Genomic DNA, 117,860 nt, shown 5'->3' with positions numbered 1-117,860 from the left:
GGTTGAACTATGCTCGAAGCTAGGGGCGAACAAGGTCGCGCCCGAAAGCCACAGTCTTGAGGGGATTACGATGGTCCCTGAAAGGAACGCGACGTTCGGTCCTACTTTTCTTTCAATAGGAGGCAGCGAACAAGTGCCCGTTCGTGGAACCCAGCCCTTCCCTTCGGATTTGTTTCGGTTTCAGTTTGTCTACCAACGTCATGATGACGTTTCTCGGGTAGAGATTTATTGGTGGCGCTGTCGAACACTATGACTTCATTTGTTTACAAACAGGGAGAGGTCTATTGGGCTGGATGAAGATGCAAAGGGTGCGCATCAAATTCAATTATAGGATGCAGATACTAAATTTCATGCAGTTCAACTATCACATGAAAGCTTACACGATCTCAGAGAAGCCACTAGAACAGACGAAGAGTTGCAGCAGCTCCAAAAATTTACCCCTACCTAATGCTCTGGGACACTCCAAGTTCTCATGGGTCCTTGCGTGCCACAGGTTGCGCTTGCTTTTCTAAAAAGGTATATCCGCAATTGATCTTCTACTATAGCAAATCCCGCATACCCTATAGTTAAACAAAAAAGAAATCGAAACTTTTGGCAGCATGATCTGTAACATATGCACACCACACAATATATTGGATCGGCAGTACGGCCTTAGAATCTAAGACACGTACGGTCCACCAATGCACCATATGAGAAGCAGGCTCCGCAGTGGGAGCAGCACCGCAAAGGATACTGCCATACTGCCCCGACGACCGCGTTATTGGCCGCGCATTCAAGGACAGGGGCCACCCAGTGGCGGACCGCGTTATCAAGGGGCCCTTCTCCAAAATATGAAGGACCGGCTCCCGTTTGCCTCCCTCCACCGCGTTCGCGCAGTTGAAGAGATACCAGAGCGGTAAGATACTAAAATACAACTTGTTGGAGTACGTTTGCTACGGTGACAACGTTTTTGAAGTTCCATGCGTCTGCGAACGACGTCAGCGTGTACCCTTTAACGCTTCTCGCACCCTTTCATGGCAAATATCACGTTTTTAATTCAAGCAACTACAATGTGATTACTTGGTAAATAAAGTAGTAAACACAAAAATGTTCCCTGTTTGCTTACGTCATTCCACTGATCACGTGCCCTAGATATCCCCGCAAAATACCGCGCGCTTGGTCCTTTCAGTTTACATCTAGCAGATATCCCTGGGATATAGAAAGTGAGTCACTTTTCGACGTCACATTGTGAACGTACAGGTAACGTCGAGTAGACATCACATAACATATGTGACGTGTGCGACTTTTGTGGGACGTCCCTGGGATATTTCTGGTTTACTATAGGCTGCGAGAATTCCTTCCCCTTCGCGCGAGCGGATGCATACGTTGCAACGCTCGTCGTTGCCATCGAAATCCAGCTGCCATATGGGCGTCGGCAGGGGGGGGGGGGGAAGTGTAAAAGAGGCAGTTGCCCCTCTTAGCCCCCAAAGCCTGCACATCACAGCCACCGATATGTACACTGACTTTCGCTTCAACTGTTCTTTCGCACGTTACATGTATGTAGAAGTGCTGCGATCGTGTTGTGCTTGTTGGAGACTTTGTTTTGTGATTTTCGCGTCCCTAGCTTAGACCCACGTTGCCCCATCATCCAGATCCGAAGCTGCGGTTTGACTTCTTGTCCCAGCTCACCTGTCCCTGTTTACAAACAAATGACGTCAGATGGTACAACAGTACAACAGCACCGCCAACTTGGTAGAATGGAACTACTATAGCAAAAAATCAATAAGTCACAAGAAAGTTATTTTGTAAGACTTTTTGTAATTCTTTACATATTATTAGTTGAATGACCTTGTTCTGCTCCATTCAACCGGTAGCCCTATCTTTTTCGGTAGCCCTTTCTATAAAGATGACTACCGAGCTCTTCCATCTTCTGCAGCCTGAAGGGCACGAGTTTCTCTGGGAGGGCTCCTGGTGTCTCTATACAAAGCAAACGCGAACTAAGTCGTAATAACAAACCACATTCCGCGCAGGATTACGAGATTGACTTTCAGACGATATGCAACTCTTGGGAGGAAGTCTTCTTTTCTTTCCGCGGTGGACTGGGAACGCCAACGAAGAGTCGAAGACGCGAAAGCGACTAACAACGAGACCTCATTTGTGTGTACCACAAATACAAAGAAGCCACCCGTGACCTTCGTGAAGGAACATGGCTTTGTGAAACGGTGGAGTTCTCCGCCCACGCTGTTTCGGTTTCACTATGTCTACCAAACCTCATGACTACGTCACGGTGACGTTACTTCCGTAGAGGTCAGGGATAAAGCCCCGTTATACTGTAACAGTACAGAGGGGCCAAAAGGACAACCTCAAAACTAACACGAGGAGGAAATACCTCGCGCACTTGGGTTGCACTTTTGTTTCGTTCAGTTTCGGTTTCGAAATTGTTTTGCAACGTGGCTCAATCCGCTGAACCGTTTCGCGAACCGGTAACAGCCAAAATTTATTTCAGTCCAGTTCCGGTTCGGTTCAACGCGAGAAGAAATGTTTTGGTTCGGTTCCGGTTCAACGAAAAATACGAGTTTTTAGCGGTTTTCGGTTCGGATTCAGTTTCGGTTCCGATCTCTTATACAGGGTGTGTGCAGAAAAACATGACCCGCGTTTAGGCACATAGCTTGTTGCCTACCTAACTAACGAACTTCCGGTGGCGCACGATGGCGCATTTATGCGTGCGAAATCTGTAGAAAAATTGTGGAAGCCATACCCAGCTTAAAAAATAAACGGAACAACGAAAACGTCGGCTTCCGTGCATCAGAATAGTGCAACATGGTGGACAATAGGGTGTATGTGAAAGGGCAACGTGGTGCACGTAGGAGAGTTGTGTTCAAGTACCGCTAGGGGAGCTATCGGTGTATAAATCGAAACGATGTCCCACATGGATGCTCATCGGTAGTACCCCTAGCGGTGCCTGCACATAACTCTCATGAGGCGGAAATGCACTACAATGCACTGTCATGACCGCCCTATTCTAATGCATGGAAGCCCATGTTTTCGCGCTCTGTTTATTTTTTTACACTGAGTATGGCTTCCAGGATTTTTTTGTAGCTTTCGGACGCATAAATACGCCGTCGTGCGCCACCGGAAGTTCCTCGGCTAAGTAGACAACGAGTTACATGCAAAAATGCGGGTCATGTTTTTCTGCACACACCCTGTATACTATCATGGGATCGGAACCGTCATTTTTTTTTCGGTTCGGCTTGGGTTCAGGCTCAGGTATACTGGTTTGGTTCGGGTCCAGCTCCACAGCAACGCAAAATATCGGTTCTAAAAGTGAATTTTGAGCAGATTGTCGTGGGCTAAAAGCAGGCACGTCCTTACGATTCTCAAATAACACAAATGTACTTTTGTTGTTGTTGTTGTTGCCGGAACAGCAGTGGTTCACAGGAATAGTGTTACAGATGTGCATCTGAGGTGCAACGAGTGTACTCTCTTGTTCACTCATATCGTATCCTGCTCAGGGGCTGGCCGTTATATTCACACCACGAAATGAAAACAAAACTTAGGGTTGTGGGACGACAAAAATCGCGTACAAGGAAGCCTAGAACTGTCAAAAGGAAGAAGAGAGAGAGAGAGGAAATAGATAAAACACGACCAATGGCGCTTATTGTCCTTTCTGAAAAATATTCTGGAAAGGCCGCCGCCACGTGTATTCCTGGCGTTCCGTTTTTGATTTCCTTTTTGTTTCTTATGGAAATATTACAACAACCCTCGGTTTAGTCAGTTTTCAGCCTGAGGTAATTCAGCCTACCAAATTACGAAGGAGGAAATGTGTAGTACCTCGTGCATTCGGGTTGCAGTTTTGCGTTGTTCAGGTTTAGAATTTGTTTGGCGACGCGTTTCAATCCGCCATGTAAATCGTAGTTCCGATCCGATCTCTCACAACGCACATACGCCTGAACCGTTTCGTAAACCCGTAACAACAATTTTTTTTTCGGTTCAGTTCCGGTTCAGCGAAAAATACGTTTTTTTTAGCGGTTTTCGGTTCCGATGCCATGTCTCCCCTACCAAGAAACAAGCAGCGCACAGCGCCTCCGCTATATTTTCGTCACTTGCAGCCACTACGGATGGCGCAGACACCTCTTTTCGTTCCACTTGCGCTCTTTTAGTTGACCAGCGCTGTCAATGCGCAAATCGAAGGCGACAGATGGCGACACATTACACGTCTATGCGTCTATGCTATGCTCTAGGCCCTAGGCCTAGGCTATGCTTATGCTTATGCGTCACTGCTGTCAAGAGTACTTCCGGTTTCGGTATTTCACGTGGTATTGGTGGTTTTGAATGAATGAAATGTGATTTCCTCGCAACATCTCTTCGTTAAACATTGTTTACTTGACACAATGAGCGCCCAGGGAGAACCAACTTCAGCAAGCGAAGCTGTATTTAAGAAATCTGGTGATCTTCCTGTCGAGGAACGGATCGTAGTTGAGGGATATGATTTCAATGGAGGAATCAACTACGAGAAAATCCTTGGAAGCTACATACGGACCGGCTTTCAAGCTACGCACTTCGGTCGAGCGGTACATGAAATAAACTCCATGGTACGTATGCAATATAGGAAGGAACCTTACCAATGATCGCATCATGCGATCTTGCTGTCTCTTGATTTCAGCGTATACCTCACGTACTGTTCTAGACGACAGTGCCCTAATACAGATTCTCTTATTGGAACAGCTTGAAAGCCGAAAGATACCTCTCACAGAGGATCAGCGTGATGTTTACGAAACCGATGAATTCGTCCGCAGGAAATATGGGTGCACGATCTTCTTAGGATACACGTCCAACATGGCTTCTGCAGGAATTCGAGACATCATCAGGTTCCTCGTTGAAAACAAACTGGTAATTTGTGTTTTTTCTTACAAGAAGTGTCGGTGCCTCACCATACGTACCTTCACCCAGGTTGACTGTGTAGTGACAACAGCGGGTGGTGTTGAGGAAGATCTCATCAAATGCATGGCACCAACCTTTGTGGGCGACTTCAGCTTAAAGGGCAGTTTGCTTCGTGACCTCGCCATTAATCGAATTGGCAATCTCCTTGCCCCGAATGACAACTACTGTCATTTCGAGGACTGGTTCATCCCAGTCCTGAATGAAATGCTCGACGAGCAGAAACATCAGAACAAAATCTGGTCACCGTCAGCGATGATCGAGCGATTTGGGATCAAAATAAACGACCCTCGCTCCATATGCTATTGGGCCGCCAAAAACAAGATACCCATTTTCTGCCCGGCTCTGACGGATGGCTCGATGGGAGACATGATCTACTTCCATTCGTTCCGCAACCCAGGCCTGATCGTCGACATAGCGCAAGACATACGCAGGGTCAATACCATGGCGGTGAAAGCCGTCAAGTCCGGAGTGGTGATCATTGGCGGTGGGGTTGTGAAGCATCACGTGTGCAACGCCAACTTGATGCGGAACGGAGCAGATTACGCTGTGTACATCAACACGGGGAGCGAATACGACGGAAGCGACTCTGGGGCTTCGCCGGACGAGGCGGTCTCGTGGGGAAAGATCCGTCGTGAGGCGAAGCCCGTCAAAGTAACAGCCGACGCAACTTTAGTATTCCCCCTCCTTGTGGCGCAGACTTTTGCAAAGTACCACAACGATGTGGTGCGAAGTAATAGCGAAGGGTAGGGCGACGTTGGGGGAATGTTTTTTTGTCTCGGGTGTACCTCTGATGGTGCACTGAACTATGATAGCGTCAAAATATATAAAGCAGTCTCAGATTATAACTTGAAACTCGAGTCTCCCAATTATTGTGTTTCACAGGCCACCTTTGCGTACAGCACGTTGTCAGGTTATCCCTAGAGGTTATATCCATGGATCTGCGCAGATATCTGAGTGACATCCTAGTCACCGGATAGAAACATACTGTAATTTCGTGCGTATAAGCCGCTCCGCAGGTAAACCGCAGAACCCGTTTTTAGTGACGTTCTGAAAATTTTTGGGCAGATAAGCCGCACTCGCAGATCAGCCACAGGCAATATGATGCGGCTGATTCGTGCGACAAAAGAGATCGTAGATAAACCCTGTGGTCCATACTCTGGGGTCGGCATTGTGTATACAACAAAGGAAGTCAGTTCTAGTGCCCTACCATGATCGGATTGTGCCCTTGTTGCATGTTTTTCATGGTCCTCAGTGGCCTTCCAGAAGACACGAATCACTGTCACCACTTTTGATAAACGCTGCTTGGGGGAAGGCACCAGAAAGGTCAGTCTACTCTAATGTGGACGCTCACCTGTTACGCATTGTTCATGCATTGGTAGGGCGGTGCTGTTCCAGAGACACTGTCGGCCCTTTCGTAAAAAAACGGCATATGGGGAAAATACCGGGGAAAAATGGTCATCAGATAAGCCGCAGAGCACCCGTGAGAAAAAAAAATCTTGCATAAGCCGCGGCTAATACGCGTGAAATTACGGTAGATGTTTTGAAATCTGCGCGGATCAAACGGCAACACCTCTGCAGTGCCTGCGGATGTCCGTGCATACGGATGCCTGAATTCAAAAGTGTGCCATCACTTGCACTTCTGCACCTTTTAGCTTTTGGACAACTGCGCATGACATAATATTCCCGAGAAAACGTTTGGAACATAACATTTTCGTCACGGGAATTTTACTCTAGAAATGCAATAACCGCTGATGCACGGATACAATCATTTCAGTTAACGCGGATGCAGTTGCAGATCTCACGAGTACGGATACCATGCGGACACTGCGAAGATGTTGCCTCATGAAGAGTTTAACATTGTGTCGAATGAAATATTGAACGGAACGCGGCGAATGAAGATCACATTCTGAGAATGATGCATGGCGGTTAGAGCATGTTTTGGTCCTTGAAGCTAAGTCATGAAAAAGCATGACAGTGAGTGGCAAAGTAGGTATCGTCAAAGATTGATTGCCTACTTAGCTGTCAGCGTGCCAGCCAAGACAACAAAAAAGAAACATTCCTCCGATTACCTTTTTTGAGCATCAGGAAAATGCATCATAGAAAATCCTGCTGTTGTTGGAAAGATGATCAGGGAAACTTCCCTGTTGTTGACCCTGTTGTTGAGGAACTAACATGCACAAAACATATTTCATTATCTATATTTACCAACTTATATTTTACTTATGTTTATTGGTACTTATTGGTATTTACAGCTGTTCGAGACTCTTGCGTAATTATGGCGCACATTTGAGTGTTCATCGCTTTAGCTCCAGGGCATCTGTCTTCCAAATCTCCCCAACACATTGCAACATATGAAGCAGGACCACTGGTATAGTGCAAAGCGCTTAACATGTTAGGACTTTGCACTAAACCAGTTATCTAGCAAGGTTTTGTCAACAGATACATCCCCACAAAATGTTGCATGATCCTGTAAACCATTGCTTCCTAGCTGAGTAGTGTGAAATACCACATTGAAGGCACATATGAGTATGTAATTTTAAAAGATAAAGGGAAAGAGTGTTTGGGCTAGGCTCATGTTGAGAGGGGAGTTTGTTGTGGTTAGGTTATCTGCATTCAAGAGAGGAGTGGGAGTGGGCGGGTTTTCTTATAGAGCCCCCCCTACCTTGGAGGTCTGGCTACGCCACTGTCAAAGGTATCTCGGAACAGATCACGCGGGCCTTGATGCAAGTTGGAATACGAACTTCTATGTCACCCCAAAGACAGGACCACAACCAGCGACGAACGTGGCGTCGTCTATCAGATCTCATGCAGCGATTGCCAGAACGTGGGGAGGAAGACGGGCACGAGGATGAAGGAACAATATTTACAAGAGCACAGATAAGCACACCAAACTGTGTGAACATGCCCACAAGAGAGGCCACCACGTGGGATTTAGATAACCCTGTTATTTTGGCACGGGAAAGTCGTTGGGAAGTGCGAAAACAACTTGAATCCTGGTTCGTCAAAAGAACAAATAATGCTTTGAACAAGCGCCCAGGACCACTACCCGACTGCTACGCCCCCTTGCTACATAAAGAGTACCGGGTAACCGCCTCTTGCTTCATTCCGATGAGGGGGTCTGCATAGGCTCCGAAACGTCAATGTCTGTTGTTAAATTTTAATTCGTTTTGTACGTCGTGTGTATTTATCGCTTTTATAAACATGTGTGTTCCCGGCGTTTGGTCAGTCTTCACTCATTACACTGGAATGTAGTACAATGCATGCTTGACGTATTGAACCCAAGCAGAGTGATCTCTACCCAAGCAGCACAATGTACTGAAAGTCGAGTGCAATAGGGGTGGACGGGTAGGTGGAAGGCCTTGAACAGATTCGTGAAACTAAAGAACATTGATAAGATACATACCGTCCACCCCTATTGCACCCGACTTTCAGTACATTGTGCTGCTTGGGTAATTATTTTAACATTCATGTGAGATAACAATGGGAAACTTTCTGCACGACGCTTGTGAAGGTTTTTGCCACACAAACCGGCGGTTTGCACGAGTGTACCTCATTAATTAGGCTAATTATCTTAACTGAACTCAAAATTTTGCCAAGGAAAGGTAACACTTTTCGCGTTAATTAGAAAGTCCGTGGCCACCATATGCTATTCCAATCATAATTTAAAGTTTCTTTAACTATTCCACAATTATTTGACACCGGAAAACTTGCCATTTCTGCAAGCGTGCTTTCGGATTTCGTGGTGCCGGGACTATCCACACACTCCCACTGCGCATGGAAAGAGCCTGACAAAAACAGAAAAAAGAAGGGGAGGGTGGGGACCAGGTGCAATCTGATAAACCGATAAACCAAGTTCATCTCAATAGATAAAAGGAACCAAACAAAATAAAAAAAGGGGGATGGACCTGTCTTCTTGCTGTTCTCTGTGTTGTCCTTTCCTCAAACACGGGCTCTGCAGAAAATTAAACTAGTGACTAGCTTATGTATACGAAATATACTAACTGGACAGAGTTCCAGTACCGCCTGCTCACGCAAAAAATATTCGAGCGACATAAGTGAGGTATGCGACGTTACCGATGTGGGAAAACCACCAGGCCCCTCAGCACACAGAAAACAGCTTCCGCGTACCAAGTCTGAAGTAAAGCTGCAGACCTAGGTCATGTGATGCAGCTCAAAACGCAGGAAAGAGCTGAGCGCAGATTGCAGAGACGCGGCCGCCGCTATTATCGGCAAAAACCTCCCGTGCCGAAGCAGAGCATGAGTGCTAGCTCTCCAGAGCGTCTCAAAGCCAAAGGCTATGCGTAGGCGAAAGAGGAGACACGTACGCGGAGTGCTCCCCACTGTATCGGGCACTGCAAGGAGAAGTAGCGGACCCAAAAGACACGCAACAATCATAAAAGCGTGTGGGACACTCTCGTGTCGATCGCAGAAACAAGAGGTGGAACTCTCTGCAACATACCGAAGCGACGGAGCCTATCGAGGGAAGGAAAGACGACCTACCAGGCTTTTGCCAGACAAAATCCTGAGAGGAGCCAGGAAGGTCGCTCAGCAACCGGCTGCGGAAGGGGAGACGCAAGCCTTGAAGACGGGCACGGGCCATCCCATCAGCCAACGCGAGTCGCTCAGAGATGCGCACGGCCGCCACTTCCAAAATGTCCCGGTCGCGCAGGAAAGGCGAAACCCGCCGGTACAGCTCCACCAAGGATGCCGCTCAGCCCTCACCCGCTTCCTCAGGGGAGGAATGTCAGGCAAAAGACGGATCTGCATCGAGCAGAAGTAGGCCGCGAGACGGTTGGCTGCACAGTTGATGTCCAGCAATATCTCCACCAGGACCTGGAGCGCAAGGCACTTGCAGACAACAGAGAGAATCGGGAATGTTCCAACCAAGAGACTGGAAGCCGCAGAGTGGGGCGGTTAAATGACAGGAAGCTTCCCTGACCAGAAGAAGTAGAACAGGGCCGAGTTGAGTCGTGTGACGACGGTTGGAGGCGGCTGTAAAACCTGACTCATGCAGGTGCCACAAACGGGGACAGAGAATTACGCGGACGAAATAGCTACATTCCGATCAGGAAAGTGCACCGCGAACAAAATGGTGGCCTTGACTGATGAAATGACGCGTTCCAAATTTGCAAGGAGCACCGCCACGTTTGTCACTAGCTAACACGCCTCTCCAGCGACTTTCGGGGTGCGTCATCTGAAGGGACGACAAACCAGCCACTCACTCTCACTCACCCTCCTTTCACTCTTACATTTTTGCTCACTCATACACACATTCATACGACGGAAATCGACGCTAGCGGCACCTGTTGAACAAGAGATAAACTGATGTTCTGAGGCTGGAACAACATAGAAGGGACAGATACAAACAAAGCCTCAAATTGCCTAAGAAATCAACGATGAAAGATGAAAGTCACTGAAAAGGTTAGCCAGCTGTAGGGATCGAACCCACATCTTCTGGATTGCCGGTCCAGGGCTCTACCAATTGAGCTAAGCTAACACGCCTCTCCAGCGACTTTCGGGGTGCGTCATCTGAAGGGACGACAAACCAGCCACCAGCCACTCACTCTCACTCACCCTCCTTTCACTCTTACATTTTTGCTCACTCATACACACATTCATACGACGGAAATCGACGCAAGCGGCACCTGTTGAACAAGAGATGAACTGATGTTCTGAGGCTGGTTCTGGGAGGTTTGTTTGTATCTGTCCCTTCTATGTTGTTCCAGCCTCAGAACATCAGTTTATCTCTTGTTCAACAGGTGCCGCTTGCGTCGATTTCCGTCGTATGAATGTGCGTATGAGTGAGCAAAAATGTAAGAGTGAAAGGAGGGTGAGTGAGAGTGAGTGGCTGGTTTGTCGTCCCTTCAGAGTTCAGATGAGGCACCCCGAAAGTCGCTGGAAAGGCGTGTTAGCTTAGCTCAATTGGTAGAGCTAGTAGAGCCCTGAACCGGCAATCCAAAAGATGTGGGTTCGATCCCTACAGCTGGCTAACCTTTTCAGTGACTTTCATCGTTGATTTCTTAGGCAATTTGAGGCTTTGTTTGTATCTGTCCCTTCTATGTTGTTCCAGCCTCAGAACATCAGTTTATCACTTTCTACTAAGTCACAGTGTAGTATAGCAGTTCTTGTCTCATATCAGTCGCTTGGTGGGCAGCGGTCCAGTGACAGTTTCAAAACCGACAGTTTCTGTCGGAAGCTTTTTCATTTTCATGAGGTTGACATAAGAAAATACCCGTTCCATGCACGTGCTCGAACGCTGCAAGCAGAGGAGGTTCATAACGAAACTTCCTAACGACGGACACATAAGCTCGCGTCGGAACGTGTCTTCATGTTTGCTATGTTTCCGCGGGTGTCCTGTGCAATATGCATACTTCTGCAATCTATGTGTTATAAACTGATTTACTTGCGCAGCCGCTGGCTCTTTTAAAGGTGGCTATTCGCAGATGCCACATTACGCGTAGACCCCTCACTATGTCAAAACGACATTGTTTTCTCGCTCGCACGCGGACTATGATGCAACCGGACAGTGTCAGCAAACATGAATTGGAGTCGCTATGTAAAACCAGGCTTGAGGCAAAAAAATAAATAAATAAATAAAAATAAATAAATAAATAAAGTCAGTAGATTTGAACGCGTTCTGATACGTTTTCCCAGTATTTCAGTAGACCGATACGAAGTCAAGTAGATCTACTGAAATTTCAGTAGACCTGGCAACACTGTGGCAAACCCGTAACCGCAATTTTTTTTATTTTTTTTTCAGTTCCGGTTCAGCGAAAAATGCTCTTTTTTTTCGGTTTTCGGTTCCGATGCCATGTCTTATCCCCTACCAAGCAAACAAGCAGCGCACAGCGCCTCCCATATATTTTCGCCACTTGCAGCCGTGCAGCCACTACGGTCAGACTAACGGTACGGATGGCGCAGACTGGGCGCAGACACCTCTGTTCGTTCCACTGCACTCTTCTAGTTCACCAGCGCTGAAAGGGGGCAAATCGGAGGCGACAGATGGCGATACGGTGACACATATTGCGATACGGTGACACATATTACGTTCCGGTCACATTACATAAGATTCCAGTTTCGGTATTTCACGTGGACGTGGCACAATGAGCGCCCAGGGAGAACCAACTTCAGCAAGCGAAGCTGTATTTAAAAAATCTGGTGATCTTCCTGTCGAGGAAAGGATCGTAGTTGAGGGATATGATTTCAATGGAGGAATCAACTATGAGAAAATCCTTGGAAGCTACATACGGACCGGCTTTCAAGCTACGCACTTCGGTCGAGCGGTACATGAAATAAACTCCATGGTACGTATGCAATATAGGAAGGAACCTAACGAATGATCGCATCATGCGATCTTGCTGTCTCTTGATTTCAGCGTATATACCTCACGTACTGTTTTAGACGGTGACCTAATACAGATTCTCTTATTGGAACAGCTTGAAAGCCGAAAGATGCCACTCACAGAAGAGCAGCGTGATGTTTGCGAAGCCGACGAATTCGTCCGCAGGAAATATGGGTGCACGATCTTCTTAGGATACACGTCAAACATGGCTTCTGCAGGAATTCGAGACATCATCAGGTTCCTCGTTGAAAACAAACTGGTAATTGGTGTTTTTTCGGTGCAAGTTCAGAATCAGAGCCCCATCTTATATACCGGAAATATGACTAATTATTGATTTCTTATTAATCAGTGATCCCCAACAAATAATGGCTCGCTCTCGAGTATTTCGCCCAATAAATGGAGTTTGAACGCGCACTATATCTACGTCGTGCTCAGGCGCGCCCCATTTAATTCCTATGGAGCGCTCGCGGAGGAGCACGACCGGTTTTGGGCGGCGGAGGAACACACTTCCGCTAGCGACCGAAGGGTGTCCGCCGTCCGCCGCGCCGTTGCTCGGCTGTGCTCGGCTCGACTCGTAGCTAGGGTTGCCACCTTTCTACAGTTTTAGCCACTGTAACCTTTCGTAGTGAAAAATGCCGGCTGAGGGAGAGAAGGTGGAAGAGAGGGAAAGGAGGAAATGTTCGAGGGAAAGGGAAAGTGGGTGAGGGCAAAAAAGTATACAGAGAGAGAGAAAGAAAAGAACGAGCGTACTCCCTCAAGACAACAATGTAATAATGAATAACTAATAGCGTCCTCGATAAACTGCATCGGTGCGCCCGGGTGCGACCTGGTGCGGCTTGCCATCCTCGATAAACTGCACTGGTGCGCACTGAACGTCCTCGATTAAAGGAGTGCACCCGTTCAGTGCAGCACTGAGTTGCCCCGAACTCACACCGAGAAAATCGGCCGAGCGCCAGAGTGCAATCCCAAGAAGCATCGCGATTGCCGGAAGCACGGAGGAAGGCGGAAGCGGCAAGAAGCCAGTTGTAGCCGTGCAAGTAGCAGCAGACAGTCATCAGTGACAGTCATCGTCAGCATGGCATTCGATCGGTGCCGCTCGCCAGGTGCCTCTCGTTACGGGTCGCGCAGCCTACGAGCCACAACGAGCACAGATCTCTAGGTAGCGCATGCTAGTATCCATCAGATCCACCAGTGCAGTGCAGTTTCATGTTCGATAATGCCTCCGCCCAGGGCACCGCCAGTGTAGAGCGCCACGCACCACTGTAGTTTCGGGGCAATTCCGGAGCAAGTTTATCGAGGACGCTATAAGAACTGGTGACTATGCAGTTGGGTCTGTGCTCCAGATTTATTCAAGCTGTAGTGGAATGTTGTCAGGAAAACCCCGTAAAAGCCCCTATGAAAGGTGTTGAGCCACAAATACCGGCAAAAGGCTGCCGGTATCACCTTCCTACCGGCAGAGCGAGCAAATAACCGGCCGTGCCGGTATAATACCGGCCTGGTGGCAACCCTACTCGTAGCAGCTCGGGCAAACTTTTTTTTTTCTTTCGTTTTCAGGTGCAATTTTTCCGGGGACATTTTTTCCTACACCCCCTTACTCGATATGGGGATCGAACTGCGCTCTCGTTGCGTCTTCCGAGCAAACGGCGTCGATCAAGTGGCGTTCCATCAAACGCCTTCGATTAAACGGCGTTCGACCAAGTGCCACGGAACCCCAAGTCGGTATGCTGTCCCCTCTATGTTGTTCCAGCCTCAGAACATCAGTTTATCTCGGTATCAAGTTCGGAAAATATGCAACGAAAAATGGTAAAATATGCGCAAATATGCAAAGTTGCATTTCAGTGCTTTGTGCCCACTCGTATGCCTGTAAAAATGAACAACGGCGTGCCAGCACGTCCTCAACCCCCCCCCCCCCCCTCAATAATCAAGCACAGCCACTGCAGCGCAAGAATAGCTTGGGAATCACTATCAAAAGGCCGATAATGACAAGGCCGAGTCATCAAAAGGCTGAAGGCTCAAACTGCAGAAAAAAAAAAAAAAAAAAATCACAAAATGCGAAAACACGGAAGGCCTGACAGTCATGACGCCGGAAACCTAGAATGCCAGATAATCAAGGAATAATCATGAAACGGAATCTGTAGCGGAGTTCCAGTCGCGTGTTATTTAATTTATTATTTGCACTAGTTGCACTTTAGTAAATAAACTGAGGTTGTCGACATCACATTCATAGCGTCAGCTTTGATGCTTTTGTGACATCCCCTATCGCAGTGAACAAAAAGACTGGTTCAGAAATGAATTTAGTCCCACCCTCCTTTTCCAGCTGTCATATTACACGGCGCGAGCTCCGTCACATGTCACAACAAACGGGCTCCCCTCCTTTTCCCTCTCACCCAAGGTCTCCCCTCATCCCGCAGCCAACCCTCCCCGCCTCCATAACAACGCCCTCTCCCAACAACGTACGAAAGAAGAAAAGAAAAAGAAAAAAAGCTTGCCCGAGCGCCCGAGCTGCTACGAGTCGAGCCGAGCAACGGCGCGGCGGACGGACACCCTTCGGTCGCTACGGGAGTGTGTTCCTCCTCCGCGAGCACTCCATAAGAAATACATGGGGCCCGCCTGAGCACGACGTAGATATAGTGCGCCTTCAAACTCCATTTATTGGGCGAAATACTCGAGAACGAGCAATTATTTTTATATTTTTGGGATCACTGATTAATAATAAATAAATAATTCGTCATATTTCCGGTATATAAGGTGGGGCACTGATTCTGAACTTGCACAGTTTTTTTTTTTCTTGCAAGTTTCGATACCTCAACATATATGTACCTTCACACAGGTTGACTGCATAGTGACAACAGCCGGTGGTGTTGAGGAAGATCTCATCAAATGCATGGCACCAACCTTTGTGGGCGACTTCAGCTTAAAGGGCAGTTTGCTTCGTGACCGCGCCATTAATCGAATTGGCAATCTCCTCACCCCGAATGACAACTACTGTCATTTCCAAGACTGGTTCACCCCAGTCCTGAATGAAATGCTCGACGAGCAGAAACATCAGAACAAAATCTGGTCACCATCTGCGATGATCGAGCGATTTGGGATCAAAATCAACGATCCTCGTTCAATATGCTATTGGGCCGCAAAAAACAAGATACCCATTTTCTGCCCTGCTTTGACGGATGGCTCGATGGGGGACATGATCTACTTCCATTCGTTCCGCAACCCAGGCCTGATCGTCGACATAGCGCAAGACATACGCAGGGTCAATACCATGGTGGTGAAAGCCGTCAAGTCCGGAATGGTGATCGTCGGCGGTGGGCTTGTGAAGCATCACGTGTGCAACGCCAACATGATGCGGAACGGAGCAGATTACGCGGTGTACATCAACACGGGGAGCGAATACGACGGGAGCGACTCTGGGGCGTCGCCGGACGAGGCGGTCTCGTGGGGGAAGATCCGTTGTGAGGCGAAGCCCGTCAAAGTAACAGCCGACGCAACTTTAGTATTCCCCCTCCTTGTAGCGCAGACTTTTGCAAAGTACCACAACGATGTGGTCCGAAGTAATAGCGAAGGGTAAAGCGACGTCGGAGGAATGTTTTTTGTCTCGAGCGTACCTCTGATGGTGCACTGAACCATGATAGCGCCTCAGCTTCTGATAGTAGTCTCAGGTATACTAACTTGAAACTTTGAGTCTACCAATTACAGTGTATCACAGGCCACCTGTACAGCACGTTGTGAGGTTTCGCTAGAGGTTATACCCATGGATCTATGCAGATATCTGAGTGACATCCTAGTCACCGGATAGAAACATACCATAGTTTCATGCGTATAAGCCGCTCCGCAGGTAAGCCGCAGGACCCATTTTTAGTAACAAGCGGTAAAAACCGGGCGGTTTGGTGGTACATTCTAACAGCGATAAAGCTCCAGTTTCACCACCTATCCTCTAAATGAATGCAAGCACTCAACATGAAGGATTTAGAGGATAGGTGGTGCGACACGTTACGGAGTCGTCCATGGTGGAAAAGTACTTCGGTCAGTGCTTTGTGTGTGTGTTTCGTCTTTCATGTCCTCTGCACTGGGCTTTTATTGCTTTTTAGTAACGTTTTGAAAATTTTCGGGCAGATAAGCCGCGGGCAATAGGATGCGACTGATTTGTGTGACAAAGGAGACCATAGAGGAGGCCATAACCCCTGTGGTCCATACTCCGAGGTCGGCATGGTTAGTGCCCTACCATGATTGGATTGTGCCCTTGTTGCATGTTTTTTGTGACAAAAAGAAACATTCCTCCGATTACCTTTTTTGAGCATCAGGAAAATGCATCGTAGAAAATCCTGCAGTCGTTGGAAAGATGATCAGGGAAACTTCCCTCCTGTCGAGTAGAGGAAATAACATGCACAAAACATATTTCATTACGTACATTTACCAACTTATATTTTACTTTTGTTTATTGGTACTTACAACTGTCTTCTGTCCTCGTGACGGTATTTACAACTGTTCGAGACTCTCGCGTAATTGCGGCGCACATTTGAGTGTTCAGTGCTTTAGGTCCAGAACATCTGTCTATCTCTCAAATCTCCCCAAATCATTGGACAAATCTCCCCAACACATTGCAACGTATGAAGTAGGACCACTGGTTTTGTCAACAATACATCCCCACAAAATGTTGCATGATCCTGTAAACCATTGCTTCCTAGTTGAGTAGTGTGAAATACCACATTGAAGGCACCTATGAGTGTGTAATTTTAAAAGATAAAGGGAAAGAGTGTTTGGGCTAGGCTCATGTTGAGAGGGGAGTTTGTTTGTGGTTAGGTTATCTGCATTCAGAGTCTGCGCATCTGGTTCACGAAAGACTCCCCTCTAACACAAGTGGGATAGCCCGGGCCCCCTCTCCCTTCACCTTTCCCTAGTACCGCTGGGGTGGCTCTGCCGCATCTCCTGCCGATGAAACTGCTATTGTTAAGTACGCTTTAAGCTGTACACATTTCATACAGGTCCACTGTTTGTATGCTTGCATAAATACAAACTTTACTGCATCGCATGCACAATGAAGCATATCCCTCCATACAAACCTCCTCTGTGCAACCCTGCCTCCTCCTCCATTTGCAAGTTCTCTGGGGAAAATTAAATAAAGGAATACTACGTGCTTTCCGTACTGCTAAAAACAAGCTTGCTACTCACAACTAACAAGCTGTCGGAACATTCTCAATCAGTAAAGGTGTTCTTTGTGTGCACCTCCATGCTGCTGCTCTCCACAAAGTGGGGAGAAGGTGGCATTATCTTGTCGCTCGTCAGCAGAGGGCGACAGTGCTGTATGTTCTGCAGTATGTGTTCCAGATTCCAGTGCTTACGGAGCAAGGCATGGTCGAGGCCGAAATGTCCGTACCGAGTCTGTCGTACTTGATGGCACAGGGCACACGTCCGCAGTTTCAGCCCGATGTCATTCACGAGTTGCATCAGATAGGACTGGTGTTCGTTGATGCAGGTCAATTCTGAATGAACAACGGTTTGGGGTTAGGTATCACAATACAATATCAATTACTCAATACAATATCACAATTAGCATATTCTTCAAATATGCTAATAAAATTATGGGAGTCTCATAGCGTTTTCTAAGGCATAATTATTTTGTTGTTAGTCTGATGTAATCTACTTGTCAGTTAGCCTGCTAGATCTCCATGTGCGCGTTGTGCCCTCATTTTAGCACCACCATTGCGAAAGATACTGTATTTGTGACTGAAATGGTGTCTTGCGGCCATGAGCTCTCTAATTAACACACAAAAAGACGTTACCTTTCCTTGGCAAATTTTCGAGTTATATTAAGCTAATTAGACTAATTAATGAGGTACATACACTCATAGAAAACACCTGTTTGGGTAGCAAAAAACTTCATAATGTTGTGCAGAAGGTCTCCAATTTTTATCTCAGATAGAGTTTTTTTTTTATATAATCGGAGGTCACACTCTCGTGCAACACCCTGTAGGTGTTCCTAACAGTCCCATGTTTTCTTTTCCGTGCTTTTGTATTTTTAATTTTCATTTTGAATTATTATCTTTCTTTCTTATTATTATCTATCTTTATTATTATTTTCTTTCTACAATAATCGTGGAAGATTATTTGAAGGATACAAATCTATAGGTCCTCCCCACATTGTCACGCTTCTTGAGAAGAAGAGGGAAAGTGTACATTGTGGTTCCTTTCACTTGTAAATCACGAACGACGCCACAAGATGCATCCCGTTTCCTTTCCGTTGGCGTCAAGGTAACAGCACCTTTCATTCTGCAAGGAGGATCCTTCGCATTTTAGTGCCCCTTTAAAACGGAGGTCTGTCATCTGAGTCTCGCCCTCTAGAAAACACTCCCCTCCTTTAGGGAAACCCCGATGTTATGCCGACATCAATCCGTGGTGTAAGGAGTCCACTGCGCCGCTTCCACACCTTTTGTGGTTGTGCTAATGTCGCTTCAAATCCCCGGAAATCATAACCTTGGTAGTGCATTTGGGGAGAGAGAAACAAGGGGGAAATCCTCCTCCCCACATAAAATCCCGATATAGATCCGCAGGTGTAACGGCACCCACACACACATCTCTAGTCACACTATTTGTTGCATGACACGCCACAATGAAAACCGAACAATTCTAAGAAAGACATTTCACTGCTCACCACAACCTACTAGATTGTACCGACCATATCATAATCGTCAAAGCCGAGGAGGAGCCAATCTGCATGATCCGCTACTCATCGTCCTGCGAGATCCACATCATGATTGGACAATGGAAATTTGAATTTTGAATGCGCAGAAGCGGACGTACAACTACTGTAGCAGACGACAGCAACAGCTCCTATGAAAATGCGTAGAATGATGACGATAATCAACTTTAAAATGAAACATCTTCCGTGGGACATGCACCACTTGCACAAAAATACTAGGGTAAGCTGAAGTACAAAGTATTGTAGATGTTGAGGAAGCAATAACCGGGCCGTTGAGTAGCACCACCACTAGCTTCCAAGTGCGGCGCTGGGAATAGGTGCCTATGACATGGTCTTCACTGAGGAGAGTTTGTCATTTACCTAAGGTGAAGTATGGCAGGCTGAAATCTATGCAGCGTAGGCCGTATATAAGAGTGGGTGATTTCCCTGCGGGTCGAACGTCTCCAGTCGCAGCTAGGTCGTACGCAGTCTGGCTGTCCATTCGGACTCCTGCATAGCTGTGTTCCGAGAGTGTTAGAATAACATTTAGTAAAAATATTGTTCTTTGTATAATATGTCATACTTGAAAGCTTGGGCTTGATGCGCGGCTTGGATGGTCGCCAACAGACGTTCCAGCTTGCCAACAGTTACGTGTCCTGTAAAACAAGGTTGTGCATTGTAGATGTGAGTACATATACAGGGTGTCCCAGCTAACTGCAAACATATTTTTAAAAAATATATATAACACTTTTTCCAAGATGAAATCAATTGCAATATAGCATATGCTGAAGGGCACTCCCGAGGAAGGCATTAGCAAAGTCCAAAGGCAATATCTTAATTAACTTTCATTGAGTAACTTTTTAATTATAAAAGCTACAAAGTTGTCCCAATGAGAACATTTGTTCCTTTCGGTCACCTGATATCGTAGCCGTTTTCAGAACAAAAATCCGTTCGATAGATCGCCCGCAAAAAATTAGTGAAGGAACGCCATTTTTTCTTTATTTTGTTCATTGCGCATCTTCGCAGACGCGTATTTCTTTCATCCCCAACGTGAGAGGGGAAAGGAGTACAGTGCCGCCTCATGCGTCGAAGATGAGCTTTAACTTGCGGAAACAAAACAAAAACAGATGTATCGGGTGACTTTATCGGAACTGGCCTTATCTTGGGTTGCACTTTCTGTTTCCTTTTAATCTTTTCCCAGGACGCGAGAGGCGATAGTGTGCTCTTTCTCCCTCTCACATTGGTGGTGAAGGAAAGACGCGTCAACCTGTATAAATTCTAACACGATTGTCCATCGTAGAACACGATAATGTGAGCAAACTACCACATCAAGACCTCCTGTGTAGGGGCATAGCAAGGACGTTGCTTGGCAGGATTGAAATATGGCGGTCGTCAACATTCAACAAAGCCAGACGGTGGCTGCGTTGTATGATGCTTGTCAGTGTGTGTGTTTCACCCTCAGGACAGCTGCTTTCCATTGTGCTGAGTGGGTTTTTTTCCTCTCTCTTCATATGATTTGTATCCAACGTTATTGCCATTTTTTATTTACGTATGACATTCAAACGATTAAACTGCATCTCGCGGTCGTGTAATGTCAATTAAGCCCCCTGCACCCTGTCACGACCTCTTGTTCTTCATCTCCATAGTAATTAGCATTTAAAGAAAAGGTGTGCAATGAGCTAACAAATTACTTACTGTAGGTGGCCTTCTCAATGATACGTCCTGTAGGCCGAAGTGAATCCGACGCCCTTCCGAATTCACCACGGATCTCGTAGGTGCGTAGATGGTTGGCTTCTTGTAACCTCGCGAGCGTTTTGTGGTTGCCATTCACACACATTACTGAATTCAAAGAGACATGACAAAATGTGTTGCACAAACAACAACAAAATACTCTAAATAACAGTCGTTATACTATGCACCTACCAACAACTCCTGAGACGACTTTGCCAACGTGGGTTACCCATGTCATCTTAACATCCTGCTGCTGGTACCTCGGTCCAACAACTTGAGAGTCAACAACGACAACAACATGAACAGTGTACACTATTAATCGGCAGTCAACATCTCGTTATAGCTTATCGCTACAGCCATCAAATCATGTCGTACCTAGAGGGTGGTCAGCCAGGTTGGGTACCGTTGTCACAGTGAGGGGCTGACCACTTGTAACGGACCCTTCAATCTTTACGTAGTCGGTTGGAGGCCTCACCTCCATGTCGTTTAGATCTTGAGAATATTCACAATGCAATATAAGCGATAAGTGTTTTGAATTATCTGAAGGGACACCAAATTCATGCTCACCTCGACATAGGTTCCCAATTATTATCTTTCTCACGTCCAGAAGCCTTATATTTGATGGCTTATAGATGCAGAAGAACCCCGAGAGGAGCTTCCATGCATCAGGAGCGTAACTTATCGTTTGGAGAGTCATTTCCAGCGCACGTAGCAGTGTAGCGTGAAGCTACTGAAATTAGAAAAAAATTACTCGTATACCTGTGGTGAAGCCAGTTCGGTAGTGACATATCAGATGAGCTAACCCGTAATGGCTACTTTACTGCATAAAACAACACCACAACGAGGTTGATCCGCGAACTCCTAAAATCCCTTCAGTACCATGTTTAAAGTTTTGAAGCACGTGCGTCCTTTCATGGCGGACGTCACTTCCGGTAAGTATAGGAACGGGACGTTTTATAACAGTTCGCTCGTGCGTCTTGTAATGTTTTTACTTTCAGCACAAGTTTAGTACTAACGTGAAACCTTTTTTTTAGGACTGCCTGAGTCACTAGATTTTGACTGTCCATTCTCTCTTCGTGTCTCTCCCTGGCACTCTTTCTCCCCTCTCACCTATGTCCGTTCATGCTCCTCTCCCAAAAGCTGGGCTGCATGCTTTTTTTTTTCCGGCTGGCTGGCTAGCTGCTCAGTTCGTTGTAACTGTCCGTGATTATTTGGTGATCGACGACGTGGAAGAGGATAAGCAATCCCCTGTGTCATCCGCATACCACACTGACCCAGAGAACGCCTCCAAGTGCGTATACATATTCTTTGTATTGCTCTGTTGCACGAATGGTCAGACGACTGCTGTGTTGGCGATCAACTGTCCCGTACCGTCGATTTGCATATATGTCTCGAATAGAGTTGTAAACTTATGAGACGGTGTAAACCTGTAACACAGAGATCTCTCTTCTCAGTCATCCTAAAAGGAACAGTGGGGTTGTGCATTGATCACGATGTGATTAGTGACACAACAACACAACTTCGTACGAATTACGAGGAAGGCGGAGTTGTGATTAGTGATGTTTCAATATTTGAATGCGTCATGCGCTACGCACATCATCTCACTGGTGTGCCGTCTCCTTCTCATTGCATGGCCGATGTTAATCAGCTAGCTTCTGGTGACAGCTTTCGGGGTGTCAAAAGTTATCTGAGGTGTCGCTCTATAGGGTGTCGAAGCTGTAATATAAAATTGTAATGAAATACAAATTCGCGTCATTTTTGTGGCATTTTGTTGTCGTTGCAGTTGAACTTTCTCCATATGTTGATATTCTCCGTGCTTCGGTCACTTTCTAGGTCATAAGTCAGAGTGGGGCACGTGCGGCCTAGTTTCCCTTTCGAGTTGAGACGTTCAGCTGTGAGGATGGACAAGGCTTTTCTCCATGTCATCAGGGATTTTTCCGGCACCCCCCTAACAACCCCGTCTCAAATCTTGTAACACCCCCAGCTCCCTCGAAATACCGGTCATAAAGACGAAAAACGCCACAAAAGCAGCTCAGATATGGGCGTATAACAACCCCCCCTCCCCCCGAAATACAAATCCTGAGAATATCCTTGGGAAACGTGGCAGGGAAGAGGAAGAAGGGCACAAAAATATGAGGAATTTCGGGACAAAGTTCCCGAAGTGCAAATTAATGAAGTTTCGAGTGCACATTACTCCGTTTCTATTACTCAAACATATATACTGTACCAAATTTCATAATGGACGTGGAAAATGCAAGTATACATAAGAAGAAGATACATATAAGAAGCGATATGTTTTTCACCCCGACAGAGTAGCAGACCTCTGCATAAATTGTCTTGCAGCTGATCGACTTCCTCGACTCGTACGTGCGTAATAATAGAAAAAGTAAGGAAGCAGGAAAACTATGTTTTGGGTCGCTTGCAGTCAGTGCAGCTGTATGGATGAGATCGGTGAACAGATGGCGAATCTAAGCGGGAGGGCCCGACTGTGCTGACTCTTATTAGGTGTTAGCGCCGCGAAGCAACCGTGGCTATGAGCGTTAACTCTCCCCAGGGGTCTATCTAGAACGGGGATCGGAACCTTTACTTTTTTTCGTTTCACGTTCAGGTTCAGGCATATATAGGTTCGGCTCGGGCTCAGCTCCGAAGGAGCGCAAAATCTCGGTCCGAACCGGTTCAGGAAAGTGAACTTTGAGCGATTATCATGGGTTAAAATGGGATCACATCCCCACGATTCTCAAAGAACACAAATGTACTCGTGATATGTATGACACAGCAGTTGTTCACAGCAACAGCGCGTGTTACAGGTCAACGTTTCAGGTTGCAACGTTACGGCAGCATATACTGTACTCTCTGTGTTCACTCATCGTATACAACCTGTTACATCGTCCTCAGGGACTGGCCGTTATTCTGACAGCCGAAAATGAAAAGTCGGGGTCGCTGGAGGACAAAAACCGCGTACAAGCAAGACTACAACTGCCAAAAGGACGACCTCGAAACTAACACAACTGAATTAACGCAATAGCTGCGAGGAGGAAATACGCATACGAGTTGAGAAAATCCCAGTGCTCTTTGCGCACGCGTTGCATCCTGGTCGCTTGCTGAGCGCGGGAATGAAGAATAATCCTTCACATTTCGTTTTCGTTGACCTTGACACGTCGCGGGCAATGTACCGGTAGGGGAGAAATCGGAACAGTTTGGAGGTCACCCGTTTCTTTCGTATTAGTAAACTCCCACAGTTCAAAGCGACGCTAAGCATTCTGGGATATTCTGAACTCGTCTGCGTTGCAGATTTGTTTTGGTCAGCTTCGGTTTCGAATTCTTTTGGCAACACGGCTTAGCACGCTACGTAAATCGTAGTTCCGATCGCTCACAACGCACCGTTTCGTGAACCGGTAGCCCCCCCTTTTTTTTTTTTTTTTTTCAGTTCAGTTCCGGTTCAGAGAAAAATACGGGTTTCTAGCGGTTTTCGGTTCGGGTTCAGTTTCGGTTCCGATCCCTGGTCTTGAATCGCAAGCATGGAAGGGAGTCATTATTACTGTGTAACACAGCTTTCTGGTACGTAACAGCCGCATATCATTGCATAGTGTGTCTAAAGCTGAAGTCACACCCAAACTTTATATAATAATTTTTGCTCTTTTTTTTTTTTTTTTTTTTAGTGTGCGCACAGGGGCGGATACATGATTTTATTTAGCGGGAGGTCTTCCATTGGACAGCGTCCTACTTTACACGGAAATTGAAAATTGTTGGAAATTTCTGGAAACTGAAAAAATTGCTGGAAATTGAGGGGGGTCATGACTTCCCCTTCCCCCCCAAGCTCCGCGCCTGGGTGTACAGGGAAAAAAGTTAGGGGGGCGGCATAAATCACTGCTCCCCCCACAAATATTCTCGGTCCACCCCGCTCCCGAGTAACACCTTGTCCATCTGCAGCATGTCCATTGTCCATTTGCGGCATGCATTTGAGCCTTCGTGTTTGTGTTTGTTTACGTGTCTTGCCCATCGCTCAGGCTTCTCTATCATGGAACATCTTGTCCACTTTCCAAATGTGCACAATGGCAGATCACTTCCGAGTGTTCCAGCTGAGCAGCTGGAACCTTTTCTTCAGCTGCCGAGTGATTCACAAAAAGACAGATCACACTTAACGTGACGATGCAACGGTATTGTCACTCTGTGTAGGGATCCTATACTTGAAACATACACGAAAGAAGCAAGGCGTCAGCAAACTTTTTTTTTCTTTTTTAATGAGCGTATAGTGAACTGATTGTAGTTAAAAAGTAGTTATCAACTACTTGAAGAAATGTAGTGGCAACTACTAGTTAAACTACTATTTCGAGCAGTTAACTACAGTAGTTACGTTACTGCAAGCGCCAACTACTTCCGAATCCATCACTGATGTTCCGTCCCTCTCGCTTTAAACGTACATACGTGTACATATACCTTGTGTTTTCAACAGGTGTGTTACCTGACGAAGCGTAGACTCTACGCGGAAGCTTGTTATTAATAAAATAAATTACCTGAATGTTTCAATCTCTTTAAATAGTTATCTTATTCGCTTGCGAATACAAGGATTTTCCTATTTTTGCCTGACAGTGCATCTGGAAAGAGATATATGTGTGTGTGTGTGGGGGGGGGGGGGATGCTTTACGTTTCTCCTGCCCCAGACGGAAGCTAGCCTCAAGGTCGCCATGATTGGTAATTTCTGAGCATCAGCCGCTCAATGCATTCCCATGCCACCCAATACAGATCCCCTCAAAAATCTCGTTGTTCCTGACGGCGTAGACTTCAGAGATCGCAGGTGTTGTCCCTTCAGCAGTTGCAACCACCAGAGATCTGTCCTTCGAGTGTCTACCACAGCTCGCTGGAGTCACTCAGGTCAGCGATTTGCGCCGGACTTATATCCCGAGGCGGGGGTTTTGCAGCCCGTAGCAGTGTGTTAGCCGCCGGCCATTCCGGTCTTTTTCTTTTCTTTCTTTCTTTCCGGCGGGCAGTGGGTGGGAGGGGGATTGTAGGACCTTTGAGAGAGGGGGGTACTGGAAAAATCCCTGACTCCATAGTACCTGAGAGAACTGATGTTCTTTCTCCATAGTACCTGTTCGGCAAGCCGGTGCCAGCGTACCGTTTAGTGCGCTCAACTTCCAGCGCTCCCTGGCTTTTTCGACGACTGTATTTCATTACTTTCCACCATCCTGTCTTCCTTCGGTAATTTTCACGCCTTTCGGCCGCTCAGTGTGGCAAAGCGATGTAGCGAATTGGAGAAAATACCGAATTTTGGATATCGATATCTGAAACTCAATGTCGACATACATTGACTAAAATAGCGATTAAAAATATCGACGATTTATGTGTGTAATATCACTATACACGCGGGAAAACTATCGATATGTGTCGATGCTGCCCCGAAGGAGGAGGAGGCACGTGGCATTTCTGTATGGGCATCGGTGCTTGTCGATGTTAGAGTAAACATCGATCATCTCGAAAAGTACATCGTTCCTCTACACCGCGCTTTTTACAGTGCATAACGCGCATAACACACTGGAAAATACGCGGTGATGTACCTGTTTGTACCATCTGGGTCAACAAAACGATCGAAAGTGAGAGAAGCATTGCAGAAGACGCAGGAACAGCTCTAAATTTCGACACCTCGCAAGGCACCTCGTACTTTCTACTTTGAAGAAAACAAAAGAAACGCAAGCAAGGTCGCGCTCTTACAAATGCAGACGCGATATCCCACACTGATATCTCTACAACTTTTCCTCGATCCAGCCTTTCGCTTCTCTTTTCATTTGTAGCCAAGGAGAAAACGTCTCGGGCTGTATCGAGAAAACAGGTTATTTCCTCCGGGGCGAAAGTTTTCACTTCCTTGTTGTTCAGCGGACCTGTGAGGAAAGTGAATGCATTTGTGAGCCATCACATGGGTTTATGCCGAGGAGAAAGTGACACGCTGACCCCGATTTGAAACTGACTAAAACGAGTTCATTTGGGAGTCGGACGCTTTGTTGATGGAAATTATTTTAAAAAGAACGTATTTAAATATATTTAATTCCGTTGCACCTACGCAATACTTTCTAATAAATAAATAAATGCTATGGAAGAAGTAATTATTATTATTATTATTTCTTTTTTTTACGAGGACCTACTTTTCGCGAGTTTCACTATCGCCATTCGATCGAATGCAAGATAACGCGAAATGTCCGTTTCCGTGACAGAAGTAATTCTAGGGTAACTCAACTACATTTGAAGAAACTGAATTAAACTTTTCTTTTTTTTAGCTTTGCCTGGAGCCACGTGATTTGGAGCGGTGGAGTTTATTGGAGTACGCTCTGATCAGCTGACCAGATAAGCCGCGCATAGCAGAATCGCGAAGCTTAGCGATGGGTATACATTAAAGTAACTGTCCGTATCAGGATTTTTACGAAGTTTTTTTGGTTGTTTGTTTTGAAATAGCTATATACATGCTCACTCCCACAGAATGTGCAACATGGGAAAGGTTTCCGTTGCTGACCATTTTTTCCTCTTATGTTTTCTCTAGGCCTGCACAGAGAGCTGTTATCATCTGTGACAAGGAATGGCGCTGAACAGCAGTGGTCCTAAACGGCGCGTGTTCGTCATCGGCGTCGGCATGACCCCCTTCGCCAAGCCAGGCGACAAAAAGCGCGACTATCCCATTCTTGCAAAAGAAGCCGCCACAGCAGCCCTAGCGGACGCCCGGGTATCCTACAACGACATTCAGCAAGCCGTTTGCGGATACGTCTACGGAGACTCGACGTGCGGCCAACGTGCTCTGTACGACGTTGGTATGACCGGAATCCCCGTCTACAACGTCAACAACAACTGTTCCACCGGGTCTACAGCGTTGCTGCTTGCGAAACAACTCGTTGAGGGCCGCGTAGCGGACATCGTGTTGGCTCTAGGTTTCGAGAAGATGGAGCGTGGATCGCTGACGTCGAAGTTCCGCGACCGCGCAAACCCGTGCGATAGGCACGCCAAAGTCCTGGCGGCAACTCACGGGCTCCAGCCGGCGCCAATGGCGGCGCAGATGTTCGGCGCCGCTGGCATCGAGCACATGTCCAAGTACGGCACCACGCAGCAACACCTCGCCAAGATCGCCCAGAAGAACCATCGACATTCGGTCCACAACCCAAACTCCCAGTTCCGGGGAGAACACAGCATAGCGGAAATATTGGAGTCACCCGTGGTCTACGGTCCCCTGACTAAGCTCCAGTGTTGTCCGACATCCGACGGCGCGGCAGCCGCCGTAGTCGTTAGCGAAGACGTCGTGAGAAAGCTCGGCCTCGAAAACCAAGCCGTGGAGGTGGTCAGCATGGCTATGGCTACGGATTTGCCATCAACGTTCGAAGAGAACAGCTGCATCAAGATGGTAGGCTACGACATGACCAAAAAGGCTGCCCAGGAAGCCTTCCAGAGAGCGGGCCTAACCCCCGAGGACGTCCAGGTCGTAGAGCTGCACGACTGCTTCTCCGCAAACGAACTGATCACATACGAAGCGCTAGGGCTGTGTCCGGAAGGCAAGGCTGGGGAGATGGTGGACCGCGGAGATAACACCTACGGCGGAAAATACGTTGTGAACCCTAGCGGAGGTCTGATTTCTAAGGGCCACCCGTTGGGTGCGACGGGACTGGCACAGTGTGCGGAGCTGTGCTGGCAGCTAAGAGGTCAGGCCGGAGCGAGACAGGTGCCAGGAGCTAAGGTGGCGTTGCAGCACAACATTGGACTAGGCGGGGCGGTTGTCGTTGCACTTTACCGGCTTGGGTTTCCTAGATCTAGCTTATGAAGGTGTTCCGGGTCTTATTAATCACTGTGGTTTCTGGTATGTACTTTCCCGGGATATGGCCATACGTCCTCTTTATCGAAACGCTGTCGGAGCCAGAGATGTCAAACGTGTCTGCAGTTATGTGGGCTGGCTCATAGGGAACAGGAAATAAAATGGTCACAGACAGAGAGTCTAGCTGAAATGCTGCTCCATGTAACAGCAGCACGTACTCGTTGGAGATTTTCTCCGAGGTCGTCGGCTAAACTGTTGATCATCACCTGGCTCATGAACATCCGATTCTGTCAAGGAGAACCTTCTGGAAGAGAGCTACTTGGTGTGGCATTTTGGCTAGACATTCACTCACACATGGTAGTGCACAGAGAGTTGCAGCGGTGAAGACGTTGATACGACAGATGGCCAGTTGCTCGCTAGCCTTTCCTCCTTTTTGCAAAGCAAAGTTTGAAAGTTACGCAGACAATGTTTCAGTGCAGCAAAGATACCATCTCTCGCTTTCTTTAACCTCCATATAGTTTCACATATCACAACCATCAGATTCACTAGGTATGGGGAAAGTCTCGCCTTCTGTATAACATGCGCACGCTGATATCTCGGACGAGGGAAGCAGAGACTTCGTTGTACAACATCATGTTGCTTGAAAGGACCGTTGCCGGAAAATCGTGGGACGTCGTACCAGAGTGCATCCAGGATCAGTTCTCCATGTAACCGCAACCCTAGGGCGAGGATGTTTACATTGATCGGATGTGGAACAAAAAAGAAAATGGACTGCTGGTGCTCCAGTGTAGTACTATCTGGAATTTTGCCAAAAATCCCATTCAGTTTTTGCAGCAATTGGTTTTTACAGAATTTTGAATGTGATAACTTAATCCTGGATTTCGTACACAAAATAAGAAAAAGACATTGCGTTGAACAAGTGATTGATTTTTGTTGATTGATTGATGGCCAACTCGTTTCTTCCGCGATGTACTGCTCGCGACACTGTCTGAAATCGCCTGTCAGCAGTTCCGCAGCCCGTGTTACTTTCGTGGCGCTTGATAGTGTTGCATTAATATTGTATTTGAAAGTGGGCCATATGGTGCATGTGTTTATTACTCGAAAGAATTAGTCTTGCAACACATGGAGAGAAGAGATGGCATTAACCACGGGGTGCTGATTTCAAACAAGCGTGTCGTGAGCAGTAAATCAGATGCTATTTTTGTGGAGAAATTGTTACGTAAATGTAATTGTACTGTGCTTCTTTAAAAGAACAGTAAGACACATAATGCAAATGAATGTCTGTTGAACAAAGGTCATCCAGTATGTCGCATATTTTTGCACGTTTTTACTCACGTATTCTGTGAAAGCACGTCACATATACTGAACAATATGAACAAGAGGGAGAGCATCCAATAACTGTTATGTGCATAAGAGTTTTAATAAAAAGGGGTTTGTCACACAAATGCTGTGTTCCATTAGTGTTATCGATATTTTTAGCAAATACAATGAAGGACACCAGTGCAGCAGGGGAAAGAGTGCAGAAGCCTGTGGCTTGGTCAATGCCACTAATCACGCCCCAGATAAAAGCCTGCCAATCACAACCATTCTTTCAGCACTCATAGCCATGGAGAGAAGTCACTGTTAACTGCATCGGCTGCAGAGGTTGGTTAAAGCAGACGACATTTCCACGTTACATGTTCCAGTACCGAAGGAGGGGGAGGAGGCATCCGCAAGGCTTTCTTTAGTGATGGAGCTATTGGTTCGGTAGACCAAGGTTAAGAGTAAGGATGGTACAAGAGAAGGACTGTGCAATCCCTCGTGGTTTGGAACACTGGATGTCCCACAGAACTCACCACTCCATAAGTGATGCGAGCTTCCCTCAGCAGCATCATTGGGAAGCTCCCCGTACCATGGTAATCATCAGGATATCCAACTAAGTCATCCCATTGCTGAGGGGTGCTGCATTTCCTCAACGTTGCAACACACTGGGAGACATGTTTTTCACGGCTTGCATGCAGTTCGCCCACGTGATATGGTAGCGCCAGTGCTATGCAGACAAGTCACCAGCTTTAAAGGAGTACAGAGGGCCACCCAAAAAAATTTCAGATTAAGACTTCTGATGAAAGTGTGTGTGTAATTATACCGAATAGCGCGAAAGGTTTTGATGTGTGCAATTTGTTTCCCAGAAAAAAACTCACATAAACGTAGCTCCGCGGCTTCACCCTTAACTCGCCACTCCAGCTATAACGAGGATGAGGAGGTATGATGGCACGTCACCGATGACGGCATAAGGAGACTCGTTCTGGTTTGCCGGTCAGTCGGGGTCAGCGCATTGTCCCTTTGCCGCCGTAAACCTGTTTTGCCAGTTCTCCAGGAGAATTGGGGATAGAAGGAGCGGCCGAAGCATTACCGAGCAAGCAGAAAGGCTTTATCAGAACCCCGAACAGCCGAGTAGCAGACGACAGCGGAGTAGCAGACAACATTTCTCTAGGCCAATCAGTAAGCGTTCTCCTTATAGCATCAGCACGAGCTTCAAGGCAGATCACAGGCTGGTACTGCTCTTCACCACCGTTGCGCACGGTCGCTTTTTGCGGCGTATTTTAAATTCAATTTCTGCGAAAATTATGAGTCTGTGGTGTAAATTACTTCGCATGGTGCATCTTACTGGCAAACTTAACAGTTTTTTAGGAAGGAAACTGGGTGTTAAAAATGACTTCTGTGCTACTTTAATGTTTGGCATGCATTGTGGGGACAATTAACTGTGCAACATATCTTTCACTCCATCATGAGGTCTTTTAGTTTTAGTGAGGGCAACTCAGCTTTTTTTTACCCTTAATTACTTATTAGTGTGCAAAATAAGAACCTGAAATTGGATTCTGCATGCAATCTGTAAATTTTGAAGAGAGAACAGAAAGAAAGATCTGGCTTGCAAAAAAGAAAACTGCCACAAAGGAACATGTTTTATGTTAGAAGTTTTTCGTAAGTTTTTTTTTAGAACAAAGATTTTTACGTTAGGAGCTGTAAAACAGTAAAATTGGGTGGTCTCATGTATAGACTTTTGGGCGAATATGATAAAAAAAAGAACACAAAGGATGGAGAGACTGTTCCAAGTGCAAAGTATTTGATGTTCACTGTTGCCTATATTTTTCCTTAGACTTAAATAAGCTTTACATAATTTCCTATCCTACTTAGAGAAAAGTATCAACAATATCACCTCATCCAATTTACAATGTAGAATGTTGATGCATCAACATTTTTCTGTGGATTTTCATAGGGGTGTAAGAAAACAGAATAATGTTAGAAATAATAGAATGAAAGTAGAAAATTTGAATGGGACAATATCGACCTTTCAACATTTCTCCGTACTTTCGTAGAGACAACAGATCGCAGATACGGACTTTGTCAAGAATGAAAGAAAGAAAAAAAAAAACTTTGTTCCCTTCTATTTCTGGCTGTTGTAGTGGAACTACAACATCTACCTTCATCTACCTACACATCTACTACACATCTACTACACATCTACCTTCCCTAATGACAATGGAATCCGATAGCGCTGGTGGTAGCCAAATGAGACAATAAACTATCATGTATGTACATTTTATATTTCTCAAATATTTTCATGTGCAAATGTCCAGTATGAAAAAAAAAAAAAGAAGAAAAATCACCATCAATTGGTGCATCTCATTGTTCCCAAAAACAGATGGGTAGCAATGCACTTGCTGTGGGACGGGGTTTTGTCATCGAAGCCATCAGACATGATGCTCTCCACGTATTCGCACGAGTGACATTGTCCAGATTACTCCAGTGGAACACTCGAAAAACGTCGCAGCTCTCCGCTGCCACAGAGGTCTTGTCAACATGGTGCCTTTTCGGGCACTGCTAGCCATGAGGAATATGCTGTGGAGCAGCCAGAAGATATCCCGCAGCCTAATGTAGCCCGCACTCCTAATATTCTGGCATCGTGCGCACGCTCGGCACAAGACACGGCGGAACTTCTGCCCTGTGAGCACTAGAACATTCTATGGCGATGTCACCCATGCCAATACGTGGACTTTGGCGGACACGTTTAGAACTTTCTACTACAGTACATAAAACAGTAACACAGGAGGCTTAGCCTGCAACGTAACAGATGTATGCACACTGGTACAGTGACACACTATCCTAGAACACCTAGCTGACAACGAGCTATGAAGCATGCAAAACGTCTGAACCACATTGGAATGACTGCGGAACATCAATGTAAAAAACAAAAACAAAAAAAAACATGCCTCGCCTGTTCTAGGCACAACTTACGGAAATAGAAATTGAAGAATTACCTTACTCTTCCTTTCAAATATGACTGCGAAACATTTTGCTCGTAAAAAATCCTGTTTGTCTTCAACCTTAGTCTCTACCTTGGCAGTCTCGGTAGGCTTTGGTAAGTCCTCAAAATAAGTACTGTACCAATGGGAAGGCCCTATACATTGGTTTTGAGAGTGCCAAATTGCACTACACTTAAGAACAAAAGCTTTACCGGAACTTTTCCAGGCACGAACTGCTTGTACGAAGCGACGCAAAAATTATAGTACAATCAACAAAGTGTACAACATTCATCACAGTAGTTTCCTTCTATTAACAATGTTTATATCATCAATGAATACAAAGTAAAGCTCTCAAAAGCAATTCAAAAGACACGGTCTGGTGGGAAAGATCTAAGATTTCCTGCGCAAACTTGAAAACAGTGAGATGGTGGACCAAAACAACCCTATCAATCAGCGATTCACAATGGCGGACAGAGACGAAGACAGTTTAGTACGGCTGCTCACCGTTTTTACAGCAGTGAAGACGTCCCCGTATGCACTGAAAATGCACCCCAAATACAATGGCATGATGAAATGACAACAGGTGTTAAGACCTCCTCAACGACACTCTTCAGCAGAGCCTTCTCTCGAACAATCTCGCTCGAGTGACTGCGACGGTGAACGAGACCCCTTTGCAACAAACGTCGTCCACTCGTTTGTACGCGGGTCAAGGAACTCAACTGTGTTGAGGAATGCTTTTCCGTTGAAGCCACCAACAGCGTACAGCCTGCCGCTGACGACCGCCACGCCCACGTTGGCACGGCAACTCGTGAGGGAAGGGCCCATGCTCCAGCTGTTGGTCTGAGAGTCGTAGACCTCGACGCTGCACAGGGACCGCACCCCATCATGGCCTCCCACTGCAAAGAGCTTTCCTGCGGCGAAAAGGGAGAGCACAGTGAACATGAGCGGACGCGACGAGGTCGTAAGAGAACCAGTAGGTGGGGTAGTACGAAATGGAATGGAACACGCTGTTGGAATTAATTTTATTTATTTATTTATTTATTTATTTACACATACTGCAGTCTCAGTCCGAGGCTATGGCAGGAGCGAAGAAAACTGAGAAGGTGACAACTCTCTAACACCCCTGTCAGACGGGCGCACTTACAGCCTTAACGGTCACGGCCGCAAGTGCATACCGTCATTAACTCCTTGCCAGACGGGGTGCAATACGGCCTTTGCGACAAAACTGAGATAGAAGGGCAACGGCGTTCCCGCAAGACAGTTTACGGCATTCCACGTTGAAACTGCCCAAGCCTCGTCACCAAGCTCCATAAAAGCAGGATTTCGCACATTTAATTCAATTCGAAATAGAATGTTTATTACCTGACGTAATGTTGTCATCTTTTTTTTTCATGTTTTTCCTGCATTTTTGCACTTTGCTTCGCTTTTTATCTCAGGTTTTTATTACAGCTGTTAAGTTCGTAGTGACACCCTCGAACCACTGGGACGCGGCATCGCACCGCGTCGTCTGCATTCAAAAAGTCGGACGCCACTCAAAAAAATATCAAAAGCACTTCAAAGCACATGTAGTTTGCTGTTGTATTTTCAAAATACCAACAAAATGTTGTTTTCGTGTACTCTCAGTAAGAAAAAAAAAAAAAAACGTGACTTCACTACATTACAGTCAACGTTCACTTCATTCGAGAGTACAATTTTTTGCGATTTTTCTACCGTCGCAAAATTCGCGAAAATTAATACACCGCAAACAATAACACACTTACAGTATGTAATCCTAATTTCTACTACCCCTAAGATCTTTGTTTTCAAGTCTTTCGATGCTCTTTCAATGGTGCATGCAGCGGACATTGTTTAGGCTCTATCATTTTTGCAGCTTGGAACTGACGTTCCCTTATTAAATAGCATTTCGTGCATTTCTACAAAAATCTGTTTCTCTGAGCAACAACTTTTGTGTTAGCAATGTTTGCACCAATTAATATGAATTTTTGCTCCCCAATTTCATTCCCATGCCTGGCATGCCGTAATGCCCAGGAAGAACAAGGTTTAATCCTGCTTGTTAAAGGGGCACTAAAATGCAAAAACAACTTGCTCTCAAATGAAAGTCTGTGTTTCAATACGCCAGCAAAATTAGTTCACACAGCGCTGCCGGTTAGAAGAAAAACAACGAAAAACAGATCCGTTGGCAACAAGTGGAATCCCCAAGGGGCAAAGATTGGCATCATCCAATGAGACAGCAGGAGAAGCGCACGCATACCTGTCGTGACCATGTGGATTTGATTTGATTTGATTTGATTTGATTTGATTTGATTTGATTTGATTTGATTTGACTTTACTGGCGCAAGGATATCAAAGATCATGCTGCGCCGAATAATTTTGTTGAGTTACTCTACATTAGGTCCAGTTCAGTCAGGTATTTGCACTATCAGAGACTATGAATTTCCTATGCCCATTGTCAGATCTGAGACTGTGTATGTTCTCATCATGCCGCAGAGCCCACATCCTTGTGGCACTGGGTAAGGAAAACCCAGCTTGCTACCGGCCGAATGGTGCCAAACGTGTGGGCAGGTCGCAGCAAAGTTAGTATGGGGTGATGTGTAATGTACATAGAAGGTGATCTGTGGTTAATTAAAGTATATGGTTGAGTATGAATATAACATGTCGCAACGAAAGGCCACGGAGCTTTGATGTACCACCAGGCGAGGGAGTCACCAATAGACCATGTGGATTTGGAGAAGGTCCGATTGTAGTGTTCCGTATATGCGCACTGCTGAAATTTTCAATACCGATTCACTGAATTGTAGTCCGCAAATTTTCCACTACAACATTTATCTTCATGCGCTGCGGACAGTGACGCCAGTCCGCTTCGCAACGCGCACCACGTTTTTCACCGGGACTGCTCCACAGTGTGGCATGTGCGTGCACACGCAGCATGGACTAAAAACACTGATGCACAAGCTGAAACGACGTTCAGTGCTTAGTGCCGAAGGAAAGAGTCCGGTATAATTTCGACTGTAGCTCTGTAGCGGAATCATACCAAGTACGAAAATAACATAGCGTGTACTGGAGTGAACTTGTTTTTGCATTTTAGTGCCCCTTTAAGTTTGGAGGGTACCACAATGAGCCATTTTCACGTCCTGACATAGCAAGAGAGTGGAACTTGCCATTGTACTCAATGAGTCCACATCCTCTACGGGCGTTCTGCAATGGTGCTACCTCGACCCAAGTGTTTGTGGCGGGGTTGTACTTCTCGACGGAAGCGACGCACGTCCACGAGTCGCATCCACCAACAGCGTACACCTCCCTGTTCAGACAGGCAACTCCAGCCTGGTACCGCCCTAAAGGGAAGGAACAAAGATGTGGTGATCATTTAATGTAGCTGTAGAAGAGGCAATTAAACGTAGAAGGACAAACACAACACAAGACTTTCCTTCAACTGTCACTACGCTGATGCTAATGAAAACAAATCCGAGAGGATGCACATCTAGCAAAATGCAACTCACCGATAAGCATGGGGGCAACTCCAAACCACACTCTGGTGAGGGGGTCGTACACATCGCAGCACGTGAGCCCACGTTGGCCATTCCAGCCTCCCACGACAAACACTTTGCCATCCAAGCGGCATACGCCTGCACACACAAGTGATGCTCGCGTGAGTAAAATACGTAATCCGCAAGCAGAGCATGGACCTTGCGCGCAGCTCGGTTGATGGATGACGATGATGGCTCAACTAAAGCAACCCACAGTTGCCAGGAAAAAGCAAAATAAATATAATTGCGAAAGGGAAAATTACTTAAATGAATAATGAAGCGTATGACATATGATATGATATATATTGCTGACTGATTGTGCACCATTTATTTAACAGCCCAAAACTGAAATAAAATAAAATAATAAAAATAAAATGTTCAATGTCAAGTGCGTTAGACATGTGGCGGCTGGAATAAAAGGAAATGATTTGAAGTGACGCACACATGAAGCTATGTATGTGGGATGCAAGCATGAACAAGCACATGTTGGTGTCACGAATGCTATGGAAAACAAGCGAGAGAGACAAAAAAGCCCACAAAAAGGAAACTTTTTCTGAATTTTCAGTAAGTCTACATCCAAAAATTAATCCAATCCGAGCCAATCCTTTCCTGTAAGGTTACCACAGCGTTAACCATTAACACCCCATGGGCGTACAGCCCTCAAAACTTCTCCCGTCTCGTTGAGGAAAAGAGGAAGCCTGTAATAAATATGTCAAGGGGGAAAGAAGACTGGTTGCCACAGTCACTGGTCCTCCTTCCTACAGCTACAGGAAGAACGGTAAGAACAAAAAAAAGGGCGGGAAGGGTGTCCTTGCAGGTGCAGGACAACGCCTTGACGTCTGGACCTGCGTCCGATGGCGACGTGAGAGCTGGCTGCAGACACAGTGAGCTATTTTGTGACCAGGACAGGGCTACGGAAAGAAACACTGGCTCTCGACGCCCTGCAATTATCTTCCCGTCTTCGCAGCACTACCGGGTAGCAGGCACATCTTCACACCTCACCTGCTGCTTTTATTTTGTTCAACATTCACATTCTCCTGTAATGCTTTTCCGTGTTGTAGTGGCAGGTAAACTTGGAAGGTTCAACCTGGAAGCGAAGCAAAGAACAGAGAAACGAAGCATTACATGCTTTTCCTGCGACGTCGAAGAGGCGGAGAGGGTTGTCGGACCGGTGCAGAGTGCTCCATCGGAGCTCTGCCTCTCCTCGCCCCCCTCTCTCTCTCTCTCTCGACTTATCATCCCCTGAGTAAGGAGGCTTCTCGGACACAGCTTAACAGCACAAACGAAGGACACCTCTCGGACGGGCTTCAAATGCTGTTGAGAGTGGTAGCAGACGGTCATGCAGGAAGGAACTTGGTTCATGGCAGATGATTGAGCAGCTGTTGCCAACTGGGCCATACAATGAGCCATGCGGATCTACACGATTTTGGAAGAATAACAATGGCTGACTGACTGATGTGTGCATTACAATTCAATTATCAATAATTACAGCTTGAAGGCGGGGCCATTCTGATTGCCGTTCTATGAAATCCGTGTAATGTAGCAGACGGTACGTTGGTGCACGAGAGTAAACTGTCATAACACTGTTCCTGGAAAAGCCACAGTACAAGTAGAGTTGCCACCCGGTCAGTGTTTATCCAGAGCGGCCGGTTTGGTCACGCCGGTTGCAAGCCGAACGGCAGTATTCTGCCAGTACTTTAACGCAGAGGGCATTTCCCAGAGAAGTGTGCAAAGTAGACCTTTTAAAATATGGTAGACTCGCGATAATTCGTTCTTTCGCTTAATTCGAAGGTCCTGTCAAATGCCCATATGTTTCTATTGATAAAAAAAAGTTTGTTATTTCGAACGTGAAAGCAGTCCACGTCATATAATTCGACCGATGGGTCGGCGAACCAGGCACTCGTGTTGCACCGCACATGGCAACAGGTGGCAGATGGCGATTGTACAGTACTGATCCATACCGATAACCGCGAGTTTTAGTGCCTCGTACGCTATCGCCTTTGTGTACGACGCACTAGAACTCAACCAATTTGGTGGCGGTTCTGGAGAGTCCCAGGTGAGGAGGAAACATATCCTTTCTCGTTTTCTCTGTTTTTTGTTTCATGTTTTACCAGGCTTTCGTTCGGAAACTGTCGGTGCAACAAGAGGCTGATATGCAACATGCTCTTGGCGAGGTTCGACGACTTCGTGGAAGTGGACAACAATGTTGTTGGACGTCGATATTATGCGTCCTGCTGCACTCAAGATGGCAGAAGCGAAACTGAAGATGATTTCGCCGAGAGCATGCAGTATGAGCAACTAAGTAGCCGCGTTTACATAAATACGACACAAGCGTATCGTATCCAGTTGTAGAATCGTATCCACCCACGTAAATGGGTCAATTCGCTAGGATAGCGTATTGTATTCAATTCGCTAAACAGAGGTGGACCGAGACTGTGGATGTGCATTCAGATTGTGCATGTAAACAGACGATGCGCATCGAGGGTAGAAGAAAGGATTATGGGAAGCGGCGTTCGACTGCGGGCTAGTTGCGTCGTCTGCTACACCTAGTCGGGATCACAAAATGATATAAGGGAGTTCCCAGCCATGCTCCGTTTTAGATATGTAGGTTAGATCTACACTGACAGAAGCAGCAGGGCTTGCAGCCGTAGAGCAGAGTTAATTCTGAAGTACGCTTGAAAATGGGGCGTAGATACTATGTTTTTGATGTTTTAACGGTCTATGTGAAGGTAGCGGGACAGCAGAAAAGGCAGTATTTGCGGAAGAGTGCCTCTAACTTTCCGCTATGACACGGCGTTGCGCCACCTCCGGTCTGGGCTCGATAGGCGTCCGTGTAAACGGTGGCGGATTGTCTCGACTCAATACGCTTGTCGTATTAATGTAAACACGGCTAGTGTGGCAGACGCTGAAGCCAGACTCGACACCCTTGAACTCTATTGTCTTATGAAGACAACACCGAAAGGGTCTTCCATCACATAAACGCTCTATGTGGCATGATTCCAGATGTGCGCGCAAGCGACAGCAGACGTTCACATAAAAGTGACATTGACGTCGTTCATTTTTCCGCCTATTCTTTAATTCGACCTTCGGAAAATTCAATCAAATTTCGCGACCCCGTCAGGGTGGAATTGACGGAAGTTTACTGTAGATGTAGTTTACTGTAGTAGGAGTACTTTCACTTGTTTCAAAGTCTTATTTTCTGTTTCCATTGTAACACGAATGGTCCTAACGGAACAGTACGTTTTTGTGCATGCTGCTGAAAGAACTTTTTCTATCTTGATTCGCTACTTTTTCGGCCTCTCCCAACTGTCTCTCTCATTTTCTTTCTTTCCCTCACCCAATCCACTGCTCATCATCTCCTTGTCATTGTCACTTACTCAGTCCATATATTTAATTATGAAAGGTGGCAACTCTAAGTACAAGACACCAAATTTTGTGACGTGCCGCACACCATAACGAGACACTGGATAAGACTGCACACCAGCACCAAATTCTGACATTGAACCAAGCTCATGGACTGCAAAATGCAGACAACTAAGCACACAGGTAGGTACATATAGCCACTTTACAATTATTGTAACCTGCCCTATGCCTGCAGGGACGCTCCCGTTCTGGTGTTAAGCTCTATCTGAGAACAGCCACACTGACGGCAATCAACATTGGCGCACACACACTCACATTTCACACGTGTCACAAATATGGCAATAAGGACCTTAGATGATAATTAACACCCCGATGAAGTTAGTGTGGAAAACTTGCTCACTGTGGTGGTGAATGCGTAACTGATGCAGTAATTTGAAACATTCACATAAAAAAAAAAGAATAAGATATGCACGTGAAACAGGGAAGGTTTTGTACATGATGAGCAGCCCTATATTAACACAGAGACACTGCCGTAATTTGACGCGTATAAGCCACACCGCAGATAAGCTGCATGACCCGTTATCAGTTTTGAAAATTTTCGGGCAGATAAGCTGCACTTCGGGCAATACGATGTGACTTATTTGTGGGACAACGGAGACCGTAGAGAAGGCCATAAACCCTGTGGTCCATACTTCGGGGTCGTCAGGGTGTACGACAAAGGAGATCTACGAAGGTGTTCTACGAAGACCGGATTGTGCCCTGGTTGCATGTTTTTCATCGATCGACGGGTCAGTGGCCTTCCAGAAGACATGGATCACTGTCACCGCTTTCGTTAAAGCTGCTTGGGGGAAGGCACCAGGAACGTCAGTCTACTCGAATGTGGACGTGCCTAGACGCGCCCCCGTTACGCATTGTTTGTGCATTGGCAGGGCGGTGGTGTTCCAGATACACTGTCGGCCCTTTCGTTAAAACCAGCCTATGGGGGAAAATACCCGGGAAAAATAGTCATCAGATAAGCCGCATCGGTGGATGAGCCGCAAAGCGCCCGTGAGAGAGAGAAAAAATCACGCATAAGCCACGGCTAATATGCGTGAAATTACCGTACACACCCACGCATGTCTCCGGGACCGTCCGGAACTTTCCTCTTTGGTTTCAGTTACAGCAGCACCCACGTCCACGAGCAAGCAAGCGGCGAATATTTTCCTACATATTCTGACATCACTGCCTATCCCACCGAATTTCAGTTCATGGTTTATGATTACAGCTGTATGTCATGGATGTACACACCCCAATGAACATGCACAACAATTCTTCACATCCCTGCAGAAAGTGCCCCAGTTTTGTCCTTACTGCTACTCTTCCTAATTAGTATTATATCCACTGTAGTTGGAAGATTCCATCGAAAGCTACTGGGGATACTAAACTTTAGGCTGCTAAACTGTTCCTAGTCATGGTAACAAATGCTTTCGTTCTAAGGTTCAAGTCCTGTTGGGCACACACTACAAGACGCAACGCCATATACAGGATAGACTGTGCCTAGTTCTGAAAGAAGGCAGTTGATGAAAAGAAATGCTGTTGAACATGGCTATAGGATCCTGCTTAGTCAGCCGTTTCACATCATGACTGCCTTATCTAAAAACCATCAGCCATAACAGTAAATCACCGCGAGAAAAAAAAATTGTACACTCCACGCAGGGTGGAGGTAAGAGCGATATCTCACCAGCATTCGAGCGAGCGACTGTAAGGGGAGGTAGTGCCTTCCATGAGCTGCCATCGTACACCTCAGCAGAGGACAGCTCCTTGCTGCCATCACTGCCTCCAATGGCATAGATGCAACCGTCGAGCACAGTCGCGTCTACTCGGCCACGAGCCGTCAGCATGGGTTTCAAGAGAGACCACCGATTTGTATCCTGGTCATAGATCTCCACCGTGCGCAAGCATTCACCACGATCGTAGCCACCTGGCAGGAAAAGCAAGCACATGATCGGAACCAGTTTTGGGCAAGTTAATCAAAAAGAGTAAGTAAGAATTACAGGTAACGTGTCAGAATAGCGACAGAGTCAAAGGAACAGCCATATGTGTCTTCCGTATGTTCCGTATCTTCTGTATATGCTATATACTGTATGTATCTACCGTATTAACTCGCATATTAGGCTCACCCGTGTATTGAATGCACCCCAACATGAGTGCTAAAATGCTGGTACTTTGTTGTTCAACAACACATTAAACACACCCAGACTCAAGTAGCACCGCCGGATCCCGAGTGACTAACGATCAATGCGACAGACATCGAGGAGTATTTCGCCCACGCTTGATAGAATGGGAGACGCAACGTCCCATTCCGGGGAGATCGCCACGGAATAAAACGGCAGTCGAGGACGGGGTTTGCAATTTTCTCCTAAGTGTGGAACACATTACCTCAATGGCGCAATGTTTTTGGGTAAAAAAATGTGCATGTTATACGTGAGTAAACATGGTAACTACAGCGAAGTTACGAAGTAAAAGTAACCTTAATTACTAGAGCCAGTTTTTAAGAAACCGCGTTAACATGTATCCAACACTAAGAAAAGCAGTAGCACTACTGACTAACTGCAATTACGCCACATGCTCATTAAACTCGAGTTGTAGTTTTTTTTAAGTCTTTACCTGTAAGCTGCAGTACACCAAACGAGATGCGGATGAGCAGTGACACATTGCTCTTATGAGGTGCGCTAGGTGCCAGATGTGCATGGGTTAATTTTATTCTGACTCCTAGAGACTGTTAAGATCCAAGTCATAAAATGTGAACTCTCGATATACAAGTTAAAGGCCAGGGCGTAAAACATATTTTTGCCCATATATGATATATATTTGAAAATAATATATTTACTAATTGACTAATCTTGGGTTCCTGTGAAAGGGAAAAGAAAGTGAAGGTTGCAAACCACCCCACAGACTATGCACCATTTTGCAACCCCTTTTGCAATGCTCTATTACTTCCCAAACTTGGTGACTTTGTTTGCTGTTATGTGGAACCCGATTCATGACAAATTCTATGAAGACCATTGTTGTTGCTCTCTCGCTGTTGAATTGGAGCATTTCGCGGAGTTTGGAGTTTGGAGTTTTCTGGCGCAAGGATATCAAAGATCAAGCTGCGCCGTATAATGGTATGTAGGTGTATCGTAGTCACTGTGATGTCTTGTGGTTTTACTAAAATATGATATTGTTGGGTTTTCCTGCAATATTTAATAATGTATACACGTACTAATGTCAGATAACAAGTCACGTCACACGTCATTGTCCGTAACATTGAACCACAGGGATGTGATCCCTTATAGGTAGAGCCGGACGTTTTCGGGTTAAACCCGATTTGGCCCGAATTTACCCCCCGAACGACCCAGCAGGCAGTCGGGTTTAACCCGATTTCTACCTGTCGCAGCTCCCGTTCCGTAAGTTGGCTTTCCTGCGTAAGCGAAGCATTTGTGCATGCGCAAACGCTGCCTCCACGTGCGAGCGCCTCGCGCATGCGCGCCAGCCGCGCCATGACGAAGGAAACTCGCCTTTTCGCTTTCGATTGCTATCGGCTCTTCGTAGTTTCGTTTGATGAACCTGTGCATTTATGCATTTCATGCATTAACGTCGTGACGTTTGTCTTTTGACATGATGGCGGGTCGTAAAAAGAAAAAGACTTGAAGACTGGGTCATCGAGTACAACGATTTGGAAATAGTGAAGATGGGTGACAACGGAAACATGCTCGCGTGTAACTTTGTGCTGCCGTCAGACCCGGCGAAGAAACCCTCGCACCGGCAAGAAGACATGATAGTCTAAAGAAGAAAGCGAAAGGTGCGCAGACCATGTTTGAAGTTTGCTATCGTCAGCGTGAAAGAGAAAAGAACGCCGAAGGTGTCGTTCGTAAGTTCGTGAGCGCACCGGCCAAGTGGAATAAGCCTCGAGCAGGCTGATGGTCTGCTTGGAGACTTTTGTACGCAAACACTGTCCAGCGGCCAAAACAATGCCCGGAGTGCACCAGCTTCGTCGTAAGCAACTCATCGAAGTTTTCGGCAAGCCCATGGTGGGATTCCGCGATGATGTGAAATACGCAAAACTGAGCTTCATTATCGACGAGTCTCCCGACATCCTGGGGTATCCTACCGTAAATACCTGCGATTTTTTAAAGGTTCTTTATCTGCGGCGTTGGATATTTTGTATAGCAATAACAATATTTTCTCTTGCGATGGGAAAATTTCTAAGCCAGAGGTAAAAAATCTAAAACCATTATTCCCTAGAAACTGGTACACACTTTCATTTAAAACAAACTTCATGCAAACCAAACAATTAATCGCAGCACTCGAAAAATGTATGGGGATTCCCATAGAGGCCTCGAGGTGTGATGCACTTGCCTTAAAGGTCTAGCCATGTAAATTTTGCAGAGTTCCTGTGTCATTCTGAGCAAGAACGACGAGCTGTATTTCACCCGAAAAATACGCAAATAAAGAAATTTCGCCCGATTCCACCATGTTTTCCTGCTCACCAGATAACACCCGATTTTTACCCCCCGAATTCTAAAAGCAATAAAACCCGAAAACATCCGGCTCTACTTATAGGTATATATGGTGGCCAATGTATAGACAAGTACTTCTACGTGATGTATTCAAGGCAGATAGTCGAACTTAGTATATTAAGGGTACTGAGCTGCGGAACTTTGGAGAAACACCAGGCAAGGGAGTTGCCAATATTCCTCTGCTTCGCGTACGAAACTTCGGCGGTTCTCCTGGCGAGGGGATCACCCAGCCCTCTACCCCGAAGGGATTCCAAGGGTGCTCCAGGCGAGGGAGTCACCAATATTCCTCTGTTCTGATGAACTTCGGAGCACACTCAGGCGAGGGCCTACGTCCCTGTTCCTGCGGGTTCAGTGTTCAGAGCAAAGTGCATTTCGCGGAACTACCGTAGCCGACATATGATGGAATTTTTGAAAGTTTCATTTTTAATGAGAGGATAGAGAGGTAGCAAGAAAGCTGGTGGTATAGATCCATAACTTAAAAACCCGAGACTGGGGGACAAAAAAAATGACAACACAGACAAGGTCCTCCATGTCTGTGTTGTTATTTTTTTGTCCATAAGTCTCAGGTTTTTCAGTTATGGTTTAGTTTGTATTTTCCTTTTCACGATATTCGGCGGGACGCTGAGGTTTGAACAAAAAAGCTGTGCTGCCCACGCAGCAGGATGTTTCTTTTTGGAATTATGTAATGCTGGACAACTTGTAGATAGTGTAAATAAACAGCTTCATCCGCTGCAACCTGGATTGGCCTGGCTATCTCCAAAACGGACTTGAGCCATCCCTCCACCATCTCTTTCACGACAACACTTCCCCGTAACAGTGAACGAGGCAGACAGGACACATCAAGAGCAACCCCATCTGCTTTGTTCACTGACCTTGGTTTTTATTGTGAAGTTGCCAACGGTCGGTCATGTACCACTCGGCCGCATGCTTTTCGTGACTTTTACTCACCACAAACAAGCAGCTTGCCCTGGAACTCTACCGTTCCCATACTGCAGCGTGAGCTCATCATCGGAGGCACAGTTGTGTAACTTTCGCCGCTGTGTGCTAACTCTGGTGGGCTCTCGGTCCCCTTTGATGCCGTGTTCAGACGTTGGACGACGGACAGCACAACCATTTTCCCATTAACCAGGGCAAGTCCCATAGTGCTGTGAGCTGCAAGAAAACACACACATTAGAGGAATGATTCTTTTTTTTATTTATATTATAGCAGCGTGGCATGTACGTATAAGTCAGGGTTGCGGAGTTGCCGCTCCAGGGTTGGAATGATACCGGAATCATTCCAGATTTATCAGAGCCCAGAATAGAATTGAAATGGAATGACGGAAACTGTCCTAGGAATGGAACAGAATTGGGTTTTTTTTTTTCGCAGGCCGATATCCACCACTCGCACAAAAATACTAAGGTAAGATAAAGTACAAAGTATTGCAGAAATTGAGGAATCAATAACCGAGCCGATGAGTAACGCCACCGCTGCGCTTCCCTTCGTGGGGCAGTCAGAAATGTCGAGTCCCAAAAAGCAGCGTAGTATGTCCGTTTTGGCTCTTGGAAGATGAGAAGTCCTAAAAAAGGGGTATGCTCCGGAGCAAAATGAGTACCAAAAAAGGGGGCAGTCTCTCTGAAAAGAAGGGGAAATACGTTGGTACTACGGGGCAGTTGACGGTGCCAAGAGTTTTGTCCAGAAAGTCCAAAATATTGGTCGCCGACTGTAGTAGTAGTAGTAGTAGACTGCTAATAATTGTTGGCTATATAGCCAAATCTGGCAACCCTGGCAGCAGCCGTGAAAATAGAGGAGGAGGAGGAGGCACCCAAAAAAGGTGCTAGCTACCTCCTGTAGATGTTGTGGCAACCACTTTCCAGTCCCTGTCCTCCTCGTCGGACGAAGACGATCCGCTGGAATCTGACCGCGTGTACAGGAACTGACGGGGTTTTGCTGGGGTGGAGGCTTGGCTCTGACGTCCCTTGTTCTTGTTACCGTTGGGCTGGGAGAGACGCCGGGACAACCGCTTGTAGTCCTGAATCATTTCCGTGTCTCTCGCGTCCCCCGTCTCGATGTCGTTGCAGTCATGTAACGTGCGGTCCAGATTCAAGTACAGCATGTGCACCTGCGATGCATCGTACATTACATATACGTCGAGCCGATAAATGTAAAGAAAACTCAAACGCGAGCAGCTATGCTTACCTTTTCGGTGATAGCCTCAAGTGATCCCTGCTCCCCAAACGTCGACCTCATCCAATCCAGGACCATGTGACAAAGGTGCTTGTTGTTTGTGGAATCCATCTCAACATTACTGTGCTGTACAAGTTCAACCTAAGGACAAAATGGGCGTGCACAATGAAAATAAGCGACATGTGGCAAAAGCAATGAGAACAGCAGAGAAAAAAAACAAAAACAATTCCATCCCGTTGCCACATTAAACCAGTTCATCGATAGAAAATCTTTTATTTAAGCCCTTTCCCGAATGAATATTGTTTCATAAGCTCTTATTATAAACCGCGCATAAACCATGTGTATGGCAAACACATCCTTCACATTACTGCACTGTCTATGCCCTCATGCCTGTGCTCTATTTCTCCCCCCTTATCAATCCCTGAATCCCATCTCACAGACGACACATAGCAGACGTACCTTTCACTTCCACAACGTGGAAGGCAGCTAAATTTAGAGACTCATGGAATACATGTGGAATGTGCGCTCGATGTGGAAATGCAGTGCATACATGCATACAAAATTAGAACCATGCTCTTATTCACCTGTATGTGAGGCAGGCTCTGGAGTTCCTTACTCTTGAGCACTTCACTGATGTTCTCTCGCACATAAGCATCTACTTGATTCACCAAATCTTCATCTGGAGCCTGTGCCAAGATTGCACGTATCCCTGTTCATAACAAGGGAGACAGCTGCACTCAGTCGTCTAAAGATGAGGAACTTACTCACAACTTACTGCACAAAAAATGTAACGACGTTCCAATGAAGTTACGCCTTATGAAAAGGAAGTTCTCAAGTTACTTTTGCAAAGTAATGAGTCACTTTCAAGTCACCTGCAGCATATTATGCATTCTCTAGTTCCTGACCTTTCTATAATTAATCCACGTCTCGATGTCACTACGGATGGTGCAAGATGTTTCATAGTAGTTTCGCTCCACTAAAATTATACCAATCTTAAATATGTAGAGACAAGCTGCGCCTTTATGCGCTTCCCTACGTTGGTATTTGATTACTTGTACGGATTAACTCCTACGACGGAGCACAAAGCAGGTATCAAAATTTTAATGAGTTGCTGTCCCCTGTTTTGTAGAACATTTTAATGAGCCACCCAGTGCCCTCAGTCATTAGATATGCACCAACTTAATACGCAGCGTTCTCCGTACAATGAGGGGGCGGAGTCAGATGCGGAAGCACTGTGAATGTGCAAGGGCACGAGCACTCCTGCCATATCTCATCAGAAACAGAGGATGCGGCTTGTGTTGAAGTCAAGAATGAGTCAAGCACAAGTAACTTCAAAAAGGTACCCGGGCCTACCAGTCTACCGAACTGTGGCCTTCAAATTCCCTGACATTTCCAGGTTTTCACCGACTACCTCAAGCCAATTCCCCGACAGAAGCAAGAAGGAACTTAGTGTCTGCTCCTACGTTTTGATGCAGGTCACTCATAAATCAGAACATATCGAATAATTGTGTAATACAGGGCATTTACAGAATTCAGACAAACAGTATACAAATCCACCTTTCTCCTTACTGTTTAAAAAAAAGGAATCTTTTTTCTTGTAGTGGGAACAGCTCGTACTGTGTCACATTTGTGACCCTTGTATTCCCTTTTTCTTTGTTAAAGGTCACTTATTAATGAGTCCGCCCCACTTTTCTGCCCCTGAGCTTGTCACGTTGGCGGACTGTTACTTGCGGCCATGTTGCTACTGATCGTCGTTTGCGATTCGCTGCATTATCGTCATGGCACTTCACTGCGATTTTTAGTGACGTAAGCTGCTTTTTGGCAACATCCCTGACAATCCCCTGACCTTTCCAGTCGCATCAAAATTCATTTACAATTCCCAGTTTTCCAGGTTGGTAGACACTGTGACTAACTAAAAAAAAGTACAGCATCTGAAACGCAGGCACAACCATCGAGACCAATGGCCACTCAAGATACGCGTAGCGCCTCCAAGCGTCTAACATGTCAACTTCCCAAAGAACATTACATCCAATGCTCCCTGCCAGGTTGACACGTTACACACTAGGTGGCGCTACGTACATATTCGATGCAGAGCCATTTATAGGGAGAGTTTGGCCATTCTTTGATCTTTTGCCGCTGCATGGGTGGAGCCTATTTTGACGTCAGAGTCATCGTTGCACCGCCCAAAAAGCCTGAATCCGAGCGGAATCCGCGTATCAGACGTCTAGTCCGCGCCATATTGATGCTGTCCTCAGGCTAGTCCACAGCTTTGTGGTCGCGCTGAATGTAATCTGCAGGAATAACCGGCTTATGACCCACTCCGGCCAGTGATAAGGGGGGCTTTGTTGCCGAACTGAAAGAGTTCAAGGACGAAAGGCTTTCGAAGCAAGAATTTCGCACGCGTCTTCTCTCCGTGGATTGTAAACAACGGTCAGCATCAATATGGCGTCGGCGACCAGCTGACGACGGGACAACAATTGACCACGACGAGGGAGGTCGTTCAGCCGTGACGTCGCATGATGCACTTTAAGTTAGGCTCCTCCTAATGGCCAAACTCTCCCTATAAACGGCTCTGATTCGATGGTCCTTCAAGACAGCCTGTATGACAGGGGAAAACTTAGTTACAGTAACGAGTTACCTCCAACACTGTTCAATACTGTTACCTATAATGTGGAGACTCTTACCCGTGCAATTGTCCGGGGTGATGTTACCCACTAAGTGTTGCCCACAATACTTGATCACTGGCTGTATCTTCAACTTGGCTGCCGCTAAGTACATGGCTTTGATCTTTGACTTTGGAACCTCCAGTCTGTAAGAGAAGAACATGCGAGAATAAGGAAACTGTGTCAGTTGTGCGCGTTACCGGTCCACTTACTTGGAAGTGTAGGCGTAATCCACGAGCCTTTCAAACGCACTGATGTCAAAGTTTCCGTTGATCTTGCACTGGTTTTGCATGGTTCCCTTGGTCTTCTGAGCGAGCAGCTCAAACAGGTAGGGACTCACACTCGCTACCACTGCACGATGGGCATAGATTTCGTGCATGTCTTGCCCAGAACCTACCTGTGTGTTGAAAAATACAAGCGGAAGAAAATATTCACAAACTCTGCGAATTATTTGCGTGCTGTTCACAGGGAGGTTTATAGGTGCTATTGGCAGTTGTTGGATTATCAATCATTGTGTACCATATAGCTAAAAACTGCATCATTGACTTTCCAGCATGGATATCTCCAGCTTCCCCCCCCAAAGATATTACAACCCCCCCCCCCCAAATACCCAGAAAAAACGAGAACTGGGATGTCTGGACACCCTTTCTAAATTCAAATGCCCACCTCCAGATTTTAAAATCATGTCCCATCCCATGAATGTCCATCATGGATTTTTCCAGCACACCCCTGTAGTCAAAGAAAAGCCGTATGGAACCGCATTCGCTGCGAGATCGACCTATAGGGGGCGACACCGTCACTTTCTAGTGTGGTAAACACGCTGGCCGATGTTCGGAGTTGATAATTCTTGATAGTTTGCAGTTGAAGATCACTTGTGCCGCGATGGTACCATACTGTTCGGTTCCCCAATGCCCCACCTACTGCACTGAACGCGGAAAATAAACGTCTCAAAGCAGACGACGCGAGGAAGCTACCCACCGCTGCGGTAGTTCATCGTTTCTCCGCAGCGCGCCGACAGTGCCGACAGCGTTCCGTTCGATCTCGGGCCGAATAGTAACTAAGAAAAAAAGTATAATGTACTCACATGAAGCACAACGTCACAGAACTGCTTGTTCTTGCGAAGCTTGTTGAGGTTCATGAGGACCTGGTTGAGGTGGGTCGAGTCGTCAAACACCAACATTTCTGACGTCTTTCTGGGCTTAATGTCCTCGTCTGTGGTACTGATTACCGGTGCTGCATCCATGGTCCCTTCGTTGTCCTGTGCTTCGCCAAATACTAGGACGTCCCTGATGTATTGGAACCTATATCCTGCGCAATCCAAGGGAAAAAGAGCCAGTGAAAACCTCCAGAAGGCCGTTTTCAAACTGGCAAACAGACGGGAGGGCTGAAAAGGCGGGAACGGGGGATTCCTCCAACCTTGAAAGCTGGTATCCCTCCCCCATCGCGCTCACTTGCGTACGTCATCCTCAAGGACGACAGCAGAAACCGAGACGAGACGGCCGGCGCCCGACGGCCCTCGAGATTATCGGACTCATCGCGTCGCGTGCGCAGGACGTCATCCGGGCATCCCACACTCCGCATTTCGTTTGTGCAACATCACATCATCTGCGAACATCTTGCGACAACTGTCCCTTCTGTGTTGTTCCAGCCTCAGAACATCAGTTTATATCTTGCGACAGTCCGAATTCCAACTAAACCCAAACAAACGCTGTCACGTGACTTGTTCCATGCTCACGCAGCCCATTTTTTGCCACCCATCTGAGACAAGGCTTGTGGTTCAGTGTTGCCACTTTAGTGATTTTGTCCCTAAATTTAGCGACATTTTTCGTTTACTGGGTCTAGCGACTTCCTCCAGCAGATCATGATATTTTTAGCGACAGTGATAATGTGAAAATAATGATAAAAAATCAGATCGTGCAGTATTGAAGACTCCGTGGTGTCGGTCTGTGAGACCGTGGAGACAAGAAACGACTGAAACTGAACGCGTGTGGTGAGTAGACTACTTCAAACCGCTAAAGATAGCAAAATTACTCAGCGCTAGAGCCCTGCACGGGCCGACTTTTCCGCGCCGCCCGACCCGGCCCGATGGTCCAGTGAATAGAGCCCGGCCCGGTGACTCAGCGCGTAGATCGCGGTCTAGTATTTCCAGCCGTGACCGTACGCGTTTCTAGCACTTATCAAACAAATTGATAAGTAAATTTATAAGAACAGAAAACAAGTGTTGACGGTTTAACACCGCAACAGCACGAGACCAAATTAAATCCAGAACGCACGCGGCCAAAGTGAAGTGCAATTATAGCACGAGATTTTCTCCACATATTTTGTGGTGCGCGCAAGGAACCGAATAATAGCGCAAAACTGTTTAACTGGTGCAGGTGACACCATTCTGTAGAACATTGTACGCAGCCAGAACGGCTCCCTCTGCCCCAAAGATGTTAATCAGGCTGTTGGGAAAATAGATAATTTGTTAAAGCTACAAAGAGCAGTAATTTTGGGGTATAATTAAGCACATATTTTAAGCGACCTTCCCCCCTCCCTCCAAATTTGGCGACATTTAGCGACTACAAGGAGAGAAAGAGTGGCAACACTGTTGCGGTTACGTCTCCATAGCTACGACCCCACAAAGCAGTGTCGTGATCGGTGTTAATGGCTACATCACGTCGTTTAAGCGATCGGGCTTTGTTTACTCTAGATGGTGTTGCCCCCGGCCGTCAAACGTCATAGGAAGGGATTCCGTGATAGCAGACGACAGCACGTGCGTCAGCTCTAACCTTGACCAGCGCCGCTTGATGCCTCGATTTTCCAACAGAGTTAAGCGCTTTGCTTCAATTACATGTCTAAGCAGCTCACCTGCCAGAAGTGTGCACGGCAACGCTCGACCGGAATACAAAGTACCAAGGCGACTTATCATCCACCGTATCTTTAGGCCCTATACGCGGTCTGCAGATAATCAAATTCGCTGCGTGTGTGCACATACTCCCATTTTTGAGTCGCAAGTCGCCTGCTGCATCGTTTTCGTTCTCTCTCTCTTTTTTTTTTTTTGCGCTGAACATGAATAAAAAGGGTGAGCTTGAGGAAAGAAGAAGAAAAATAACTCGTTATAACCGAACACGCAAAATTATAGTATACAGGGTGTTCAAAATTAAGCTTTCACTAGCACTTTATAAATAGGCGAACAAAAGAAAACTGGTGCTATTTTTCTGTTCCTTGAGTAAGAAACAGGTGCTTCATAATTAGCAGCACCTGTTTCTTACACAAGTAGCGTAAAGTTATCATCCGGTTTCCTGTCATCGCTGTGTTTACGTAGCGCTCGTGAAAGCTTAATTTTGAACACCCTGTATTTTGGTGCATACAAACCGAAAGTTCTGAAGGTAAGTCCGCACAAATACGAAGTTCCATCGAAAACTGTCATAACTGCCTGTATGTGTGGTGGTAGTGTGCAGCTGCGGAACCATTCGAACGTATTCAGTTTGGAAGGAACAGCGATTCGGAATTAGAATACAGAATTCCCCACTGGATTCAGAAATCGAACCGAATGCAATGCGATCCAGCTAATTCGAAATGTCTTAATTCGAACTTCCGGATAATTCGAACTGCCGCTCGGGTCCCGGCAAAGCCCCGTGTATTGCAGTGGGGCAAAACGCCCGGCAATTCCAACACATGAACGTGCGCAACGGTGTATTCCTATAACGAGATTGCCCAGCCGCGCCAGGCTTCCCACTACGCATCGACTCAGAAGCGCCGACTGCGCGTCAGCGGCAAAGCAAGCATCCTCGCTGTTTCAAGGGGATCAAGAACCTTTCTGATGACTACACATTCCGACTTCGTAAGGGGACCACAAAACAACAGCACTTCGCACCCGATATTCGCGACTGGGTACTGTAGAGTTATGTCTCAAGAAACGAACGCGAGTGCATCGCTTTGGGCTGGTTTAATGCCTGCCTGCCTGCCTGTAAATATTCTGGAACGAATGAGTTCTTATATTTCCGCCATCGCGCAAACGTGCGGGAAGGCCTAGCTAGAGTCACCAAATAAATTAAGCTTCGCTTATTTAGTGAGCCTAGCGGCCCATGACTCGTCGCCGACGCAGGCTGTGAACGCCTCATTCAGTATGGCGCCCCCTTCGGTTCGAATTCCAATTTATTCGAACAAATCTTCTGTCCCCTTCGAGTTCGAATTAACGAGATCGCACTGTATTAGGATTGCCTCGGTATTCCAATAATTCGAACATTTGCACATGCAGTAGTTTATCCAGAATCACAGACGTGGGTGGGGGGTGGTTAGTAGTAAAAAAATTGGAGGGGGGGGGGGGTCATCATTACAGCTATGTTGTACATAAAGAAATTTGGGGGTCTCCAATTTTTCTTCTTTTTTTTTGGGGGGGGGCGGGGGGGTGGATAAATCACTGCGCACATGCCTTTTAGAGTCAACATTACACGACAGCGGAAGTGCGCTGAATATCAATGACTGGACATTGATTGATTGCAGTTGGGCGAATATTAGTGACGATCACGTTAATGATGGTAACGTTCGCAATGTGTATATGATGATAATGGTCATTCCTACTGCGGATCTCTCTATAGAGGCTAACCTCTCGAGTCTCTCTAATACCGTCAACCCATCTCGAGGCAATCTCCGTGGTCGTTGAGGTCTTACCACTGCAATGTCAAAATGTGAAAGCGTTAGTTGCAAGGTGTTCTTTCTTAGGAACAATGTTGCGTCGCCACGTTGTTGCCCCCCCCCCCCCCCCACTTTCCCCATTCTATAAATGTTCCATAGGAGACAATAAAAAGAGGATTGGCAACCTCTCAGCGGATAAAGCAGACGTTTAAAAATAGAAACAAAGATCCTGACGGGCCATGTGGGAGTTTTCATTAACGACGGAGAAGGTTGCTTTCGTCAATGACGGAACGGAAAATTCTGTTTATCCCGAGCTCACCTCACCTTGGTGGTATACAGGTTACCCGCAAAACCCCTTTTTTTTAACTCGTTTTTTTTCTTTTTCGGGAAGCAACTGGTAGGAGGCTGGCGTCCCTTCACTTCGAAAACGCATAAGTTGATTACGTTTTACCAGTGATGGCCACTAACTACTTATACAGTAGTTTAACTATAACTACTAACTACTTTGTGATTGAGTAGTTTAACTAGTAGTTCAACTACTTTTCAGGGGAGTAGTTAAAACTACTTTTTTAACTACTGCAACGTAGTTTAACTACATCTATAACCACTTAACGTTGTCCACCAACACCAATCCCTTGTAGTGTTCTTGGACACCTAAATATGAATCACAAGCGATAATAAACTTTGGCTCAAGCCATTGCTACGATCGTCAAATACAAAGCTTGCGGTGGGATTCTTTCTGTGCCTACGCGATAAACTAAGTTGCAGAATTATTTCACAGCAAATGAGGCTTCACTAGACAAGCATTAAAAGTGAAGATTTAGTACACATGCACGACACAATTGCTCTGCACCTCCGTTCTCATCAAACAAGTAGCTCAAGGTAAAAGTCAGAAGCACAATCGTGCCGTAAAGCTTGCGGCACAACCGGAAGTAGTTGGTGCCTTCAGTAACCTAACTACTGTAGTTCACTACTTAAAATAGTAGTTTAACTAGTAGTTGCCACTACATTTCTGCAAGTAGTTGATAACTACTTTTTAACTACAATCAGGTAGTCTAACTAGTAGTTTAACTACATGTAGTTAACTACTGGCCATCACTGGGTTTTACACACAGGACAGTGTGGAGCAGCTGTCCGTAACTGGAATATGTGTGCAGGTGCTGTATACAAAATTTCCTTCAGCGAAAGTCCCGGCCTTATACCCTGGCCAAACGGCAAACGGAATGGCATTTAAGTACTTCACGTCCCAACCAACCATCATCAAGAATGACATCATTCTCTCCCCTGATTTATTGAAAACAGGAGGCGTACGCCCTATTTTGTGACAATTATGCGGAACATAATTGTAACAGGAAAGGCGTACGCCACCTGTTTTCAACAAATAGTTTTCGCTTCTTCAGAATACAGAGTACTCTCCATTTGATCCGACTGAAATCTACTTGTCTCGCATTGTATTCGCTCAAAAACTATCGCTAATGTTGAGGAATATGACGAAGATGCCCATACGATCGGGTCCCTGCTGGTCGTCCCGTCACGCGTGCCCTTAGACAGAAAACGAGAGCTGGGGGGCGATGCAGAAGACGCAGTTGCTAGGAGACGAACACGCGTGATGACGTCACACTGTCTTCGCGAAAGCAATAACCCGGCTGGGAAAGATTACTCTAAAAATACACGCCGGTGACTGTCAATATTTGTATTTCACGGTCCCTATATCGAGTCTGAGCAGTGGCGCGTAGCCAGGGGTTTAAACTGACACCAGCTATAGAAACAAGGCCTGATCGCTTAAACGGACGTGACGTAAATATGAATCCACCAATCACGACGGTGCGTTAGGCTGTGGAGCCGGCTATCAGCCGCATGGACGGCCACTGGTAGACACAGAAAGCCGGTGTTTGAAATCGTCTGCGGCGATTGGTTGATATGCCGGGTGCCCGATTTCGTATGTCGTGGCGTTGTTCAATCAAGTACCCCGAGCTCGTACCCATGGTAGGGCATCTCCGAAAAGGGAAAACGGGGGCCGGGGGGGGGGGAATCCTTATGTAATATAATAATAAATATAATATAAATAATATAATGATAATTATTAAACATCCTTATATTAAATAAAGTTCTGGTTACGCTTTTCGGTTTGAGCGACATTAACTCATAACGCGAAATAAAACAAATGTTGTTTTCTTTTGACGTCTTCATTCCAGGTTGGCCCTTCGAGCGTCTGCCCATCACCAACAACTTTATTTTTTAAGATGATGAATGGGGAGTTTCATGGCCAGGGGCGATGCTCTACCCCATTGCTGGTGGTGATGCGGGGAATGAAATAATGACCCCCTTCACAGTAAGGACCGAAGTCCTGTGGTGTCCAAACATGACGAAAGAGCTTTGAGGGCAGAGCGTTAGTGGGCTGCATTTTGGCCTGGGACCAAGCAATTTTGAGAGGGAGGAGGCGAGAGTCCAACTTAAGAGACCCGGGGAGTTGCGGTTTGGGAAGGTTGGTAGTGGTTGACAATGAAGAAGAATCTGTTCCAGATCTTCTAGAGCACACACAAAAAAAAAAAAAAAAAAAAAAAAGCGAAATAGGGAGCAATTGCAGCTTTTACTCCTCCAAGATTACAGTTTAACAACAACTTTATTTCAGGATGACGGGTGTCGGGAGTTTCATCACCCCGGAGGCGATACTCTACCCCATTGCTGGAGGTGAAGCTGGGAATGAAGGAATGGGCCGCGTTACAATGCGGATCGAAGTCCTGTGGCGTCCAAAAAGGCGAACACATTTACTTCCCAGGACCGCAAATTGTCACTGGACTTCGCGAATAGTCTTCCGAATGCGACAGTCTACGTAAATATATGTGGTATTCGTGAATTTGATGGCATAAGGCTGTATAACTCAGCCAACTTAGCAATTTTCCGCCCGCACAGAGTAAGAAACAGTTAGCGCTTCTTTCTTCGCACATTGTGCCCTATGTATCGCGCAAGATTTTATATCACTCGATATATCACGGTCGACGATGTGATTCGAAGTATTTTCATGCACGCACACGAATTACGTAGCTGGTACTGTTAGAACACAGCGTGAAACGCAGTCTCCATTCTATTACATTCATTCACTCCCGTGCATTTACTCACGAAAGGGACTACTTTTTGTGGCAATGCATTTAGTCCCTAAAAGGTGTAAAAAATTCTCTCTTTTTTTTTTTCTTAGAGTGCAGTCTGCCCATCAGATGCGCGAATACACTCGTATATATTCCTGTCGACGATAACCCCCCATGAAAATGGAGAAGAAAACATCCGGGAGCGAAGAGACACAGCAGGGATATATATGCGCCAATGTGACAACAATGCCACATCCTGTAACTTATCCCGCCATCGGCCCCCCATCATCCGAGTCCACCACTCGCAAACACAGCATTCCATTCAACCCTCCGCCACGGTCGGAACGCTGCCATTCACCATTTCAAATATTCTCTTTAATGCCACGGGTTATCATTTCGTTACCTACCCACTAAACTTGGATATCACTGGAAAGTCTCGCATATTCGAGAGTTTTGGCGAAAATGGGAAAGCCGTTCTCGTGAATGACGAATATGTCTTACAATGTGCATGCGCCGTGTCGCAAAACCGCGAACGCTTTTTAGCGACATCGATCTTCGTCACGTTGATTCGTAGTCGATATACAGTTCTTGATTGCACGAAGTTCTTGGCGGCGGTTTTATTATCACGTTACTCGTTTTTTTTCTTTTTTTTTTCTGAAGGGTGCATGCTCAGACATCGTTGAAAATTCGTCCATGAGGCAAGATAGGAAATGGTAAGGATGGCACGGATCGTGATTTCGGTGCCACACCCGTTCACGACGTGCTTCGACGATGGACCACGTTGCATCTTTTCCATGTAAATTAAAGAGCGACTGTGAGGCATGCAGTCATAGGGACCATAATTTGTGACCCAAGAAGTGAATGAAATTCAACCGGGCCCAATGCAAACTACGTTCGCTACTTGCAACTCTACCAGCATGAATCAGCGCGGAAGATTATCCAACTTTCACTGTCCAGGACTGCGGACACTGTGGCACAAGCGCTGTCGACTTCGCGCCCAGGGATTTGCTCACCCCCCCCCCCCCCCGTCTCGCGACACCCCCTAACATTGTTTTCGTGTGCGCACGTGCACACCCCAGAACACCCAGCACACCCCGGGGCTGCCATTTCAGCTTCGCGCACACATCAGTGATATTGCATGAAATTGTTTTTGACTGTTATTAAGGCGTTTTCGACTGACCCGTAATAATGACTCCTACTTTCTCTGGACAAGGAACTTAGTGGTTGGTTCCAAGCAAGTACAGGTGCTCCGATAAACCGATACACACATTTTCTTCCGTGTCTTCCCGCGTTGCCCCACGCAACGCAACAGTATAGCAGGAGCAGATGTATTCACGCGGACGGAATATCAAATATCCCCCAAAGCAACGTGAGACGGGTTTATAACTTGTAAGCAACAGAGCTAGGCATCGACATTGCATGACCGGGTGCTAGACGCGATGAGCTTCGCTGCAACTTCACGTGACTGTCTTTCCCACAGATAACGTTACTCATCTCATGATAGCTACGTCCACTGCGGGAACGGGGTTCAAATATTCAGTACAGACGATACGCGATCTGCTCGTTTGATGTAGTACATCGACAACTGGCGGTATATCGAGATTAAAAAAAAAAAAGACTTGGCTGTTGCCAAAGCACAGATCTTGTAACCGGCTTCCTGGCTCATCCGATCGTATTGTAATTGAGCGACAACATTTTGCATGTATCCGAGACGGGGAAGAGGGAATCAGTGCGGCGGGTTTGAATTACGGTTCGCTCTTTTTTGTTTTTTTAATCCTATTTGTGAACAACACAAGAGCAACGAAAGAAAGAGAGAGAGAGTGAGAGAGAGAGAGAGATACACGAGGCAAGCAAAAAGTGTTCGTTATGAAGTGCTTTGCAGGTTTAGGATTTCAACATCACGTGTAAGAAATGACTGCGGCAGTATCACTTACGAATCGATACTTTGAGCGCAGTCCCCCCATCAACCACATATATAACTGCAAATGAAAACGAAAGGCAACAAAATGATACAAATTAGAAAAAGAAAATGTTAAAAATCTACGGTGTCTCGTCGCTAAAAAGGGAGTTACAAAAAAAAAAAAAAAGGAAAGAGAGAGAGAGAGAGATATTGTACTAGTCGTGCCGGCTCATTAACCCCATGAGCACGGACATTACGCTCGGAACACGCTTCCTTCTTCCTATTCATCGATTTGAACACATTTCGGGACGGATGCGGCACTGTGGAGCAACGTATGTAGATTTAGGGGATATAAAATAAAAGTATACGTATAAATCCTACGAGATCAATATTAGAGTGCTGAACCATCTTTTTAAGCGCCCCCGCGCTCAATGCCCGCACAGACTCTGCTGTCCCTGGGCTTTCCGGCATACTTTACAGACCCCCAAAGTCGGCATAGGACGCTTACTAACCCCCTATACCCCATTCCTTCTTGCTGTCCTCTCTCCATCTGTCCACGTCTGTAAACTGCTCAAAGCCACAGTTGCTTCGCGGCGCTAACACGAAAAAAAAAAAAGGTCAAGCACGAACGCAAAGGAGGCGTCTTTTGCGTGCCCCAACGCTGACCGCGAGGACCGGGTATGCAAAGACATAATATCACTTGCCCTTTTTCCACTACCGGTGTCCACAGCGGCGATGAACTGCGTCGGTCAAGTCCAGCGAACGATAGATGATTTCTACAACGCAAAGAGCACACGGCTTCGTAATCGTCCGAGACGGACCCGAGATAAGACCAAATCATTCGAGAGCTCCAGTAAACAAGCGTCTGTCTCTTGCTCAGCGGGCGGAGTTGTGATAAGGAACAGGCACAAGTAAAACGTGACCTCCAGCAAATGGTTTTAGCTTGGGAGTCGGTGGTTGCTTTTCTACTTAGGATTGCGTAACGTCCAGACGCGCGCGGATATTTGTCAATTTTGTCTCTCAAGGGAGGCCTCCCAGGAGGGAAACGCGAAATCCAGTAAGTAGACATCGGCAATGTGAAGCCTAACCAAAAATTCCCCTCAATGTTCGCCGTTGCGTCGGCGGTTTATAGCTTCGCAGACGATCATCTGCGACGCAATACGCTCATCCGGAAACAGCGCCTCCAAGGCCTCCGCAGCGTAAACAACGCAAGCCTGAAGGGGGGTAAACCTTTAAAAAAAAGAATCAGCAACGTGATGTCACCTACTTCAAAGGAACAGGATGATCGGCTTGTGCTTTTTGAACCGCTACCGGTGAACACCGTCTAGTGAGCGCACGAACGTGTTCTATCCGAAGGTGTTCACCAGTGCCGGATTTACAGTGGGGGGAGAAATAGCAAACCGAAACCGAAATGCTAAGGGCAGAAAACAAGAGTTCCACACTACGGCGGTGTGTCCGGAGGAGGATATGCAGTCACCCAGCATTAATTGTCGTCTGCTTCGAAACCTGCATTCTCCTTTGCCGGATGATGTCAGCCGTTTGTTGCTTTCGGTGCCCTCTCCCTTCACAGAGGCTCGCTTCGCAATAAATTCGTTCGAATAAAATATGGGCAGTAATGGAGCGAGATATTTCGTACACATGTTCCGGACATCCCAAGGTTATGAATATACCACAACCTTTGTGGAGATTTTGTTGCGGAGTCCCGCTTAACCGTCCAGTTCCTAGAAAGAGTACTTACTTCATCTTCATCAACTCTCTTGCAAGCTCTCAAGACTACATTCCTTATTGAAACATCAGTAATGAGCTGTCTAAGAATGCCCCTTTCTATGCACAACGGTGACAAGATATAGACCCTGCCGTGCCGTGCGTCATGATTGTCCGATGACTGTTCTTTAAGAGCTTCAGTTTCGGAAATGCATGACGCTCACAGGAGCTGTTGCTAACCATCATAGTGAGACATAAGATGAGCAACCTTTACCTTAGGGAAGGCTTCCTTCATACCCTTCTCTATAACCAGAGTGTACAGGAACTGTTCTCAGATGCCAACCTCGTCATGCAAAAATAACTAGGCAAGGTGACTGAAGTGTACTACATCGCCAGGAAAACGCTGATCTAAATTTTCTTTGCAGACTTCTGTCAGGCATCTTGTCTTCTTACTGATGTGTTAGGTTCAGAGGACGCGGATTTCTCCGAAGAGACAAATCCTCGGTTCTTCGTACGCGGGCAACCGTTGACCAAGAGAATTAGCCAGAAACTGATCCTTTGTCGGGAGAAAGTTCTTTACGCGGAACTCCTCTGGAGGGCAACTGAACCGCACTTCCGTAGCCTAGCGGCGTCAGCCATATACGCTGGACCTTCGATTGCCGCTTTCTTACTGGAGTAAATTCCCTCGTTCCAGTTAGATCTTCTCCAAACCATGCGGTATAGTGATCGACTGTTCCACGCATTGCGGCAATAAATCCTTTGAGCGATCTCAATAAGGAAACTGCGCTGTTCAGGTAGATCTTTCAACCTTGTATAACGTTTTTCGCCGTTCTTGTCCATTCTATCGATAATATCGTCCCAAAACAAATTCTCGTTTCCAGTCCGCAGACATTGTGTTAATGGGACCGCCGGTCCACTTCAGCCATTTCATCTCGATAGTCAGCAATGACTTCCCGATCTTTTAAGACAAAACAGGGCATCCCCTAACCTTGGAGTACATTGCAGCAGCTCTGCAGGACTCTTTTCTGTACAGGAACGGGCTGCTTTTCTGAGCTGACGCAGGAAACCGTTGTGCTGAGATCGTTCATGTCTATGCGTGGATGTATGTAAAGAACTTGTACCTCTTGCTAGAGGAACTCGAAAAAAAGAAAAAAAAAAGGGTAATAGCAGTGGGGCGGCACTCGGCAGCTAGTCCGCTGAACATGAACAATGAACCCATGTGAACAGATGGTTTTTTCTGCAGCACTAGTGCTTGAAGACCTTTCTACTTTCTACTCACGGACTCAGCACTGTCGTAAGACTGCCCGCGACAGACTTCTTGTTTATGCCATGCGCGTCGAGGACACCCATGAAAGCTTTGAACATGCCCTCAGCCTTATGCCCCTGGAGCAGGCATGAACCGTAACGTGTATCTTTCAACTGGTGTAGCATTTTCTAAGTGCACGAAAGCTCTCACTGCATACGTGATTTTGGCAAGAACCTAAAGGCGTACTTGTTACAAAAGAAACAGTGGCAATTGCAGTGGTAGGGGTGGTGCAGTGGTGCCCTGGGCCATACGCCCTATGTGCAGAGTTTTCTGGGATGCATGGCAATTCGAATTAACCTTAACGACAACAAGTACTTTATTGTGAGATGGTGACTGCAACTTACAACTGTAACTGTTGTCAACAGGGACAACTTACAACTAATAAACCTTAGTTGTAAGTTGTCCCTGTTGTTTCCGAGTATCGAAGTAGTTTATGTTCCCTCTGCTGCCTACATAGCGCGGTGTAGGTCTTTGGAAGACTTTTTCGTGACGTTCGTCCAAGCTCTTTGTGTTTTTTTTTTCTTCACACCTCCCTCCTTTTGCTTCGTATTGTGCTACTACTTCGCCACTTCTAACCAATCTCATTTCGGTCACTCGGCTCCGCCTAAAGCGCCCGACTGGCGGGAAACGAGGGAACCAATACTGAACAACACCAGCTTTATTTGAATGATGATGAGTGGGGAGTACCCCACTGCGGTGAAATGGAATAATGAGTTGCCTCACAGGGAGGACCGAAGTCCTATACGACGTCTTTCAGGACAGAGCGTTGGTGGGCAGGATTTGGCCATGGTACAAGCAATTTTGACATAGTAGTCAGAGAGTCTAGCTGATAGTGAAAGTGTGGAAAGGGTTGGTGGTAGTGCGGGCAATGGAGGGGGATGTGCTCGAGCTCTTCAACATCACCGCAGTGACGGCATCTAAACCAATATGGAACTTGTAGAGAGCGCACTAAAAGACCGTACGTGTCGCATACAGAAGCACCGACGAGTAAAGAGTACTGTGAGAAAGAAATACGGCGTGCCAAGGAAGATTACATTACATACGCATTCCTCAAGAATCGTTTTGCGTCCATTTTTTTTTCGTGTTAGCACCGCGATGCAACTGTGGCTATGAACGGCGTACAGATGTAGAGAGAGGAGAGCAGGAAGGAGTGGGGGACAGTGGTTTAGTATATGCGTCCTGGGCCGACTTCAGGGGGGGGGAACTGTACCGACATTCGTCTGGAAAGCCTTCGGAAAACCCAGGGAAAACCTCAGACAGCACAGCCGGTGGTAGTATTCGAACCCACCACCTGCCAGTCTTCAGCGCGATCTTGGCTACCACCAACGTGCGGGAAGCCTTAACCATAGCCCTAACCACGACCTACTAGATTATAACGCCCACGTCAGGCGCACCCATCCCATGCGCCGCATTTTTGGAAGGCAGCGGTGGCGCTTCTGATCGTCCTTGTTATTGCTTCCTCAACTTCTACAATACTTTGTACTTCAGCTTACCTTAGTATTTCTGTACAAGCTGTGGACTTCCACAGATGTTTAATTCTGAGGGTGATTATTATCATCATTCTACGCGTTTTCATAGGAGCTATCGCTGTCGTCTGCTACGGTTGTCGTACATACGCTTCTGCGAGTTCAAAATTCAAATTTCCATCGTCCAATCGTGCGCCAGTCTGCCAGGGCGCGTCAGTAGCGCCCCTGGTGGATCGTGCGGAGAGGCACCTCATAGGGTTTGCTGATTGTGACATGGTCGTTATAATCTAGTAGGTCGTGGCCCTAACACACTCGGCCATGCCGCTGGTGCGTCCATTCCGATGCTTATCTAACACAGTTCACTATGCCGCTCGGCTCTCCCCCGATGTGCTTTGTCTATGGCTCATTACGCCGATCGGCATACAATCGGACGCACCTATACACAGCACACACACAATTTCCGCTTTGTTCATTCAAAATGAACGGAGCGATTACACCCACTCATGGTGGTGCAACATCCTTTCTACACACCACGTTCTCCTGAATGAACCTGGTCTTACGCAAAATACTGAAAGAGACCGTCAGAAAAAAAAAAAAAAAAAATATGTCGGCACCTTTGCCAAGTTGTAGACGTGGCCAAGGAGCACATTGACTGCTTTGTCTCCCAAAAACGTCTACCTTCCAGAGGAGAGGAAGCAGACGTAAATAGGAAGAGGACATTCGTTTTTATACCCCCATTCCCCTTATTTTTTATTCACGACCTATCTCGGCTCGCCCAAAGAACACTGAAACGAAAAATAAATAAGGGGCACCCCCCTTTCCCTGGCGAGCTTCCCAAAATTAAATGCAGGGAGCGCGATTGTACGCGACAGGGTTTTTAGGACACTGCTCCAGTTAAACGAGTGGTATCTGCAGGGAAGAGGAAAAGTCGTCGCATCTCCCATTAGCCATCTTTTCGCGAGGCAAACACACACAGTTTGTTAATGAGATAACGTGTACCGTAATTTCACGCGTATAAGCCGCACCGCAGATAAGCCGCAGGACGCGTTTTTTGGGACGTTTTGAAAATTTTCTGGCAGATAAGCCGCACCCGCAGATAAGCCGCGGGCAATACGAGACGACTGATTTGTGCGACAAAGGAGACCATAGAGAAGGCCATAAACCCTGTGGTCCATACTCCGGGATCGGCACAGTGTACAACAGAGGAGGTCAGTTCTGGAGTTCTACCAAGATCGGATTGTGCCCTTGTCGGATGTTTTTCGTGGGCTGATGGGTCAGTGATCTTCCAGAAGACGTGAATCACTGTCACCACTTTCCTTAAAGCTGCTTGGGGGAATGCACCAGGAAGATCAATCTACTCGAATGTGGACCCGTCCCTGTTACGCACTGTTCGTGCATCGGCAGGGCAGTGCTGTTTCAGAGACACTGTTGGCCCTTTCGTTAAAATCGGCGTATGCGGAAAATACCAGGAAAAAATAGTCATCAGATAAGCCGCACCGGTGGATAAGCCGCAGGGCGCCCGTGAGAAAAAAAATCGCGGATAAGCCGCGGCTAATACGCGTGAAAATACGGTAGTTGCTCCAGCCTATACTTTTAAACTGTCAGTACACCCCATGTATTACCGTTTCTTTGAAGTTGATTTAAACTACTCATTTGTACTCGCATTGGGAACTGGATAGAGTAGCAGGCTAGCATTAGTAGATTAGTTCTAGCTGGTTAGTACACAATATTGGAAACTGCAAGAGACACATACACAATGCAGTTACTTCGCGACATTCATAATGTCAAGGGTAAGTGGTACTGCGAGCCCCGAACTCTAACTGAATAACTTGTTACAGCATCCTAATTACTTTTCCTGTGATGTGTAATACGTACGTTGTATATTTGTTATTGTAAGGACATTTGTGCAAGAAGAAATGTTTGTGAGGTAATAGTGTTTGCTATGCATATCACATCCCACCGTTACGTAATCCACCCCTCCAGGTGCCTTTAATAAAAATGTGCGCGACTCAAGGCTTTCCCTTCAGACAATTTATATATATATATATATATTCAAATTGAAATGCAATGTTCCTTTGAGGCATAATGCTTTCCAACTCCTGAGAGTATTTGTGTGACAGTGCACGTGACCCATGAAGACTATTTCTCATTTCTCTTCCTTTCTGCATACCATGTAGAGTGCTCCACTCACTTAGGCCTTGGCTGTTAGTGGGTACTCATTAAATAAACAAATACCGGTAATGTCAAAAAAAACAATGAGCCAGGATTCTATGCACCTCTGACCACAGAACTACAATCTCAGAGGCACTCAGAAGAATAGCTCGCCGACAAAGAGCGAGACCTCCTAAGGGAAGAAAAAAATAATAAAAAAACTGTGGAAGCGACACTTTATTAAAACCTCGAATTTTAACGGTGCAGGGAAAAGCGCTGCAGCAGAGTAATTGGACCTCTGTATGCAGTAAGAGGATAAGTCGACATATCCCCTTTTTACTATTTTTGCTGCAATGACATCTACATACCAGTATGTACCTGCTAAAGAAAATTTAGGACCGCACTGCAATTTATCGGCCCGCTACAGAAGGGTAAAAAACGGGAAATGAATGTGTGTCAGATCAGGCCCCTTTTTCTCGGTTTGGGATTTTTCGACTTATCCACTTATTGCATACAGAGGTTCAACTAGTGAGCTGGTATTTTTCTACGCTGCTGTTGTCGTTCTACGTTTATGTACAGGGAGTGTGGTGATTTCCGTGATGGAACAGAAAACATTAAATGGTTGTTCACACCTGGTGTATCAAAATCATGCATACAGCTCTATTGGACTTTTAGCAAGGAGAAGCTAGATTAAACTGAAACTGCACCCCTTATACAAAGCGTATCCAAGTGCCTTGGCAGGAATACTGATGTTGATGAATGCTTCTTAGCAGAAAGGTATGGTAAGTGATGAATTAGATGTTTCACAAATGTATGGAATACAAGTCCAAAATGTGATCGGAAGGAATGGTCAATCAAAACAGATGTCTGGTGTAAGAGCAAGTAAAAATAGTTGTTGTAGATGTCCTTACATAAAACTTAAAGCAAATCAGATCGGGACATACAAGATCAGGGGGCTTGATAATAAACGGGTTGAGCTGAACTTTTTTTGTGAAGCACTATAACGTAGAACTGAATACCAATACCCCCGATTAAACGACAACAAGCTCGTAGGTCTTTACTATCGTGTGAATCAGGATTATTGATGAAGCTGTTCAGTTCAGAGATGAAGTAGACGGACGATTTTTAATACCTCATGGCAATCGACGCTTTAAAAAAAAACCTTAAACAAAACCAAAAAAATTCGGAAGGTACAGCATGCACGCCGTCTGCTCTTTCGCTACCATAAATGTCCGCTCCTATTTTTAAGGGCTCATATACCCGTCCTTTTATAACGGGATTACAATGCATGGCTTCTGCTGCACTACAGCGGTACCTGAGAAACACGCGCACACACATACGTAGATACATACACACCGACTTACCTCTGTGCAAGCGCGTTGTAGCTGACGGTGGCCCGCCGTCATAAGGCCACGTGCATGTCTTGCAGCGAAGTGCGACCGCAGGGGTTGACACGGAATTGTGATACCGGCAGATGGAATGCTCGAGAGTGCTCCGATCAGATCTCGCGTCGCAACTGCACAAGCAGAACTGCGTCATTATTGGCAGCCCAACTGCTGAACCTCACAAATGCTCCCCGTTTTTCTGTTAAACCTAATCGTAAAAATAACTTGCAACGCACAGAGATGCACATCCCTGAGACCGCTTCGTGTCTCCCAGGGTCCAGTAATTTCGCTAAGGATAAGTTTAGCAGACGACAATAACGAGAAATTATAGTCGATGAGTCACTGTTAAACCACATACAGTTCAGCTTGTTATCCCGGTTACATCACCCATACAATGGTAACCCTTGTCGGGAACACCGGGTAACTCACCTCTTCTTTCTTTTAGAAGGTGGCTTGACTGAGAACAACTTCAAATCACAGGTGAATGAGATACGCTCCCCTTGATGGCGTTACAGCTGGAGGAAGAAGATACGTGTTCAACTATAACACCGGCTTCCAAGAACACTGTCTTTACAAGAAATCTACCCTGAGAGCGCATGCACCGCAAATCGGCACCATGCATGTACTGCCAGACGATCTGCGATCCTAACAACGACTTGTGACGTCACATAGCAACCAATAGGGCGACGACAAACCTGTTAGACAGGGAAGTCATCAATAAGCATTTTTGTTCGCGTCCGAGATGAACCGTTTCTGATCGTGATCTCGGAGATGCACAGAATAAACAATGCTCAACGAAACACCGAGGAGGACACAATGACATATGTTCGACTTTGTTTCTTATCGAGCTAGGCTCATATTTTGCGCGTAGTGGGGAGGCTGCGCCATCTGATAGCAGTAAATGGAACGAGAAAAGCAGAGCCCAGAGCCATTGGCAGAGCGGCGCCGTCATAAGTAAACCGGAACTTTACTAAGGACAGAAATAACGGGTAACAGGAAACGTGTCACGAGGCCAGCGGACACATACAAGGTTCTGCATGACAACCAGCTGCGAATAAAAATCTTCGGTCATGAAACGCATGAACTTGCAATATGTTTTATTTGTCGGGGAACATGTTCTGGCTTGAACATAAACTTGCGAAACAACTACAAAACTCCCTCTTTGCTCCTGCTTTTCACAAATAAAGAATCAGGTCTCAAAGCACGACATTCACGTCTTGTTTATGCAGTGCTTGTCTAAGGAAATTTAAGTGTTGCAACTGTGGGTGCCACAATGACAGTTCGAGTAACCCGGACATTTTGTTGGCCTTTCGTATCTGGGCACATCATTGTATTTCGATCACGTCATTGTCGTTGCAAATGCAGCATATGTTGCGGAAAGCTTTCGCAGCTGATCCCAGATACATGTTCAATTTCCCAGCTGCTCTGCATATCCCCACACGGCCTCGAGAAACACACTTGCATATTCCTTTCAAACTAAAGGACATAAAAAGTCACAGACATCGCATGTACACCACAGTTCGTCATTTTGCGAACCTGTCCTGAATGGCGAAAACAGAGGACGCGCAGTGCAGTTCGATGAATGGCTAGCAACAGCGTCACTAATTGCTTGTTGAATACCTTCTACACTTTTGTCAGTCCTCAATACGAGTCCGCAAGGACACGCAACGAAGGGGCCGCTCCTCGTTAGGTAATTTCGGAAGCAAACTGGGCACAAAACTCCGTCCTTAGCCCACAACTCGACAGCAGCATCCACAGCTTTAGCCTCGGACTTCAGGGTGTCTTCATACTGACTTAATATTTTCCGCTCTTCGTGGAGAATTTCTCGTTGCATGTCTGCAATAAGCCTTTCATCCTCGTCGTAGCCTGCGAATGTGCCTTGCACACCTTCTTGGGGACGTAACGGTGTCTGTCGTAGGTCGTCCCACTCTTGGCGGACAATGCAGTTCACAGCGAATGCTAGTTCCCTTTCGCGTTCGCATTCTTCCTCAATGCAACGAAAACGGTCGAACAGGACTTGTCTTTGCTTTCGTACCCTTTCCTTACAACGACTACGATACACTTCTTTCCAAGGCGGGGTTTTCGCCTTGTACAGAATTTGATGTCGTGACATTTCCCGCGAGTCTGCCGCCATTTTTCGTGTCGACAACACGGCGGAAATGACGTTTCTCCGCGAACGTAGCCAAAGACCATGCCAAAGACAAACCGGATGGAGCGATAGCGATGGAGCTGAAAATCAAAAGCAGAAACCGAAACTTTGCAGACATGCATTTTGTGCATTTTGGTGGCATATGTATTTTCGTGTGTACAGCGTGCACCCCCGGAAATTAGCGAACCTTCAAAATGACTAGTGCGTAAAGCGCATTGATGCTAGAACGCAGCACGGAAGGGAAAACACCGGCGCTTTAACAGTCAGCAGAAACTGTCACCGCTTCACACACGAGCGACAAAAGCGAAATGATGCTGACAAGCTGGTGCATGACTCTGGAGCTTAGTTCGCATTGCATTGGCGCTCCTTATGGATGACGAGGAGTACATCAAACACCGATACAAATATGGACAAAGGAATGATTATTAATGAAACACAATGGAGTGCAAAACAGTTCCTTGAGGACGACCCAAACGCCTATGTATTTTATGTTCCACAAATTAGACAAGGGTGTCTCGATGCAAGGAACGAATACGCGCGAAAGCCTGCCGACAAGTGGTAGGCTGACGATGACGCTGCGGTATCTGGCTACATTTAGGCAATAACTACACTTATTAAACTAAATATTTATTTCCTTTTTGGTAGAAGAGTAGCTTGCAATTATGGTAGAAATAATGTATAAACATATATTAGAGACGTACAAGCGAACGATTATGTGTAGCCAGAGTTTGACACAGCCAGGTCTGACACAAGTTTGTCCACGGAAAGAAATGCCAGCTTTAATTCCTACTTCGTATTCCGTTCACTGTATTGCAGGCATCCTTCTATGCGTTGGATAATTGTTCCGAAACTGCCGTGCTAGCAGATATGATATAGTGTGTGTCGCATCATTGTCAGGGGAAAGCCAAGCATCGTTGGCGTTCTAATTCCCAATGGGCCACCGTGGTGGTGGTGGTGGTGGTGGTAGTAGTGACGAAGAATCGGCTTGTTGTTGTTGGCCTCACGTATGTGGGCTGCGTCACGACTGTAGCCAGGATGAGATGATATGGTGTGATAACAGATGAACTAATGATGACGGCCGAAATTTAAGATGTAGGGCAGTCATTGCAGAATTGCCGAGAAGTCCGAGCAGTACTTATAGCCTTTGAGCGAGACCAGATTACAGATTCCGCATGGGCCACAGTACGGTGAATGCCGTTATATGGGACACATCACACATGCAGAGCAATCTTGGCCGAATTTGGACACTTGATACAGCTTCCAAGAAGCGAACAGGAGTGGCTGAACAAAGCCGAGGACACCCAGCTGTTGTGGCAACTTCCTAACCGTGTGGCAGTCATGGACGGCAAACCTGTCGAAATCGTGAAAGGTGAAAAAGGCGGATCGCTGTACTACAGCTTGTGGAAACCCGGGTTCCCACAACTTCGGGGCGTCAGCCCGTCCGTTCCGCACGCAAAAAACAAGCAGCACCACAACTGGCGCCCAACGTTTGGGGTCTGAGCTCGTCTGTTCCGTGGCGGGGAACAGGCGGCACGGTTCGTTTGCGTAGTTTGCATTCGTTTTTGTATCAGCTAGATAGAATTTTATTGCTGTTGTATTTTTGCGTGTTTGTTTGAGTTTTGCAGCTCCCACCCGGTGGATGTGGCCACGGAGGTGATGCATGCCAAGGCGAAGGTGCCCACGCCGCAGTCAGAACGGCGGTACTCCTGTCACGCCTGACAGGGATGTGTGCCGGGTCGGTCCCGCCGCCGCAGGCACAAGCGGCTCTGCGACTTAACTTACCGGTGCATACCTTCCCGGGTTACAACGATAAAAAGTCCGTTGCCGATTTCCTGGACGACCTTACCGCCTATCAGACGGGTACGGGAATTTCGGACGAAGTTCTAATCCAACCCATCCTGCAGGTTGCTTTGGTGGGAGACGCCACCCGCTGGCTTCGACTGCAATCGGAGTTTATGTCCCTTCAGGACTTCCAGAACCTTTTTGGGATTGCCTGCTGCCGAGACAAGCGAACGAGAAACTTTGTACAATAAACCTTATTGTATGTTTGCTTGATTTCGTTGTGGTGCTACTTGTTCCTTCTCGTGCGGAACGGACGTGCTGACGCCCGAGGTAGCTTGAACTCAGGTTTCCACAAGCTACGAGACAGCTACGAGAAGACGTGCAATATACTTTTCGCGCTCGTTGTTGTGCGACAGAACATACTGTATGCTCACAATGGTACGCCAGGCTCTGCTAGTGATGGCGGCGTGTGGGCACTAGAACGCCATTTGGAAAGCGATGCCAGGAACGCGCCCCATCGTATCCAGCATCGTAACGCCGCTCATTGATGAGACACTACGACATGACTGTGACATTTCTCCATCTATAGTTCACCATACTCCATCGTCTAGTCGTCATCTGCTTTGGCAAAAGAAACGGACTCCACATGATGCTCCTCCTGCTGCGCAATTGGCTGAGCGCGCGGCTTCTCGTTCCCAGATGTTTTAATTCTTAGCGTGCTGGCCATGTCACGTCGAGACTGGGAGGTACCCGGGTTCGAATCCCGGTGCCGGCTGTGCTGTCTGGGGTTTTTCCTGGGTTTTCCTCAGACGCTTTCAGACATATGTCGGCACAGTTCCCTTAGAAGTCGGCCCAGGACGCACATTCCCCCAGGGCGTGAGTCGTGACGTTGCCCACATACGTGAGGCCGACAACGGCAAGCCCTATCACCACCACCACCCACCACCACCACCCCCGTTTTAATTCTTTCAGCACCACTATCACCACTACCACCACATGTTTAACAACGTGTTTTAACTCTGCAGCCAAGTCTAACGGCAGTCAACAAACCAAGTCCACTACACCACCGACATGGCGACATGGGAACACCACAACTGGCAGATATCGCCCCTGCTGGTCGTAATACCTCCCTATACCGATGACCCTCTGTCGACACTTTCGGAGGCGCTCGAGAGCGGCTAAGAATAGGGCCCTGGTGAGTTATATGCCTCGAGTGGCCGACGAGAAGTCTAATGGCAAGTCCTGGCCTCAGCGCTCGAGACAAGGCTCGAGGCAAGTGAACTTCTTGCCGTGACAAGTTGGAGTTGCGGTTCTCTTTGTGAACATGGTTGATATAAAAGAACACTGTTTATTTTGCTGACTCACCTTTCGTGTAAATCTACTCTTTAGTTTGAGTCATCAGTGTGAAAAGACGAGTCCCGTAATTTCCGGAAACGAACAACGGGACTGCATGTAGCGCGGAAACTTCTGTCCGAGAAATGAACACTCTTTCTGTAGGACTACGACTGGTAAGACCGCGTTCAAGGCCGCATTTAACAGGCAGCTCTATAGGGCCACCAACCATGTCACACCCACGTGGCATCCTATGACCACATGACGCACCTAGTCATGTGACCCTGTCACTGTCATATGGAGCTACCGCATTTCAGCGATTCTTACAGGATACCTACAGATGTAGTCACTTTCCATTTATTTCCTTATCTTTATCATTTATCTTTATCCTATGTTGTTATCCTGGCGTAGTAGAATGGCAGAGATCCGCAGTCGCTCCCGCCAAACGTTATTTGATGCCGCGCTGTTTACGCCGGACACCCCAGGGACATCAAAATGTCGTCTTTTCGTCTTGAACGTTTTTCCCCGAAGAGTTCACCCGCATCAGACTTGACTATTTATAAAACACTTCGGAACATGGAGGAGGAGGGGGGGGGGGGAGCAACGCTCCTAAAACTGGACATTTTGGGGAACGCATAGGGACAAGGACGACACACACGGAAGAGTTCCCCACCATGCTCAATGCCAACAAACAAGCTGTACATATTCTCGCACACCTAAAACGGTGAACGCCATGCTGACAGCGTAGACACAAGGTGCACAAGAAAAACGGCGAGTGCCCCCCACGTGGATATCCAAGGCAGAGTTGCTGAACTGGGAAGTTCGCAGCTGGCACCAGCAAACTGTCCGATGCAGGCCGCGTATGCCATGGCGTGTGGAATGTACGATTGGTCGTGGACGCCGGAAAAGAGGTGAGCCCAGGGACCTTCTGCATAGACGGCCACTTCTTCGCCTCCGTGGGTCTCCCATTGGAGCGGGAATATTGTCCGCTGGACGAAGTGAGGATCCGCTGCAATGGACAATTCAACGTGTATGTAGACGAGCACTTCGCATAAAAGGTTACGTATACGGATGGACAATAGAGAGTTTTAGTGTACCGTACGCTATCGGCTTTTGCGTACGTAAGCGTTGGTGGTTCCGCAATCTGCGTGAAGCTCTCTTTATGATTTGCGCGAGCGCACAGCCACCAACGCTATCTCTTACGTACGCAAAGGCGATAGCGTACGATGCACTAAAACCCACTAATACCACAGTTGGGAGTGGAGGATAATTGGATGGGGGGTACGTAAAACGATGGGGGGGGGGGTACGGTGTAAATTGAATGGCGCTTGGATTATTTCAGATGGCACCTAGACTAATTGAGATGGCACCTGGACTAAAATGGACGGGACAACCTGTAAATCTAGGGACAGACAGTCATTAGCTGCCTGCCCTGTGTCGTGTGTTCGCGCGCTGGCCATGTAACGTCGAGTCTGCGAGGTACACGGGTTCGAACTCGGTGCTGTCTGTGCTGCCTGTGGGTTTTCCTGGGTTTTCCTCAGACGCTTTCAGACATGTCGGCACGGTTCCCACAGAAGTCAGTCCAAGACGCACACTCCCCAGCCGTGACGTTGCCCACCTCCGTGAGGCCGACAATGGCGAGCCCTTTCGCCATCACCACCACCTGTGTCGTGCACTTACTGGCTTCGTAATCCGTGTAGTTAACCTTCGTCTCGTTGTAGCCAGGTCCGTTAGCGTACGCCAGAGTTGTCACGGGGTAATGGTCCATATCAGAGTACGACGAAATACCTGAAACAGTGTATATGAACAAGATTGAACAACACGAACAATATGTACTAGTGATTTACAGTATTGTGAAGACACTCATTATTACATTCCCCACATCAACACCAGCAATGACGTAGAGCATCGCCCCCGGCGATGACACTCCCCATTCTTCATCGTAAAATAAAGTTGTTATTATTGTTGTACAGTTTCGGGCACACTCAACGTAATCGCTGCTGCAATGGCGTAGCCGGGAAAAAATATTTCGGGAGCGGTTCTACGACGACTTTTCATGGGAGAGGAGGATTTTTCCTTCGTTCACCGCTCCTAAATGCAACCATGAATCAATGATTCAGATGTAACCATAATCTGGACATGCGATAGCGGGCGAAGCATTATTTCAAGACCTAATCAGAAAACAGCTCGTTTAACTATCTTGTGCAGCATAGAAGATCAGGCTGCGGGTTCAACTCTCAGTCGATGTTTCCAGCACTGTACTATACACTCTAAGAAAAAAGGAGTAATTTTACTCTTTTTGGGGACTAAATATGCATTGCCACAAAAAATAGTCCCTTTCGGGAGTAAGTGAATGTCACGGAGTGGAGACTGCGTCTCACGCTCTGTAACAGTCTCAGGTACATAAGTCGTGTGCATGCACGAAAATACTTTGAATCAAACCGTCAGCCGTGATATATCGAGTGATATAAAATCTTGCGACATACATAGGGTACAATTTGCGAAGAAGGAAGCGCTAACTGTCTCTTACTCTGCTGTGTGGGTCGAAACTTTCTAAGTTGGCCGAGTTATATACCGCCTTATATGCCATCAGATTGACCAAGAGCACATATTTACGTAGATTGTGGCATTCGGAAGACCATTTTCGAAGTTTAGTGACTATTTGCAGTCTTGGGGAGTAAATTTCGGGTCTAGGGGACCAAAATAGGGAGTAATTGGCAATCTAGGGGACTAGAAGCTGCAATTACTCCCCATTTTACTCATTTTTTTCTTAGAGTGTAGAACAGTGCAGCCCCGCCTGCAGAGACTAGACCCCTAGAGTGCTGTTGGATATGCCTGCTACTTCCTCCTGCTTTCCTCAGCAGCCTGTGACACCGTGTGTGGGACGGCGGAAGACTTCTGACCCCATGCACATCGCCTTACTCTTAACTACACCAGGAATACGCACTAAGGAATTATTTAACGAGGAATAGCAAGCCGTCCTTCCTGGCTGACTTTTCCCTTCAAAGTAAATAGATTCGATCCCCCTCTCTCCTCCTTAATTTCTCCTAAATTCTCTACTAACGCATCGATATTTCAGAGTCTGGATGATCACGCTGTGTCTAAGTCATAGTATCTTGTCCCAAATGTAGCTACACTGCCCTTACGGATATTAATGGGGCACGTTCGAACTGCGGACATAGGAACATAGGAGGTGTTACTACCTTAAGTCTCCTCCGAAGAGTCCAGAAGACGTCAACGAAAACGCACGTGAGAAAACCTGTTGCGATGCAGACCGCGCGGAGTGCGACGCTGTTTCTGCTACGGTCGCGCCCATCAAAAGAGAATTTTCAAGCGACGGCATTCTCTTGTGCATATCGTCTGCAAACCGAAAACGGGTGAAGCGCCAACGAGTTCTAGATCGGGCTACAAAGTTAGTAAATTGCTGTAGTAGACATTGCTCTCATCGGCAGGGGCAGAAACCGGAACCGAACCGATAAGCGAAAACTGCTTGGAACCGACCCAGGCAGCACAATGTACTGAAAGTCGAGTGCAATAGGGGTGGACGGGTAGGTGGAAGGCCTCGAACGCAATCGTGAAGCTAAAGAACATTGATAAGACACATACCGTCCACCCCTATTGCACTCGACTTTCAGTACATTGTGCTGCTTGGGGATTTTGTTTTCGGGAACCGTAACCGGTTTATGCTACATAACCGTAAATACATTGCCACGAAAATTAGACCCCTTTAGGGAGTAAATGCAAAAGGCCTCTAAATGAATGTCACAGAGTGGGGACTGCATTTCACGCTCTGTTTCAAATGTCTCAGGTAGCCTATACATAATTCATTCGCATGACTGAAAATACTTTGAATAACACCGCCAACCTAGAAAACAACAACAACAACACAACAAGAAATAAATCGTGACTATGACCTGGGGTGATTCACCACTGAAAAGCAGTACACTACCCCATTACGCGAAATATTAGATGTGAGATATGAGAATGAAGTTTAAGTTATGTGGTGGTGGTGATGGTGACGAACTGGCTTGCCGTTGTTGGCCTCACGTACGTGGGCTGCGTCACGACTGTAGCCAGGATGAGATGAGATGGTGTGATAACAGATGAAAGAATGATGACGGCCGAAATTTAAGATTTAGGGCTGTCACTGCAGAGTTAAAGTTATGTGCGAGTACAACTGCGCTCTCCTCCACTGACCACGCTATACGCCACAAAATGGAACGCCAACCGAGACGGCAACTGCAACCGCACAGGAACTCTAACGAGGCCAAGGATGCAACGTACCAAGTATATTCTTGCCCCTCTCTGGGTAACCGCCGACAGTGAAGACGTGCGAATGATCTGCCGTGACGACGATTAGCGTGTCGTCAGTGCTGAGGAATTCCTTTGTCTCAGCAACAGCTTGATCCATTTCTACCGTCTCTTCCAAGGCGTAAGCTCCCTTGTTGTCATGATGAGCGTGGTCAATGCGGCCTCCTGCAATGGTCCATGAGAAAAAGGAACGCTTTCACGCGAAATCCTATACTACAACGTTCTCGTTCAAGACCGTTTACCTTCGACTAAAAGAACGAATCCCCGAGGACTTCGGTTGAGTATTTCAATGGCTGCTTTTGTCATCTCTGGCAGGCTAGGTGTAGGTTCGGTGAGATTAATTCGGTCAATGGCGTACGGCACATGGTTATTGGCGAAAAGCCCTGAAAAAAACACGCAACAGTTTAATATACGGTCGACCATTTGACTCTGAAAACTTCGCCGAATCACAGAACATGATGGCAGTTGATGTTTTGAGTGTGGAACACAGAATAAGGGACAGCAACACAGAAATCCTCAAGTGACTAAGAACAATGAAAGAAGGAAGTCACTGAAAAGGAGTGACTTTTTCAGCAACTTCCTTCAAAACTGTCCCAATCTTTCTCAAAACTGATTTTCTGTAAAGCGTGTTGCACTTTTTGTCTAAATATTCAGGTCTGCAGGTTCCAAGTAAGCTGCAATCATTTGCCGGTTCGTGAATTCGCAGAACGGAGAATCGCAGTAGCAGACGAACTCTGATTATATATGTCCACGTAGAGAAGGAGGGAGAGAAGGAGGGAGAGTAGGCAATAAGCAGGCCTTCTGTATCCCTGTTGGCCTGACGCGGCCATGCCCCCTACAATCTGGCCAACGGCAGCGACACCTACACTCTTAAAAATGAACTTCACCGCATAGCACGCTCCTAGCCAACCATTATCTCTAATGATATCGTTGTCTGCCCTGATTTGTTGAAAACAGGGGGCGTACGCCTTTTCTGTGACAATTATGAACAGCATAAGTGTCACAAAAATGGCGTACGCCCCCCGTTTTCAACAAATCAGGGCAGATAACGATATCATTCGAGATAATGGTTGGCTAGGAGCGTGCTATGCAGTGAAGTTCATTTTTAAGAGTGTAGTGAAACACACTTGACATACAAAGCATTTGAGTCTGCACAAAATACAAAATCAGATTAAAAGAAATCATTTACATGTTTCCATACATAACGCAGGTAATGGTGTGTACAACAGAAGTCTGCAACACCCAAAGGTTTTATTGTTGGGAACTTCTTTCAAAGCGAAAGGGATAGGTTGTCTATAGAAATAACAGTTCTTTGATAGTTTTAGTGAAGTTGGATCGGAAGGCACTATTTTGCAGCACCTATAGCATAACAGAGTTTTCGTTTAACAACCTTGGGATGATCCACCAGATTCGTTGAAAGCCGTATACGTGAGGAAGGTACACGTATTGATGTGATGTGATGTGATAGAAAAAGAAAAAAATGGGGATTTAAGTCGGGACAAAGTCAGACTGGCTACCCCAGGCCACTTAGCCGCAGTTAGTCGAAATAAATTAAAAGAAATAGAGACATAAATAGACATGTATTCAGTATTCTCTGAAATCGTAAGGTTTATTTTTTTCCTACATTCGTTTAGGAAACTTTGCGTGTTCAATTTGAATTGAGGAAATACTTCCAATGCAATTGTTTGTATCAAATTACTGGTTCAGGCTCAATATGTGGTAAGATACGAAGGAAGGAGCGCTTCAATTTTGCGAGCATATATTTACAGTTGCACTTACAGCTCGTTTTTGTAAAATAAAAGGTTATTACATTTACTTGGGTTGTCGTAGCCCATACTAGAAAAGACTAGGTGAGACGAGAGCGAAAAAGGGCATAATAAACTTGTCTTTTTTCCACAGGAGGCAGGACAATCCACAGCCTGTTTAGTATACCCACCCATCGGCAGAGGTCAGCTTTGAAACCGTTACGTTAACATGTGCTGTCCACACTCTTAAAAATGAACTTCACCACATAGCACGCTCCTAGCCAACCATCACCCCGAATGACAACGTTCTCGCTCTAGATTTGTTGAAAACGGGAGGAGGAGCCTATTTTGTGCATTATGCACGGCACAAAATAGGCTCCTCCTCCCGTTTTCAACAAATCAGGGGCGAGAACGTTGTCATTCGGAATGGTGGTTGGCTAGGAGCGTGCTATGTGGTGAAGTTCATTTCTAAGAGTGCAGGAAAGAGTTTCCTGGAACAATACTCCGAGAAGGCTAATCGTTCTTGTCCGCTCAAGTTTTCTATTAAGGAATTTCAATTCGGTGTGGCATCTGGTATCATAGATCCTCTTGGCCTAAATATTAAGTGCTCAGTTTTTTTATTAAGTGGTACAATATTAAGTGGTGCAAATGCCCGCATATACTATTGGAACAACCTTCCAAATTCACAGTATTATACATTATATTACTATAACTTATTAATAGAAATAATATGTGCCTTAGATTTAAATTACACATAATCAATCAATAATCAGATTTAAATTGAAATTTAACGCATGCCCACCGAGAACAAAGTCAGTCTTCTGAGTATCCAAAGACAGCAGTTGCTTCCTGTTCCAGATGTAAGCAGCGTTGCCTTGCGCTTTCCTGGACTCCACCCACTCTTTGATCAAGTCCTTGCCGTCAGGACGGACTCCAGGTAGGCCCTCGTCGTCTGTGGCATCTTTACCGAGGAACATCTTCCGTCCTCCACCCATGATAACCTAGGAACAGCAGCATCGCTCAGTTCTGCAAGCACGGTGCGTGCCGCGGACAACAAGTTACCCTGAATCCTAGACCAGGACTATCTTGAATAAGTTGTTGGGCAATGTCCTTCGCTACACAACCCTCAGGCACAGCTGCTTCCCAGTCGCGATGTCCTGAATGGGCGTAGCTTCCCGCAGGCGTCGCGTGGGTAATCCTGGTCGTCGTTACCACGCCTGTCCACAAACCTTCCTTCTGAGCCCAGGCCATTATGCTCGGAACATGCGTGGCAGTATCGCTGTGACATGTGTGGCTCTAGAAGATATTGCGATATTAAATTGATCCAACAGATAAAAAAGAAAAAAAATGAAATATAGACTTAAAAGTTTTACGCAGCAGAAAGACAAGAACTGAAAGAACCTTTTCCTGCTACGTAAAACTATATAAGTATGACTTACCAGCTACCCCGTCGAAATATATTTGACCTTAGTCAAAAATATAGCCATTGCAAAGTTCATCAGGTTCTCTGTTGTTCTTTCTAGATACTATTCCCTACTTACTTTCTAGATATTATTCCCAGCATACTGAAAAGGCGTACTCCTTTTTTGTGACAATAGCATAAGTGTCACAAAAAAGGCGGCCGCTTCCCGTTTTCAACAAATCGGGGCGGATAACGATATCATTCGAGATAATGGTTGGCTAGGAGCGTGCTATGCGGTGGAGTTCATTTTTAAGAGTGTACTCGTTATTAGTGATAGTAACAAGTAAAAAGTAAAAGTAAGTAAGAAGTAAATGGTACAGCGGAAGATGCGAAAAACGTCATAGCGTTCTGCTGTCACGTGATCGCGGGCGTTCAACGTCATGCGTTCACGTACACTGCTAACCGTAGGGAATATCCTGCGACGCAGCCACAAGGTATTCCGTAGCAGACGACCGGAAAAGACGCTGATGGTGTCGTCTGCTAAGTACGTAGTACGCCAGTCCCAATATTCCGGCACCGTGTGAAGGCTCAACATCACATGGGACAGAACTTTGGCACCGTGAGCAGCGTTTTCGCTTTTTCTTCCACTAGAAAATCCCGTAATGATGTCCCTCGTGTGAATACAACATTATCCTAATTGTTATGTTATCGTTATCACTACGACGCAAGGCGGAACCAGAGAAGGAAGGAAGGACAACTGCACGCTTTACCTTTATCTTGTAATTCACGCCAAGGGTTTCGAAGTTTGCCTTGATGCCGCACAGATAGGCTGTGGCTGTGTTAGCAGAATCCGAAGTCTGTACGTCCAACCCGTAGGTCCTGGAGAGCGAGACGTGCGGAAATTCGTCCCACGAAAGGGTCGCCTCTTCACCACTAACGTTAAGTACCCGCTGTCCCTTGTAGATACGTGCTGCTGTTACAGTCGATGGACCCATACCATCGCCCAGGAAGAGAATGAGATTGCGAGCTTTCCGTGTATTCGGGACATGCCTATTCCTCGACGTTATCTCTCGTAGACCGAGCTGCGACCAATGGTTGACGTCCTCTGAAATGGAAACGAAGGGTAGTGAGAAAATATGAAAGTCCTTAGCACCTTTTTGCTCATAAGCATAGATCGAGAAGTTACCCTTCAAAGAGAACTAGTTACGAGCTAAGTTACCGTGTGAAAAATGTAACTAAGTTAATAACGATGTTCTTCAGCCTGAAATGTAACTCGCAGTTACGGAGTTACTTAAAAAAAAAGAACGAGTTACTTCCAAGTTACTTCGGACACGAAATAGCACTGCACAGGTGCAGCACGCGTGAGCAGCTGAGTTAGACCTTGAGTTGCCCGCGGAGGAGTGCAGCACGCCTAGACCGTTTTCGTTTACGCCCAACAATTCGAACGCTTTGCATCTTACTCCCTGTGGGCGCACAATGGTTCAGTTTCATTTCAATGGCAGCAGTTCTTACTTCCTGAATATAATACTATCATTGATTGAAGGTCTTGTTTTATGGCAAAAGATGCCACGAAAGAACCAGAGAGAAAGCAAGAAAATATGTTGACGTGAGCGAAAAGGGAATTAAAGGTAACTTGGAACTTAGCTTAAGTTATGTTAGCAAAGTTACATGAAACGAGTTCCTCTGAAAGCTGCCACGGCGCAAAAGTACCGGGTTCCGTTATAAGTTACCCAAAAAAAGTAACTTAGTTACAGTAACGAGTTACCTCGAACTCTGCTCGGAAGGGATTCAGTTACGCGTTTGGCCGCTCCAGCCAAATCTTTTCCGGATTTTTTTTTAACGCGCGGGATAATTATACTTGTTTTGCTACCTTCAGACATGCAGCTCCACGGCCAAGAAAAAGAATTAACGTTATAACGCTGTCACTCGTGGAAATATAGTAATTTCGTTTCTTTTTTTAAAAGCCCCCGAGAAGGATAGCTGTTTGCTTCAACCCAAAGCCGGCTTCAGGAGCGGGTCCCGGTACGAAGCACGTGAGCTAGGCCGCCCGTTTACTTTAATGCCTACGTGTATTACCAGAGGTCTGACAGCTTCTAGGAAAAAGCGGTGCCCCACTTAATTCACGTTTACCTGCCCAGTTGGCGCTACTTACACGGCAAAGAAACCGCAATGTAAGCTTTCCCTCTCCCGTGCCATGCGCGCCCTTGTGTCTTTTTTTTCTTTTCTTTTTTCTCGTTTCGACGGACCTCTCTGACAGATTGTGACGCTCTTTGTTTTTGTGCATTGAGATTTCGCTTTTGGTGCCAAGCTAGGTGGCGATGTTCTCATTTATTCTGTTTCCATTCCGTTGCAAGGCGTCGAGTTTTGTGTAATTTCCCTTTCTTTGCTTAATAATGCCTTAACATGCCGTCCTGGAGTAGCCAGTCCCGAGTGACTCGAGACTAACATCTCCATTTTTTCTTTTAAAAATCAATCAATCAATCCTCTCCTGTGCAAGAAGCGCGACGATTGCGGAAAGCCTCGGGACTGGTCTCCTCAAACGATCTCCCGCTGTGATTGGACAAGTCGTGTGAGGGGGCCAATGAGAGCACGCTCCGGGTTGCCGGTCTTTTTGAGGAGAGGGAAAGGGAAATCACGCATTTCCCGGTTTTTTCGCTCATAAATCACGCAGGAAGCAAGCTGGACTAGAAAGAGAAAGAGTCAAGGTAACAACGTATTTTATTCCGCAAGGACAATTTTTTTTTGCACGTCTGTGCACTCTAAACAGAGAGCGACCCCTTACGAGAAACAGTTATAGTGTGCCTCTGTCCTCACTGGGCAATTGCATGTTGCAGCTTCCATAATGTGTTTCCTTTATTTCGTGTTGGCGCCGCGAAGCAACCATGGCTATGAGCGGCGCACAGATGTGGACAAATGGAGAGGACAACACGAAGGAGTGGGGGACAGGGCTGGTTAGTACGCGTGCTGGGCCTACTTCAGAGGGAGCTGTGCCAAGATTCGTCTTGAAAGACTGCCGGAAAACCCAGGGAAAACCTCAGACAGCACAGCCTGTGATAGTATTCGAACTCACCAGGCGTCAGCACGACCACCAACGAGCTCCCATTCGACCATGCCGCTGGCGTGGTTCCAAGCGTTGTGTGCACCACACATGTGTAATTCGTTACCGCAATTCGTCCTTGAGTAAACATTACAGTTATTGTACTTTGACGTCTTTCTTTGACGTCTGACTTTGACGTCGAATACTACTTTGCAGTAATTCAAGTGCTAGCCGTCGGCCGGCACGTTCTGCGCAAGCAGCTGTTCATAGCAGACGACGGTGACCATCGTCACGAAATTTTTTCCATTAGTTGCCACGAAAATTCACACATCTTCCAGTCTACAGAATTGGATTATGCGAAATGTGTGCTACAAACCACGTATTCATTAGCCTCAGACATAGCATAAATTTCATACTTAGCGCCATACAAAGACATTCCCGCCATTCTAGACCATGTAGCGCACATCATTGTGCCTTTGAAAACGGGGAATCCATCCAGATGCATTCTGATCAAATGAACCTGATTCATACAGTCGTTGAAACCAAGTTCGCCACAAGCTTTCAATCGGATCATCGTGAAGCCTTCAGGCCTGGGGCAATGACCTGGAGGTTTACCGCATCTCAGGGGTAGACGCAGAAGTCGACACTTGACTACGAGAGCAGCAGAATTCGACGGGAGACGAAGTTCATTTATTTCTATTTTCTTTCCGTTTTTACCCTTTTTCTTTTATTTTTCTTCTTTCTAATCTATTGTCTTCTTTTTTTTTTTTTGCCACAGTCGAATTCAAAATCCCTTTTAAGATGGCACGGTTTCCGAAACCATCATCGTATAGGAGTATTCTTTCTGACGATGGAATAAGCGATCGACACGAGGAGCGCACGCGAAACGTCCTATCTATTCATTCAGGTTCTACCCATCGTTTGCCTTCGTTATCTGTTTTTGTTCCACTCGCTCACAAGTGCCTCGCTACAAGCAGCGTTCGCACGAACACGAGAGAAGCGCATCATATATCCACTTATTGTGCCGAATCCTCCCAATGGAAACGCACGATTCTGTACGGAAATGCCACACAATAGAGAGTCTTAGTACATAAGGGATAGCGTTGGAGGTTCAGCGCACGTGCAAAGCACGGAGCTTCGCGCAGTTCGCAGAACCACCACGCTATCCCTTACGTACGAAAAGGCCATAGCGTATGACGCACTAAAACTCTCAATAAGAGTTTCAGTACATCGTACGCTATCGCCTTACGAATACGAAAGGGATAGAGCGGATAGAGTTGCTGATTCTGCGCACTGCGCGAAGATCTCTTTCTGTTGTGTTGCGTGCGCCGAACCATCAACGCTATCCCTTCCGGACGCAAAGGCGATAGCGTACGACGCACTAAGACTCACTATTCAAGCCGATACACCGAAGCAGATGGAGACACACACACACACGGCGAAATCTATTGGAAGAGCTGGGTGAAATTTTTGATCCGGGACGGTGCAAGTGTTTTTTCTTTCTTCCTTTTTTTTTCGGAGATGTTGCAATAAAGATAGATGCCGAGGCTTGTAAGCCACTTCTTGGATCACGTGCAGTTCGGCTGCACAGGATAACGTATCTTCAGTACGGCACTCGAAGTCTGGGAAACCCACAAAACTCCCGGGGCTTTGCGGTCGTGGACAGCATGAATTATGGCGATGTTCGCAATACGTCTGGGCTAATCTTAAAGCGTGAATAAACATCCTTATCTTTGTGTTGCCTGGACAAAGCTCGTGGGCACACGGTGCCTCATTACGTTGTGCCGTAAAAAAAAAACGAAGCCTGCATTCCGTGACACCTACGAGCGTGACCTTCGGCGATTTCATTCAATTTTTCGACTAAAGGAACTGTAAAATTTGGACATGAATTTGCAGTAAATATTTCCTTGTCTTAAACTTTCATCCACAGACACGCATTTTTCTTTGTTCCAGCTTGCGAATGGCAGGTAATGAAACCACGTTCCACGGACACAGCGCGGGTATACCCGCACTGTGCCCGTGTTAACCCACACTGTGTTACCCGCAATCCGAAGCGTTATTGAATTCCTAGTCCCCTTTTTAGGGCCTGCGTGGGAACGACTGACGGCTAATCCAATCTGACCGCGATATTGCGAGATGAGTCAGCCGAGACGTGTGTATTGTCATCAAGCTATAGTGTAGCTATATAGTAAGGTATAGTGTAGCGTACAACGTGTAGCGTAGTGTGGTGGTGTAGTGTATAGCATTATATAGTCTTTTTATAGTGTATAGTGTATAGTGCATTGTTGTACAGAGACGCTTGTCGAGAGTTGCATGATTTTTAAACCGGAGGCATTCATGCGCCTGTCTGTTGTACTTATTTGGTAATGTGTGGTTCTTTTGTGCATGAGGGTTTTGGTATCTCTGTAATGTGTTTTTGGTCTGGGCTTTAGGTTTTTGTTTACTCTTTCAAAAAACAAGCTGAGACGAATTTCAACAACGGCTATTCAAGTTGTAGACGAAGGCGCTTCGGTGAAAGGTCAAATGACCATATGGGTATGCGAAAAAGTTTACTTTTGCGGGTGTTTTTCTGGAGACAGGGGAAAATGCCAAAATTAATGAGAAAGTTGAGTTGCTCAAAAAGTGGGTTTAGTTAGTGGGCGCGGGTAATGCCGGTTCACCCGCACTACCCGCGGATGCGTTACGGCTCTACCCGCATCTTACCCACAACCCGCAGTGACACTGAATTCTTACTCGCAGGTCGCAAAACTGCGCGGGTAACTGAGAGTAACTGCGCGGGTATACCCGCAATCACCTCTACCCATTACTGCCCGTCACGAAGCAGTGCCTCGCTCGATGTTTCTTGCGTTCTCGGCACATATTTTACACTTTGCGCATCGAACAAGAGTCTGACTTGAGGTGTTGAGGTGCTAGATGACAATACACACACACTTGAGGTGTTGTTTCCGGGAAGATTTTTCCTAAAATCTTGACAGGTGGCGCTTTATTTTTGAAGCGTGACGTGGGCAAACTTACGCGTGTCCCATCCTACAGTTGGCAATACGAGTTAGAGCACTGCACGGTCCTAATTTTCAGGCCCGTGCCCGGCCCAGGCCCGGCTGCTACGGCCCGCACCCGGCACAGGTCCGAAGTCTTCTATAGATTTCCAGCCCGACTCGGCCGGCCCGGGCCCAGCCCGTACCCGACTGTCTCCATGGTCAGGCCCGGTCCCAGCCCGCCTCTGCTCTATGTGTTCTCGAGGCTCGGAGGCGTATCTAGAAGCACAAATGGTACTCTGGTACTGTGATGTTACACGCAACGTTTGTGTGCGCAGTGTGGTGACATGTCGCACATGCCGCAGGGTAGGAATGCGGGTAATTTGGACCACCTGGGGTTCTTTTGACGTGCGCTATGCTCTGGTCTCTGCTCTGGTCTCCCTTCAAATCCGCGTATTCACATTAGACATTCACATTATTAGAGCACAGCGCAGCGAGGAAAAGGACGCGGCTAATAGACCATTTTAGAAAAGCAAGCGCCACCTGTGGTACGCAAGGGCTCATGGGAACTTAGAGCGCCTTCAAGCATTACGATACGGCCAGAGGCGGAGGCAGAAGAAGAACAACAACATTCCCGGTGTGCGCAGCCACAGCGTCAGCCGATATGAACCATATCCGAAGCAGACGACGGAGCAGTGTCCCTCAAAGTTCCCATGCTGCCTTGCGCCACGCGCTTGATGGCGCGCGCATCTTTTTAAAATCGTCCATTGGTGGAGAGTGAGGAGGTACGGGGTAGCAGGGCGAGCTCTGGTAGATGTTGCGAGTCGCACGATTCTGTCTGCGCGGGTGTTACCAAGAAGGCCTACGTGTCCCGCGGGATCCACTGTATAGCGTTACAGAGCGGCCAGTAGCCGCGAGTTGTGTGAGACCTTGCAGTATGAGCGCGTGGAGAGTGCATATTGCGCTAGGGCAAAAAGAGAACAGCAGGTCCAGTGCAGAAGGGCTCGCTGTTGTCGGCCTCACAGAGGTGGGCGACGTCACGACTAACGCTCCGGGGGAATGCGCGTCCTAGGCCGACTTCGCAGGGAACTTTGCCGACATGTGTCTGAAAGCGTCCGAGGAAAACCCATGAAAAATCCCCAGACAGCACAGCCGGCTCCAGGATTCGAACCAGCGTACCTCCCAGACGTGACATGGCCAGCACGCTGTTAAAACAGAACTTCACCACATAGCACGCTCCTAGCCAACTCGAATCACGTCGTTCTCTCCTCTGATTTGCTAGAAAAGGGACGCGTACGCCATTATTGTGACAATTATGAACTTCATAAGTGTATCAAAAAAAGAAAAAGGAAGAAAAAGAAAGAAAGGCGTACGCCTCCCGTTTTCAAAGAACGATGTCATTCGAGATGATGGTTGGCTAGGAGCGTGCTATGTGGTAAATTTCATTTTTAAGAGTGTACTTCGTAAGTGTCACAAGAAGGCGTACGCTTCCCGTTTCCACAAATCAGGAGGGAGAACGATGTCATTCGGAGAGATGGTTGGCCCGGCGGTGTAAAGTCAGGATTTTGTTGCGGTGTCAGTGGAAGTGCGAGATTTAGCCACATGCAACGAAAGGTGGATGCGAGGGCATCATTTATTGTTGTTGTTGGATGCGAGGGGCCGTGACAACCCCCGGAAAAGCGACGGATTCACAGGTGGCAATATAGGGCGTGCTGTCCACGTTCTTCAGGCAGCTGTAACCGTAACCAGAGACCGGCCTCAATACACTATGACGGGACAAGGCTGGGACCTCTAACTCTCTACACACACACACACACACACACACACAAAGAACTTCACCGCATAGCACGCTCTGCGCCAACCATTGCCAGGAATGATACGGATATCGCTTCTGATTCGATGACAGAGGGGGGCGCACGCCTTTTTATGTCAATTTGGATGTATGATAATTGACACAAAAAGGCTCCCTCTCTCCTCGAATCAGAAGCGAAAACCCTAGCTATCAATGCGTGGCAATGGTTGGCGCAGAGCGTGTCATGCGGTGAAGTTCTGTTTTTAGCCGCTTTCAGACATATGTCGGCACAGTTCCCCTAGAAGTCGGCCCAGGACGCACATTTCCCCAGGGCGTCAGTCGTGACGTTGCCCACATACGTGAGGCCGACAACGGCAAGCCCTTTCACCATCACCACCACCACCATCTGTTTTTAGCCTGTAGGCCCAGGCAGCCATGAGGGACCCGGACAGGCGCTGTAACTGCTGACTTTTCGGACTGCTTTCGACTTTTTTAAATCAAATTTTCCTGTTTTGGTTGTTGGTGGTGCGTGGGGGGGGGGGGTAAAGGGTGTGTGGAAGGTGCCGGGATGATCACTGATAAGGTAAATCTCCTTATTCGAAAAAATAATTTCGCAGCTGTTGCCGTTTAGGGTAGAACGGTACTTGGGCATCGGGAGTTCAATATCTGTATCCGGACATAGCATATCGGTCCGGCATCGGGATTCGGGCGTCCCTCATCACAGGAGGGCCAAGGTGAAGCCTGATGGATTGGTGCGTTCAGAATATTTTATGCAAGAATAAGTTAAAGCGTAATAGAGCGACACATGCAATGCGGAATGATCGTATAAGATATACAGCCCTGCACGGACCGACTCGACCCGACCCGAGCACATCGAAAAATGGCCCGGCGTCAAAAAAAGGCGTACGCCTCCCGTTTTCAACAAATCAGGGAAGATAACGCTATCATGAGAGATTATGGTTGGCTAGGAGCGTGCAATGCGGTGAAGTTCATTTCTAAGAGTATTGTTCCAGCCGTGACGTACGTGTTTCAAGCGCTTATCTAACAAATTTATAAGAAGACAAGACACGGCCATAAGCATACAAGAACTGTCGGTTTAACACCACAACAGCACGAGACCAAATTAAATTCAGAACGCACGAGGGCAAGCGCGTTATCGTTACACTACAAAGTTTTTGTGGACATAGAGGATGCTGTCGACAAGCGGTGAATCACCCCAGGCCATAGTCATGATTCATTTGTTGTTGTTGTCGACAAACTCGTTCTCCCAATCTTTACCCCTCTCACCAAGCTTCGTGAACTTGTTTGTGAAATACGTGCGGAGTTAGGAGCAATGTAAAGTGGCATTGAGAATTTATAGAGGGTCGAATTATACGCATAATACAGTGTTTTATTTTACTAATTTATTAACTATCTAACTAACAAACTAACTAACTAATGCAGTGTTCCTTGCATGTGTTTGCAAATACTATGCACAGGGATGACGCAAACACGTGATGATATGAACTAATAGCCCTCGATTGCGTAGAATTAGTTGCGTGACCCGGCCATGCCCACCGTGCTGGCGTCTTTTGTAAGCCCGGGCACCGCTCTGCCCGCGGTGTTGGCGTACTTTGTCGGTCCGAGACCGGCCCGGCCCGGAGCACAGGGGCCAATAACAATCCCGGCCCGGCTCGCGGGCCAGGTCAGGGCCCGTGCCCGTGCAGGACTCTAAAAAGATGTATTAGGCAGCTTTCACTCACAGCAGGTTCACATCCCGTCGCTGTCGGGCTCTTTCAACGACTGCCGCATTTCAATTGCCCATGCTAATAAACGGAAGTTTCAGTGTTTTTACTTTTTTGACAGTAGTGTACGGTGCACTGATATTTCGGCCTCAGGTGGTTAACGTTAAATAATCCACAGTTAATCCAGTTAATCCATAGTTAAGCCACTGTGGAGTCGCAGATAATCATAGTTGTCTCGTGAAATAAGGCCGCGACTTATCGGTTATCAACTCCTTTGAAGTGGCTGAGATGACGTTGTTGATCTTAGATTCGAGAGCTTCTTTTATGGTATCGTTTCCGTAGAGTGCTTCCGATCGTCCGATGCTCATTTCACAACATGCAACGGAATGAGTTGCTTCTTCTTGAGAATAGCGGCTCTCACCTTATCTCGAGATGCGCTAATTCCGCGAACACGTTCCTGTCACTGGCAGCGGCGTTCCGACTGCTTGAAGCACCTCTGTCGTTTGTGCACCCTATTGGTCTTGGCCATAAAGATGTCCAATATGTGTATACAGCGTGTCTTACCTGACGTCTTAAATAAAAAGCATCGAAAAATCTGCTTCTCCGAAAATTATGAGGTCTATACGGTATTTATCTTCAGCAAACTTTTGCCACATTTTACAACCATTGCGAAAGCCGTCGTTTGGAGCCTGCACAAATTGTCGGCCGCCGTCAGCTTAGCTATTACGATTGTATAGCCCGGAACGTATTTTGAAATGCAATGGGGTAAATCCGATGTGAGGCTCTCTGTTTCTGAAAATAATAAATAATAAATAAAAGAAAATAAAAAGAGAACGAAAAAAAAAAGAAACCGCTGGGCGTCCACTCTGCTGATTTTGGAGCTCAACTTAGAAAACTCGACGAAAAAATGGCTAGCAAGCAAGCGGATGAAGGTGATGCATAATGTAAGACCCCGAGACTGGGGAACACGAAGGGACAGACACAACACGAAGTCTCAATAGAAAACTCAGATAGAAAATTAGAAAACTCAGCTTGTTGGGATAGCAAACTGGTAGCTTTGCATCAATTGGTGCCTGCTTCAGCTGCTGATCACCTATAGCTAAGTAATTCAATGTCACTATAGTAATTCTTTCTCGGAGTGTAACTTTCATGTGGAATATCAGTCAACGAAAGGTAGCGAGGGAAGATATCCAGTACCAGGAATAGATCACCAGGCTATGCCTTTCACGGAATATAGATGAGGCTGCTTATAGCTTCTGTTTCTTTATACCTTTATGGTTTTTTATACCTTTAGTTCCGCAACTTCTTGTATTACATCATTATTATTTTTTTTGAGACGGTATCAGCTAAGTTAAACGGATATTTAACTAAGAAACAGAGACATCAGTACAATACTATCTAAATAAACATGAATAAAAATAACAAAGACGGTTAAGAGCATCAGCTGTTTACTATATACATTAAAAAACAAGACTTTCGTGCAGTAGGCTGCACTTCTTCAGGTTTGAGGACCTGTTACAAGTGGTGAAGCATATATCAAAAACCAGTCACATGGTTAGTTATGGCTGCATAAAATCTTCATTGCTGGAATGTTGAATCTAGATGTCCTCACCCTTAGGGTTGCGTACCAGACGAAAGCTGCTCCACAGTTTGTCAAGTCGCCATCAGTATATCAGTATATGTTGACCTGTAAATGTCTATCTCGCGATACACACTTGATGACTGCTGCTTGGACTGTACTGCTCCCCCGTAGCGACTCTACCGGAGTTTCAGGATTGTTCGCAGGGTATGGCACGTACAAAAAGCAATCTCCCTTTGGAGCGTTGTTATCTGGTATGTAAGATAGAGTTTGTGTAAAAGAGGCTACCTCCATAGGTAGTTATCTTGCTTGATGACAATACATACACTTGATGACTGCGCAGAGCGATCTTGCTCATTGAAAATTTTCTTTAGATTTGAACTCCACATTTTTTTTTTTATGGTACTCGTGCAGACCCTCACAGGGGTATAGAGCTATACCCCTAAAGGTATGGCATATAGCCCTTTGTTGAGGGCTATTTTTTATACCTGTAACCGAGGTATAAAATAATACCTAAGACGGGCTAAGCTATTGAGCAGGCGATCTATACCTCTAAAGGTATAGATTTTTCTCTGAGTGTACGACTATAGTCTCTGAAATTAGAGAGATGAAAGGAAAATCTAAAGTAGCTGTAACTATAACACAACAACAACAACATATATATTGTGATGATGAAGTGGGGAGGTTTTCCACTATAACTATAACACAAAATCCAACGTCCCATATGTAAAATGACAGCTCACCATCATGCATTTCTCCCATCTACAATCAGGGATTGGAATGACCTACCATCTACAATCATAACCACTACCGATGCCTCAAAGTTCAGGACAGCTCTTACTGACTGCCTTATTTGTTAGCGTACCTGGTTTTTCTTTCTTTTCTTTTCTCTCTTTCTTTCTTTCTCTCTATTCTTTTCTCTCTTTTTTCATCTCTATATCTGTCTCTCCTTTAGTTTTGTTTTATTGCGTTCGTGTCCTATTATTATCATATTCGAACATCTTCTATATTGGACATGTTGACCTATATTATTTCTATATAGTATTATGTATTACATACTGCGTTATATTATTACGTATTGTATATTTCATATGTACCAATGTCGACACCCCTCCGTAATGCCCTGGCTAGAGCCCTGCCTAAGGGCCATGAGGGTACAAAATAGTAAAATAAAAATCAATAAACGAATTGTTCACTATAGTTAAGTTACTTTAGAAATTCTTATTTCTCTCTCTAATATTTAGGGGCTGACGGAGCCAAACAATGGGAAACCATTAAATTTACACGCGAGTGCGGGCGCCATCGGCTGTATATCCGTACGGTACTCGCGTATGTAAGACCCGCATCCTCAACCGCGCTGGTAGAAATAGGTGTGCTTCACTGCCAGTATATTTCACTGGCTTTGCACTGGGCTTTCAGTGTCGAGTCACTTACGCGGACGGGAGAATATGTCGTTCCATGTGACCTTCTCAGGCCACCTGCTCAAACGGTGCCTGCCTGCGCACTGCTGATGACGGCCCAGCAAGGCCGAAACAGCTGTCTAGTGCTGGTACACTCTAAATCGTTTTACACCTTAAAGGGTATAAATCAAAATGTTCATGGCGCACACCTTTTAAGGTGTATTTTAACACCCTCATGGCAATTGGGGTGTCAAGGGTGTAACGCTGAATAAAACTGCTGGGTTCGTGGCAATATGCTGGTAACTGTGTATTCACAATTACCAGCACATCGCATATAATCACATTGAGGTCCATATATGTATGCACATCAAGGTGATTAAATGTATGTTAACATGCACAGCCGACAAACAGAGAATCATGTATGGCATGGCAGCTGTGTATGGCAATGAAGCATGGCAGCTGTATATAGCCTTTCGTGAAATTGTAGACCTTCTCATGAGCAGGCACCTCCCCCATGTGCATGTTAATTACTTAGAACGTTGCATTTATTCGTTTCTTCAAGGATTTGCAGTGTGGTACCCACAAATATCTAAGCCCAGTAAAATGCATTACATTGTTCATTAACCGCTATGGCAACGTTTCAGCACTTACAAACAATACACTACTTGCAACCAAAAAGCTTCGGCTCTTTCCCCCCTATATGTATATCTACATACTTTGCAGATCACAGAGGTGGCATCTAGTGTATTGCTCCATAGACGAAAGCGTGCTGGGCGAACGCAATGCATCTTGGACAGGTTCCGGTCACACGTCATAGCAAACGTCGACGCACACGTGACCATAAAGATGGCAGCGCCCCGCGACCGGCTGTCAAACAGTTTGTAAACAACGCGTTTGTTGATTCTGTCCGGCGTTTTGGACGTCTTTCGACCACAGAAATTATTTTTAGCCGATAAGATCGTAGTACAACGCGCAATTTTGTACATAAGGCTTCTTGACGGCTTCCAAAGAAGTGATGACGCACTGAGCCGCTTAAGCTATAAGCAGAAAGGGGTCACCACGTTGCGGAAGAAGAACAGCATAGTTTACGCTGGCAAAATGCGTTAATCTCTTGGCTTTATGCCGGGAATATGTCGGCAAGCGGTAAAACGATGCGCAAACATAGTCACATGACGTCAAATGACGTTTTCTATGACGTGTGACCAGGACAAGGTAGCGGTTTTGCAATATGCATCCGCTTGAGGGTATTTACAAAGATGGAGGATTTATGCCACCCCTGTGTTGCAGTTAGCCGAGCGTTACGTCTGTGTTCTACAGGTGCTGCACTCCAGAGTTGGGCACGAAAGCAAGCAACCAGTCGACGTACCATATGAACTTTGAATGTCTCTGCACATCCGCGTTCATTTGGAGTACCGTTGTGAGTGTAACCAAGTAACCGTTCTGAGTAACCGTTCCAAGTAACCGTTCTGAGGGTAACCGCGTTCATAGGAACCGCGTTCGAAGGGAAAATGTAGGCGTGCGCAGTATTTGACAGTTTATAAGTTTGCTTTTTGACTTACCTATATTGCATATCGTTCACAGAGCAAAGAAAACGCCGGAAGCAAGAATAAAACAGAAGCGCGTAGATATATGTATCTATACGCAACACGATAAACTGATAGGTCTATAGAGCGTCGTGTGACGTAACTACATATACACTGTTTGGTCGATTAACTCCCTGTCTAGTATGCACAAATTGTACCAAGTGTGCAGAAAGAAAGTGAGTCGGCCTTAAAGTAGAACATGATACTTTTGATGGGGGTCATCCCACCCCATCGATCGACTGACGTGTACACTCCAAAAGTTGTATTAACTCCTTTATACGCTCATATACATATACGCGGTTTGGTCGATTAACTGCCTTTGTGTCGATTTTGGGTGACGCAACTACATGTACTCAGTTTGGTAGTTACTTAATAGAGTCGTCAAATGTAACACTCCTGTTTATTAAGTTGCACCGCTGAAATATAAAGTTATTAAAAGGAGATTTAGTCGTAACGATCGAGTTGATCAATAGGACAACGTTCGCGAGCGAGATCCGAAAAGGGCGGAATGCTCATTCGATGAAAAAGTCGATGATTCCAAGGAAGGTTGAGGCGTACGTGGACCCATGCCGGTCAACGAATGTTCCTTTTTGCTGCCTTGTGATTGGACAGACACTTGGTTACGTGGTTTCTCCAAACTTTACCCTATCTCCCGCGCACAGACAAAGTGACGTAGTAGCCTGTTGTGGAGGTTTCCAATAGAACCCGTGATGATTCATCCTCGACTGAGTTTCAGTCTAACACCCCGTCTTCAATGACCACTGAAATCAACGGCCATTGAACCAGTGCCATTCATGGGGGGAGTCTTGAAATTCTTTGATGTCTTGCCGCACGGATAGGGGTGCTTGGTGTGACGTCAAGCACGTCATCGCTCCGCCCAATAGGCCGGAATGGAAGGCTAATCGCCGCGGCACGGGGAGATCTTAAGGCTGTACCTCCGCTCCAAAATGGCGGCTCTGACTTTGGCGCCACCCGTCGTGTGACGTAAGATGACCCGCTTTGAAACAGGCTCCTCCCAATGGCCAAACTCTACCAAGAAACGGCTCCGCATTGAACCAGAGCCGCATATATTGAGAGTTTGTCAATCTTTTGAGCTTTTGCCGCTTCACGGGCGGAGCCTGTTTTGACGTCAGAGTCTGTGTTGCACCGCCCAAAAGGACCGAATCCAAGCGAAATCCGCTCATCAGCCCGCAGGTAGGCGCCATCTTAATGCAGTTCATCGGCTGGTCGACATGTACTTTTGTCGCGCTCAACGTAACCTACCAGGGTCGCTGGTTTATGACCCACAGGCACCTGTGACATGGGGCTTTGTTACCAAACTGAAAGGATTCAAGGACGAAGGGGTCGGGAAGGACGCCGTACGCACCTATCTTCCACCTTGCATCGTGATCAACGCTTTGCGTGAACATGGCGGCGGCGATAAGTTGACGACTGGACAACAATAGAGCGCGGAGAGGGAGGTCGTTCAGTCGTGACGTCGCATGACGCGTTCAAATTAGGCTCCTCCTAATCTCCGAACTCTCTCTATAAACGGCTCTGCATTGAACATGCGTGTAACGCCACCTAGCGTGTAACGTGTCAACCTGTCAGTGTGCATTGGATCCCACGCTCTGACAACTTGACACGTTGCACGCTTGGTTGTGTTACGTGCATGTTCAACGGCCATTGCTCTCAATGATCATTGGAAGCAATGATCATTGCTTTCAATGGCCATTGAACATGCGCGTAGCCTGTCAACCTGCCACAGAGAGTATTGTATCCCGTGCCCTTTGAAAAGTTCACACGTTGCACGCTCGGTGGCGTTACGCGCATCTTCAATGCCATTGGCTTCAATGATAATTGAAGACTGCCCATGTAACGGGGCTGTTAAGCGGTTCACGGTTGAATGTGTGTGTTTCGCCATTTTGGTGTAAGAGAGAGAGTGGGAAACGTAACAACGAAAATAAAATATCGAAAGCTTGACTTGGTTGCTGAAATATGACAAGCTTGTATCCATTAAAGAATAGCTTCAGTGTTTTATATCTTTGTTGCTCCTTTTGCCAAATGGATCTTGACCCAACCCTCTACATACTTCAACGGGAGTGGGAAAAGTTAAAAAGGGGTGTGCAGAGAGGGTGGTGACGGAAAGTAGGACATATTACGCTGCGTTCGTGTGCTGTCAGCTGTTTGCAAGCGGGCTAGCACGCAACATTAGCATTCACATGATATGGCAAGGTAAAAGACGAGAGATCAGCTCTGCGTGCGCAAGGAGGTGTCCATGAGCTTCGATGGTCCAACACTGTCTGTAACCATGAGGTGGCCCAAGCTGTAACCAAGTATTTCTGTTTCCGATGAAGGAACATTCTTTTCAACGTCTCAGGCCGGCTCCGGTAGACGTTCTTCTATACCTTAAAAGTTGATTTCCAATTTTGTACTGTGTTATCGTGTTTATTATTCTTTCTACATGTGATAGACTATCAGATATCCTGATATATGTATGTGTGTTTTTCTAAAAAAAAACAAACAAAAAAAACACGCAGTCACGTAACAGCTGTGCACAAATGGTTCCCCGACTGGATGTTTGCGGCAAAGAAGTGCAAGAGTCTGTCATCCGTTTCCTTATCTGTCACTGACATAAGCCATTGATATTCACAGCCACGTAAAAGCGCAGCACAGTAGCAGATCACTGCAGCAAGTGCACAAATGAACGCAGGAAGCAGGAGATGAAGTTCGCAGGGGACAACACAAACATGTTGATCTCTTCACGACCTGGTATAGCCGGCATACAGCTGTAGCGGCATCACCAGGGCACAGTTGCTTAAAACATTTGTTTGTTTGTTAAAACAGGAGGACAAACGTTAAAAACGAGGACAAACGAACACACACGGGTAGCGTTACCCGTGTGTGTTCGTTTGTCTGTTTTCTTTTTTTTTTTTTTGCAGAGTTCGGAGTAACTCGTTACAAGTGACTCGTTGCTGTAACGAAGGTCCTTTTTTAGGTAACTTGTACCTTAACTCGGTACTTTTGCGCCGTGGTAACTTTAATAGGAACTCGTTTCTTTTTCAGGTAACTCTGCCAAAGCAACTTAAGCTAAGTTCCAAGTTACTTTTAATTCGCTTTTCACTCACGTACACTTATTTTCTTGCTTTCTCTCCGGTTCTTTCGTGGCATTTTAGGCCATAAAACGTGATATTCAATCAATGACAGTATTCTATTCAGGAATATAAGAACCGATGCCATTGAAATGAAGCTGAACCATTGTGCGCCCACAGCAGAGACTAAGATGCAAAGCGTTCGGATTGTTGGACATAAACGAAAACGATCTAAGCGTACGTGTTGCACTCCTCCGGAGGAAACTCAAGGACGAACTCAACTGCTCACGCGCCCAGCACCTGTGTAGTGCTATTTTGTGCACGAAGTAACTTGGAAGTAACTCGTTCTTTTTTTAAGGAACTCCGTAACTGCGAGTTACATTGCAGGCTAAATAACTTCGTTATTAACTTAGTTACATTTCTCACACGGTAACTTACCTCGTAACGAGTTCTTTTTGACGAGTAACGTCCCGATCTATGTTTTTTTTTTTTTTTTTTAGCGCTACTAGTCTGCAGGGTACAATTCTTGGACGTTAAATGCCTATATTGGACAAACAATGAACAATGAAACGTATTGTGATACCTTGGGAAAACATTTGAGGTTCGCCTTGGCCGTGAACTGCTCGAAAAGGGTGTACCCTCAAACACGATCAATCCCTACACTTCGACCCTACGTGATCTTCGATTGAACCGTTTCCCACATACACCGTGTTCACCTGACGTGGCAGCGTTGGACTACCACATATGCTACAGTTTCAGGAAGGAGCTTGACGACCGGAAGTTTGGTGGCCGGAAGCAAGTGGTGTATAAATGGCTACACGCAGAGACCCAAATACTTCTCTATACTGCATGAAATACATGAGCTTCCCAAACGACTATGCACCCGCATTAAAAGCAGTGTTGGGGGTAACTCGTTACATGTAACTCCTTTCTAAGCTACTTTTTTCCCCGTGACTTTTAACTTCACTCGTTACTTTTGAGCTCCAGCAACTTCTTGAGGAACTCGTTCCTCTTTTTGTTTTAGGTAATTTTGAGAAAGTAACTTGAGGAAAGTTCCAAGTTCCTTTTGTTCGATTCTCGTCTACAAACATCGATCCCTATATAGTGAGACGACAGCCACGTGCACGCCGCGTGCGTAGCGCGGTTCACTCCTTTTGTTACGCGGTGAACCTCACAAATCCTGTTTTGGTCGTATACAGGCATCTCCCTGTTTGTAAACAAATGACTTCATAGTGTTCGACAGGGCCAGACGAGTTCAGAAAATCCCAGAGTGCTTAGCGTCACTTTGAACTGTGGGAATTTACTAATACGAAAGAAACGGGCGACCTCCAAACTGTTCATATTTCTCCCCTACCGGTCCATTGTCCACGACGTGTCAAGGTCAGCGAAAGCGAAATGTGAAGGATTATTCTTCGCTCCCCCGCTTCAGCAAGTGCCCAGGATGCAATGCGTGCGCAAAGAGCACTGGGATTTTCCGAACTCGTCGAGTTCGAGAGTTGAACTACGCTCGAAGCTAGGGGGCGAACAAGGTCGCGCCCGAAAGCCACGTTCTTGAGGGGATTACGATGATCCCCTGAAAGGTACGCGACCTTCGGTTCTACTTTTCTTTCAATAGGAGGCAGCGAACAAGTGCCCACTCGTGGAACCCAGCCCTCCGATTTGTTTCCGTTTCAGTCTGTCTACCAACGTCATGACGACGTTCCTCGGGTAGAGGATATTAGGACGCTCAGGTGACGCTCATCATATAGGGACGAGCAATGTGTTTACAGTGACAGTAGCTCTGTAGCAGTATTAAACTTTGGTGCGGTTCTACGGCATGTGCGCAGTAGAAAGGTCAATAACTAAAAAGTGTACATTGGGTGGCAGTAACTTCCCCATCTCTGATTAAAAGCAGGGAGACTATATATACGTAGAAAAATGATACCTTGTTGTTTAGAATATAAGGTTTGATTAAATGTAAATAAGAGACTTCTTTAACTTTAGTTACTGAACCACTGTAGTACATCTGGTCTTCTATCGGGCATAATACGCTCCACGAGAATTAGAAAAATTGAGTAAATTACGTAATTTTCTACGGGACAATTACGATGAGCACGACGCGTGTTGAACCCCGAGTGTGTCACAATGATTATTTAAAGGTATATGAAGACGAAAACGCAGTGCAAGGGCAATACCAGTAATACAATGTTGTAAGTGCGTCCAGTTCGGTTTTAGTGTGCGTCCTTTGTAGTATTTTTAGCGCTGTTATGTAAAAAAAAAGTAATGTTATATAAAAATATATATAAAAAATGCGAAGCTGGCGGCTCCCGGAGTCAGCGGCGCCGCTCACAAACTACGCTGTCGCAAAATGACACTGATGCATTCTGCACACAGGATGTGACCACGACACAACCTTGTTTTTATTCTCTCTCTCTTTTTTTTACCGAGTGAGCAATGTAGAAACCGTGATCTGAATCAAACTTCCCAGTGCCTGCGACATGTTGTGAAAGAATGGAATAATACCCTACAATCTTAAAAATGAACTTCACCGCATAGCACGTTCCTAGCCGACCATCATGTTGAGTGATACCGTTATCAGCACTGATTTGTTGAAAACGGGAGGCGTACGCCTTTTTTGTGACACATATGTTGTTTATAATTGTCACAGAAAAGGCGCACGCCTCCCGTTTTCAACAAATCACGCCAGATAACGATATCCTTAAAGGAGGTAAGAACTCCTATCTGCATGTATTTAGTTACGGGTTTAATACATGTAATATTGTTCTTCTACGCTTCGTAATTCTATTTACAATTTATTGTTCAGTTCTTCTCCTTCCTAACTTGTGCAGCGCACTCTCTTTCGTATTCGGGCGAGTAGACGCGCTGCCGTCCAGATACCTCTATCCATCGGTTACGTCATCTGAAGAATTGTAGCACCCAATCATACGCCAACGCGGTGGTACACATAACGTTCTGCTTTACCCTCTCCAAGATCAAGACTTCACTAATGGCTTCACTACATGGCACGCTCCTAGCCAACCATCATCCCAAATGACAACGTTCTCGTCTCTAATTTTTTTTTAAAACGGGAGGCGTAGCCCATTTTGTAGCCGTGCATAATAGATACATAATAGGCTCCGCCTCTCGTTGTCAACAAATCATGGGCGAGAACGTTGTCATTCGGGAAGATGGTTGGCTAGGAGCGTGCTATGTGCTGAAGATACGCACCTATCAAATTCACCTATACAAAAGGTGTCACAGGCAACACGTTGAAATCGCCGTTTGGAGCCGACACAGTCGGCGGGCTCGCTTCGTACAGTTCAGATGGTTGGCAAGGAGCGTGATGCTATGCGGTGAAGTTCATTTCTAAGAGTGTAGTCACACTGCAAACTTAATGCATTAAACGGAGTGGCAGTAACTTCACCTCCTAAGTCCTAACTAGAGATGCAAAATTTCAGGAAATGTTGAATCGCTCGAAAAAAAAAAAAAAAAAAAAAGAAGAAGCGGTTTCTTTCGAGTTTTTTTCCGAAAAATTGAAAAAATAGAAACAAACGCGGTTACTGCTGAGTCGAAGCATTGCCGGCCAAGCCACGACATACAATAAGCTAGAAACTTTAGTAGTGTTCATCCTCTAGGCATAAATGCAGAGCATGCATCCCATAAGATTGCTGTCTACTCAGCGATAGGTAATAAACCTCTACCTGAGAAACGTCATCATGACGTTGGTAGACAGACCGAAACCAAAACAGATCGTAAGGGGAGAGCTGGGTTTCAAGAACGGGCAATCGTTCGCTGAAAGAAAAGTAGGACCGAAGGTCGCGTTCCATTCAGGGACCATCGTAATCCCCTCAGGACCGTGGCTTTCGGACGCGACCTTGTTCGCCACTAGCTTTGAACGTTACGTAGTTCAACTCTAAGGTCTATTGGAACAACCCGTCCACTCCGACCAAAACTCCGACATTATGTGAACGCGATGGCGATCGCTTGGAGCAGCCAGAAGGAGCCCTAGTTGGTGGTTGTTGGCGGATTAGTGGAACGGGTTGGAACGCATCGAAGGCACGAAAATTTAAATTTTTTTAATTTTGTCACCTGGAAATTTTGGGCAATTTTTCCGGAGACGAGGAAAAAACACGGAAAAACTCCCCCCCCCCCAGATTTCCTGTTTTTTTTTCGGGGCTTCGCATCTCTACTCCTAGCCAACCACCATCTCGAATGACATCATTACCTCCCCTGATTTGTGGAAAAGAGGAGGCGTATTCCTTTTCTGTTACAATAATGTCCTGCATACTGCATGTCACAAAAGAAGACGCACCTCTCTTGCTTTCAACAAATCAGGAGAAAGAACGATCTCATTCGAGATGATGGTTGGTTAGGACTTAGGAGGTGAAGTTACTGCCATTCCGTTTAATGCATTAAGTTTGCAGTGTGACTACACTCTTAGAAATGAACTTCACCACATAGCACGCTCGTACACTGTTAAAACAGAACTTCACCACATAGCACGCTCCTAGCCAATCATCATACCGAATGATATCATTCTGTGTCATGATTTGTTCAAAACAGGGGGGAGGCGCCTATCTTGGACAAGATAATCTGTCCCAGATAGGCACCTCCTCCCATTTTCACCAAATCAATGCACAGAATGATATCATTCGGGAAGATGGTTGGCTAGGAGGGTGCTATGTGGTGAAGTTCTGTTTTAACAGTGTAGCCAACCACCATCTCGAATGATATCGTTATCTGCCCTGGGGGCTTAATCGCTTCATCGTCGTTACGGTCGTTACAAGTAGAGTCACTAAATAAGCTACGCTATAATAAGAATAGAAGAATATATATATATATATATATATATAGAATATATAGAATATATATGTATATATATATATATATATATATATATAGAATATATAGAACAGAAGAATAAGAAGAATATAATAAGAAGCGTAGCTTATTTAAGTAGTATAGACATAGACTGTATAATTTTGGAGCGGCATAAGAACCGAGCGGCATAAGAACCGAGCGGCACAAGAACCGAGCGCTATAACGGCCTCTTTTTTCTAATCCAAGATGGCCGATTCTAAGCCAACACAATCCAGTTCTAAGCCAACACAAGCCAAATCCAAAGCCATCTGATTGGCCGCCATTAGCTCCGCCCACTTCACACGTTGATTGGCCCATGGTAAGCCTACTGATCTTTGATTGTTTGACCGTAGCTCCTTCATGCTAATTAATTGGCTCCGCCCCCACTTCACACGCTGATTGGCTCATGCTAAGCCTTGACTGAGCATTGATTGGTTTACCGTAGCTCCACCCCTTCATGCTAATTACTTGGCTCCGCGCCCCCCGTTGATTGGCCACCGCTACTGATCGCGCGTTGATTGGTTCACCATAGCTCCGCCCCCCGCCCGTTTATGTTCATTACTTGACTCCACCCCGCCCCCCGGCTTCACGCTGATTGGTGCAGGCGCGGCGGCAGCGACCCCGCTGCGGCTTTATCTCAGATGTCCAAACTTACCCATCTGATTGGTCCATTCTAAGCCGGTCCGCGCACTCTCCCAGCCCCCCCCCCCTCTGATTGGCCGCCGCCACTGCCTTCACCGGCACCCCGTTGCGGCCCTATCTCAGATGTTCAAACTTATACCGATTGGCCCGCCACCAGACGGTGCGCGGCGGCGGCGGCTTCAGATGGTTCTAACCCAATGTCTCTATCTCATACATCCAAACTTACCTCGTGCCACCAGATGGCGCGACTCAGGTGCATCAACTCCACGCGGTTCCTTCCAAGCCTACTGATCACCCTTCCAATGTAAGCCTGCCGATTGGCCCGTTCTAAGCCCACTGACACCGGACTTTACTGGCTCCGCCCACTTCACGCTGATTGGTCCATTCTAAGCCTACCGATGGCTGGCCCCCTGATTGGTCCACGCTAAGCCTACTGAACGGTGATTGGCTTACCTGTCGCTCCTAAGCAGCTTCAGATAAGACACACACGACAATCGTTGATTTCAACCTTTATTTGGTGCAACAGCCTCCTGGTTCAGCTGTGGGTATAGGTTCAGCTGCATCAGAGAGATCATTGGTCTACGTGAACATCTCTCATGCTCACTCAGCTCCCTCGGTAGATTCCAACTGTTATTGGTTCATCTGACTGCATGTGGCCGCTCACCCAGCTCCTTATTGGTTCTAGTTGGTCACAGCTCCCTCATAGGCTCCAACTCCGATGGGTCCATCTAACAGCAAGTGGTCACTGCTATTGATCCATTGAACTGCAAGCCACTCATTGGTCACTCACACTCATCTCTAGACGAGATAAATTTAACTGTGGAACTTTTACCATAAGATAACTTTAGCGGGGGCTGGTAGGCTCCAACGGCTATTGGCCCGTGCCTCCACCCATTGGTTCACAACGCGCATGCTCTGACGGCGCCGAAGAAGGTTCCCTACACATTTAATAGAAATTATGCTATCGGTCCAGCTGCGTCATAGGGCACGGCTGTGGCCGGCCCTGATGCTACTTACTTCGTGGCGCAACTCTTTAATGGCTCCACCCACTTCGCATTGATTGGTTCATTTTAAGCCTACTGACTTCTAAGCCAGTCCACGCTAAGCCTACTGATCACTCAACCAGCGCTCTGATTGGCCGCTACCAATTGGCCCTCATTCTAAGTCCACTGACACCAGATGGCGCAACTCTTCACCAGCTCTGCCTACTTCATGCTGATTGGTCCATTCTAAGCCTACTGACTTCTAAGCCGAACCACGCTAAGCCTACTGATTGTCCCTTCACACCAAAGCCTACCGATGTCTGGCCCTGATTGGTCCACGTTAAGCCTGCTGGACAGTGATTGGCTAGCCTGTCGCTCCTAAACCACAATGCAGCAGCTTCAGACAAGACACACACGACAATTGTTGATTTCAACCTTTATTTGGTACAACAGGCAGCTGTGGGTTGGTTCAGCTGCATCAGAGAGATCCCGGTCATCTCTTGCGCTCATTGGTCACTCAGCTCCCTCGATAGACACCATATGGCTCATCTAACTGCAAGTGCTCATTGGCCCATCTGACTACAAGCCTCTCATTGGTCACTTATGTCTAGGGCTCCCTAACGGGCTCCAACTGCTATCGGCCCATCCGCGGCTGCTCACCGGTTCACAATGAAACTTTTTCACATGCTCTACCCTACACAGACAAGAGATGGCGCCGCTTGTCTTTGCAAAGATGGACAGCTGCCATTGCATTGGTGACTCATTTCTATCCAACCGGTTCAAGAGAGCCAGCGTGCTGAACAGCTTACATGCCGCCGCCTGTTCACACAGCCACAGTTGGAAATGGGGAAAACATTTTTTTTCAGGGTACACATCTCAAAACACACTCTACACGAGTAAAGTTGGCTTCCCCCGGTTGCACGCGGGCGTTAGGTCAAGCCCACCCCATGAGAACAAGCTTAGGATCGTTTAGGATGTGTGTGTGCTTTGCAGTTCAACCTAAAAATTGTTTCAATCAAGCAGAATGGCAAATGATGCAATGGAGCGCGTTCATTCTTGAGAACGAATTTTGTGACAGAACATAAACAAAACAAAACATTTCAATGTGCAAAAAACTCATCGTGATGCTAATCAGGGAAGCCAGCACGCGTTCGAAATAAGCAAGAAGAAGCACATGATCGAGAAAACAACGATAGTTGGTGCTGTGCAGAGAAGCTGGTTTGAGGGAAAAACAGCTTGTATGATCAATAAACCCTTGGGCCTGTTTTTATTTTAGACAGCGCGCATTCAACACGCGAAATTAAATAAATCGAGCAGAATGACAATAGCATAGTGGCGCTATGTGGTGAAGCTCAAGACGCACTGACACTCCAACGCTTATTAAACAATGCTATGCACGTACTGAAGCTAAAAAAGAAAAAGGCAGGCTCAACCCAAGCTGAGTATGAAGAAACACACTGCTCGTCTCAGAATACCCTGTTCAAACATAGCCAGTGTACACGACACAGCTCGCAGTCCTGGAAGCACTCTTAGAAATATAAGTCCAAGGCACAACGTCGCACTATGAACGAGTTCATCTCGGAAAAAATGCGCGCTCACCTTCGCAGACGGGTCACGAGCACCATACCGCAATATCTGAAACATGCGGCGCGTGGACAGCTCACGTGACTTTAGCCAGCCCGTGCAGTTTTAGACTTCAACATAAGAAAAATAACTAAATCAAGCACAGTGATGCTATGTCGTGACTGACGCTTATTAAACAATGCTATGCAGTGAAGCTTCGCACGTACTCAATGTTAAAAACGGACACTCAACCCAAAACTGAGAAACACAATTTCAGATTGCTCTCTCCCCGAACATCCCGTGCACCTCCGCGTTCCTTCTCTATACTGGAAGCAGCAATCGTCGCACTATGAACAAGTCCGGCTCATCAAAAAAAGAAAGGGCTTACCTCATCACACCGGTATTACGCACGTAGACTCTTGTCGCATGGCGCGGTACAGCAGGGTAGGGAAACACGGCCGCGTGGACAGCTCACACGATTTCAGCCTGCCCGCGCACACCTCACAACATGCGCCGACACACCCAACATGTCGACCACTTACGCACGGAAAACTTGATAGCCGAAACACAGGCGCGTAAACACCCCTCTGGTTGGGACCATCTCTTTTATATCAGTGCTCGCTCGTTTCCGCAAGGTTGCAAGCCCGAGAAATTGGGTCACCTTGAAGATGAGCCATCTGTTTTATATCAAAACGCACTTCATGGCCAAACTCTGCGGCGGACCCTAGCGGAAAAAAATGTTGCGTCAAGGTGATGTAACGAGAAACTGGGTCACCTCGTAAATCATGTTTTCCGAGGCCGCACGTATTAAAACCAGTGATCACACCACGCTATGAGAAGGAAAAAAATATCCCTATGAGTCCACCTGCTCATTGCCGAAACAAGCACCGAGAACAAAGGGTTCGCTTATGCAGTTTCCAAGAGGTTCCAAATGTCCCTCGCAGCTAACGGGCGCGCATCACGGGCACGATTGTGTAAACAAAATCGCACCACCCTCCAAGGGCGCATTTGAGTTCCGTCCGTCGGTCGACTCTGGGTTAAGCGCACAACGAGGAAGATGAGGAAAGTTTTCAGTTCATTCGGCAGTATTTCCTGTTTTTAGGAGGGAAAATTCTGTGTTGTGTGATGGAGACGCTATATAGATAGGTGATAAGGAGAAGGATTATATAGCACGTACTCATCGACTAAGCGAGTATAGTTTGTGGAGAGCGCCACGCTATTTTAAAGTAATTTTATATCATATCCCAAACGTTCTGCGCGATCAAACGGAAAGAAGAAAACCGTTTCACGCATCACGGTGCGTGCGCGTGCTCAAACAAGTTCTGGCTATTAGTAAAAGAAGTAGTTTTGGGTTCCCAGGCGGGTGTTTCCAGCGCATCAGGCAACAACGTAAACTGTTCTGCGCGATCAAACAAGTCCCGCTCCCACGCGCGTACCATATCATATCTTGTTTCAGCGTGCTCAAACAAGTTCTGGCTTTTGTGGTCGTATGATGGTGCAGATTTGTAAGAAACACTGAAGAGAGTCAAGGATGATCCTCCGACATGAGAAAAGTGATGAGCAGCGACTTGACAACCGCGAAACTGCGAAGCCTCAGTGTGTCGTGTGAGATGGATCAGTTCGTATGCAAACGCATGCTGGCAGATTTACAATGCCTACACAACTTTTTAAATGGACACGGAGAAGAGAGTGATTTTAGTGACATTTTGAGAGCTATTCCCGTGCGGAGTACTCATAAAATCAGACAGTTTGTGAGATACAAGTTGGAACTGCTGGAGCGATATAGAAACGGAGAACCCATCGACGAGACAATCATAAATGCCGGGTTTTCCATCCCCGTGGTGCGCGACTACTGGAAAAAGAACCACACGAGCTTGGACATTACCGTCATCGAGGGAAATGAACGTGTTGTCTCCACGTTAGAAGACATCCTCGCTAAAGTGTTGTGAATACAGTGTTTAGCAGTACCGCGGGGTCTCTATGAAGCTTTCATCGGGAAACGATTCACCACCATCGACAGGGTAGACGATGCCATGGACGAGATCCTACGAGTATACCACGAAATTGAGCTAGAAAAAGGGGATGCGAACCTATTCATGATATCACGCGAAGTCCTAAAGAGATACGGCTACAGAGACATCGCGGGCATAGATACTCTTCAAGCTCTTCATCTGCTGCACGTCTTAGTTTACCTCTGGAATGAATGCTGTCGTATCATGTACGAACCGGATGGCTGTCCCCTAAAGATCGAGTGAAACAGAAGAAGAAAAGGCGTCTTTGACGAGCAACCGATTGGAGTGCGGAACAAATAAATAAATATTTTGTCAACACAGTTGTCCGTTTGTATGACTGGATAGGAAAAGCACGATATTTCTTGTATTTTTCTAAAGATATAGATTATAAAGTTGTTCATATACTCACACATACTATACAAGATATATGATTGTGGATTAATTGCTAAAATTTATCGATCCACATTCAGGAGAAGTGGTGACTACCACACATCAGTAAGAGTTTAATCACAATTTGAACAAGTGTTGCGATTTATGATCAGTGTTGTAGAATGTGTAATTTCACAATACGCAAGCTTTAATTCGCTCACTTTGACGAGCACTCTTTCACGATGACAGAGAATTTAATCCAATGGATTGATATTTTCTATATACACTATAACATAATGCGAATTCTTTATATCGTGGATATTAAAAGTTACGAATATTTTCCGAATGAAATTTACTTAAAACTCGAAGAAAGGGTCACCCGCGTCGACGAACCCGTTTCGGCAACACGCCGGGCCGCGTTTCCCCAATGCCGTACCCGAAACCGAACGCGATTCTGCGCCCGACGCGTTAACGCGGTACCGCACGCGTGCGTGTTGCTTTTTGCGGAAACGGGTTCGTCGACGCGGGTGACCCCTTCTTCGAGTTTTAAGTAAATTTCATTCGGAAAATATTCGTAACTTTTAATATCCACGATATAAAGAATTCGCATTATGTTATAGTGTATATAGAAAATATCAATCCATTGGATTAAATTCTCTGTCATCGTGAAAGAGTGCTCGTCAAAGTGAGCGAATTAAAGCTTGCGTATTGTGAAATTACACATTCTACAACACTGATCATAAATCGCAACACTTGTTCAAATTGTGATTAAACTCTTACTGATGTGTGGTAGTCACCACTTCTCCTGAATGTGGATCGATAAATTTTAGCAATTAATCCACAATCATATATCTTGTATAGTATGTGTGAGTATATGAACAACTTTATAATCTATATCTTTAGAAAAATACAAGAAATATCGTGCTTTTCCTATCCAGTCATACAAACGGACAACTGTGTTGACAAAATATTTATTTATTTGTTCCGCACTCCAATCGGTTGCTCGTCAAAGACGCCTTTTCTTCTTCTGTTTCACTCGATCTTTAGGGGACAGCCATCCGGTTCGTACATGATACGACAGCATTCATTCCAGAGGTAAACTAAGACGTGCAGCAGATGAAGAGCTTGAAGAGTATCTATGCCCGCGATGTCTCTGTAGCCGTATCTCTTTAGGACTTCGCGTGATATCATGAATAGGTTCGCATCCCCTTTTTCTAGCTCAATTTCGTGGTATACTCGTAGGATCTCGTCCATGGCATCGTCTACCCTGTCGATGGTGGTGAATCGTTTCCCGATGAAAGCTTCATAGAGACCCCGCGGTACTGCTAAACACTGTATTCACAACACTTTAGCGAGGATGTCTTCTAACGTGGAGACAACACGTTCATTTCCCTCGATGACGGTAATGTCCAAGCTCGTGTGGTTCTTTTTCCAGTAGTCGCGCACCACGGGGATGGAAAACCCGGCATTTATGATTGTCTCGTCGATGGGTTCTCCGTTTCTATATCGCTCCAGCAGTTCCAACTTGTATCTCACAAACTGTCTGATTTTATGAGTACTCCGCACGGGAATAGCTCTCAAAATGTCACTAAAATCACTCTCTTCTCCGTGTCCATTTAAAAAGTTGTGTAGGCATTGTAAATCTGCCAGCATGCGTTTGCATACGAACTGATCCATCTCACACGACACACTGAGGCTTCGCAGTTTCGCGGTTGTCAAGTCGCTGCTCATCACTTTTCTCATGTCGGAGGATCATCCTTGACTCTCTTCAGTGTTTCTTACAAATCTGCACCATCATACGACCACAAAAGCCAGAACTTGTTTGAGCACGCTGAAACAAGATATGATATGGTACGCGCGTGGGAGCGGGACTTGTTTGATCGCGCAGAACAGTTTACGTTGTTGCCTGATGCGCTGGAAACACCCGCCTGGGAACCCAAAACTACTTCTTTTACTAATAGCCAGAACTTGTTTGAGCACGCGCACGCACCGTGATGCGTGAAACGGTTTTCTTCTTTCCGTTTGATCGCGCAGAACGTTTGGGATATGATATAAAATTACTTTAAAATAGCGTGGCGCTCTCCACAAACTATACTCGCTTAGTCGATGAGTACGTGCTATATAATCCTTCTCCTTATCACCTATCTATATAGCGTCTCCATCACACAACACAGAATTTTCCCTCCTAAAAACAGGAAATACTGCCGAATGAACTGAAAACTTTCCTCATCTTCCTCGTTGTGCGCTTAACCCAGAGTCGACCGACGGACGGAACTCAAATGCGCCCTTGGAGGGTGGTGCGATTTTGTTTACACAATCGTGCCCGTGATGCGCGCCCGTTAGCTGCGAGGGACATTTGGAACCTCTTGGAAACTGCATAAGCGAACCCTTTGTTCTCGGTGCTTGTTTCGGCAATGAGCAGGTGGACTCATAGGGATATTTTTTTCCTTCTCATAGCGTGGTGTGATCACTGGTTTTAATACGTGCGGCCTCGGAAAACATGATTTACGAGGTGACCCAGTTTCTCGTTACATCACCTTGACGCAACATTTTTTTCCGCTAGGGTCCGCCGCAGAGTTTGGCCATGAAGTGCGTTTTGATATAAAACAGATGGCTCATCTTCAAGGTGACCCAATTTCTCGGGCTTGCAACCTTGCGGAAACGAGCGAGCACTGATATAAAAGAGATGGTCCCAACCAGAGGGGTGTTTACGCGCCTGTGTTTCGGCTATCAAGTTTTCCGTGCGTAAGTGGTCGACATGTTGGGTGTGTCGGCGCATGTTGTGAGGTGTGCGCGGGCAGGCTGAAATCGTGTGAGCTGTCCACGCGGCCGTGTTTCCCTACCCTGCTGTACCGCGCCATGCGACAAGAGTCTACGTGCGTAATACCGGTGTGATGAGGTAAGCCCTTTCTTTTTTTGATGAGCCGGACTTGTTCATAGTGCGACGATTGCTGCTTCCAGTATAGAGAAGGAACGCGGAGGTGCACGGGATGTTCGGGGAGAGAGCAATCTGAAATTGTGTTTCTCAGTTTTGGGTTGAGTGTCCGTTTTTAACATTGAGTACGTGCGAAGCTTCACTGCATAGCATTGTTTAATAAGCGTCAGTCACGACATAGCATCACTGTGCTTGATTTAGTTATTTTTCTTATGTTGAAGTCTAAAACTGCACGGGCTGGCTAAAGTCACGTGAGCTGTCCACGCGCCGCATGTTTCAGATATTGCGGTATGGTGCTCGTGACCCGTCTGCGAAGGTGAGCGCGCATTTTTTCCGAGATGAACTCGTTCATAGTGCGACGTTGTGCCTTGGACTTATATTTCTAAGAGTGCTTCCAGGACTGCGAGCTGTGTCGTGTACACTGGCTATGTTTGAACAGGGTATTCTGAGACGAGCAGTGTGTTTCTTCATACTCAGCTTGGGTTGAGCCTGCCTTTTTCTTTTTTAGCTTCAGTACGTGCATAGCATTGTTTAATAAGCGTTGGAGTGTCAGTGCGTCTTGAGCTTCACCACATAGCGCCACTATGCTATTGTCATTCTGCTCGATTTATTTAATTTCGCGTGTTGAATGCGCGCTGTCTAAAATAAAAACAGGCCCAAGGGTTTATTGATCATACAAGCTGTTTTTCCCTCAAACCAGCTTCTCTGCACAGCACCAACTATCGTTGTTTTCTCGATCATGTGCTTCTTCTTGCTTATTTCGAACGCGTGCTGGCTTCCCTGATTAGCATCACGATGAGTTTTTTGCACATTGAAATGTTTTGTTTTGTTTATGTTCTGTCACAAAATTCGTTCTCAAGAATGAACGCGCTCCATTGCATCATTTGCCATTCTGCTTGATTGAAACAATTTTTAGGTTGAACTGCAAAGCACACACACATCCTAAACGATCCTAAGCTTGTTCTCATGGGGTGGGCTTGACCTAACGCCCGCGTGCAACCGGGGGAAGCCAACTTTACTCGTGTAGAGTGTGTTTTGAGATGTGTACCCTGAAAAAAAATGTTTTCCCCATTTCCAACTGTGGCTGTGTGAACAGGCGGCGGCATGTAAGCTGTTCAGCACGCTGGCTCTCTTGAACCGGTTGGATAGAAATGAGTCACCAATGCAATGGCAGCTGTCCATCTTTGCAAAGACAAGCGGCGCCATCTCTTGTCTGTGTAGGGTAGAGCATGTGAAAAAGTTTCATTGTGAACCGGTGAGCAGCCGCGGATGGGCCGATAGCAGTTGGAGCCCGTTAGGGAGCCCTAGACATAAGTGACCAATGAGAGGCTTGTAGTCAGATGGGCCAATGAGCACTTGCAGTTAGATGAGCCATATGGTGTCTATCGAGGGAGCTGAGTGACCAATGAGCGCAAGAGATGACCGGGATCTCTCTGATGCAGCTGAACCAACCCACAGCTGCCTGTTGTACCAAATAAAGGTTGAAATCAACAATTGTCGTGTGTGTCTTGTCTGAAGCTGCTGCATTGTGGTTTAGGAGCGACAGGCTAGCCAATCACTGTCCAGCAGGCTTAACGTGGACCAATCAGGGCCAGACATCGGTAGGCTTTGGTGTGAAGGGACAATCAGTAGGCTTAGCGTGGTTCGGCTTAGAAGTCAGTAGGCTTAGAATGGACCAATCAGCATGAAGTAGGCAGAGCTGGTGAAGAGTTGCGCCATCTGGTGTCAGTGGACTTAGAATGAGGGCCAATTGGTAGCGGCCAATCAGAGCGCTGGTTGAGTGATCAGTAGGCTTAGCGTGGACTGGCTTAGAAGTCAGTAGGCTTAAAATGAACCAATCAATGCGAAGTGGGTGGAGCCATTAAAGAGTTGCGCCACGAAGTAAGTAGCATCAGGGCCGGCCACAGCCGTGCCCTATGACGCAGCTGGACCGATAGCATAATTTCTATTAAATGTGTAGGGAACCTTCTTCGGCGCCGTCAGAGCATGCGCGTTGTGAACCAATGGGTGGAGGCACGGGCCAATAGCCGTTGGAGCCTACCAGCCCCCGCTAAAGTTATCTTATGGTAAAAGTTCCACAGTTAAATTTATCTCGTCTAGAGATGAGTGTGAGTGACCAATGAGTGGCTTGCAGTTCAATGGATCAATAGCAGTGACCACTTGCTGTTAGATGGACCCATCGGAGTTGGAGCCTATGAGGGAGCTGTGACCAACTAGAACCAATAAGGAGCTGGGTGAGCGGCCACATGCAGTCAGATGAACCAATAACAGTTGGAATCTACCGAGGGAGCTGAGTGAGCATGAGAGATGTTCACGTAGACCAATGATCTCTCTGATGCAGCTGAACCTATACCCACAGCTGAACCAGGAGGCTGTTGCACCAAATAAAGGTTGAAATCAACGATTGTCGTGTGTGTCTTATCTGAAGCTGCTTAGGAGCGACAGGTAAGCCAATCACCGTTCAGTAGGCTTAGCGTGGACCAATCAGGGGGCCAGCCATCGGTAGGCTTAGAATGGACCAATCAGCGTGAAGTGGGCGGAGCCAGTAAAGTCCGGTGTCAGTGGGCTTAGAACGGGCCAATCGGCAGGCTTACATTGGAAGGGTGATCAGTAGGCTTGGAAGGAACCGCGTGGAGTTGATGCACCTGAGTCGCGCCATCTGGTGGCACGAGGTAAGTTTGGATGTATGAGATAGAGACATTGGGTTAGAACCATCTGAAGCCGCCGCCGCCGCGCACCGTCTGGTGGCGGGCCAATCGGTATAAGTTTGAACATCTGAGATAGGGCCGCAACGGGGTGCCGGTGAAGGCAGTGGCGGCGGCCAATCAGAGGGGGGGGGGGCTGGGAGAGTGCGCGGACCGGCTTAGAATGGACCAATCAGATGGGTAAGTTTGGACATCTGAGATAAAGCCGCAGCGGGGTCGCTGCCGCCGCGCCTGCACCAATCAGCGTGAAGCCGGGGGGCGGGGTGGAGTCAAGTAATGAACATAAACGGGCGGGGGGCGGAGCTATGGTGAACCAATCAACGCGCGATCAGTAGCGGTGGCCAATCAACGGGGGGCGCGGAGCCAAGTAATTAGCATGAAGGGGTGGAGCTACGGTAAACCAATCAATGCTCAGTCAAGGCTTAGCATGAGCCAATCAGCGTGTGAAGTGGGGGCGGAGCCAATTAATTAGCATGAAGGAGCTACGGTCAAACAATCAAAGATCAGTAGGCTTACCATGGGCCAATCAACGTGTGAAGTGGGCGGAGCTAATGGCGGCCAATCAGATGGCTTTGGATTTGGCTTGTGTTGGCTTAGAACTGGATTGTGTTGGCTTAGAATCGGCCATCTTGGATTAGAAAAAAGAGGCCGTTATAGCGCTCGGTTCTTGTGCCGCTCGGTTCTTATGCCGCTCGGTTCTTATGCCGCTCCAAAATTATACAGTCTATGTCTATACTACTTATTTAGTGACTCTAGTTACAAGCTAACGAGTGGAGGGAAATTCAAAAAGGCGGGCGGGAAATTTAAAAAGGTGGGCACGTGATAAAACACGTGCACGCCGCTCTTCGCGCGATACGTAAACGCCGCCGTACACGTCACGTGCAATGTGTCACGTGCCCACCTTTTCGAATTTCCCTCCATTCGTTAGCTTGTAACGACCGTAACGACGACGAAGCGATTAAGCCCCCGGATTTGGTGAAAACGGGAAGCGTACGCTTTTTGTGTGACAATTATGAACATTATAAGTGTCACAAAAAGGCGTACGCCTCCCGTTTTCAACTAATCGGGGCAGATAACGATATCATTCGAGATGATGGCTGGCTTTAGGAGTGTGCTATGTGGTGAAGTTCATTTTTAAGATTGTAGGATATAACTGTCATCTTGTTTCTGTCGCGAGTAGAGGGTGAGACACGTAGGTGGGCGAGAGGGTCGAGAAAGAGTACTGCACGTGGCGAGCGACTAAACAACGTTTCACGGATGCAGTACGCTTTCTGTTTTCATTCCTGCAATACCTGCCTGTAAACCCCTGCACTACCTGCGCGGAACGTGAGCTGTTTATGAGAAATGCCGCTGTGAAGGTCAGCTAAGGACGTTCCTGTACATGCGAGGAAGGGGAATGTCTAATGAGAACGGTTTAGAACATACGAAAGGAAAATGTCGTCGACATAACGTCTCAGAAGGCAGGGATGAGGTTGCAGGGATGAGGGACGGTTGCGTCATGCGTGAGGTATGAGCGAGAGACACCCGAAATTTATGCATTCCATCTCACTCTCCTTCTTAAGAAGTTCGACAATGCGGAGCGGGCTCTCATCGGTTTCCTCAAACGGTTTATCCGTTCCTCGCGGGGGTCAGTTGCAGAGACCATGTCCGAAACCTCCCCGCATTGTAGTGTTTCTCGAAAAGGAGATAGAGAGAGAGAGAGAGAGAGAGAGCGCGAAGGCGCGCGCGCGCGCGAGAGAGAGAAGAAAACTTTCGCTCATAAATCACGCAACCGACGGCTCCCATTCCTTTTGTGTTGGTTTTAAAGGTAACTGCATCTCTCATTCCATAAGGAAAAAAAAAAATTCCCACTTTGGCCCGCTTTAAATATAAACCGCTTCGGCCTGAAGCAAGAAGATTATTTGCCGTCGAGGATGGAACGCATTCGAAGGCGCCTGGGGGCAATAACCCTGACCACAATTAACTTGAACCAATCAACATTCTGTTACTGTATAGTGTAACTCCTTCACTCTCTGTACATTCCCTCTCATACATGGCCTTCCCGTTGTCAAAATGAGCATTCATCTTTGCTGGTGACTCACTGTACCGTACCGTCGCTCATACGCAGTCGAACCCCGTCACTCGATGTAAAGCCACGGGACATCATTTGAGAACAAACTCGTTTACCCGGCTTAGCAAAAGACGCGCACACGATTTCTACATAAAGTGCTGTCCACGCCATGTGTTTTCGCGTGTTCCGAAACACTTGTCACTGCTTTCCTTGCTGTTGCTGATGCCCGCGCATCCGTTTTATACCTCGTAACTCCACAGGCTGTCTGCAGCTGTGACCAGGAGCTTTGGAAGGAGCATTCTTATAGGAAGAGAAACAAAGCAACGACGAAACGATGGAAGAACAAGGTCACGCAGTTAAACGCGAGTGTTGCGTAAGGTACATTATCAGAAACCTCAGTCGCGCAAGGACACGCTACGATGTTCTGCTAAACATAGGTATTGCACTTCTAAACGTAGCTGTTCTAAATATATATAATATATAAAAAGTTCAGGTGATGGCAAAGCAATACTGATGTAAGAAACACAACCAGATTTCGGCAGAAATTTATTAGGAACTAGAAGATTAAAATGTTGTTGCAAGTATGTTGTTGCAAGTATGTTGTTGCAAGTATGTTGTTGCAAGTATGTTGTTGCAAGTATGTTGTTACAAGTTGTTCCAACGGAAAGCTCTCGAATGTTCCGAATAAGGCAAAAGTTCCGCTGAAAAGGTCTGCTCGATTTGCACAGTTGAAATATGGCAGTCGCTGAAAAAGGAAGACAGCGGCAGAATTTGAACGGGACGTACATGAGGCACGTGTTGTGTTTGCCCCTTTGTACGTTCCAGCCTCAGAACAATTCACTTTCCATCGATTTGTATCGCTGTTTTGCCCCTAAAATTAAAAGCCAAAAACCTTCAACTTGTCAAGAATTACCGACGTCGTAATTCACTTAAAATCTCCCCCAAGTCGTTATTCACGTAGTCCTCATCGTTATCCTTATTCGTGAATTCCTTATTCTAATTATAGATATTGCTAACATGCAACCCGTTCCGCAACATCACCCGCGCACATGTACACCGCAAACGACAGCAACATTTTCTCCTCCACGGCAGAGATTGAAATGCATGGCACACCCTTCGCACTTACGAAACATCTATAAAAAGAGCTTCCGCGAGGGACGTTAAATACGGGGTGCCGTGTGATGAGCTTTCATCGCACGTTAAAGAACCCTCAGGTGGGCAAAAGCAATCCACAGACCGACCACTGTGGCGTCGCTCATGATCTCAGTTGTCTCGCGACGTAAACACCCAATTATTATTATTATAAAAAGAGAATCCTCGTTTTCCTGCCTGCCCAACTCACCTTCTTCCTGCCGATTCGGTACATCGTAACGAAACGTCCTTCCGGCGGCAACCGTCGACACGACCAGTACTCCTAAAGTCGCGCACAACGTGATGCAGTTCATCGTTCGCCAGCGACAGTCGGAGACAAGCTGTGTCAGTACAGCCGCTCAACGTTGGACGCGACTTAGTTATCGCACGGAATCGTGGAATCGCGTGATGACGAAGCCATACGCGGGAAGGCTCGGCTCACGCGTAGCAGACGGCGGCAAAAATGGCGGTCTGTTCGAAAGCGCGAAACGTTCGCTCAAGCGGTTTGGCAGGTTCTCGAGGAAACGCTTCCCATTCGCGAAAAACTGTCTGACGCGTTCATGAAGGAAACGCGTGCGGCCTCATTAATGTTACGGGAGCGCGTGCAATGTGCAGTGAAACCTGTGGGGCGGGTGTCGCATGTATACGTTATTACGTATTTTTGGTATGGGCCTGTTGCTCTGGGCCAGGTGGCGCGAGTGAGCAGCAACATCAGCGCCCCAAATCATGCAACACTCCCCAGTTTAGCAGACGACGCGGCACTTTCAAGTACACGGTTTCGAGTTGTTCGCGCTTTTCAAGAAGCACCGCTTTTTCTGTTGATTTCCTACAGGTTTTGTAGCTTCCTTGGCACCATACCGTTTGACACACCATGCAAAACGCGCTGATGGCACTCCTTACTGTTGGGATCCGCGGCCGTTTGGGCCCGAAATGGCGCTGTGCAAACTTCAGTGCAACAGCCCTATTGGCCGCGACAAAAAGGAGAACCCTAGCAGCACAATGTACTGAAACTCAAGTGCAATAGGGGTGGACGGTATGTGTCTTATCAATTTTTCTTTAGTTTCAGGAGCCTGTTCAAGGCCTTCCACCTACCCGTCCACCCCTACTGCACCCGACTTTTAGTACCATTGTGCTGCTTGGGAACATTCTCTGATGGGGAGTATAAATCTTTGATGTTCAAGGGCATTAACGTCACGTGTCTGCTATGCACGGGACTTCTTCAAAGAGGGGAGGGGGGTATGTTTATTGTGATAAGAAATGAAACGCTACCAACACAGCGGTGTTTTGAAGGAGACACTCAGAATTGCTTGCAGGGCTTCCCAAACGATAAAAAGGACTGCCAGGTACACAAAACAAGATGATAATTAATGACAAAATACGACGACAAAATATGAAATGAAACAAATAACAAAATATAATGATGAAGAGCGTCCGCTCGAAACGTCAAGCATCCCTCCCACTTGTTTTCCTCTTTTGGGCTTCCCAAACTGTGGGTCGCGATACCCACGGTGTCTGCAATAGGTTCAGAGGGGGGTCGCAAAGGGGGGAAAAAGGACAGCGACGAAGTGCAAAAAGTAAAAAGGGCAGCAACAGTTAACGCTGAAGTAACCTCAGAATTTTGGACAGGTTCTTGAGTACTAAAGCCACGAGGAAGATCTTTCTCCCTTTGCCACAACATACATGTGCGAACTTAGCTTTCCACAGTGGCGTCGATAAACATAAAGTACAGTTCGGGAAAACCGGAAGTTGATTTTTTCCAACTGCCACGGAGGCTTTCATGCTGTCTGGAAAGTTTCAGCTCACAAAACGGCGTGGTTTTCGAGACACCGAATAAACACTTCTCCTCTGAAGGCATCCGGTTTCGTTTTTCTCCCTCGCATACTCCTTGCCCCTAGGATCCTCTATGTGCGTCATCTGTCACGTGAGCATGACGTTCTCAATGGACACAGTGGGGCGCAGGACTGCGCCGTTGCTGGGAATGGAGACAGGTGTTTTTTTCTGTGAGTGTACTGAACCGTAGGCTGCGTCGTGATACCTGTATTTACATTGACTCTACTCAGCATTTTACTCTGCATAACTTATGATTGCTACTCAAAATCCTCATAATGGGCAAATGCTAGCACGCAACAACCAACTAT

The 117,860-nt window shown here is 46.5% G+C and overlaps 7 protein-coding genes across 11 annotated transcripts; 3 read left to right on the top strand and 4 right to left on the bottom strand.

The window, feature by feature from the left end:
- Nucleotides 1–4,249: 4,249 nt before the first annotated feature.
- Nucleotides 4,250–5,777, top strand: LOC135368226 (probable deoxyhypusine synthase). Its single transcript, XM_064601375.1, has 3 exons — nt 4,250–4,571; nt 4,705–4,869; nt 4,930–5,777. The coding sequence occupies exons 1-3, from the start codon at nt 4,371–4,373 to the stop codon at nt 5,665–5,667; spliced, it is 1,104 nt and encodes a 367-aa protein (XP_064457445.1). The 5' UTR covers nt 4,250–4,370; the 3' UTR covers nt 5,668–5,777.
- Nucleotides 5,778–11,943: 6,166 nt separating this feature from the next.
- LOC135368223 (probable deoxyhypusine synthase) lies at nt 11,944–17,397 on the top strand. The gene is made up of 3 exons (XM_064601371.1): nt 11,944–12,224; nt 12,357–12,521; nt 15,093–17,397. Exons 1-3 carry the CDS (start codon nt 12,024–12,026, stop codon nt 15,828–15,830), a joined length of 1,104 nt encoding a protein of 367 aa, XP_064457441.1. The 5' UTR covers nt 11,944–12,023; the 3' UTR covers nt 15,831–17,397.
- Nucleotides 16,668–21,569, bottom strand: LOC135368224 (pseudouridylate synthase TRUB2, mitochondrial-like). Of its 3 annotated transcripts, XM_064601374.1 has the most exons (9): nt 21,473–21,569; nt 21,237–21,399; nt 21,045–21,161; nt 20,862–20,942; nt 20,634–20,777; nt 19,522–19,594; nt 19,320–19,456; nt 17,432–17,742; nt 16,668–17,364 (listed from the first exon to the last, which is right to left on the bottom strand). In XM_064601374.1, exons 2-8 carry the CDS (start codon nt 21,364–21,366, stop codon nt 17,456–17,458), a joined length of 969 nt encoding a protein of 322 aa, XP_064457444.1. In that variant the 5' UTR covers nt 21,367–21,399; nt 21,473–21,569; the 3' UTR covers nt 16,668–17,364; nt 17,432–17,455. The 3 variants fall into 3 exon arrangements, with proteins under 3 accessions (XP_064457444.1, XP_064457442.1, XP_064457443.1); XM_064601372.1 differs by having other exon boundaries at nt 16,668–17,742; XM_064601373.1 differs by having other exon boundaries at nt 16,668–17,742; nt 21,237–21,396; nt 21,473–21,558.
- A 219-nt stretch (nt 21,570–21,788) lies between these two features.
- LOC135368221 (sterol carrier protein 2-like) lies at nt 21,789–29,897 on the top strand. Its single transcript, XM_064601369.1, has 2 exons — nt 21,789–21,960; nt 27,199–29,897. The coding sequence occupies exon 2, from the start codon at nt 27,235–27,237 to the stop codon at nt 28,459–28,461; it is 1,227 nt and encodes a 408-aa protein (XP_064457439.1). The 5' UTR covers nt 21,789–21,960; nt 27,199–27,234; the 3' UTR covers nt 28,462–29,897.
- Nucleotides 29,898–32,020: 2,123 nt separating this feature from the next.
- On the bottom strand, nt 32,021–67,230 carry LOC135368219 (influenza virus NS1A-binding protein homolog). Of its 3 annotated transcripts, none has more exons than XM_064601368.1 (13): nt 67,041–67,230; nt 66,591–66,742; nt 50,078–50,301; nt 49,206–49,390; nt 49,015–49,139; nt 46,915–47,039; nt 46,343–46,471; nt 45,989–46,265; nt 45,112–45,315; nt 41,343–41,582; nt 36,233–36,358; nt 35,894–36,067; nt 32,021–33,646 (listed from the first exon to the last, which is right to left on the bottom strand). In XM_064601368.1, exons 3-13 carry the CDS (start codon nt 50,234–50,236, stop codon nt 33,333–33,335), a joined length of 2,058 nt encoding a protein of 685 aa, XP_064457438.1. In that variant the 5' UTR covers nt 50,237–50,301; nt 66,591–66,742; nt 67,041–67,230; the 3' UTR covers nt 32,021–33,332. The 3 variants fall into 3 exon arrangements, with proteins under 3 accessions (XP_064457438.1, XP_064457436.1, XP_064457437.1); XM_064601366.1 differs by lacking the exon at nt 67,041–67,230 and adding an exon at nt 66,846–66,874; XM_064601367.1 differs by lacking the exons at nt 66,591–66,742; nt 67,041–67,230 and adding an exon at nt 59,304–59,456.
- A 463-nt stretch (nt 67,231–67,693) lies between these two features.
- LOC135368222 (RPA-interacting protein A-like) lies at nt 67,694–68,777 on the bottom strand. Its single transcript, XM_064601370.1, has one exon. The coding sequence runs from the start codon at nt 68,743–68,745 to the stop codon at nt 68,083–68,085; it is 663 nt and encodes a 220-aa protein (XP_064457440.1). The 5' UTR covers nt 68,746–68,777; the 3' UTR covers nt 67,694–68,082.
- A 3,438-nt stretch (nt 68,778–72,215) lies between these two features.
- Nucleotides 72,216–116,197, bottom strand: LOC135368218 (alkaline phosphatase-like). The gene is made up of 8 exons (XM_064601365.1): nt 115,934–116,197; nt 80,103–80,437; nt 78,993–79,226; nt 78,733–78,931; nt 76,428–76,568; nt 76,159–76,350; nt 73,555–73,662; nt 72,216–72,883 (listed from the first exon to the last, which is right to left on the bottom strand). The coding sequence occupies exons 1-8, from the start codon at nt 116,034–116,036 to the stop codon at nt 72,591–72,593; spliced, it is 1,605 nt and encodes a 534-aa protein (XP_064457435.1). The 5' UTR covers nt 116,037–116,197; the 3' UTR covers nt 72,216–72,590.
- Nucleotides 116,198–117,860: the final 1,663 nt, after the last annotated feature.

This window comes from Ornithodoros turicata, chromosome 9 (genome assembly GCF_037126465.1).
Source record: "Ornithodoros turicata isolate Travis chromosome 9, ASM3712646v1, whole genome shotgun sequence".
In the NCBI taxonomy this organism is placed as follows: domain Eukaryota; kingdom Metazoa; phylum Arthropoda; class Arachnida; order Ixodida; family Argasidae; genus Ornithodoros; species Ornithodoros turicata.
Note: the sequence above shows the minus strand (reverse complement) of the source record. Positions and strands in the feature narration are given on the sequence as shown.

What these genes read in the sequence shown, in the direction of transcription:
- LOC135368226 (XM_064601375.1), top strand. Translation starts at nt 4,371, where the DNA reads ATGAGCGCCCAGGGAGAACCAACTTCAGCAAGCGAAGCTGTATTTAAG. An exon ending in TACATGAAATAAACTCCATG is followed by an intron (nt 4,572 to 4,704) that starts GTACGTATGCAA and finishes TTATTGGAACAG; the next exon opens with CTTGAAAGCCGAAAGATACC. An exon ending in TCCTCGTTGAAAACAAACTG is followed by an intron (nt 4,870 to 4,929) that starts GTAATTTGTGTT and finishes ACCTTCACCCAG; the next exon opens with GTTGACTGTGTAGTGACAAC.
- LOC135368223 (XM_064601371.1), top strand. Translation starts at nt 12,024, where the DNA reads ATGAGCGCCCAGGGAGAACCAACTTCAGCAAGCGAAGCTGTATTTAAA. An exon ending in TACATGAAATAAACTCCATG is followed by an intron (nt 12,225 to 12,356) that starts GTACGTATGCAA and finishes TTATTGGAACAG; the next exon opens with CTTGAAAGCCGAAAGATGCC. An exon ending in TCCTCGTTGAAAACAAACTG is followed by an intron (nt 12,522 to 15,092) that starts GTAATTGGTGTT and finishes ACCTTCACACAG; the next exon opens with GTTGACTGCATAGTGACAAC.
- LOC135368224 (XM_064601372.1), bottom strand. Translation starts at nt 21,366, where the DNA reads ATGACTCTCCAAACGATAAGTTACGCTCCTGATGCATGGAAGCTCCTC. An exon ending in CATCAAGCCCAAGCTTTCAA is followed by an intron (nt 19,457 to 19,521) that starts GTATGACATATT and finishes CTCGGAACACAG; the next exon opens with CTATGCAGGAGTCCGAATGG. An exon ending in CCTGCCATACTTCACCTTAG is followed by an intron (nt 17,743 to 19,319) that starts GTAAATGACAAA and finishes TTGTTCATTCAG; the next exon opens with AATTGACCTGCATCAACGAA.
- LOC135368221 (XM_064601369.1), top strand. Translation starts at nt 27,235, where the DNA reads ATGGCGCTGAACAGCAGTGGTCCTAAACGGCGCGTGTTCGTCATCGGC.
- LOC135368219 (XM_064601366.1), bottom strand. An exon ending in TCTGTGACGTTGTGCTTCAT is followed by an intron (nt 49,391 to 50,077) that starts GTGAGTACATTA and finishes TTCAACACACAG; the next exon opens with GTAGGTTCTGGGCAAGACAT. An exon ending in TGGACTCATTGAGTACAATG is followed by an intron (nt 33,647 to 35,893) that starts GCAAGTTCCACT and finishes TTTTCGCCGCAG; the next exon opens with GAAAGCTCTTTGCAGTGGGA.
- LOC135368222 (XM_064601370.1), bottom strand. Translation starts at nt 68,745, where the DNA reads ATGGCGGCAGACTCGCGGGAAATGTCACGACATCAAATTCTGTACAAG.
- LOC135368218 (XM_064601365.1), bottom strand. Translation starts at nt 116,036, where the DNA reads ATGAACTGCATCACGTTGTGCGCGACTTTAGGAGTACTGGTCGTGTCG. An exon ending in GCGTGAATTACAAGATAAAG is followed by an intron (nt 79,227 to 80,102) that starts GTAAAGCGTGCA and finishes AATATCTTCTAG; the next exon opens with AGCCACACATGTCACAGCGA. An exon ending in GAGGGGCAAGAATATACTTG is followed by an intron (nt 73,663 to 76,158) that starts GTACGTTGCATC and finishes ACACTGTTTCAG; the next exon opens with GTATTTCGTCGTACTCTGAT.